Source organism: Thrips palmi, unplaced genomic scaffold (assembly GCF_012932325.1).
Source record: "Thrips palmi isolate BJ-2018 unplaced genomic scaffold, TpBJ-2018v1 HiC_scaffold_11, whole genome shotgun sequence".
NCBI lineage: Eukaryota > Metazoa > Arthropoda > Insecta > Thysanoptera > Thripidae > Thrips > Thrips palmi.
Genome location: NW_023144622.1, coordinates 4,756,658 through 4,896,391, shown reverse-complemented (window position 1 = coordinate 4,896,391; position 139,734 = coordinate 4,756,658). Strand labels below are relative to the sequence as shown.

The following is a 139,734-nucleotide window of genomic DNA, read 5'->3' as shown; positions in this document are numbered from 1 at the left end:
TGTGTGTATATCGCACTAAAACGCGGCCTCTTTTTTTTGCACCCTTTTCTCTCCGCATTGTTTCATCGGGGATTATAACAATCGGGCGAGAGGGAGGTGGGAGCGAGAGGCGGTCTGAGTAAATGACGTGTGAAGTGGTCTGTCGGATTACTTCCTGGACGGTCTTCCACCGCCCCCTTTCTCCCAGTGCGCTGTTCCAGATTTGCAGTGAGGGCCCCTCGTTAGTGGGGGCAGCGCCAAGGCAGGGCCAAGGCAGCGCCACGGCAGTGCTAAATAGCCGGGACCGCAGACTGCAGCCGAGTGGACTGCAGCAAGGAGGGGCGGCAGTACGGCAGCACAGCGTAAAATCTAGTTAAAGGTCTGGTCTGCCGGGTCTGGGTCGCTCTGGGTCGCCACTCTATGAAATTAGCCCGCCTCGGCCACCCCGCCCCGCCCCGCCCCGCCCCGCAGTATATATAAAGTTTGCTTTACGCGGCTGACTCGCCCTGAATAATAAGGAACGGACACAACCTGCTTGCACTCATTACTGTTTTAACGGGCGGATTTTAGGCCGCACTTGCAGGCAGTTTGCACGGCGGAAACATTCGGAACAGAAATGATTTTGGAAGGTTTTATTTTCGCGGAACATTGTGACAGTGGAGTGACAGCGAAATGTCGCGGAGACACGTGTGAAGAAAGATCCCTTCAACAGCTACACGACAAACCAACGCGTGTCAAGACTGCCGCCGTCGCCGAAACTCCGTGTTTCTTTATTTTTCTTCGCCTTTTTTTCGCTGTCATGTTGGTGACTCTGGCAGTGCAGCATCAATCTCGCGCCACTCCTTGGACTTGACGAAAATAATTCCATCGGCGTGCAGGTCGTAGAGGTCCCCGCCTCGGGGGCCTGATGGAAACTAATAGGGGTACACCACACAGGCGCGCGCACACAGACACACAGACACGGGCAAACGCACACACACACAGACACGCGATGCGAGATCAATGATTTACCATTGGCCCCGTCGTGTGGGTCAATTAGTAGTAAGGCACGGTGGCAGGTCAAGTGGGCCCCACACCCTCAACACGCAACACGTTCAAAAAAATATTTTTTGAAACTTCGGGACTTTTTTTGTGAGTCAAATCGGAGCATTATGTTGAGCACTGCTTAAAATAAATGGGAAAATCCCGGCTAAAAAGCGCTCAGAACGGCTCAGAAGCTCCATTAGAAAATTCCAAAGGCTTCGTTTTTCAAAAAGATTTTCAAATTTTCCAATGATAAGATAAAAGAATTTTTTTTCTCAGAGGTTTTTTTTTAATTTTCTAGATTATTTTTTAGCAGTGTGAGGCCAGATGTGGCCGGTCCGTGGACACGGTGTGAAGTGACCACCTAAATGAAGGGCCAATGTTGTTCATGGCGCCATCTAGAGAGAGTGGGGAGAGGGGGGAGAGAGAGAGGGACTCCCCCTCTTCTTCCTCCACCTCCGCCTTCTCTCCCTCTGTCACTCTCTCTCTCCCTTTCTCTTTCTCTCTCTCTCTCTCTCTCTCCCTCCTCATCGCGGTCACATTCTGGTCACGTGCCGCCGCAGCTCATATGGCCGGGTCACTAATTAGGTGCCAAGTTGCCACAGGAACGGATCCCCCTCCTCTTTCATCAAGCGAGCGCTTCCGAAGAGTGTGTCCGTCGCTCTCGCCTCTCCGGGCACGCCCACGAGTGCGACAGAGACGGGGCGGGCCCGTTCGGCATCGGTCTGCCTGCACACTCGAAGAATGAGCAATATAAATTAGGGATAGTGCGAACCGAAAGCAAGGCAAAGCAAAGGCAACCCGTTCCGTTCCGCGTTCCGGGTTCTGCGGGCCCCTCGCAACACCCCCAATGACTCGCTTGCCAAGCAGGCGTGCAATTGTGATGATAACTATCATCTCTATTTTTTATGGCCGCGTCTACACCCCTTCCTTCTGGCGGGCTGCCACCGACACTGCGCAGGACTGCGGTGCGGAGAGGAGGGGGCGGGCGACGACGAAAAAGGCGGGGGAAAGCGTGTCGGGAACTGGAAATGAATATGGTTCATGATTATTGCCGTCCTTGCCTCGGCCGCCTTGGCTGCCTTGGCCGTGAGCAGCTAATCTCGTTTGCAGCATTTTTCTCTCTCGGTCTGGCTGGAGGCCCGGCGCTGCTACGCCCTACACTCGCCGGAAAAGTCCGGCAAAGCCTCTCGCTGGAAAGACTGAAGCGTAGTGGTACGCTTCATTCAGGCGCACAGTGGGCCAGAAGACCGGTGGAGGCGGCCAAAACTCCAGACGCGTTTTGAGCTCCAGAGTCGCTAAATAGGGGTCGAGCCGAACGTGTGACCCCACCAATGGATTGCTCTCCGAACGAGGAATCCATTGGTGGGGTCACACGTTCGATTCGTGTCCCATTTAGCGACTCTGGAGCTCAAAACACGTCAAGAGTTTTGGCCGGTCTTCTGGCCCACTGTGAGGCGTAGCTTGAAGTCAAGCGTAGAGAAGAAATTCCGCCATGCATTTAGAACGGCGCGGGATCTCGACGGCGGCCTGGGTTCGCAAACCTGCCGTGCACCCTGTTGCCCAGTGCACGTGTGGCAAGGGCGCAAGGGTTCCCCAGGGTTTCCGAGGGTTCCGCGCGGCACAGGGCGTAGTCTCCTGTGTAACGACCCGAGGTAAGTTACGACGCTGGCCCTGGGCTCTCCCTCCCCCTCCCCTCTAGGCCGCGCGCCGCGCCATGCGCGTGTGCCATACATATTTTCTACCAAAATAGCGGGCGGAGCGGCGTAACATGACGACCGGCGTTTTACATTTCCCAGGATATCGTTCTGCGGGGCGCCGCGTCGGCCCGCTCTGTCTCCCTCGCACCTACACGGGGCGCCGCGCGAGTGCGAGAGAGACAGAGCGACGACTCTCGGAATGAGTCTGCAGGTCCAAGCCGCCGGCTGACGGAGAGCGGAGAGAGAGGGAAATCGGGAGCAAACATTTATTTTGACAGTGTAGCCGATGAGCAGAAAAACAAGCGCAAGAGTGACGGCAGTGACGGCGGTGCCTTGTCGATAGCTATCATGTCAGCTGGAGGGCCAAGCCCCCGCAGGTTTGGGGCTTGGGGGCTCAGCGACGGCAGGGCCAAAGGACCGAGCCTCGGCCAACTTCTTTTGGCGAAGACTGTACCACCTGCCTCAAATCGTTCCTCAATTCGCTTTTCAAAAATCTGATTTTGTTCCAGTGATACGGCACTACGGCTTCCCTTTGTGAGAAACTCGAATGAAACTGTTTTGCCGCGGGTCGCACGTGCTGTTGTACCTGCTGCGAAAATCCCGCCGGCTGGTACGGGCGGGGACAAAATAGTAGGAAAGGTGTTGGCGGAGTCGGTGGCACGCAGTCAAGTGGCCTGAATTTACGTTAGTTTTGAATTCGTCGTCCGACCCGCACCGGCCCGGCCCGGCCCTGCCCTGCCCTGGGTTTGGACGGTTGCTACTTTATGGTGGCGTGGTGCTGTGGTGTGTCCAAAGGGGTGGGGGTGGGGGGCGTTTCGTCGCCCAGCAGATGGGGCCCTATGGCTCCGCGCTGCGCGCATTGCGCTGCCCCAGCACACTGCTAGACAGAGAGCGCCGTGGGGCGACCGCGGCCGTGCGACGGAGACAGCCTCCGCGAGTATAACTCTGTCTTGATAATCATGGCGGCGTCACACATAGCGCCGCGGATTTAAAATGTTGCAGCCAGTTTGTCACACTCTTGCCGCGGCGCCGCGAGGAAATGTAAATCAGTTCATTTGACTTTTTAATTGGCGTGTTGTTGGCGACCCGAATCACGGTGTGGTGGCTCCCCTGGGCCTCCTCGACGAGCTCGGCGTGGTCGGCCCGATGAAGGGACGTCTTTGTGGCGGCCGCGGCGCCGCGCTGCCGATTTCAAAGTAAGTCGTTGACGACGACGCCGAGCCGATTCGGCCCGCCGAGAGCGATACATTATTTTTCGCTATAAATTATGGCGCGGCGCAGCCCAGAACTTTGGGCTTATTAAAACGGCCCGGGGAAGGACGAGGCAGCGAGGAAGCGCGGTGGGATTGGCTACCAGCACCCGCTCTGTCTCTCTCGCACCCTCACGGGGCGCCCCACGAGTGCGAGAGAGACAGAGCGACGGAATTTAGACGGTAGAGCTCCAACAGGCTGCCCCGCGCGCATTACCCAGTTTACCCCGCTCTTTTATTTCTAATGCATTATTGCTGTTTTTGCTGAGTTTCCTCATTTCGGCAAAACCATCAATCTCATTGGGCGCAAGGAGCGATTACTCATTCCACTACACTCCCACAACATTCATCTGTTATTCTGTCCAGACGAGTTTCGCAACATTTTGCTTTTTGTTGTTTTTGCGAGTTTTTTTTTTTCTTCTGCTGCGGCTGCTGCTTTCGTTGCTGTGCTGCTAGACCTGCTCTCTGGTGGATTGCATTTAGAGGTGGGCTGTTTCTTGTTTCGCAGTTCTTGGTTTCGCAGTGCCCGCCACAGCAGCAACCGCTAAAAGTTCAAAAAGCCCAAGAGTAGGGAACAGATTTAGGCATTCCCCAAAGATCGGAGGCAGTTTTTCCTCCAACTAATTCTCCATCAATTTGAAGATTTTTTTTTTCGCTGTGTACTGTCCTGACTGCTGCCGCCCCCGCTTGCCCTTCGCACCGAAAATCCATTCATCTCAGCTCGGATGCCACGCGGTCGCACGCCGCGGTGTCCAAGACAAATTTGGAGTGATTGCTGCCCGAATCATTCCCATTGATTTTCGTCGCCAGTTCCAGGATGAAGAAGAAGAAGAAGAAGGAAGAAGAAAGGAGAAAAGTCCCTCTGCCGGCGGCGCATTCAATTTAATTCTGGAAGTAGGCAACCCGCGCGGCGCGGGCACGCTGGAACTCCGGCCAGAGTCACTGCCGGAGTTGGAACGGATAAATGGCCTAGCGATCGGCTAGAGAGAGAGACAGAGAGAGGGGAGGGGAGGGAGAGAGAGAGAGCTGCTTATCGCGTGACAGTTCGCACCGCAATCTATAATGCAATCCGACATCAAAAGGCGACCACTGCCGGGCGAAGCCGGACCGCCCCGGTCAGACTTCGAGTGGGATAGGTAAGATTAGGTCAAAGACACTCGCGGTAAAACCTTCAGCAACTGTTACCACTACTCTTGATCTATTTTTTGTCGGTGAATGCTGAGCTGCAAAAAAGGCTGGCCAGGGACCCCGCACTGCAAACCTCAGCCCGAGCAAGCCGAACCCGCTGGGCACTGGGCCGCTTGGTTGGGGCTAGGCCGGGCCGGGCTAGGCCCAGAGGCGGGCCGACGGGCCAAGAGGGTGTACTGTGGTTTGACGGACGCTGCGGGCTGCGGGTGGGCTTTTGAGGCCGTGGCGGCGGGCGGGGCGGGCGGGGGGGGCGGGGCGGGGCGGGGCGTGGGACTGCGGTCGGGCGGCGCAAGGACCAGAGAGTATCAGAATTCCCCTCCGAGATGTTTCAAACTTTGCGCGCGCTGCTGCCGCCGCCCGTTCCGCTTCCCGAACCATTATTCCTCCTCGACTCGGCCATCGGCCGCTCCATCCGCCGCCAATTACTGCTCGAAAAGTAGTCATTTTCGCTCGAATTTGCCACCGTTTTGAGGCAAAAGTCGCTCGAGCGACTGGGACTTGAAGAAAAGTGAGGAGCTACTTCCTTCCCGTGAAGAGATTCGTTTTCCCCACTTCTTTTAGCAATCGCTGGACGCAGAGTGCATCAATGCCTTGTCCTGAGTGCCGCAGTAGGTGACCTAACGGCCCCCGGACTAGCGCCCCCCCCCCCCCCCCCCGGCCCCGCCTTCATGTGGACGAAGCCCAGTGGGTTGGGACGCTAAACGGACGTGAGAGATGTGTGGCCAACAGGCAGAATACCTCCCTGCCCCTTCCACTCCCATTCCGTCCCCCTTCCCGCATGCCTCTCTCCCTCCCTCTCCTCGGCCTCCTCCGCCAAGAAGGCTCCAGCAGACTCCAGCAGGCTCCAGCAAGGAAGCGAAAAGCACGGCAAACGTTCCTCATTTTGTTTTAAATGGATCAGCCCGCGCCTTTTCCGCCCTGGTGCACACCTTGCTCGCCTTGCCCGCCTTGCCCGCCTTGCTCCAGGCAGGGGGTGCTTCACTCGGATGCGAGGCTGGGCCGGGCCGGGCTCGGCTCGCGCAGTTTAGACAAAAGTGTACAAACAAACAGGCCTGAAAGGGGAGAGGCGGCACACTGGCAGGCAGAGTGGTCCAAACTCAGCGAAAATTGGCCATTACACTGTCCAAAATTCCGTTTTCAGAGTGCCTCCTAACCTAATCCAAATCTGCCTAACCCCAAACTTACCATTACTATGTGAGAATGAAATCCACCACAAAAACATCGGAGAGACATTTGAAAAATTTCACAAAATCGTCAGTGACTGAAATACATTCTCAGCGAAGTATAATCTGAACAATCTAGTTATCTAAATCCCAGGGGGAAAGGACTCTCTCGTTCGTCTCCATCACGCGGTTCCTGGTTGCTGCCAGCTCCGCTGAAGACAGGCTCTTGGATCAACAAGGGGGTGGGGCCATGCCATGCCACGCATGGCACTCTAATCTCAGCAGGTAAGGCAAAAACAAGCAGTGCGTGTGCCACACACTCGCACAGAGCGACGCAGCAGTCTGTCTGTCTATCTGTCTGTCTGTCTGTCTGTCCGTCTGTCTGCTCCGAAATGCAGCAGACTTGGGTGGGAGACGCGCGTCCAAGGAGTCAATCGCAAATCGCAAAGCCATCAGCATGCATTTATTCCGAGTGCCGGCTGAGCTGTCTCTGCGAGCCGAGCCGAGCCGAGCCGAGCCGAGGGTGAGGCGACACCTGCACTGCAATGCGCTGCACTTTATAGCGGGGGCTCTGCAGAAGCTGCTGCACCTTGATAACATCCGTCAGGTCAAGATTGCATTCATGTTGTCTGGAAGGAAAAACAGGGAAACAGCAGTCGCTGCGCTCTGCTTCTCTCTGATTCCGTTTTCGTCGCTCTGTCTCTCTCGCACCTGTAGGGGTTGCCCATGAGTGCGAGAGAGACAGAGCGAGGACTCGACTGCAGTGTGTTGCCTCGTGTGTTCCCAGCCTGTAATCCCCTTTCTACGCCCCGCTTTGACCCGAGCCTTCTCCCACACTGCAGCGGACCGATTCAGAACAGTCTCTCTGTCTCTCTCGCACTCACGAGGCGTCCCAAGACGCGAGAGAGACACTGTTCGGAATCGCCCCCTCCGCAGCGACTGCAGCGCCGCGGGGGGGAAGCAAGTTTGCAGGGGAAAATTCGGTCTTCGCGATTCGGCCAGCTGGTCTGGGTCACCCCCTCCCCCCCTCTCCGCCTTTCTAGTGTGGTGGTCCCCGTCGTTGTTTTCGAGCCAGCCGACAAACAAACCAGCAGGCTCATTCCGAACAGTGGGCGGCGTCGTCGCTCTGTCTCTCTCGCACTCGTGCGGCAGCCCGTGAGGGTGCGAGAGAGACAGAGCGGATGTTGGGAAGCGGCCTGTGGGGACGGCTTCTGTTTCCCGACCGAGGGGGCGGGGGTTGGAGACTCCGGGGGTCGGAGCGGCGCGGCAGCCCCGAGGCCTCGGCGTCGTCGCCGTCCTCGGCGGCCAAGTCAAGATGTGCCCGATCGTGATGCACTCGCCACTATCGGGGCGCCGCGCTGCTCGGCGCTGCGGGGCCGGCGTCGTTAGCGCCGTAATGACGCGCCCCACAATGCCTGCTTTGTGCACGCCGGGGCGGGGCGGGGCGGGGCGGGGCGGGGCCGACTTTCCAGGGGCTCGAAATATTGCAGGACGGAGGGGCGCGGCGGCAAGATATGAGCTTAATGTTGCCCTGTGCCGGGTGGCCGGCGGGGGGGACATATTGTTCGGCCTAACGAATTGTCCCACACGATGCGAGGTGCTGTTTGCCACACTCGCACTCACACACGCACGCACGCACACACACACACACACACAAACACACACACAGAGTAGGCTCATTCTGTTCAGTCCGCACGTGCTCTTCCCGTGGCGCTGAAACAAAAATTGCCCGCTGACTCCGATGATATGAGTCCACCCAGATAATCCCCCTCACAAAAAAAAATAAACAACAAAAAAACATCATTTTACATTGTGGAAAAAAAAGTGTTTTTAACCAAAAATGTTTTTGACCGTATTTTGGCTCCACAGTTCACCGCTGCAGAGCAAAATGGTCGTTTGTTGTTCCTTGCCGGCCGTCTCTGTATTGCGTAACCCCAATTCCCTGGCTGTTTCCAGCCTAATGACCCGAATAAAAATGCAGCCGACTGTGCCGCGCCACCTGGGCCGGCCCAGCCCGGCCAGCCTCGCCTAGCTCGGCTTTGGTCGCGGCGTCGGAGAGGCAGCGGCGGCCTTGGTGCCTCCGGCCTGGGCTGTAAGTCCAGTGAGATCATGATATATGCTTTGGTTGTAGGCGTGAGAGATGGCCACCTCGGTGTGCCTCGGTGACGTCGTCGGGGCGGGGGGCGGCGCCTAGCTACTGCAAGCCCGGCGCACGGCACTGAGCGAGCAGTCACAGCGAACTGCCGGTTTGTAGCAGAGCGTCAAATTGAAGCCGGTTTACTGGGCCGGGGTTGTGTCGCGACGTGATTGGCGGAACCGGACAGCCCCGCAACCATTATCGCTGCGCGGTACAGTCGCGCTCAAAAGTGGGTCGACAAACATAAGAGGACTTTCGTGCTGAATGTGCCGCTAGAGAGAGCCGGCCAAAATCCTCTGAGGTCAGCTGAAACGGGATTACCTGCGGCTTGCCTCTTTTCCTGTTTTTCGACGTGTGTGGTGAAGATTTAGGGTGTGGTGGCGGTGGTGGAGGTTGTGTGTAACTTTTAACATTTCAGCGGTGCCGCCCGGACCGCCGCGGCGCCGGCCAGCCCATCGGATATCAAGGCTTTGGTCGCATTCCTGCCGCCAGGATGGATAGTGCGACAGCCGCGTGCCCTCTCTCTCGCACCCCCGCGCGACGTGCGGGACGGCCCGCGAGTGCGACAGAGACAGAGCGATGCACCTGCCGCTGGCCGGACGCGCCGCCGCGACACTGTGCGACGCGGTGCGACGCGTTGCGTGTGATGTGTGTACCTGCCTACACGTGTCCCCAATCGCGTACACGTTCACAGTGTGCACACGCCCGCGGCCCGAAGGCTCTAGTGCGGTGACGCACGCCTATAATTCGAGACCACCGGTGTGGCGGCGGTGTCGCGGGTTCAAGTCCAGGCCAAGGCGGACGTAGCAAACGCAGTCTTGTTTTTGTTGTTTTTGTTGCCTTTCTGGTCGCCTCTTGCCAAGAGTCGTCGGGACCTTGCTGGCTCTCCCGGCGCGCTGCTTTGCTGGCTGGCTGCTTCGGGGTCAGGGTGGCGTGGCAGGCCTGGATGCGCTCAATGAATGAGACATTATTTCAAACTAAGAGAGACACGCGGACGGACGGACGGACGGACGGACAGACAGACGGACAGACGGACCTGGACCGGGCTGACGTCATGCCGAGCGCGCCCACTGGCCCACTGTCTCACAGCATCCTCACCGCCTTTATTTAGACGAGGATGCGCGAGAGAGAGAGAGAGAGAGAGAGAGAGAGAGAGAGAGAGAGAGAGAGAGAGAGAGAGAGAGAGAGAGAGAGAGAGAGAGTTCGTGGAGGCTGCTGGACCCGAGACTGGCTAACAGTGTGGCGCACAATGCGGTGTGAAATAGCTCACTTTCGATCATGTCAAGCCTCCCCCAGCCCTTCCTCGTATCGCCCAGTAATGCGGCTGAGTCCATCATTTGTGACAGCGACACACGTCTGTCTGCCTGTCTGTCTGTCCGTCCGTCCGTCCGTCCGTCCGTCCACGCGCAGTCCGGCGCCCCGTCCCAAGAGGGCCGTGGCTTCCGATGGCGGTGCTGCAGACCGATTCCGAGAGTCAATTTCGTCGCTCTGTCTCTCTCGCACTCGCGGGGCGTCCCGTACAGGTGCGAGAGAGACAGTGCTGACCCTCGGAATCAGTCCGCTGCGCTGTGCGGCTTCGTTACATTCAGGGGCTGAGCTGAATTTTCAGGGGACGGCATAAAGAGTCGATTTATGAAAAGCGGCGATAAAACTAGGGAGCGCCTGGGGAGCGCACGGCGAAGCACTTTGACAAGCCCTATCCGCCCGCATTAAAGTACAAACCGGGGAAAAATAACTGGAAATTTTTCAAAAATTAAGTTTACGAAAAATTTGAATTAGTCAAACCCCAGTTTCGTTTTCCAAATTTCAATTTTCTTTTTACCATCATACAAAATACGATCATGGGTGATTTTAAAGTTTTCCAAATATTGAAGGCACTTTATACTCCAAAAAAGTTGTCCGGGAATTTCCAAGATTCTTTTTTTCAGCAGCGCAGTCACAAAAGAGTTGCGTCCCCGTTCCATTTGTTTTAATGACATTTCCTTAAAAATTGTACCCACGTTGCAGCGTCACACCGGGCGAGGCGGAGGCGGGGCGAGGCGGGGGCGTTGCGATGCCAGGCTGGAAGCTGGCTGGAAGGCTGGCTGGCTGGAGCGGGCTGGAGCGGGCTGGAGCAACTCATCTAAATTCACGTTGTGTCGCTCTTCACGCGGGAAGAACACACATTCACACTCTCTCACGCATACACGAACACAGACGCACACATACACTCACACACGCGCACGCGCGCGCGCGCGCACACACACACACACACACACACACACCGACGAGGAGGACGCGCAACGCGCCCCCTGCCGGAATACTGCGGCAGTATGCTAGCGCGTCAAAGCCATTAAATAATTATGTTTCTCTGGCGCTGCTTGGCTGCTTGGCTGGTTGGCGGCCTGCAGTGCAGGCGCCGTCCCACAGTGGGCCAGAAGACCGATGGAGGCGGCCACAACTCTAGACGCGTTTTGAGCTCCAGAGTCGCTGAATGGGACTCGAATCGAAAGTGTGACCCCACCAATGGATTGCTCTCCGAACGAGGAATCCATTGGTGGGGTCACACGACCGATTCGAGTCCTGTTTGGTGAGTCTGGAGCTCAAAACGCGTCTAGAGTTTTGGCCGCCTCCACCGGTCTTCTGGCCCACTGTGCGCCGTGGCGAGGCAAAGCCGGCATCGCCTAATTGCGCAGTCGCACCAACCAAATTACTTTTGTCTCGGATGTCTCCACGCGCCCAACAAGGCGCTCTCTGTCCCTCTCGCTCCGCGACGCCCCGCCCTCGTCGCCCCGCGGGTGCGAGGGAGACGGAGCGCCCTGTCAGTGTGATGGATTCTCGCCACGCGTGCTCCGGTATCAGCAGGCTGAACAGGTCGCCGCCCTCTGTCGCACTCGCAGGGCGTGCCGGAGGGGTGCGAGAGAGACAGGCGAGGAGCTACGGCCGGAATCCGAACTGCAGCACGCGCGCGATGCGGAGGAGCGCTGAAAAGGGGAAAAAGTCGGAGAAAACGGCTCCAGGATTCCGACGCGCGAATTTCTCCAGGAAATGGAGTGCAGCAGGACCCCATGGACCCCATGACGTTGCAGGGCCACGCTCGCTTCGGCGGGGGCGGGCGGGGGGCGGGGCGGGGCGGGCGGGGCGGGGCGGGGCGGGGCGGGGCGGGGGGGCGGGGGCGGGGCGGGGCGGGGCGGGATGACGTGAAGAGCCTGTCCACATGGCAACAGGTCTTGACCCGACCCTGGCCCTGCCGGCCCTGCCGCCTGTCATCGCCAGAGCGGTGGCGGGGCGAGGATCGAAGGTCACTAAAACGGGCTGCTCGAGGGGCCGAGCGCAAACCCGATGCGAAATTCGCTAGGCTCTCAAATGCTGGCGTCAACAAAAAACAACAAAGCGCGGGCAGCCAAAAAAAAATAAAAGGAATCGCCGGACTTGAAAGAGATGGAATGAGCGGTAGGTTAGGATGCGGGAAGTGTGTTCAAAGAGGAGGAAGGAAGGAAGCCGAAAGAGGGAGAGAGAGGGAGAGAGAGAGGGGAAATGGCGAGGAAAAACGCTGCAACTGGTTACTGGCCCCGTTCCATTCGCTAAATGAGCGAATCCTTTCTCGGTTATTGTGTTGGGTGGCGACTCAGCCACGGCCTCGGCCACACGCCCCGCCCCGCCCCGCCCCGCCGCGCCTCGACCACGGCAGCACCAAGTGGACTGGCAACGGCCCGCGCCGGAATCCATCTGGACGGTCCGGACGGTCTGGACACAGGAAGCCGCCCGACCGTAGAATTAGTGGAGGACATAAAAGGCAAGCGACTCGGGTCCTTTGCGGAAAAAAAGACGCACTGCCGGTAGTCGAACCTGCGCCTGGGCACTCCGAAATCCGACGTGCTAACCGATTGCGCCATCGCGGCTTCGCGAGCGCGTAATGAATCAATTGGAAAATGTTTTTCCAGTGAGGATGAGCGGGCAGCCACTGCGCCGCTACAGTGGCCACGGGCGCCACGGGCCTATTGGCCGGAATGGACCAAGCTCTACTGGCTGATTGAATTGGTCTCTGGGTCGGGTCGGCGTGGCGGGGCGTGGCGGGGCGTGGCGTACCCGGCCGGCCAGCCCGACCGTGGCGGACCCGTGGCCGCATCAATTGATGGAACTAGCCCGACTTGTGGCCGAAGCCTTAGCGCCAGCCTTAGCGCAGCCAGCGACACACGGCTTTGTGTGGGTTGGCGCCACACTAAAGAGAAAATTAGCTCGTTCATGACATGAAAAATCACGTAGCTAGTATCAAAAGATAGACATTATTACAGTAAACAAAAATTTGAAAAACTGAAAAACAAGAAACTCACTTGTTCACAAACAGAACCAGAAATGATGTGGCGTGCCTCTAGTCATAGTGCCACGCTGTAGCTGCCTCCGGGTGCAAGCCAGCTACCCCAGCAGCCGCCCCCGCCGTGAGCCATGACGTCACTGTGTGGCAATAGCCCTGCCCAGGGTGTACACCGCACGCCAGGGCTCGCCAGCGCGAGGCGATGCCGATGCGATGGATGTTGCGAGGGAACCGGGCGGCCCGGCCCAGTCGAGTGTAGCAGAGGGATGGTCCAGCCCATCCAGGTCGGCAGGAAATTACAGGAACGGGACGAGTTTTAAGCTGGCGTTCACGGGGCGGCCAGGCTGTCTCTCTCCCACTCGCGGGGCGTGGGGGGGCGAGAGTCGACGCGAAAATGCGCGGCAGTTGGAGAGAGAGGGGCGATGATTTATCGAAGCCAGCTCATCGGCATGCGGTTGGTCGGGGCGCGCTGGCCTGGCTGCCTGGCTGCCTGGCTGGGCGCGCTAGAGCCACTTACCACCCCGGATCACTTTTCATGGCCGGCTGGCTGCCTACCCTGATGCAGCAGCATGCGCAGCACGCGCAGCGAGCACCGCCGCACAGTGGCGGCGCGGCGGCCAAAACTCTGGACGCGTTTTGAGCTCCAGAGTCGCTAAATGGGACTCGAACCGAACGTGTGACCCCACCAATGGATTCCTCGTTCAGAGAGCTATCCATTGGCGGGGTCACACGTTCAGTTCGAGTCCTGTTTAGCGACTCTTACCTCGCATTCTCACCGGCCCGGCGTGAATGCCAGAATTGCCGTTCAGAAGCACGCACACGCGAAAATAAAAGTATTTAAAAGTTTGCTTTTTGTTGTTGTTTTCGTCCAGGGTTGGCCTTCTCCACCGCCAACAACAACAACAAGAGCAGCCACCGCACGGCCCAGGCGGCCCAAGGCGGCCGAGGCACGGCCAGGCTCGCGGCCCTCGAGTTAATCCCCGGGGAGAAACGTGTCTAGGGGCTGCAAAGTGCGTTCGTGAGCACAAAAACAGCCGAGTCCGGCGGAAACTAAGAGCTTCATTTTCCCTCCCGGGCCGCGCCGGCCGCGCGTGGAAATGGTCACCAAAGCCCCATTCTTGGTGCAGCAAGCCGCAGCCAGGTCGGTGGGTGGTGGGGAGGGGAGGGGGAGGGGGAGGGAGGGAGGGGAGGGAGAGGGGTGACCGCAGCCCCAAGTAATGTTCCCCGGGGGAAAGGAATGTGCCCATTGTAGAAGGCCCAGCCCGGCCCAGCCGGGAGGCCGGCCTGCCTCGTGGGCTTCGTGGCGCTCCGTGGCGTTCCGTGTTCCTGCGGGACCCCGGAGCCCCCACCGGGACCCCCACCGGGGCCCCCACCGAGGCCCCACCGAGGCAGTCGCCCTGGCCGCCGCAACCCGACAGTCCAGCCAGGCTCACCAGGCCCCGCCACCACCCTCTGCTCCGTCGCGTTGCGTCCAGGGAAAAAAGTGCCCCCTCGAGCGCATGGCCCCCCCGCTGGCTGCACTGCCAAGTCTGCAAACAGCGAGGCGAGAGAGAGAGAGAGAGAGAGAGAGAGAGAGAGAGAGAGAGAGAGAGAGAGAGAGAGAGAGAGAAGGGGGATGCTGCCCGTTCGAAGACCAGCTCCTTAGCACCGCCCGAGACCCTATTAAATTCCTCCACCGGCGTCGTCGACGCAGCGAAGCACGCGCCCAGGACTGCTTACCTCCATTCGAAGCGAATTGGGCGATCGCTGTGACGCTTGTGGGGCGCGCGCGCGTGTGTGTGTGTGTGTGTGTGTGTGTGTGTGTGAGAGAGAGGAGGCATGGAGAAGGGGCCGGTAATGGGAGTTGCTTCCTCGGTTCTCGCGAGTGCAACAAACGACGCGACAACAACTTGGAACAACTACCGCCCGACCCGAAACCCGATTGGTTGTATTGTGAGGGGCGCGCCACCTCGTCCTCGTCCACTCCCACCTGATTGCCGAACGAGAAAAGGCACCCCGTACTCGCATGCAGCCCCTCGCCGCACACACACACGTACACACGCACACACACACACACACTCTGCGCGGCAATATACACGCACGCACGCACTCGCACTACGCACTCTTCGAGGCAACGCCGGGCAGGGAATGGGGGCATTTGCACATTGAGTACGTTTGTCCAGCCCCGGGCCCGCCCCGCCCCGCCCCGGCCCTCGGCAGAGAATGTGGCAAAAACGCGAGGAAGTGGGCGCGGCGAGGGGGTTTAAAATTAGCCCACCGCGGCGGGGCGGGGCGGGGCGGGGCGGGGAGCTAGACAGAGCTAGGTCGCTCAGGAAATAAACTGCTGCCATAGCACGCGACAACGCCGCCACCGCGCCCCGCTGCCACGCCGCCACGCCGCCACGCTAGGCCGCGCCGGACATCGTGCCGCCAAGTCCGCGGTGCTCGGAGATACGGGGCGGGGCGGGGCGGGGCGGGGCGGGGCGGGGCGGGGCGGGGCGGGGCGGGGTGGGCGTGGCGTGCGGCGTGCTCATGACTGCAGCGGCGGAGCAGGGCCAAGGCGATAGTGGTGGAATTGAGCCAGGCGCGCCCCGCCACGCCCCGCCACGCCCCGCCCCGCCACGCCCCACCTCGGAGCACTCGCGCGCTGCGCCCCTTGTGGTCGAGAAGTTGATGGTGTTCCCCGGGCGGTGCGGTGACTCCTGCGAATGGCCGAGCTTCGAGCTTCGAGCTACGAGGCCTTGCCAGTGCCTTGGCCACTTCCAAGGACCGGCGTGGAAAATGCACACGAAAGGACAGTGCCAAAATGACATGTCCAAAAAAATCTCATTCAACGAACGTAATGAAAGCAGATGATCCATCGCGTTTCACAACTGCTGTGATAGCCGAGAGGTTAGAGACGTGGGATCGAGTTACCGCAGGCCGGCGTTCGAATACCAGCGTCACGAAAGTTTTTTCGACTTGATATCCTCAGGGTGGTGGTTCGAGGCCATGAGAGCGGAGCCGTGTGCAACAGGCCCACATGCCGGAGGTTCGACTCCTAACAAATATTTCCATTTAATTTTACTGCCTCACCCAGTGCGGTTGAGACCCGTGAACGTGAGCCCACATCGAGCATGGGACGTGGTGGTCCAGGGAGTAGAGGCGAAGGTTCTCAGTGCTAGGATCGGCGGTTCGACTCCCCCAACTTCTTGCGAAATTTTGACCGGGTTGGTCGAGTCCTGTTGCGTCAAGAACCCACCTCACGCCGTTCCCCCATCATGGGCCGTGGTGGCCGAGAGCGTAAAGTCGTGTGACCCCGGTGGCGGGGTCCGGGGATCAAATCCCATCATTTCATTACATTTTTCGACCGCCTTCCTCCCAGTGCAACTCAAACCCGTCGTCCAACACGCTGCCAGACGTACAAGCGTGATAGCGTAGTGGTCAGAGTCACATTCACCTGGCCACTCCGCTGTGGGTGTCTAAAAAGCAATCCGCTTCGGCGGGTTGGCCTCGGCACTGGAGCGATGGAGTATTTGATCCATCAATCCAGACCATCCGATGTGTGGTTGCGGATGGTGCCTCCTTGACTCGTCGGGGAGGCGATGATAAGTCCTTTGAAGCTGGCCTAAAACGCTGTATGTTCGGTACGGGAGCGCCGGACAGTGGGGGTACCATGGGGTACACAACCAACCCTACGAAAACAAGAAGCTCCCACCAAACCTCTTCTCTGTCTGAGTCTCTCTCTGTCTCTCTGTCGTCTCACTCTACGTCCCGCCCCTCAAAGAGCTTCGTACTGGGTGCTCTCACCCAGCTGCCTGAGCTTTGGGGTCCTACTGGGTCCCCCGGCGAACGCTTAGAGTCGCTGACGGGATTAACCCCAGGTACCTGATAGCACCGGTTCCCATCCCGAACACCGAAGTAAAGCAGGAGGCCTCCCCATTAAGACTGGGGAGGGGGTGTAGAGTTCAAATTTTTTCTTTTCCCTTTCAAATTTCTCGGTTAATACTCGTTTGGTTTCCTTATACGGGGTAGTATGCGGGCTTAGGATACGTGCTTTGTTTCTGGACTCGAGAGTAAAAGCACGCTGACACCTTCATGTGTATAGTAGTTTTAAGTATGTTTCAAGTGTGAAGGTATCATCTGCTAAAAAAAATTGGCTGAAATATTTTTTCTCACTGTCGAGACGTGAGCCCGTATTTTCTGATCAGTGTCCAGCCGCGGTGCTGACCGCGCGAGTGGGTTGCTAGTTCCTAGGCGCATGCGGGCTCTCGAATTTGAATGACAACAGCCCTCAAGCCTGGGGCCTGCCCCCACCAGGGCCTGGGCGCAGGCACAGCCAGGGCACTGCGCAGTGCAGTGGCACATCGAGTGGTGCTGCCACACTGCCACGCCGCCTCCCGGCGCCCGAAAGTCATATTTCGATCGGCCATCAGCGAAGTCTCTGCACGTCGGGCGCAAACGCATGGCGATGGAAAGGGAGGGGGGGGCACCATTACTATGCATGAGTCCAATGGACGGTTGAGCGGGTCCTAGCAAGCCGTAGCCAAGAAACCGGGCTGGGCGTGGCTAGGAGGGCCGTGGGGGCGGCAGGGGGTGGGGGAGGGCGCGTCGCGTGAGAACGAGTGGGGGTGGGGGTGGTACCCCTCGCATACATGGTCATTTAGACACAATGCCTGTCTTCAGACAATGTGAATGTAGCGTCTTGGCGTTGCTGGCCTTAAACGCGCCACCACTCGTACGTAGCAGGGGGCCTGCAGCAAGGCGATTGCCGCTCTCTGCCGACTGTCTCTCTCGCACCCATGCAGGACGCCCCACGAGAGCGAGAGAGCTGCTCACGGAATCAGTCAGCGCATCAAAACTTGCACCAAAACCCGCTTCAGTGTTTAGTGCCGCGCGGCTGATGCCAAAAGAAATAACGTTTGTGTGTCTCTATTGTTAGAAACGAGTACTCCGCACTTCGTCTTTGGAGGGGGGAGGCCCGCCCCTCTGGCAAGGCCTGCCAACCCAGCCAACCAGCGACGAGCGTGTCGCGGCCGTATTATCATTTCCTGAACGGCGCTTCTTTTTAACGATATGCCGTAACATTTTATACCCGGTTCCTTATGAGTCATCGGGCCGACGGCCGGGGAGGGCCGTGGAGCCGCGAGGGGCTGCGCGCAGTGTGGTGGCGCAACGCCGCCGCGGCGATTTCTCATCGCGTCGAGCAGGAGACAGGCGCTGGCGAGAGCTCGCGGCCAGCGAGTACAGCCACCACACTGTATGCACACCACGCCACCTGAGCGCGCAGGCACACCCGCACTCGGGGCCTTACCGACGAGATCCAGAGCTGACCCCCCGGGGAGAGGGGGCTTAAAATGGATGTTATTGGAGTTCCTACCTCCTGCCCCCACCCCGCCCCACCCTCCCTTCCGATCATGTCAGAGGGAGCCCAGGAATGCGGCCCTTTTTAACCCCCGAAGAGAATGCCGCAATTAAGAGGCGCTCCAAAGCAACGATCGGAACGCCATCACGAGGGGTGGGGTGGGGCGGGGCGGGGTGGGGGAACATCATCAAGTCGTGATGTCACTCGTCATTGACCAGAGCGGGTGTGAATAAGGAGGCGCGAAGCGAAAAAAGAAGAAGAAGAGGAAGGGAAGAGCTCAATGAATAAATTCAACATCATCGTCTCTCTCGCTCGCACGTTCGTTATTTCGCGGTGCAGCAGTGATGCCCCTCATTTGCGTGACGTCATACGCGTGCGCCGCGTGCACCACCTCAAACACGGCGGCAAAATTGGATTTCGGTGAAGCGGCGGGGAAAACAGCTGCCCGCCGGCCCGGCCCGGCACGTCCGTTTTCCCGAGCGGAGCCGAACGGAGCGCGATGGAGTTGGTTTGCATCGGACCGGACATGGACAAGAGAGCAGAGCGTGGCAAAAAGGGAAGAGGAAAACTGGGGGTCCGCTGCGGGTCTTGCACAACACGCTCTCACGCACACACACATACACTCACACTCACTCACACACACACACACACACACACACACACACACTCAGGGCAGAGGCACAAGCGCTGCTGACTTTATTACTGCGCTACTCTCGACTCCGTGGCAGGCCGCCAGATAGTTAGTCAAGTTGCCACCTGGCCCGGTCCGGCCGGGCTTTCGAATAAATTAGCGGTATTAATGCCCATTGACACCGTGCCGCCGCTCCCCGCTTTCCGGTTGGCAACCCTAGTTTGTACACGTCCCGTTGTTGCGTAAGGCTCAATCCGCGGCCGCCGGAAGTCGACAGCTGTGATCCGCTCTGGCATCGGCGTGACAACAACAACAAGGTATCGGGGTCGCGCTGAAGATGGCGTTCGCCTCGGGTGGGTGTTGAACCCGCGTCCGCCGGCACGGCGTTAACCTTCGTTGAATGAATTTTTTTTTTGCGTGACAGTAACTCTTTGGAGAATGTAATGCGAGCTTGAAAGCCCACACTGTGCACTGCAGCCCACCATCAATAAAAAGTAAACATAACAACCTCCACACAACTTTAGTTCCCCACTGTTGCCGATTCGCGTGTGGGCTCTCACCGCACGCGCGCGCGAATTTAAAGCCTGGTTCTTGTTGTTTTTGTCGTGCTGTTTGTTGCTGATGATGTTGCGCGGCGTCCTAATGCTGTTTGACGAGGGCGCCGCGTCGATAAGATAGGCGCCCAGGTAACGAGTCAACGGGTCTCTGATAAGGGCGGCGTTCTCCGCGCCGCGGATCACCGAGCGACACACTGCGGCACACAGTGGGCCAGAAGACCGGCGGAGGCGGCCAAAACGTCAGACGCGTTTGGAGCTCCAGAGTCACTAAGCAGGACTCGAATCGGACGTGTGACCCCACCAATGGATTCCTTGTTCGGAGAGCAATCCATTGGTGGGGTCTCTTCAGTCAAAATGCTATTCCTAGGAAAATCATCTAGGTTGTAGGCTTTTCGACCTTTTCGCAGTGCAGCGCCGACTCACAGCGAAAGCAATCCGTTTTCGCACTCGCAGCGCGGCCTTGGGGTCGTTTCGGCGCCGGGCGCCTTGGAGGACCCCACAGCCCCACCTGCCCGCGCCAGTTGGCAGCACGGACCCATTCCGAGAGTTCCTTCTCGTCGCTCTGTCTCTCTCGCACCCATTGGCGCGTCTCGCGGGGGTGCGAGAGAGACAGAGCTACTCTCGGCAGGGATGCGCCGCCGCCACCCACTGCACTGCCACGGCACTGCCACGGCACTGCCACGGCACTGCCGAGGCGGCGGGGCAAATCCAAGGCGAGCTTGCTTCGTAAAAAGTTAGACGCGCAGCTCATTAGGTGCAAGGCAAGCAAAAATGGAGGACGCGCAAAAGTAAACTCAAGTGGCCCGTCCCGCCGCGTCCCGCCAAACGGCGGGGGCTTCCCCCTTTCCACCCTTCTCCCCCTTCCCCCTCCCCCTTCCCCCTGTCTGCCTGTCTCTCGGGCCCTGCTCTTCTCTCCAACAAATTAAGAGCGAACGCCCAACTTAAGATGCATTGGAATGAGTGGGCTGGGGATGAATGCCACGGAAGGGCTGAAGCTGAAGGGGACGATGAGTTTGATGTGCTTGAGCGGCGCTCTGGCAGGACAGGGGGCGGGGCGGGGCGGGGCGGGGCAGGGCTCTAGCTGTAGCAACACTCCGCGCCCCCCCTACCCGTGGCCTTGTCACGAAATCACAAACTTCGCCTCCAATCTGACGATGACGAATTTCCCCAAAATATTTTATGATAGAAAACGAATTTCGCCCGGTAAATGCCTTAATGCTCTGTTTGGCGCCGTCAAGCCGTTTCGACTACGCTTGGTTTACCCCCGAAGTGGAGGGTTTATCGCGCTGTGGCGCGGCGTGGGGCGGCGTGGCGTGGCGTGCCATGGCGTGCCACCGAGCAGAGAGACGATCTGTGATGTCGAGCCGCAGCGCCGCCGCGGCGCGCGCTAACTAAGGACACTTTGAAGAAAGTTTCCAAGACAATCACATCGCCTTTCCGATGTAATTATTTAACTTTAATTATGGAGACACGATTAGAGCGCTAATATGGGGAAACGGGCTCAAATCTCTTGTCCCTCTGCTCCCCCTCGGTGCGTCGCCGCGTCCCCGCCGCCTCTTTTCGGCTCCCGCCCGCTGCCGCCCGCTGCACAGTGGGCCAGAAGACCGGTGGAGGCGGCCGAAACTCTAGACGCGTTTTGAGCTCCAGAGTCTCTAAATGGGACTCGAACCGAACGTGTGACCCCACCAATGGATTCCTCGTTCGGAGAGCAATCCATTGGTGGGGTCACACGTTCGGTTCGAGTCCTGTTTAGCGACTCTGGAGCTCAAAACGCGTCTAGAGTTTTGGCCGCCACCGGTCTTCTGGCCCACTGTGCGCTTGCCACCCACTGCCGCCTTCCCCCGGCCGAACCGAGCGACCTCCGTAAGTCGCCTTTAAAGTTCGTTTATCTTGTTTAAGCCAATCGGCAGCGTCTTATGAAACGATCGCAAAGAGCGACGGCCGGGCGAAGGACCAAGGGCCCCCAGGTCGGTCCCCCAGGTGTGATTCGACGCACAACGCGACGCTCGCAAACTAAGTTTCCCGCTCACCTGTTTAGCGGATCTTTCAGAGGGAGGCCTAAATATTGACACGCCACTGCCGGGGACTTGCCTCTGCGCGGACAGCGAGGAGGCCAGCGTCACTCTCTCAACGGCTCACAGTGGGCCAGAAGGAGGGATGCAGGGGGCTGTGTACCGCTGTGCACTGCAGCAAGGGCTCAAGCCACTGCGCCACTGCAGACGGCACTTCGATCGGCGGCTCGATGACTGGTCACTGCCTCTTCGACTCCACTGCCTACTCCCCGCCGTGCTGACAGTGGGCTGACTGACTGGAGCCCTGTTCTCCATAATACCTCCGGGAAAGGAAAGAGGATTACCTCCCTCGCTGCACCGCGCCGGGCGCGCCGCCGACCCGACTTAGTTCCAAAACGGGGCGCCCGATGCCGGGGTGACCCAAACAGGGGTTGTTGCCTTCCTCCCAGGCCCACGCAGTGTCCATCCAAAATTTTCGAACATCAGTTTTGTCGTGCTGCTCATTGTGTAACCCGGACTCTGCACTTACACGGGACATTGTGAGTGCAGTGCAGCGAGGCCGAAAAGCGACTCGGCGTCGGGTGGAGTTGAACCCGCGGCAACGAGCACAAGAGGCGCCGTGTCACCTTGGGCTGCCTCGGGCGGCGGGCAGGCGGCAGCCAGGCGGCCCACATGCAGCACCACAAATTGGACTCATTGCCTCGGACGCGTGCGGGACGCGCCGGGACGCGCCGCGACGCGCGTCTCACACGGCGCCGCCAATTTAGCGCGGCATTTAGTGGACGCTCCGTCTCTCTCGCACCCACGGGGCGTTCCGAAAGGGTGCGAGTGAGGCAGAGTAGCCGTGACACTGCGCGACGCCGTCGTGCAGCGGGAACCAGCCCAAGGGCGCGGACCGGCCGCCATGGCTCGCCGGCGACGACGACAAGAAGTCCACCGGCGACGCAAATTTCCGGCAATTTGGCAACATTGCGGATGAGCGCGCTCCGCTAGCAACTGGCTCTGCTGGCCGGCAGTTTGGGAGCACTCTCCGATTGACGCGGGAGATCCGACCTAATTCTACGCCCCCCCCCTCCCCGCCCCCTCGCAACGAACGCCAGCGCCAAGTCCCGCTTCCAGCCGTGGATGAGGCGACGGCGCCTGGCTCTGTCTCTCTCGCACCCGCAGGCTGCCGCGTGGAGGTGCGAGAGAGACGGAGCACTGTTGTGTTCGGAATGAGGCGACAGTGGGCCTCGGCCATGGCATGGCCATGGCGCTTCGCTTCTTGTCCAAGCGGGGCGGAAATTGAATTGAGCGGTGACGAATTTCACGACTAGCTCCACTGACATATCCCCCCTCCCCCTTTCCCCTTTTCCACCCCACTGTCGAAAGTGAGTCCCGGGGCGATGCGGCGAATATCGCACGCGGAAAACGGCGATAAATTTATCGGTTCTTTTCTTTTTTGCCGTGTAGCGCCGCGCGGTGGCAATGGGGGGCGCGTCGCGGTGCGAAATAAAGCTTATGGAATTTATGGAGGTGTTGTGCCGCGAATGTGCTACACTGGCGGCCTGGCCTGGCCGGGCCTGGCTCCACGAATGGATAACCCGCTGTCTCCCCACTCCCCACTCCCCACTCCCACTCCCCACTGCCCCCACCTCACCACACCCTTTCTCCGCTGGCAGGTCTCATAGAGAGCCCCGAGAGTTGTGGCCGGGCTGCACTTCGTCGCACGTCAAATAAATTCCCACTCGGACGTCCGCGCGGACGCACATGGCGGCGGCGTGACTTCTGCCCGCTCCAGCTCCAGCTCCAGATCCAGCTCCAGATCCAGCTCCAGATCCAGCTCCAGATCCAGCTCCAGATCCAGCTCCAGATCCAGCTCCAGATCCAGATCCAGCTCCAGATCCAGCTCCAGATCCAGCTCCAGATCCAGCTCCAGATCCAGCTCCAGATCCAGCTCCAGATCCAGCTCCAGATCCAGCTCCAGCTCCAGCTCCAGATCCAGCTCCAGCGTCGTCCAGCCGTCCCTCCGCCACCCGTTCTCGCCGCGACAGACTGGCCTCTGATTGATTCTCCCCCGGAAAAGCTGACGTTTTCGACTTGTCTCCTCTTGCCGACGCTCGAATTAGTTACGCTGACGGACACGCAGACAGACCAGGCGAGAAAGACAGACAGACAGACAGACAGAGAGGGAGGGAGGGAGAGAAACACTGACGCTGAAACAAAGACACAAAATCTTTTTTCCCTTTTTCCCTTTGTATTTAATCAGACAAAGAGACGTTCTTCAAAATATTTAAACAGTAGGGCTGAAGGATGGACAGACGGACGGACACAGAGATGTCGGTCGGGCCGGTCGGCGGGGCGTGCAGACGCAACACGCCGCAACGCGCCACTCCCGGGTGCTCGCCGGGTGGCCTACTGCGGCCTTGACGGGCGTGGCCAGGCCGCCGCGTCGCCATGGCAACGGGCGGTCTGGCCGCGACAGCGAGGCGCGGGGCCGCCACGGCCACGCCACGCCACCCTTGTCGCGACTGTGTTGGCGTTGCCGGCGCTGCTGGCGTGGCTGCCGGGCCGGGCTTGGCGTGCCCGCTCATCCCAGCCGGTGCATATTCATGACGCGTGCAGCAGACTGAGAGTCGCCTCCGCCGCCCCGTCTCTCTCCCTCCTTCATGGCTCGCCCCACGAGTGCGAGAGAGAGAGACGACCCTCGGAATCGGGGCGCAGTGCATGCGCGTGTCACTGTCACTGCCAAAGGGCCGTTATCGCCGACTTTGGGAAACATTCGTTGCGGAGGCATTCGGGGTGTCGCCTGGTCGTGCGGGGTACACTGTCAAACATCGCTCTGATCCTCGCTGGAAAAATTACCGAAACGTCCTAAAATCGTGAAATGGGCTGACTTTGGATGGTCCTTGTGACAGCCCTCGGTATGCCTTTCGCGACGGACTGTGACCTCGCTCGCTGCTCCAGGCTCCGGGGTGCTTCCGGAGAGCCTCCAGGCAGCCTGTGTGGACCCTCCAGCCTCCAGTGTGCCTCCAGCGTGCCTCCAGCATGACTGCCTCCAGCGAGCGTGCCCTTCTCTAAGCTTCGCGGCTATTACGCAATTATCGCGAGCCCAGAACACGCTGGAAATTAATGATGACGGAACCTTATCCATCCCCTTGTTAAGTGCTGCTTGCTAGGCCCGGTCCCCCCCCCCCCGCCCCCTTTCCAACCCCCTCCACTCTCGTCACATTATTATTATAATTATTATTATTATTGGGTCGAATTGTCGAATTAATTCCGTCCAAACCTAACCTACCCTAATCTGCGTGCACGCGTTTCCTGCCGCTCTTTCGCCCCTTTTCGGCCCCTCCTTGTTCTTCACGCACTTGTGCCCCGCGGCGAGACTAGCGAGACGGCGAGACGCACGGCCCCGAATATTGCCTGCGGCGTCTGCGAATGAATCAAGACTTGCCATTTTATGGCGCTAAATGAATGTTTATTGGCTAGGCCTGGCGGTATCTTCCCGCCCCTCTTTTCTAACCGCACCATCACCGCCCCCTTCTGCAGAATATGCCCCTCGCAACCCCCGGCCCCGCATAATTCGAATACTTTAGTCAAATTTATCTTTTTAAGTTGTGTTTAGCGCCCCTGGGTATTAGCGCCCGCAGCCCCCGCCCGCACTGCGTTTGTCTTTCTGGAGAGTGTCACCTACACCCATAAAACACGGGCATATTTACACCCCTGCGGGCCGGCGTAAATTTACACCCCGGTGACGACACACGCGTGCGCTCCGCGCCCCTTAAGCTGCCAAGCGGCCCTGGCGGCGCTGCCGGTGATGGGTTAGACTTTCGGCTTAAGGGTGGCCGCATGTGTCCCATTCGCACATTAAATACCCCGCCGGATTCTTAACAGTGCTCGCACACGTGTAGCACGCACACCGACGCACGCTCACACACACGCACGCTCACGCACTCGCTGGCTGCCACTCCAGCCGCCCCCGCCGAGCGCCTGCGAAGCTCGGGGTAGGCCGTCCCGCCGAGCACGGCATTGCACCGGGTGGCCTACCCCGCTCGCCGCCAGGCGCGCTGCCAGCAGGCACCCCTGTTTTTCTCAGTGTGGGAACCTTGTGTTTTTCCTCCATCAACAACAACAACAACAACTGTGGGGAATCGAACCCGAGGTATTCGAATTCGCAATCCGGTGCCTCTGCCCGCTCGGCCGACGGAACAGTCGTCTTGTTGGCGCACAGCTGTGCCCCTCAATGGCCCCCTTGGGTATTTGCGGGATGGCAAAAGAAGCCGCTTGGCGGCTCTGGCCGCTCTGGCCGCTCCGCCGTGCCCTGCCCGCCCACTCCAGACCGCTCCAGGCGAGGCTCCAGGCGAGGCTCCAGCTTGAGGTGAAGGCAGCGCTCCAGCGCACAGTGGGCCAGAAGACCGGTGGAGGCGGCCAAAACTCTAGACGCGTTTTGAGCTCCAGAGTCGCTAATCAGGACTCGAACCGAACGTATAACCCCACCAATGGATTGCTCTCCGAACGAGGAGCCCATTGGTGGGGTCACACGTTCGGTTCGAGTCCTGATAAGCGACTCTGGAGCGAAAAACGCGTCTAGAGTTTTGGCCGCCTCCACCGGTCTTCTGGCCCACTGTGCAGCGGCGCGCCGGGCAGGCCACACTACGCGTCGCTCCGCGCTCCGCATTGGCCCGTTCCTTCTCTCCCTTTCTTTTCTCTCCGAGTTTTCACCCCCTAATGGTTCGCAATCGCTCATTTCCTGCTGTGCCGATAAAAGACGTGCGACGTGCCCCGCCGCTCTCTCTCTCTCTCTCTCTCTCTCTCTCTCTCTCTCTCTCTCTCTCTCTCTCTCTCTCTCTCTCTCTCTCTCTCTCTCTCTCTCTCTCTCTCACTCTCGCTCTCCTCCCCTTTCTTTCCTCGGCCCGTAATGACTCCACAAGTAGCTTTCTTTCTTTCTGGCCACTGGGGGCGCGGCGCGGCGCATGTTGAGGCGGCTCTCTCTCTCTTCCTAAAACTACTCTCTCTCTCACTCTCTTTCTCTCTCGCTCCCCAACATTCACGTACTGGCGCGTCGCTTCCGGGTGCCCTATTTATCGCCCGACTTTAATTTCCAATTTTAAATGGAAAAAGGCGGCGGACGAAAAAAAAAATCCCCGCGGCATTGGGACACGTTTTGCCGCGTATCGCCTTCTCCCGCGGGGGGCTGCTGCCGACGATTCCGAACACGCCGTCGCTCTGTCTCTGTCGCACTCACGGGGCGCCCCGTACGGGAGCGAGAGAGACAGAGCGACGGCTCGCTCGGCTGGAAGGCGGCGGCCTTTTCGCCCTCGCGGAGTCAACTTTATGGATCATTGAAATCGGATCTCCGGGTGCGAAACGCCACGCTACGTTGCCTTGGGGGCGGGGTGGGGCGGGGTGGGGGCCCCACCACGACTTCATTATAACCTCTCTAATGCGCCAGAGAAGCTGTTATCCATCGATTGAGACTCCGGCCGGATGCCACATGGGGTGAGTCGCGGTGGCGGGGCGGGGCGGGGCGAGTAATTGGGGCACATGTGCGCGTGGCGGCGTGCTGCGTGGCCCAGTGAGGGCGACGGGGACGCGGCGCGGCTCCGCGGCGTGGCTCAGGCTGCACGGGGTGCGAGGCGGTGTGAGGCGGTGCGAGGCCGCGGCGGAAGCGGCTGGGTCAGACGGGAAATGATATCCTCGTCCGGAGCGTCCCCTTTCCGGGCGGGAGGGGAGGGGGAAGGGGAGGGGGAAGGGGAGTGGGAGGCACGGCGCGTCGCTGCCGGCAGCTGACTGCATTATCGGAACTCCCCAGCCACGTTCCGCCGCGCTCCGCCACGCTCACGTGCCGTGGCCGCCGTGGCCGCCGTGGCCGCGCCGCCGAATTTTAGAGTCCCGCGGCGCCGCCGTGGCGGCCCGGCCCGGCCCGGCCCGGCCTGCATTTCGCATTCGTATTCGAATTCGCATTGGGGTACCGGAAAGGGGAGGGGGGCGTCGCCAGATGCATGCGGTCGTGTTCTTCGGAGCCGCGCGGCGCGGGGGCGGCTGGGGGCGGCTGGGGGCGGGGGAGGCTGCTGCGGGGGTCGGCCGGGCCGGGGGTCGGACGCGGGTTGATGCGCTCGGGGCTCAGGCCGGGCGTCAAGCTGAGGCGAGTGACAGACGAGAGTAGCGACAGCAACAGGCGGCAGCCAAGGCCACATCATCCTCGTCTCGTCTCCGCCGCCGTCGTCGTCTCCACCTCCGCCACTCTCCGCCACGCCCTCATCAAGCAGGGCTGCAGGGTCCAGCGGCCCCACCGCGAAGAGTGTGCTTCGTCGCTCTGTCTCGCTCTGGGGGCGTCGCGCAGGGGTGCGAGAGAGACAGAGCGACGACTCCTCGCCGCGGCGTTGCAGCGCGCTGCCACCAGGATATTTGCCCTCGGACGCACCTGTGCCAAAGTCAATTACGGCGTGTGTGTGTGTGTGTGTGTGTGTGTGTGTGTGTGTGTGTGTGTGTCGCCGTTGGGAAGGGACACGTAGTCTTTTAGCGAGCAGTGGCGGCGCTGGCTGCCGCAAGCCCCATAGTCGACGCGTTCATTTGCCAGATTCGCTGTCGTATCGGGCTGGAGTGAGGCGAGGCGGGGCGGGGCGGGGCGGGGCGGGGTATCTGATTGTGGCGCGCCATTACCGTTTGCACGAATGCTCCACCTGTAATGCGGGACGTGCCATTCATCGCTGCACGCTACTTCTTTCAATTGGTCAATATTTCCAGGGGGGGGCGGCGCGGTGGGCGGAACGGTCCGTCGTTCATTTCAAAAGGGGGAAATAAAAAAGGAAAGTTTGTGTTTCCCGCTTTGTCTTCTTGTTTATCGGAAGTGCATGTGTTTTCTTTGCCGAGTCACGTGGATTTCCGTCTCCTGGAGAGTTCACTTAATAAAGACACGCCCCCACCGGTCTTGTGGCCCACTGTGAGAGAGACAGAGCGACGCACAAGGCTCTCGGAATCAGGCTGCTGGCGAGGAGGCTCCTCGGGTGGGGCGAGGGACGCGGCGAGGACGAGGAAGGACACGCCAGTAACTCGGTTTGATGCTCAAAGGGCGCACTGCGACGCACAGCGCCGCGCGGTAATGGCGTTGTGTACTCGCCACGCGTCCCCTTCCGCTTCCGGCTGGTCTGCCAGCTCCGTCTGCTCGGCCTGGTGCCCGGCCGCCCGAGCAGCCAGCCACTTTGCTGGAGAAGCCGAGCGGGCGCGCACAGACACACACACGCACAACGCGGATCGATTTCAATTATTTTCCACCGGACCGAAGATGGCCAATGCTGTAATAAATAACATTTTCTTTGTAACTCCAGGTTACGTCGATCGGCGACTGTCGCCGTGGAATGGAGCAAAGTCCTCCTCCTCACCTGGCGCGTCCTGGCGTCGGCGGAGGGCGAGGCGCCGCACAGTGGGCCAGAAGACCGGTAACTGCGGCGAGCCTCGGTGCGAGTTAGGCCGGCCAGCGTCGACGCTCTGTCCCTCTCGCACTCGCAGCGAGTCCCGCAGGGGTCAGAGCGAGATGGCGCGGTCTACTCTCCCAACGGCCGGCCGGCACGCACCCAAATGTAATAACTCGCTTCAATTAATTTTATTATCCATTGGCAACGGAGTGCGCCGTCAGACTCGTGGGGGCTCTGGCCGGCCGGGCGGGCGCGGTGCCGCGGTGCCGTGGTGGGGAGCAGGCGAAAAAAATAAATTAATCCGACGGCGAAAACAATTGTTTAGTGTGGGTTTAAGCCCGATTCAATCCGGGATGGATATGATGCCCGTCCCCGTTGCGAGTCCAAGACCGAGTCGCATTGATGAAATTCATTTTGTTCAATTCCTTTTTTTTTTGTTTGTTTTTTTCACAGTAATGCCGAGAGCGAGGCATAACACCTCGAATTGGTCTGGTCCGATCGACTCCACTGGGCCGCGGCACCTCAAGACACGATTCCGCGGGTCTAATTTGTGGCACTTTGTCGAAGCGGCGCCGCGCCGCCGCTGCAGAGCAATTCGCGTCCCGTCGCTCTGTCTCTCTCGCACTCACGGGGCGCTCCGTTCAAAGGTGCGAGTGCGAGAGAGACAGCGAGTGCCGCCCTCATTTCCCGGAGGACGTTCTGGCTTGGGGCACAGCAGCAAGGCAAGCCAAGACCGTGCACTTGTTGGCCTCCGCAAACTCACAGTGTGGGCCCCATCGCCGCCACGGCCTCGTCGCAGGCGGCCACGTCTTACCAACGAGGCTGTAACGACATTACAGAAACACTGTGATACTGAGGAGAGAGAAGGGGAGAGAGACAGTGTGTCAACGTATAGTGTAACGCAATTTCCGAATCCAATTTCTCATCCGTGTTATCATCCCACCGAGATACGTGCTGTACGCGGACTCGCCATGTCGATTCCAGGGATGGTCGAGCGCCGAGAGCATAGGCCTTGAGCTGTACTCGGACCAGACTGACTAGCTGACTAGATGCTGCCCTAGTGACCCTCCGAGCCGAATCCGTGCTGTGCTAAACCCGTGCTCGCTCCATATTTTATGACTTTGGGCAGCCACTGCATCTAATCTAAGGCGCCTAATCGTTCTCCCTCAACACGTGGGTACTCTTTGGGCCTTCCTTTAGAACACCTTTGTTACGGAGTGCGATTATCCGCCTTAGTTTGGGAGCGGTAGTGCCGCAAAGTTTGCCGAAACGGTAACAAATGTGTAGAAATCGTCGTTTGGCCTGACTTTAGGCAGCCACTGCATCTAATCTAAGGTGGCTAATCGTTCTCCCTCAACGGGTGGGTACTCTTTGGGCCTTCCTTTAGAACACCTTTGTTACGGAGTGCGATTATCCGCCTTAGTTTCGGAGCAGTATTGCAGCAAACTTTGTCAAAACGGTAACAAATGTGTAGAAATCGTCGTTTGGCCTGACTTTAGGCAGCCACTGCATCTAATCTAAGGTGGCTAATCGTTCTCCCTCAACGGGTGGGTGTTCTTTGGGCCTTCCTTTAGAACACCTTTGTTACGGAGTGCGATTAGCCGCCTTAGTTTGGGAGCGGTAGTGCCGCAAAGTTTGCCGAAACGGTAACAAATGTGTAGAAATCGTCGTTTGGCCTGACTTTAGGCAGCCACTGCATCTAATCTAAGGTGGCTAATCGTTCTCCCTCAACGGGTGGGTACTCTTTGGGCCTTCCTTTAGAACACCTTTGTTACGGAGTGCGATTATCCGCCTTAGTTTCGGAGCAGTATTGCAGCAAACTTTGTCAAAACGGTAACAAATGTGTAGAAATCGTCGTTTGGCCTGGAGGTGCACTCGTTTGGTCTGGGCAGCCTGCCCTGTGTGCTGGACAGGCGGGGGTCGAGACCTTTGACCCAGCAGCAGCCCCAACGTCACGCGTGAGGACGGTGAGGACGGCGACGAGGACGTGCTGTGAAATCTTTTGATTTACGCGCCGCGCCTCGGCCCGCGAGGTCCGCCAGGCCCGGCACGCCAGGCCCGCACTCCGTGCTGCACTCTGGGCCATTCGGGGCGCCCTTTGTCTCTCCTTTACTGTCTCTCTCTCTCCCTTTCCATTACAGTATACGTGTCCCTTATCCTGCTGCTTCATTGCCGGCCGTTCCGCCACTGCCGCGCGCTTTCTTCTGCTGTATCCTCGCATTCTCCGTCTCGCTTGCCGCCCTTTCTTCCTCTCTCTCTCTCTCTCTCTCTCTCTCTCTCTCTCTCTCTCTCTCTCTCTCTCCCCCTCTCGCCCTTTACTTCTCCTCTAAAGACTTGTAAAGACCTCTCCTCCCCGCCTCCCCCTCATTTTCTATTTTTCTATTCCGTTCCCAGTGCCCTTGCTATACGCCCCCCTCGTATCGTCCTCGGCGACGCAGTGCCTCTTCCTCCGCGCAGCTCGGACTCCTCGGACGCCATGCCGCCGTCCGAGAGTCGTCGCTCTGTCTCTCTCGCACCTGCACGGCACGCCCCGTGAGTGCGAGAGAGACAGAGCGACGACTCTCGGAGTCAGTCTCCTGGATGGCGGCCTCGGTGGCCGCGGCGGCGGCGGCGGCGGGGCGATTCGGTGGGATGAAAGGAACTTTCTGCGGTTCGAGATGAGACCAGGAGAGCCCCTAGAGATGGCGCCGTGGCCCGCGAACGGAATAGGCCCTTAACAAATGGTCCATCGCTAAAATGGAGCATGGAGGGGGAAACGACCGAGGCGCCCTGAAGCAGCGGAGCCACAGCGGAGCCACGGTGGAGCCAGCCACTTTTTCCTCCATTCCGTTTACCCCCAGCCGTTCACTTGTTTTTCTGTCTCTGTCTCACTTCATTGCGCCTTGCCACCTTGGCGGCGATGGCCCCGAGGGCTGATTCCGAACGGTGCTGCTGTGTCTCTCTCGCACTCGCGTTGGGCGCGCCGTGAGGGTGCGAGAGGGACAGAACGACGAAAGCACAGTTTGGAATCAGCCTCCAGACTTTGGCACTCATTCCGCGAGGACAACGAGGAATTACAGTGAGGACGTCGCGGACGACTGTGACGTTCGCGAAGGAGCCCTTCTCCGCCTTGGTGAGGACGGACGGCCACTCCGGCACACACACACGCCGCGTTCTGGACATCAACACCAACAAAAGAAACTGGGAATTCGTGCGAATAGGACTGAGAAGGGAAAATAAAAACACGAGAAATCAAAGTTACGAAACGCTGGCCTCTGGTGCAAGCAGATGCGCAAACCCACTAACGCAAACAAAAAACTGTGATCTAAATCGCGACGCCCTAAACCAGTGTTTTATTCAAGTCAGGCTGTGCAGGAAAAGTAAGTTTTTCCGCACGGCTTAGAGGACTTTTTCTCTTTTTCTTTTTGAAGTTTGCACTACCGACCCCGCCTTTTGTGTCTTCCTGTCTAAGTGCCGCAAGTTTGCCGCCGCCCCACTCCCGGCACGTCTGCCGCCGTGACCGCGCTGCCTGCCGCGCCGAGCCGGCCTTCGAGGTTAGGGGCATTTGACGGTGCCGGAACCAACTTCTCCGCGCGTTTGAACTTGCGGCTCCGTTTCGTCGCCGGTCCTCTGTTATTGGTTTCGAGCGAGGTGTGGCGCCTTTGGAAATGAATGAATGGGGTGGTTGAAACTCTCTACGAACTGGTTGGTTCGCCGTTTTGTATGGAAAATGACGGTTTGTTTTGGACTTTGAATCAGCGTGCTCCTGGTTTTCTCATAGAAACACCTAGACCGGCTTTTGTTCCTAATTTATATCCTTTCGTGTAATAATCGTGGTAATATCGGATCTGAGTGCCCCGGACTCTACATTTTGTCAACCCAGAACGCAGAGGTGTATTATGACGGAAAAGTTCGCCTGTGTATTTATGTTGTTTTTTTGGGGGGGAGGGGGGGAGGCCCTTGGCCTTTTGGCCGTTGATGTGCTGGCGGGGCGAACGCAGGCAACGGATTGGCGCCTCCCCCAGCCTCGCTTGCCTCGCTTATTCAATGCTGGTTGTAGGGCTTCTTGGTGGCGGCCCGGTGCGGTGCCGTGGCCAGGCCGTGGCCGCGCGAGGCGAGGCGCCACAGCGGGGCGTGAAGCGAAGCAACCGAAGGCGTGGCTGTCGGGGAGCTTTGTGTTCCCGATTGCGCCCGTTTTCCTGTTCGGGAAAGCCGGGAAAATCAGCGTGGCCGCACATTTTCGTGAGGAAACCTCCCGGGGTCAAACCTGAAGCAGGTCAACTCCCAGTCAAAGGCCATGTCAGAGGTCAAACCCTCATAAGAAGTCAAATCCCAGTCAGAAGGTCAAAACCCTGGGTACACCACTGGTCAACCCAGGTCAAACGCGTGGCCAACTGAGTCGGCCTCTGCGAGCTGAACCCTGAACCAACCCCTTTCCACCCCAGCACACCCCCTTGGCCGAGTCTTGGACACGCCAAGGCAGGCCGTCCGCAGGCCGTTGCTGGCAGGGAGCGACGGGGCGAGCTCGGGGTGCCCGGGGGCGTGCCCTGTCATCTGCCAGTCCTGCCAGTGTCCTGCCCGACGGCCATCCCGCCGCCAATGCCATCCGCGTGGTGTCGCTGCCAACTGACTCCGAGAGTCGCTCTTATCGCTGTCTTTCTCGCACCGAGATGGAACGCCCCTTGAGTGGGAGAGAGACAGAAGGCGACTCTCGGAATCTGTCTGGTGGTTGCACGCTGCGGCGGGGGCGGCTAGCGCGAGGCAGGCTGGCGGCCAGACAGATAAGCCCTTGTCGCGCCGCGCTGCGCGACGCCAAGGAGTGCGAGGGAGAGGGACAGCGAGTGCGCTACCGGTGCTGCCCCCGGCGGCCTCTGCGGCTAGCAGCGCGGCGTAGCGACGCAGAGTGGAGGCCCCAGGCCCTGTTCACAAGGCGCAGCGCGGCGCACCGCGGCACGTCGCCGCCGGCACCCAGAGGGCCCGCCGCCGCCACCCACCGCCACGCCGCCTGTCGCATCGGCCCTGCGCGACGCGGGGAGCGAGGCGCGGCGAGGCGGCCGCCGCGGGGCGAGGGGGTGGGGGGGACGCCGCGGGCGAGGGGGTGGGGGGGGGGGACGCCGTCGCCGTGGGCGCGGCACGGCATGGCGCCGCGCTGCCCCGCTGCCGCACCGCACCGCACCGCGTCACTGAACAGACCCTGCGCCTCCAGGCCCGCTTCGGCCGTTGTTCGGCCAGCGTTCGGCTCGCTGCGCGTTCGGCTCAGGACGAGGCCTCCTCCTCTTCATGGCGGCCGCCAGCCGGCCAGCCCGGCTGGCAGCCAGCGCCGCAGCCAACCGAGGGGTCGCCTGGCGCGAGCTTACGCTGCTTACGCGAACGCCACGACCGGGCCGGCCAGGCCGAGCTGGCAGCAGCACAGGCGAGCCGGGTTCGGTGGGTGGGGGGAGACGCTTCGGGTTCGGGTCGGCTCGGGCGTCGTCGGCGGCGTCGGCGCTGGGGGACAGGGGCAGGGGGAGGGAGGGCTGCGGCAGGGCGGAGTCCAGTAGCGCCCCGAGCCGAGCTAGCGCTAGCGGCCGAACCCAGACAGCCCAGCCCAGCCAGCAGGCAGCTCAGCCCGCGCTGGCAGTCAGGTCTGAGCACTGGGGCCGCGTTGTGCTGTGAGGATATTGCTGTGCTCCTTGCTCCTGCTCCTGCTGCTGCAACGCATAGCCTGGCGTGGCGAAGCCTGCTGGCCCTGGCTCAGCTGTGCAAGCCCAGCTAGCTGCTTTGACCACCACTTCCACCGCTTCGTCACCACCCTGCTGCTTCCTCCACCGCGGCTGCTACGTCGACGAGGATAACCGCGTCGCCGCGTTGAGAAATAGACTTCTCTAGTGCTAACGAAGTGAGTGAAGGGAGCGACGCGAGGGCGACGAACCCCCATAGAATCGTAACATAGGACTCCCACCCCGTCCCAACCCATCGAGAGCAAGCCAAGCAAGCCAAGCCAAGCAAGCAAGTTCGGTGGAAATCAAGCTGTGATTTATTTTGTGGATCATCAAGGATTACCAGTGTGATACGAATTGTGCAGTGTGTTGCTGGAGACATCCGCTTCAGTCTAAACTTTCTTAAGAAAGAAAATAATAGTGCCTCAAGCTTTGAAAGTGAATACGTCAGAGTTTTAGATAAATAACTGATCCAAAGTGTGTGCAGCGTTGTTAAATTGAGGTGAGTTCAGTTGCATCAACGTAATTTTATTAGTGTTTCCTCTCCTGAATGAAACGCATCGTAGTTCTTGTTCCTCGTAACCTTGTGAAATAGTTAAATTTTCTTAAAAGTGAGTGGATACCATGCCAGTATTTCTATGAAAAGTGTCCAGTGCTCTCAAGCTCAGTGGTTTTGTGCGACAAACTTCAGTGTTAAGTTACCAGTCCTAATACGGAGTTCTAAATATTCTGCGAGGTGAGTGGCATCATCGACAACTCAGGCCCAATTTGATCCGTCCCCTGCGTAACCCTTTCCATGCTTGTGAGGCCTGTTCCAATTATTATATAAAAGCGAGCAAAGGTACCGCCGCCTGGCCTGGGCGGCCTGGGCCCTGGGGGTCGTAATGTAACGTGCTATCACCATCAGCGTGCCGATATCCTTATCAAGAGCCCGCTTATCGCACCGGCCAGACAGGGGCCTCAGTGGGCCCGGCCACGCCGCGCCACGCTGCGCCATGCGCGTGTACTTGGCGGTGTTAGCTCTGGCGTCTGCCGGCCGCGATGCGTTTCGGCTCCGTCAATCCATAAGAGTGATCAAGGGCCGGGCGGGCCGGGCAACACGGCACGGCGTGGCAGCGCAGCGGGTCGGGCAGCAGGGCGTCGATGTCCGTCGTCGCCGCCGCCCTCGTTCCGTTTCCCACTAAAAATAAAGTGTCTTGGTCGTTCTGATTGCCGGCGGCAGTGGGCGCGCCGCGGGCCGCGGGTAGGCCGCGGGGCCAGCGCGTTGCCGCCGTCTAAAATAAAAGTGTCTCCGCGGCCCGCGTCCACGTGTTGGTCGCGTCGGGGGCGTGGGCGGGTTGACACTTGCACCGCCGCGCGCACCGCGTCGGGCTTATCGGTAACGCTGCCGCCAAGTCTGATTGCACGCCGCGCCCCGGCCGAAACAACGGCGACAATGACACTCGGGGCCCCGAGCAGCCCTGAGTGGTATTGTATTGTTGGGGAGCTCCTCTGTCGCCTCGTCCGGGCCGAGGCGAGGCGAGGCGAGGCGGCTTTGACAGCGGTGGGACCGCGCACGGCGCCGCCTCCGTACGCCCACGTTTATTACAGTGACGCGACGTCGGCGAGGCGCTGGCGCGCTGGCGCTGCGTCCCGTGACCGCGCTAACGTGCGCGTGTTGTCGCGGTGCTGCAGTGCAGCGGCGTGGTGCAGGGAAGGGCTTCCGCCGCTGTCTCTCTCGCACTCGTGGAGGCTGTTCGAAATGGGCCTACAGGTGTTCGAACCCACGGCCGCGCGGCCCCAGTGGCGGCCCTGAAACGAATTGGGGCCCTGGCCGTGGCCGCCGCTACACTGTTCCATTGGGCATGCACGCGGGGCGCTACGCGAGCCGCGCGAGGCGCATCGCATTGCCGCGGTATTTCCCGGCGCCCAATCTGGCAGCCCTGCAGTCCTGCACCGCGGCGCGCCCGGCCGGCATCTCTCTCTCTCTCCTCGCACTCCAGGGCCTCGGCGGCGCGCGCGAGAGAGAGAGAGAGAGACGAGAAATCAGCATTCTGCTGCAGCGCCGCGTCGCGGCCGTCGCCAACACGTTGGTTGCGTACCTGCTGGATGCTGGCTGGCTCGTCGTGCTCGCAGGACTCGCGGAGCCCAAAGGCCCCGCTTCCGGTCACGGAGGACTCCATCTGAGTGCCTCGTAAGGACGTGGAGGAACGGGGGCCGGCCGTAAGCCCGCCGGGGAGACACGGACATACGCCCCGGGTGAAGGTGTGGTCCAGCTCGTGGGTGGCGGAGCGACGCGCTGCTCAAAGTAGTCGACCGTTCTCTCTCGCGCCCTTGCGGAGTGCGCCTTGAGTGCGACAGAGCCCACGACACTTGGGCACGGTCCCCCGTTTTGGCGTTTTCTCTCGGCTAGATGCCTGCGCACGACGGGCACCCACACGGGCCTTCGTTAGCTCACTACTTTCCTTCTGCTCTCTGACCTTTCCTCCGCCGGGAGGCTCCATCCGAACAGCGCGCGGTCTCTCTCGCACTGCAGGTGCGCTCCGGAGGGGTGCGAGAGAGAGAGGGCCACGGCTTGGAGTCTGCCAGCAGCACGCGCGTCCCACCTGACGGCCGCGGGGCTCGCGGCTCGCGCAATCTCCTCGTCGGCGAGGCTCTCCAGTCTCCAGGACGCCGTGGCGGCCGGCGACGCAGCGGCCGGCGGGCGCAACCTGCCGGCCTCGTGGCCCAAGTGGCGTAGGCCCTGCTTGTTAGCGCCGACCTGGGTGACCCCGGCCCGCCCCTCCCCGATGACGCCCTGTGCTGCCCTGGGCCGCACCGACATTGATTCTGCCGGCTACTGTCCCTACCTTGCGGCCCCGGGCTGGCTGTGCTGGCTGTGCCCCGGGCGGTGGCTACGGCGTGGCGCTAGGTCTACGGCCGGGGGTGCCGGGGGTGGGGGCGGCGCCCTGGGGGGACTGAACTTGGAGGCCGTCGGCCAACCCGTCCCCCGCACCTGGGGGCACGGCCGGCACGGCACTGTATGTCCCCCCGCAACCCCACTGCAGCAACTTCAGTGAAGGGCGCGCGCGTGCTCACTCTTTTTCGCCCTAATTTATTTTGCCCGTAATGAGTGGAGCGGCGGCGGAGAATCGAAATGCCGGTGACTTTTTTGTGTTTCCTTCCTGGCCGGCGTGGCGTGGCGTGGCGGGGCGTGTTTGCGAGGGTGGGAGGGCCGCGAACCCCGTGGGGCCGTGGGGCGTCGGCAGGGCGTCGGCAGGGCGTCCGCAGGGCCGAGGGGCACCGAGGGAAGGGCTGTAATTGAGAGTGATATCGCGGAAATCGGAGGGAATGCGACGGAGTCCGGACGGAGGGGCGTCGCCTGCGTCGGCCTGCCGAGTGCTTGAGCTGGCTCAGGCCCTCCGGAGTGAATTAAAGGCGGCGCACGGCGCACGCAATTTAGCCCGAGTGGGTTGTGCGAGTGACAATGGCGGACGGCGGCGCCGGGACTCGAACCCGCGGCCGTCCGAGCGTGACGCGGGCCTTTGTGTCCCGGTGGAGTGGATTGGCGCGGCGCGTAAGCGGTCCTGGACGTCCTGGACCGCGTGTGGCTGGCACGCCGTGTGGCGGAAGGAAGCAGCGCGTGGGCGTGGCGGCGTGGCGAGTCCCGGGGACCTGCGGGGACCCAGGACGGACGGGTTAGGCTCGTCGAGGCTCGGCGGCGTGGACTCCGGCGCGTCGCGGCGCGGCGGGGGATGGCGGCGGCGGGCGCGGTCGTGGCTGGTCGGCGCGGTTGCCGTCGCCTCGGCCGGCATGGCACAGCCATGGCACAGTGCTGGCTGACTGGCACACTGGCGGCGGACGCTCGCGGCGGCGCGGCGTGGCATACCCTGTTGGAAATGGTTGCCCAGGATCCCGTCGGCCACGCCGGCCACGTAGGGGTCGGGTCCGGCCTGGTCCCCGTGCCGCAACACCTGGCCGTCGTGGAGCCGGCCGGGCCGGCTGCTTTGGTTCTCGCCGAAGCATGCGAAGCCCTGGGCCTGGCCTACACTGTACACTTGGCAACGCCGGCGGGGTGTCTCGTAGCGCCTCGCCTCGCAGGGCGGCGCGGCTCCGCGGTCAGGGGGGTGGAATTGTTACAATTGGCCGCGATGTGTGAGCGGGGGCGTTGGCGGATAGGCCGACCATCGAGGCAGCCGGCACGGCGGCAAGCACGGCGTCGAGGACGCGATGCGCCAAGACGGCAAGTCGCGGCCGCGGCGAGCGAGAGAGAGACGGAGGCCGCCAGCGTTGAGTTCCGCCGCGCCGTGCCGCGCCGCATGGCCCCCTCGGGCCCCTCCCCTCGCCTCCCTTCCCCTCCCCTCCCACTCTCTGGGCGCAGGCAACGCACAGAGTGGCAACGCCGCACTGCCGGGCCGGGCTCGCCTCGCCTCAGCCATCGCACAGCTCGCCTCTCCTCGCGTCAGACCCCGCGGGGCGCGGCGCGGCGGGGCGGGGAGTCCCTGGCGGTCCCTGGCGGTCCGGCGCTGGCCCGGGTGAGGCGATGCGGACCGCCGGCTGCCTGCCTGGCTGCCTGCCTGGCTGCCTGCCTGGCTGTGGCTCTCCTCTTGTCCCTTCTTGCTCCTCTCGCCTCCCTTCTCTCTGCATTTCGTCGGCCACCCTTTTTCTGCCCCCTCCGCGGTGTTGCGCACCCGGAGCCTGGAGTCCCCCCCCTCCCCTCTCCGGCCCCTCCTCGGCGAAAGGCCAGCAGTGCAGTGCCGAATTCTGCTTCGGCGTGGGGCCCAAGCATGTGGAGGTGGCGGACGGGTTCCTCACAAGCTGGCCGTCGAAGGGCCCCGCTGCCGCGAGCTGGTCGTCGCCGAGTCCGCCCAGGACAAAGGAGGCCTCGACCTTGGCGGCGCGGTCGGCCGGGCGGCCGCGGAAGACGCGGGCCATCGGTTCAGCGGGTGGGTGGGCCAGCCGGGGCCAGCAGGCCGATGCCGAACGGCGCTCTGTCTCTCTCGCGCCTTGACGGCACGCCCGCGAGTGCGAGGGAGATGGTTCGGAGTGCGCGGGCCGCACAGTGGGCCAGGTGGGCTGGCGGAGGATGTGCTTTACGTGTGGTGGAAGTCACGGCCGGGTCACCGCCGGGCACCGGGACCCATAAAGGGTTTGGAGGACGCGGGCACGCGGGGTGCCGCCGCCCACGCCGCGTCGCAGCGCTGCGGTGTCGTTCGGGAAGGTGTCGGGCGGGAGGCGGCACGTCCGCCGAGCCATTTTTTGCCGATGACACGCCGCGTCGTGGCGATGGCGATGAGGGAGGACGGCGAGGAGGACGCGAATGGAGCAATCTGGGTGACGACACCGACGACACCCGCCGCCCCAGGCCGCCACCGCACCCCACCGCACCCCACCGCGCCCCGCTGAGGCGGGCTGAGGCAGACTGAGGGTGCCTGGCTGGCTAATGGACGTACAGTGTCGTGTTTCGGCTCGGCGCGCCATTGGTCGGCATCGGGCCGCCAGGACGCGACTCGCGCCGACGAACCGAGTATCAAATAATGAAAACGGCGGTCGTCGTCGTGTGCATCATCCCGGCGGTATTTTTGTTTGATTAGGAAGCTGATTGCATTATTCAGTTACTCGTCCAAATGTTGTGGCAACAACGTGGGGGGGGGGGGCAGCCCGGTTGGATTGATAGGGGCTGTTCGTGTTTCTCTGCCCCTGCCGCGCCACGCTGCGCCGCCCGCCGACCGGAGGGGACCGGAGAGCTATCGATATCTTCTAATCGGTGTGCTGCCCTGCGCGGCCCGGCCCGGCCTGCCCGACTGGCGGTCGACCGGGGGGCGTACACCACACTCAGAGTCGAAAGGCTTTACCGGGAATCGAACCGCGGCCCGGCGGAAGACTCACGCCGTGCTCGCCCGGCGGCGGCGCCGCTCCACTGTGAGCATTAAATCGTAATTTGGCGCGATGGCTGAGTGGCCGGCGCACCAGCGCGCTGTCTCTCTCGCACTCACGGGGCGTTGCGTGCGGGGCGCGACGAAAACATCCCCTGGCTGTGCCCTGCGCCGCGCGGCTCCCAAACTTTTAAATGAGCTCGCAGGGCGACCTGCCCGCCAAAGGGGCGAGGGGCCCCGCAGTGGCGTGGCATGGCGGGGCCAGAGCACTCTGGGGTGGAAATTGTCAAGGAAACGCGGCCAACGTGCTGCTCGCGACCTTGACGGCGACCCGCGGGAGTTTCCCCGGCCGGGCAGCGCGATAGAGGTCCCGATAGGCCCTGCACAGTCAGAAGGCCGGTGGAGGCGGACAAAACTCTAGACGCGTTTTGAGCTCCAGAGTCGCTAAAAAGGCCTCGAACCGATCGTGTAACCCCACCAATGGATTCCTCGTCCGGAGAGCAATCCATTGGTGGGGTCACACGTTCGGTTCGAGCTCCATTTAGCGACTCTGGAGCTCTAAACGCGTTTAGAGTTTTGGATCCACTGTGCCCTGCCAGCGGGCCCTGCACTGCTGTCTGATGCCGCACAGCTCTGTCAGAGTGCGAGAGAGACAGAGCGACGTGCCTGCAGGCCGTGCCGGACAGCGCTGTCAATTTGCCGGGTTTGAATCGGCGGCTCGGACGGCGCGCAGTTGGAGTGACGTCACTCCGCAATTAGTCTGCGAGCGAGCTCGACGTGCTGCACCGCGTCGCTCGGCGTCGCTCGGCGTCGCTCGGCGTCGCTTGCCAGCAGCTTGCCAGCGAAGTGCACAATTACAAACATGATTGCTTGAATGGTGCGAACCTCGGCTCGGGCCGCCGACGCGGTCGTCTCCGAATCTGGAGGCCGCCGAGGCAGACGAGTCGCAGACGAGGAGGCGTGATGTTGACGTCGTTGGCCGTGCTGCGCGCTGCTTCGCGCCGCTGCAGTCGGCGAGTTCCTCGTCGAAGTGCCTGCTCAGTCCGGATGCCTGCCAGACTGGCGGTCGGGCTGCCTGGTCGTCTCGCGGTGTCAAAGGCGAAGCCCCGCCTGCCGCGTTCGCACGTTTCGTCGCCCGAAAGGCTCTATCTTATCTCCCTGGATGTGCCTCCCTGCGCGGAGCGGTTCAGAACCACGCTGTCTGTCTCTCTCGCTCTCGCGGCGCGTTCCGCGCGCGTGCGAGAGAGACGGAACGAGTCCCGATTACGGCGAAATGTATCGCGGGGCGTTGGCGACACCTGAGTCGCCAGGGCACTGTGGACACGCGGGTTTTGGCGCGTTCGGCTCGTCACGGCGCGGCGACGGCAGTGGCGGTCACGAGACTGACAGTGTGGGAGCGTGAGCGCCTCGTCGGCGGCGGGGTGCTAACGCGTCGAGGCCGCCCGTTACCGTGTCAGGCGCCCTGCTATCGCAGTGTAGGCCCGGCGCGCTGCTTGGCGGATTTCGAACAGTGGCGCGCCGCTGTCTCTCTCGCACCTTTCAAACCGCAGCGCGAGTGTGAGAGGGGAAGACAGCGACGGAGGCACTGTTGGGAATGAGACTGCTGCTACGGACGACCTCTGCTGCTCCCCGGGTGATGTCATTTGGAAAAAGGGAGGGGGCACCCGCGCGTGTGAATCCGAATGCCATTTGATTTGAATGTGTTGTCTGTTCCCCCTCCCCTCCTGCCGCGGCCTGCCCCGGGGGGCCGCGGGGGCCGCGGGGACCGTGGCGCAGGTGACCTGCCGCCGACATGTCGTTCCTTACACACCTGCCCCCCACCCCCGCTCCCGCTTCCCCCACCCCTTCCGATATTGTCGTCCGCTTGTACAGCTGGGTTATCAGTGCGGGCGCTGTGTTCGATTCGGCGATTCGGCCAGTGGGCATTGGGTGGGACTGGAATGACATGGCACCGCGAATCGCCCCCCCCCCCCCCTCGTTCTGCGACTGCCCTGTCCCCCTCCCGTTTCCGCCCCCTCGCTATCTTCCATTTCCCCTTCATTTTTCCCGCCTTTATTTTTCCCTATTTTTTTTTCGGGGCGATGGAGATTGCCGGGTAGCTTGGCGGCCAGGGCCGCGGAGCAGGGGGATTGCTTACAAGGCTGGGATTGGTTCGGAAGGGCGGCGGGGCCTCGCGGGGCCCTCGCTGGGCCCTGCAGGGCGCTGACGGCGCCGTGGTGGTCGTGGCGCGGCGATGCCGTCGCTGAAAACGCTCGCCATTTCCCTTTGTGAAAATCAATTTTGGCTCCGCTCCGCCCTGCCGGCCCTGCTCCGCCCTGCCCCACTTGTCCTCGAGGACGCGGCGCTAACGACGCCAGGCTGCGCCGCGCTCAGGCGGCCCGCTCTGATTGGCTGAGGGGTCGGCGGCCGCGGCCGTGGCGGCGGCGGCGGCAAAATTCGAAATTGAATCACGCTATCATCTCGGCCCTCGGTTGTTGATGGTTTTAATCGAAAGCAAATCCCGGGCGTCTTTGTCGCGGCGCCCTCCTCGCGGGGCGGCGTCGTCGCCGTGCTCGCTCCCCCTCGACCACCCCGTGTCCGTGCACCACGGCCGCGTGACAGCGGCCCGATTCCGAGAGTCGTTCGCTCTGTCTCTGTCGCACCTTTGCGGGACGCCCCATGAGTGCGAGAGAGACAGAGCGACGAAAGCGCCCCTCGGAGTCAGTCTAGTACAGCGGCACGTCCAGGCGAATGTGTGATTTGGATTACGCGTGCTTGACGCGTGACGGGTGCGCCGTCGGGGGGCTCAACTAGCGCTGCAGCGGGGCGGCGCTCCGTCGCTCTGTCTCTCTCGCACCCCTTCTGGCCGTCCCGCGAGCGTGAGAGAGACAGCACTACAAACGCAGTGTTCGGTCGGCATCTGCCTGCAGCAGGGCGCATCGCTCGGGCCTTGGCACAGTGGGCCAGAAGACCGGTGGAGGCGGCCAAAACTCGCGTTTTGAGCTCCAGAGTCGCTAAACAGGCCTCGAACCGAACGTGTGACCCCTCTAATGGATTCCTCGTTCGGAGAGCAATCCATTGGTGGGGTCACACGTTCGGTTCGAGTCCCATTTGGCGACTCTGGAGGTCAAAACGCGTCTTGAGTTTTGTCCGCCTCCACCGGTCTTCTGGCCCACTGTGCGTGGGGCCGTGGGGGGTGCGGCTCGTCCACCTGCCTCGGCGGGCAGTCCGCACAGATCAGCTGGCCGGAGTCCGCGCGCCGGACTGCGTGCAAAGTGCACCGGCAAGGTCAAGATCGCGAGGCGGGGCGTGGCGGCTGCGTGATGCGGGCGGTGACGTCACACCGCTCCCGGACGAGTCCTGGATGGATGCGGCTGGCTGGCTGGCGACTTGACAAGAAGCTGCTCCGGCCGACGTCTTGCTCTGTTGCTAACGGCGTGTGTACGTCGTGCTCGCGGTGCATCGTGACTCGATTCGGAATATTTATTTTTGTTTCCGACATCGAACCGCGCGAGCGAAGCTCGCTCTGCTGGGCTGGAGCGCTACACTGTTTTTTTTCGCGTTGTGTGGTCATTATGACTTGGCTGTCAGGCGCAGGAGGGTCTTGAAGGCGCCGCGGCCGCGCTGTGTGCCCACTGGGAGACCTACCGTGTGTAGTTATCGCTAATGGGCGGCGCGTCGGTGCCGTCGCTCTCTCTCGCACCTCTGAGGAAGGGCCCGCGAGTGCGAGAGAGACGGCGTGGCAGGCCTTGTTCGGAAGCCGCCAGCAGCCCCATGATTTTTCGCGGCCGTACTCGTCTCGTCGCGAGGATGTGCGTTGTCAGCCGACGGCCGACAGCATGGCCGGGACGGATTGGCGGATGTGCCGAGGATGGCAAGGAGTGAGTAGAGGCGCGGGCAGGGTGCCGGGCATGGTGCCAGGCCGCCGTGGCGCGCCAGGTACGCGCAGATGCCTGCGAGTCGCAAGATGAAGGCGACGGAAAATAAACAAACGGCAGCGGAAAATGAATGTGAATGGCGGCGGGGAATATTCCAGGCGCGACTCGTAAGTGCGCCGCGGCTCACGGCGTCGTCGACGGCGAGGTGCCGGCCTCCGGGTCGGCGACAAGGCGGGCTGAGCTTGTGTGTGCCCACTGCAAAGCGGCCGTCTTGTCGGCGGCGGGGGAGCGGCGCGAAAAAGCGAGGGGTCGCCGTCGTCGGGGCGCCCCGAGTGTTTGCCGAGGTCATAATTGCGCGGCTGACATGTGGCTAATATCTGGCTTGAATGGGCGCGCGAGGCAGCCAGCCAGGCAGGCGGCCAGCCCGGCAGCCAGGCAGCCCGCCATGTATAAAGGATGTAGTGTTTGAACAGCCTTGGCTTATCTTTGCGCTCGGCCGCTCCGCTCGGCAGATTGCGCGGCTTGGCGGCTTTTTGGCGTGGAGAGGAGCAGCATGGAGGAGGCCAGAGCGAGCTTGAAAGGACCGAGGTCGCGCACCGCCACCGCCTCCCGCTGGACCGCCGTCCTCTGCAGACTGATTCCGAGAGTCGTTTTCGCCGCTCTGTCTCTCTCGCACCCACACGGGACTCGCCATGCGTGCGAGAGAGACAGAGCGACCCGCCTAATCTCCGCACCGACTCGAATTCGCCGCCCAGCCAATCCGCTTCCTGCTCGTTGGCGCGGGTGGTGATCTCACCGGGCGGAGCGCGGCGGAGCGGGTTTCAAATGCACGGTCGCTTACTTTTTTCGTTTTTGCTGTTTTTGTTTTTTTTCGCGCTGTTGGGTACCTGGTGGGCCGTAGATGTGCTGCGCGGCGCCTGATGAAGTGCTTTTTTGCGTGCGGCTTGTGCTGGCTGTTGTAAGACCGGCCCGTTGCGACACTGGAGGGCTGGCCCGCCACGGCGCGGCAGGACCATCGGCCGCGCTCAGCCGCAAGCGCAGCCCTTTGTCCGCGGGGTTTTTCTCTTTCTCGTCTTGCAGTGCGGCGGCCTGACGGACGGCGCGGCGGCGTGACCCCCGCGAGCACAATGCGACTTGCGTGCCGGATCGGCACGGCGATAACGTCATCACGGTGCCGCCAAGCGCGCCAAGCGCGCGCCTGCCTGCGAATTGGCGGTCGTCTTGACGCTCTTGATGGCGGTGAGGCGCGGGGCGTGGCGGCCCGCGAGCACGTGGTGGTGTGGTGGCGCTCGGCGACGTGCAGGGCGTGGCGGCGGCGGAGAGGGGGGGGGGCGACGCGGCGGCGATGGCAAAGGGGGATCCGCGGCGGCGGCGGCGCGGTTGCGTCTGTCGGTGTCGCGTCGATGCCGCAGCGGCGGTGGTGGCCTTGGCGGTGTCTCGGCGGCGCTGTTGGCAGCCGAGCGATCCCGAGGAGACGCTGTCTCTCTCGGGACGCCCCGCCCCGCCCCCCGAGTGCGACAGTGACGGAGCGACGCAGCGACTCAGGCGCGGTGCTCGCCGCGGCGCGCCTTTTCGAACGCGCCGCCAAGCCGGCCGGCCAGTCAGCTGGCCCAGTGATAACGGCCGTGGCGCCGCGCCGCGCTGCGTGTTTGTTTTGGCGGGGCGGGGCGGGGCGGGGTGGGGTGGGGGGGGTGGGGGCGGGGTGGGGCGGGGCGGGGCGGTAGGGACCAACCGTGTGATCGGGGCTGATCGGCTGGAAGGGGAGGCCGTGGCGTGTCCTTTGCTGCCCTTGCCTGGGATTGCTGGCCCGGCCGGTGATTGCGTTCGTCCGTGTGCGTGTGTGTGTGTGTGTGTGCGCGCGTGTGTGTTCAGCTGCTAGGTTCTCCGCCCGACATCCGGGCGTGGCCGCGCGGCGCGTGCGTGGGCGTGGGACTCCCGGGGTGGCCGATAGGGTGGCCGATAGGGTCGCCGGTGGTGGCGATGTGGGTCGCGGGCGTGGTGGATGGTCTTCGGCGGCGGCCTCGCGGTGGCCGATGGTCCGCGGGTCGTCGCCCCCACCCCTGCCTGCCGGGGCTCCGCGCGCCGGGCTGATTTTTACGTCCTCGGCCCGCGTGTTTGAGTAGCGCTGTCGAAATCGATAGCCAAGTCGGTGGTGCAGCTCGGGGGGCTTGACCTGGCCGGGCGCGGGGGACCGAGGGGCCGCGATGTGCGGACGGCACGGCGCTGTAGACGGTGTAGTCGGCAGTGTATGCGGGCGCACGGCCGGCCGGCTGGATGTGTGTGCACATTTCATGAAGTGCAGGGCCTGGCGGGGGAAGAGGGGAGGCGGGGGAAGGGGAGGCCTTTGATATGTGTTTCTTTGCCTCCATTTACCCCGCCGCCGTGTTCCTTCATCAAATTTGCCTCAGTTTCCTCGCGGCCCCGCGGTTTCAGGGGCCAATATCCCTTCTCCACACACGCCGCGCCCGCCCCGCGTTTAGGGCCTTTTCTCGGTGCAAAGCTCCCCTGCGCTCGTGCGTGTGTGTGTGTTTGGGTTCCATCTCCATTCCATCTGCTGTTTTGCGCGCGTCTTGCGCCCCGCCCCGCCCCGCTCCTTGGCCATGTCTCTCCTGGGAGCGCGCCGCGCGCACCGCGGCCGCCCTGCCTCCCCCTTCGGTCGTATTTATGGTGTGGGGTCCCAATTCGGCGGGATGCACCGTCGTTTTCATTACCTGATGGGGGAGGGGACCCCGTGCGCGGCCGTGGGGGTCATCTTGTCCGTGGCGTGCGCGCGCGCGATGTGTCCCCAGCGGCCACACCCTCGCGGGGCCTGGCCGGCCGAGGTCTCGCCGTGGGTGCAATCAATGTAACGTCGCCCGGGATAATCAATGTAATTACAGGTACGGTGTAGTAACCGGAGCCGATTTGTCCGCCGGCTCGATATTGGATCCGGCCGGCGCGACTTTGGTCCCCGTCGGCGGCCTGGGCTCGGTGGCGTCCCTGGGGGCGCCACACCGCCGCCACGCCGCCGCCGCAAACTTCTCGCCGGATTCGGAATGGCCTCCGCGTTGCGGTATCTCATGGCACACTGCAGCGCGCTCGCGGCAACTTGCGCCAACAAATGCACGCGGCGGGGCGTTGGTTGGGGGCGGCCAGGGGCGGCCAGGGGCGGCGCGCCCTCCAGCCCTCCCCGCGCTCCGTTTGCTTGCTCTGCCGTCTCTCTCGCACTCGAAGGGGTGTGGGCACCGTCTCTCTCGCACTCAAGGGTGCGAGCCAGCCGCTACGCGCTGCGCGGACCGATTCCGAACAGTGACTCATCTCTCTCGCGCTGCCGGGCGTCGAGCGGGGGTGCGAGAGAGACAGACTGCGCTGCGCCGCGGCGGCTGCATGTTATTTATTCGCTCCTTTATGAAAGCGGCACGGCGCGGGGCGTAGTATTTGAAAGACGGGATTAAAATGAGCACGGGAAGGGAACGCACAGCGCGCAGAGCGCAGCCTTGACTGACGATGTCTCGCCGTGGCGCAATTTCGTAGCTTTTCGGGGGGGTCAACATTGTGTAAATCGCCGAGGTGATGAGCTGGCGGAGAGCACTGGCACATTCAGAAGGTTATATAACATTTATACATTGCGACTTTCTCTCTGAATTTTTACAAATATCCTCTCTCGTGGAACATTTTTCGCTGGAGTGTGGGGGTGCTTCTTGCGGCGGAGCGACAGCCTGGGACGCTGTTTAAAATCCCACGCCGGCGCTCCGGCGACCCGAAGTGCTCCGTCACTCTGCACTGGCAATATCCACCACTCTGGAAAGTTTGTTTGAAAATTGGCTTTCCCTTTGACTGATGCGTGTTTTTCTCCGGCGCGTGTTCCAGGCCATGTTGCGGGTCTCCAGGACTTCTACTACATCAGGTCTCGTTTTTGTTTGTTTGCAGAATGCTGAGGCGGGTCTCCACCAGCTTGCTTGGTTCGCCGCAGTGCGCCCTACTCCCGGCTTGCTCTCTCTCGCACCCCCGCCCCCGCGGCCCCCGCGGCCCCCGTGGCCCCTCCGGCCCCCGAACCCCTCTGGGGTTGGCAGCGCGTTGACGGCCACGCGGACCTGGACGGTCCGGCTTGATTTGCAGCACCAAGTTGCTTTTCCTGCCTTGAAGCTTCTCACCGAGGGGGCTCAAGTAAAGCGTCGCGCTTGTCTTAAGTTTTAACTTTTTGGAGCTGCTGCACTCTCCTTCACGGCTGTGCTTGTGGACTGTGGAAGCTTTCCTTTTGGGCTTTGAGCGACGCGGTCTGACTTACGGTGTAGCTGCCTTACTGTTGCTGGCGAGGTGTGATCGCGGAAGGGGTCCCTTGGTCCCTTAGGCCTGTGTGTACCTACACTGTACCACTGGGCTCGGTCGAGAGTAAAAATAATCGCAATCCATTTTAGTTCGGTTGCTTCGTCCCAATCCTGGCTGTGATTGTTTTTACAGTGACCCGAAGGAGCGCGAACCCGGGGTCGGGCGTTGCTCTTCCAGAACGCCCCGTTCAGTTCGTAGGCTAAACAGAGTTGTCTCCATGTTGAGAATGTTCTTTCCAAATTGATGACTCGCGAGTTAAATTGGCTCCACGCGTCGCGCCCCTTCGGTCCCTTGGGTCCCTTGGGCCTTGCCTGGGCTGACCTTTGACCCAGTCTGTTGTTGTCCCCGCAGAGGTCTCGCTCGGTGAGCACACACGCGACGGGGGTGTGGCATTCCACCATCGCTTCCCAGCCAAACTGAAAAGCTGGCGAGCAGCGGCGCGCTGAGCGAGTTTGCGGAGCCCCCGCTGCCCCCGCCCCCGCAGCCCGCCGCGCCCTCTCCAGGACCTCCAGGACCTCCAGGAGGGCCGTCTGCAATCTCGGCGCCGCCCGCGATGGCCATGGTCAACATGAACAGCCTCCTGAACGGCAAGGACTCGCGCTGGCTGCAGCTGGAGGTGTGCCGAGAGTTCCAGCGCAACAAGTGCTCGCGCCCGGACACCGAGTGCAAGTTCGCGCACCCGCCCGCCAACGTGGAGGTGCAGAACGGCCGAGTCACCGCCTGCTACGACAGCATCAAGGTGAGTCTCGGTGCTGATTGGTGATGCGCGGTTGACTTGGTCGCCGCGCGGACCAACTTGTAAATAGGGTATCAAATTGCGAGGGGAGTGGGTGGCCGAGATCAAAGCGACCCTCTTGGCGCTGGCCGGGGCCGAGGCCGAGGCCGCACTGGGGGTTACAGCTTCGCGGGGGAGTCTCTCTTTCTCTCCCCCGCGCCTCGCTGGGGTGCCCCGCGAGTGCGAGAGAGACAGTGTGCCTGCGGGCGGCCACTGGCTCAATGCGCCCTTAATGAGAAGCAGGGCTGGCCGGTGGCCCCACTGCGGTCGCAGCCATTGGCTGTCCTCGCTCGGCCAGCCAACCCCTAAGGGGCCCCCTCTCCCCACCGCGGCCTGACTCGTTTCTTTGGGCCGAAGTGATGCGAGGCGGTCTTCTTGACTGCCGGTGGGATGGCGAATGCAAGGCTGCCGCCGCATTCGGCCCAAATCGGATTACCGGGCCGCTCTGCTCGCGCGGCCGAGGCGCCGCGGCGCCGCCCGACCGGAGCCATTTTATTATTTCATTCAAGATGGCCCGGGAATTTTTAAAGCCCCCCCCCCCCCTCAGTGCCAGGCGAGAGGAGCGCATTAAATGTTAATTTGGGGCAATTCCGTAACAAGTCTGGCCAAGACGCGCCAAATAATTCAACGTTAAACAATTTAAAGGCGCGCGCTGCGCTGGCGGCGGTGCCGTGCGGGCTGATCCCTAGCAGGGCCTCGGTCGGCCTGTCTCTCTCGCACTCGCGGGGGCTGGGGCCGGCCCGGGCCTCCGGTAGGGGCGTGAGAGAGACGGAGCGCCCGGTGAGGGTTGCCCCGGCCAGGCCTTGATTTATCGCGCTCATTCCACTGTGCCGGCCGCATAATTACTCGGCCCGTCTCTGTCGCTCCGCCGCGGCCCCGCGGCCCGCGCCGCGAGTGCGAGCGAGACGGGGCGACCGCGTCCGGAAGCAGCCCGCGGCCCACGGCAGGCAGTGGCACTAACTTTGAGTGTGGTGCGCCGTGGCTCTCGAATGGTGTGCGCGCGGAGCGCCGGTGCGGTCGGCAAGGGTTGGGGCCGCGCCGCTACGCGCCCCGTCGGCATGGAGCCGCCACCCACGCCCCGCCCTTTTCGGAGCGGCCGCCGCGGCCGGGAGTCGAACCCGGGGCCGGCACGCTCGGCTGGGTTTGAGCCACCATACGGAAGGGAGGCCAGCAACGGCGAGTTTGCTAGCAATTAGGGCTGGGAAAGGTAGTGTATGACGACGATGACGACCTCATGCAAGATTCAGGGCGGGTCGAAAGGAAGTTGGCGGGGCGGGGGTGCCTGCCTGGCTGCCTGGCTGCCCGCCTGGCTGCTGTGATGCAATAATGAGCGGGACTCGTCTGCCGCACGGCCTGCATGGCGTGCACCGGGGCGGGGCCGCCAGGGCCGCGGGCGTGGCGGCGGCCACCCTCTCCTTGTCAACACTTGGCCCACTTCATTACTATAAGCTCGCCTGGCGTCGCTTGGCCTGCCTGTCTGCCCGGGGTGGCGCGGCGAGCACCACACGAGCACCGCCATGCAACACCCGCGGACCCCTCCTGCACGCCACCAAGCCCCCCGACGCCGTGGTCAACGCAAAACGAACGTCGATGTCGCAGCGCGATTTTCGCAAATTGGTCATTTTGGGCGGTTTTGAGCACGCGGTGTGCACGCGTAGTGCGCATCGCTCCGGGCCGCACCCACCTCCCCCTCCTCCTTTCCATCCTCCTCGGCGCGGCGGGTCGTTTCCGAACCGCTGTCTGTCTCCCTCGCGCCGCTGCGGGGCGCACCGCGAGTGCGAGAGAGACGGAGCGACTGACGCTGCGTTCGGGGACAGCCTGGCTAGCCCGGCGGCAGGACAAATAAAGCCGTCGTGTTTGCCCAACGTGACGCGTCTCGCAATAGCTGCGAAGGGGTCCCGGTCCTGGCGAACGCGCGCGCGTGTGTGTGAGTGCGTGTGTGTGTGTTTGTGGTGCGCGTCTTGCCGGAACCGAGAGCCCTGCTCCACCGCGCCAGAGCCAGACTAGACCGGCGGGTTAGCCGTGCGGTCTGCGTGGCGCACTGCGGACCGAAAGGTCGCGGGTTCGAGTCCCCCCCTCGCGTGTCCCTCGCGTGCAGGTGTGTGTGTGTGTGTTGCATAATGCGCCCAGGCCCATATGTTAACTGGCCAGGTGTTGCCCCTTCCCCGGCGATAAGCGCCAGACTGCCTGTCTGTCTGTCCGTCTGCCCGACCGCGGTGCACCGCGAACAGGCGTACTGCGTACTGCGTCCACCGCAGGGGCAGGGACCTTCGGGGACCTCGGCCAGTGCGTCGCGTGTTGCAGTGGCGTGTCCACAGTCCCCCCCCCCCCCCCACTCGATACTCGACGTGAGGTGCCTTTTCCTTTCGGCTTCCGCGAATTCGCGGCGAGGTTGTCTTATCACGGACCCGGCCGAGCGCACAGTGTAGGCGACCCGCTCTGTCTTTGTCGCACTCATGGCGCGTCCCGTGTGAGTGCGAGAGAGACGGAAATCGGAATCGGGCGGCCGTTAAGGTGGACATGACCGGCCGTGGCCGCGTTGCCAGATGTACTGTCTACGGATTGAATATTCTATGACACTGGTTTGTGTTTTGGTTCGAGTCGAGTGACTTCTGGCCCGCTTTGCGCCGCGGACACGGGAGCGAAGACGGAGACCAGGACCGGGACGTGCATCTTGTTGGTCAAGTTGCGCCTCGAGTGGAGGGAGGGTGGGGGGTGTCTGGCTGCTGGGTGGTCTGCCGGTGCCTTGGCCGCCGTGCTGGACGGCGCGCTCCGACGGCCGGCGGAACGCTTCACCCCCTTCCCCTCCCCGCTGGTCCCGGCCGTTGTAATTAGGTCCTGGCCGAGGACAGTGTCCACCGCGGGGGCCTGGTGTGGGTGCCCCACTGTGGGTGCCCCACTGGGCGGACGGACCCTGGCCGTCGTTGTCCGACGGGGAAGTCCATCCGGCCGAACGACCGACCGACCGATTCCGAACTGTCTGTCTCTCTCGCACCCAGCCCGCGAGTGCGACAGAGACGGAGCATTGAAACCTGCCGGCAGAGGGTAGACGTTTGACTTGCAGTCAGGTCGAAGTGACGGACTGCGGGAACGTGCGGCGCGCGCCGCGTGAGTTTGCTTCCGATGCGCGGCGGCGGGCCCGCGGCTCGCCTGCAGTCCGTCTAGTGGGCTGTCTTGGCTGTAAAGATAAATGCCGGCCAGGGAGGCTTGTTGTCTGGCCGACGTGGGCGGCGGCCAAGCAGGCATCCAGGCGGGCCGGCAGGCTGAGGGACGGGCCAGTGTGTGCGCGAGCAATTTTTGCCCCGGCCGCCTCGCCTGCACGCCTCGCCACGCCTCGCTCGCAAATAAACGTGAACGGCGTGCTCTAAACGAGCGCTTACTCACTCGCGCGCTCGTCCGCTCCGCCGGCCTGGCTCGGACGGCGGCGCTGCAGACGCCGGGCAACAGCCACTTGCAACCACTGTTTTCCGTGCGCCGCTCTTCCGATCGCGCCTCTCTTTCTCTCTCTCTTCTCCAACCGCCCACGTCGCCACCCCCTCACTTCTCCAACTGCCCCCGCAGCCACTCTCTCACTCCTCAGTCTTCCAACTACCCCCGCCGCCAGCACCCTCTCTCTTTCTTCCAACCTCCCCGCCTGCCCCTCTCACTCTTCCAACCGCCCCCGTCGCTCCACCATCTCACTCTTCCCACCGCCCGCGCCGCCCCGCCCCACTTTGCAGAGCTTAAGCTTTACGATATTGTTAGCTCGTGGCCGCCCTGCATGCAAATGTGGCAAAAAGGGTAGCGCACGAAACGTTTGGGTCGCTGGCAGTTGCTTGGCATGCCCAGTGGCGAGGGGTGCCGGCAACGCCGTGGCTCGCCCGGCGGGGGACGCCGAAAAAAACAGGCCGAGATGATGGCCTAGAGACCGGTCCCAAGGCGCGTGTGCCGAGATGGCGCAGGTGAAGCGTCGCTCCAAGTAGGCCCATTCGGGCTGGGCCTGCGTGTGTGTGTGTGTGTGTGTGCCACCCTCCGCTGGCGAGTGCCTCGCAGCTGGACACCGTGCGTGTGAATACACGACACGGCCGTGTGTGCGTGTCGGGGCGCATTCCGCGTGCGCGGTGCGCGTTGCGCGCGGCCAGAGGGCGCTTGCTCGGTCCGAATTATATTTAGCTTGCGCGTGGGCCAGTGGAACGCGGGGTGGAACGCAGTGGAAGCACATGCTTGTGCTGATTCCCCCCTTGAGGGCGTGCTGCCGCTGCCTCGCCTTGTTTCCGGGCAGTCTCTCTCGCACTCGCGGGGGGCGCCGTGAGGGTGCGAGAGAGAGAGGGAGCGCTGTTCGGCGTGAATGGGGGTTCTGTTTGGCGGCCTTGCGAATCCTCCTCCTGGCCGGCCGCTCGCACCCCACCCACCCTGGGCGGCGACCCTCTCTCCCTCTCTCTCTCGCTCTCGCGAGCGAGGCCCGGCAGCTCAGTCGATGGCATAATTTTTAAATGCCGCCCGCGGCGGTGGGTGCGTGGCCGGCGTGGCCGCGGAGTCGGGCCTGCCGCCGCCGCGCCGGAAGACCGGAAGTCCGCGGCCAGCCGAGCGGATCGGCCGAGGAGCCGCGGTGCGCTATGGCCAGGCCATGGCGGCCTAGCCCTGCGTCTGTCTCTCTCGCACCAGTCCGCGACGCCCACTGAGAGAGAGACAGAGCGATGGACGTCGCCGTCATCGTTCGTGATGGCGTTGTGGTGCTCCAGGTTGCTGTCCGGGGCGACGCTACCTCTTCCGCTGCAGGCTCACCGCCGGCTCACGCCGCGCCGCCGTTTAGACTCCGGAAGTACTTCGGCTTCCCCTCCCCCCCCCCGCGGGCCGCTGTCAGCTGCCGCGCGCGGATTTTTGTAGGGCTTTCTGCGGCGGTCGGCCTGGCCGAGGCCTGGCCTGTTCGTGTCTCCCTGGCCGATAACGTCGTGCGCAGCGCGGCCCGGCCTGGCCGAGGCCTGGCCGCCGACATGTGGTCAGTCTCCCCTTTATCTGTCCGCCTGTCCCTTCGGCGTCGCCCCCCCCCCCCCTCGACGCCGCCCTCGTCCTGAAGGGGGGGGGGGGGCGAAGGGTTATCGGCCGTCCGTCTCTCAGGAGCCGGTCACATTTCGCCGCCGCTAAATTATGCTCGCTCATAACAGGGGGGTGTGGGACACACTGCGGGACGCTGGGCCTTTCGGGGCCGTGCGGACGGGCACGCCACTGGCGGGGCGGGAGGCGAAGGCTGTAAGCGGGTTAGCAGTGGCGCGGCGTGGACGGGGACCTCATCCGACTCTGTCGTGGCGCGGCCGGCCGGCCAGGCAGGCGGCCAGACGGGCAGGCCAGGCTCGATCCTGAAGTCGGAGCGAGGGAGTTGGCTGCCCTGCGCGAGATATCGGCGAAAATAGCTCAGAGGAGAGAGGCGGCGCGGCGGCGAGTTGAAGTGATTTACCGGTGCCCTCTGCCCCGGCTCGGCTCGGCTCGGCTCGGCTCGGCTCGGCTCGGCCTGGCCCCGACGCGGCGCGGCCCCGGCTCGGCTCGAACCGTGTATAGGTGTCATGTCGGTGAGCTTGGCCTGCCATGAGGCCTGGGCCTCGGCCTGGGCCGTGGGCTAGGGGCCTGCCATGGGGCCGTGGTGGGGGCGTCGTGGGACGCTGCAGAGCCCCAGAGGGGTCATGGCGTGGCGGGGCGGGGCGCGCCGTCGTGCCGCTCGGTCCATGAAGTCCGTGACACGACTGCGGTGATGTCACGATGATGACGTCACGGCGCTGCTTCATCTCGTTTTTTGTCGTTTCTCGTTTTTGAAAAGCGCGGCGCGCTTGTGCCGCGCTGCACGGCCGCCGACGTCGACGTCGCCCGGCGGAACGGCTGGGCCGCAACAGTGTTGCGATCTGCACTCTTTGGTGCACGCTTGAAACGAAGCAGCAGACTAATTAATGAGTGGCGCGGCGGTTGCCAGGCAACGCGAGGCAACGGGGCAGTGTATGAGTGCATGGCGGAATGTGGCGGGCACTTTTTAATTGGCGCACCGGTGAAGCTTGCCCGAGCTTGCCGGCGGACCGACGACCAGCCAGTCGCTCGCGGAGACTAGATTCGCCCCGTTGGAAAGCACCTAGACGCCACTCAAACTCTGTTTAAAATTAAAGATTCAAGGAAAAAATAACCTAAAAATTACTGGAAATTAAAAAAAAACGAAAAAGACAAATTTTGGTTTTTGTTGGAATCCTAGCAGTTGGTTATACTCGCTTTTTCCATTGCGAGCCGTACTGACGTCTGTGCGTTTTTCTCTGTCGCAGGTGAGTTTTCGGAGCGTCCTAGTCGGCAGTGCACCAGAAGGCTGCACAGGTGAGCGGAGACGCTTTGGCCGCCGTTGGCGCCTTTGGCCCAGTCCGTCAGACCGTCTTCACTTTCGCCCGACCTTCCCACATTGCCCCGTCGGCCCCTTCCCCGGCGGTGGGAAAATGGAATGGCGTTGCGTCACTTGGCCGTGTTTCTCTCTCTCTCGCGCGCGCGGGTATCGGTGCACGAGTGCGAGAGAGAGGGCCGCGCCTAGGGCAAACTTGACGGCGGCGTCCGCGGAGACGGCCGACCCCATGCGGCGCCTGCACCGCTAGTGGCGTTTCGTAAAACGCCGGGTGTTGCTTGCGCGGCGTCCGGCTTGGACTCCTTGACTCGGTTTGCTCTGCGGCCCGCGGCCCGCCGCGCCGGAAATACATGGAGGCCGCCGGTGTTTGCCCAGTGGCGTGGCCGTGCCCGTCGACGGGCTACTCGATTTCCAACTTGGTGGCTCTTTTCGATTTGAGAGCGGCCCCGCGCTGGGACCTGGAGGGCCGGCCCGAAGGCCAAAGGACCCTCGGGGTTAAAGTTTGGTCCTCAGGCAGGGCAGCCGAGCTGATTTCTAACAGCGGCCTGTCTCTCTCGCGTTGGCGGTGTTTCGCGGGGGTGCGAGAGAGAGCATGGTAGGCGGCTTGGGCGCGGGCCTGGCGGCCTGGCCTGGGCCGGGCCCGGGATGAAACCGTCCATGAAACTTGCATGCGGTCCGGGGATGAGTCCGGACGGACGGGGATGTTCCTCTTTTTGCCGAGAGCACCGCTGTCGTTTTGAGTTGGGCGCATTTCTTATGTACATGCGTGATGCCGGGTCCCCGGACGTCCCCGGACGTATCCCTGGCTGCGGCGCGGTCCGCTCGCCGCCGCCGAGGAGGAAGGCTGGAGCGTGGCCGTGGCGTGCGCTAAGAGGTGGCGTCCTTTTTCCCGCGCGCCTCTTAGTTAGTTGCGTGAGCAAATGCGGTGATGCGCGTGGGGAAGCGGCGACCCCCAAGGCCAAGGACGCCGCCGCCGCCGGGAGTCGAACCTCGAACCCCGCGCTACCGTTTCCTCTGCCGCTTTAAGGGAGGTCCCCGCCGGCCGTGCCCCATCCTCCTCCCACTCCTCTCCCTCACATGCTGATGCCATGCTAATGCCGCCTCTCTGCCCCTCTCCCTCCCCCCCTTGCGGTCCTCCGCCTGCCTCTCAGCTTGACCTTCCCCAACCGGTTTGAACGGCGCGATGGTGCGGTCCAGCGAGGCGGCGAGGCACTGCTGGAGAGGAGACGCGGCATCCCTGCTCCTCGTCGCACAGTGGGCCAGAAGACCGGTGGAGGCGGCCGAAGCCCCGGACGCGTTTTGAGCTCCAGAGTCGCTGAATGGGACTCGAACCGAACGTGTGACCCCACCAATGGATTGCTCTTCGAACGAGGAATCTGTTGGTGGGGTCACACGTTCAGGTCGAGCTTCTTTTAGCGACTCTGGAGCTCGAAGCGCGTCTAGAGTTTTGGCCGCCTACACCGGTCTTCTGGCCCACTGTGCGTCGCCGTCGGAGGGCGAGATGCACACCTCTCTCTCCTCTCTCCCCTGGCGCGGGCCGGGCCTAGAGCGCGCGGCGCGGCGCTAGAGGGCCCCAAAGGCTGAGCCCGGGGCCTCCCCGAACAGGAAATGAAAGCTGTAAAACTTTACGCCGGCGAGTCCATTTTGCAAACACGGCCCCGGCCGCGGCTCGGCTTGCGCGGCTTGTTTATTATTTGGGAGTTCGGCACGGCCGAGGCATCGCCATTGTTGTCGCTTTGTGTTTATTTTCTCGTCTCGTAATGACGCCGGCGATGCCCCGCTGCAGGCACACTGCAGGCCGATTCCGAACAGCGGTCTGACCGCGGCGTCTCTCTCGCGGCCCCGCGAGTGCGAGCGAGACGGCACACTGCTAGCGCTGCTGGCGGCGGGCCAGCGGTGCATGCGGTGGCGGGATTACTCCGCGGAGGCTCTCAATTAATCGGGCCGTCGCTGCAGACTGGTCGCTCCGTCTCTCTCGCTCTCGCGGGGCGACCCGTCTGGGTGCGAGAGAGACAGCGCGACGAGGACGCGACGCTCGGAATCATCAGTCTGCTGCGTTTCTTACTCGTCGCGATAAGTTTTGCACTTTATGGCGCGCTTTTCTGGTTTTCTCTTATGCCAAACGGCGTCGTTCGGGCGGCGGCGCGTGTAGCGCGGCGTCGGTCTCCCCGCGCTATGGCCGCCCCGCCGTGAGTGCGAGAGAGACGGCTAGCGCGGTTCGAAACCCGCGCAGCTAAACAGACTCACTCGGTTTAGACACGCTGCCCGGCCCCGGCCCGTCGTCGTCTATTTTCGCTCGAAAAAAACGAAGCGAGGAGGAGGATTGATTGTGGGCGGGTAGGCAGGCCGGCAGGCCTCGGCTCGCCGCATGCAGGATTGCTGCCTGAGCGTCGAGTACTCGAGTGTGTGGTTGGATGAAATGTAGGCCAGGTACTTGCGACCTGTGGCGGTGCTGTGCGCTCGCTGCCGCCGCTGGGGCCTAGCGCCGCCTAGCGCCGAGCCTGGCCCTGGCTGGGCGATTAGGTGGCTTTGCTCCGGGAGCGGCGTCGCCGCCGAGCTGGTCTCGCGAACGGTGACAACCGACTCTGGGCGGCCGCAGCGTCCGATCCGCGCCTGCTAATCGTTGCCGCCACGCTTACGGTGTGGTGGGCGTCCGGGGCTTGGCGGCGCGTGCAGTGTGCAGCACGTGCCGCGGCGATGACTGAATTTGGCCGCACCTGCCGGCTGGCTGTTGCGGAGGCTGCGACGGCCTATGTCATCGTCGCCTTGGTGCCCGTGTGTGTGTGTGTGTGTGTGTGTGTGTGTGTGTGTGTGTGCAGGGGAGGGGCCGCGGCCGGCGGGAAGGTATAATTGGCCCGGTACGTCACGTGACCGGGCAGCAAATTGCAGGTGTGCCTGGCGATACTGGGGGCCAGGCACGTGGTGCAGGCGAACGACGCGACGGTGCGACACTGCTAAAGCGAGTGGGTGCGCCATGCTACGCCACGCCGGCCGCGGACGGCCGAGTCCTGCACGACGGCCTGCAGGGCCAGCACGCCGCGAGGGGGCGTGGCAGACCGGGGCGGGGCGGGGCGGGGCGGGGCGGAGAAAGTGTGCTGCACAAATAGCACCGCCACCGCGCTGCCATGCGTTTGTTCCGTACATTGTATGTACGAGTGTAGCAGCGCGGCGAGTATCATCGCTTGGCGCCGCTCGGCCCGCCGTTTGGGGACGTCGTGTCCACTGTGATTTGTGGTTCATAGTCTTGTGTCTGTTGGTGGTGCTGCATGGCGCGTCGCGGACCCCCGACCCCCCACCACCCTTCACTCTGCGGGCAGACATTTTTGCTGGACTGCCTTGGGCAGCCGCTATGCTTTGTTATGGGGCTCTGTTTCTCTTTTGTTTTGGTGCGGGAGTTTTCTTTTTTCATTTTTCTTTTTTTTTTTGGTCCGCTTCCTCGTTTTCCCTTCCACCCGTGAGAGGCTTGGAAATTCTTGAGCGAACTATTTCGGTTGGCATGCGCCCCATCCTCTCTCTCCTCTGACCCCGCCGCGCCACGCCGGTCCACGCGGGCCCCTCCCCCCTCTCGCTTGATCTGTGGGTCAGTAGTAGGAGTGCCCCCCCCCCCCCTGGCGCTGCGGCGCCTTCTGCCGTCCCGAAGTCTCGAAACGCGTCGCGAGATCGCGGGAAATGCAGAGATATCGCAACGAGGCGCGCGGCAGGCATGCGGACCCTCGCTTCTTTTTACCCCCGAATGGTGCACTTGGCCAACGGGCCGGGGGTGGGGGGAAGGGGGTAGACGCTCGAGGGGAGGACGGCGTCCTTGAGGATTTACCACCGCGGTCGAGGGGGGGGGGCGCATGTATCGAGGCTACTCCGAGGGGTACACGAGTGTTGGAGGGGTTACGCAAAAGCGGACGCGACGCGCGGCGACTCTGATAAAAGCGGATTTGAAGGCGACGTGTACGCGCGCTTGAATGGCTGAGCCAGCAGTGCGCATGCGCGGTGCAAGGCGGTGCAAGGCGGTGCACTTGGCGTGCGGTCGCGTTGCGTAAGTCGAAGGTCGCGGCGGTCGCGGCGTGCATCGCGTCTCTAGGCGCGTCTCTAAGGCGAGGCTGGATTCCTGGGAGACGCTCTAGGCGAGACGGGCCCCGCGGCGGCGGCTTGTGCTGTGCCCCCTGCCCCGGCCGGCAGGCTGATTCCGAAAACTGACGCTCTGTCTCTCTCGCGCCTGTATGCTGAGTGCGAGAGAGAGAGAGACGGTTGCGCTGTTCTTCGCGATCGGACTACACGGGGCGCGGCCATTAAAAATGCGTCGGCCGTGTGCAAATAGACGCAGTCGATGTATTGATTTTGAGCGCGGCCCCGTTCCTCGTTTCGTTTCGGTAGTTTTCCCTCGACGGCCAGGCCGGCCGCGCGGCTACCCCTTTGGCGGGGCCTTGGGGGCCGGCGCACAGTGGGCCAGAAGACCGGTGGAGGCGGCCGAAACTCTAGGCGCGTTTAGAGCCACAGAGTCGCTAAATGGGACTCGAACCGGTCGCGTAACCCCACCAATGGATTGCTCTCCTAGCGAGGAATCCATTGGTGGGGTCACACGCTCGGTTCGAGTCTTTTTAGCGACTCTGGAGCTCAAAACGCGTCTGGAGTTTAGGCCGCCTGCGCCGGTCTTCTGGCCCACTGTGAGTCGGCCCGGCGGGAGAGGACGTCATGGCCGTCCCTCTGTCAGTCCGTCGCAAAGGTACTCCCGCTCAGTTGCACGCAGAACGCTCCGAAATGGGACTCGTCTCGTGGGGCGGGCGCCCTGCTGCCGAACAGCGCGCTGTCTCTCTCGTTCTCGCCGGCTGTCGCGTGGCGGTGCGAGAGAGAGAGAGAGAGACTGACAGACAGCGGTTCGGAATGAGCCCGGCGGCTCGTCCGGCTTCCATTCGATCGACGGAAGTGGCGACGGTCACTTCCTGGCCTTGTCCGCGGCGCCGGCATGGAGTACGCCACCGTGACGGGAAGCGCCCTCGTCACTGTCTCGCTCTCTCTCGCACTCGCGGTGCGCGGTGCACGGTCCGCAGGGAGCGGACTTTGGAGAGCTTGGCGGGGCGGGGCGGGTCGCGGCTTGCATGGTGAAGTTTGTCATTGTGGGGCGCCCTGTAACGCATAGCTTGGTGATAACAGTTTTGGAGCGCGGCGCAGCGCGGCAAAGCCTCTTGTTTCCGCCCCGGCGGCGCTGCGCCCTCCGCTGCTCTTTCTCTCTCGCACCTGGTCGGGACGCGCCGCGGGTGCGAGAGAGACAGCCTGCTTGGCATCGGGGGACCTTTTAATTTGAGGCGCACGCACAAACCTCGCGCCTCGGGCCCCTTGGAACGCACCGCGGAGCGACGAAATTGGAGACGAAATTAATGTTTTCTGCGTTGCGAATGGTGCCCTGCCGTTGCCGTCTACAGGCGGACGGTCGTCCAGGCCCCCGACGTCGCCGCCTAGTCGCGTCCCGCCCCCCGGCAGGCCCCGCCAAGGACGGTCCGCCGCGCCGCTCGCCCGGTTCAACCTATCCGAAAGGACCGGGTTCGAATCCCGCCCGGGTGGGGTTCCCTTTTTTTTCTCGCGCCGGGCGCTGCTTGCTAGGAACTGGGTCACGCGGCGAGCGGTCGCCGCCGTGGGCTCGGCCTGGGGAACATGATCCTGGCCCAGTTGTTGGTGCGGCACCACCACGGCCTGGCCGGCCGGCCGCGGCACGGCGCGCAAACATTACACTCCTACACTGTATCGCGTGAACGGCTAGGCATGGAGATGACTGTCCTAAATTTAGCGCTGGACGGGGTGCATGGCAATCTCTAGCCCGTTCATCAAAAATACTGACGTCATAGTTGCGAAAGTGTGATATCTGCGCGACCTGCCTCGGCGGCCACCTCGGGGCCACCACGAGAGGCGCCATGGCCACCCCCTGGCGCTGCACGTTGTGCGGCTTCCCTGGTTGTGAACCTGGAGGCGGGGCTGCGGGGGCTGCGGGGGCGCCCCCTTCGGAGGCCCTCAGCCCTCGGTGGGGCGTTGTTGCGTCCCAGACAACACGCGCCCCTTTTGTCATGATCCGGCCGCTCCACTGCCCCAGCGAGGCGGGGCGTGGCGGGGCGTGGCGCACTTGACACCCCTGTGTGTGTGAGAGAGAGAGAGACAGAGTGCGCCATCGACCCGACGCGCTGCGTGCGTTTTCCCAGACCAAACGCGCCTTTCCTTGTCTCCATTCGGTCTCCATTTTGCTTATTAGCAGCGCGATCCTCGTCGCTCTGTCTCTCTCGCACCCCACGACGGGACGCCCCCGCGAGTGCGAGGGCGACGGGAGATCGCCGGGAGCGCTGCTGTTTTGCAGTGGACCTGCAGAGAAACCCGCGACACTCGAAATCTGGCCGAAGGACTCCATTCGCGTCGTGGACACAGTGGAGACCCCCAACTTGGTGTGTTTTCAACTGTCCTCCTTTTTTTTGGCGCGCGCGCGCGCTCAGTGCGCAGTTTATTTTATATTTTTTTTGCGCACTGAACTCTTTCCGCGGCGCGGTGTTGCGACGACAAGCAAAGCCTGGCGGTGGCGCCACGCTGTGAATTTGTGTAATGAGCCGTCCGTCGGGTGGCGTGGCGTGGCGTGGCGTGGCGTGGCACGGCACGGCGTCGAGGCGTCGTTTGTCAATGTCGCGTATGCGCCGCGCTTGGCCTTGTATTTCTGCCCGACTGAAAAATAAATTCGCGCGTGATAAAGAAGGCGGTGCTGTCGAGGAGCGGAAAGGAGAGGAGCGGGAAGCCCGCAGTAACGAGGCTCGAGGGTGTGGGTGGCGGCGGCGCGGCGGCCGCCAGAGTGAGTGAGTGATTCCGAGCGCTCGGCTCGCGCTCGACGGTCTTCGGCGCGGTGGGCGCGCGCTTCCGCCCGCCAAATGGCGGCGTCGTTTTGGTGGCCGAGGTTTGGCGGCCTGACGACCGCTCATATGTAATCCCTAAAAGAGAGAAACGCGAAAAAAATTATTATTTTGTGTTTGGTTGAGTGTGCGCGGGTTTTAACGCGCGACGAGGATGTGGGTCATTTTCTGTGAAAGGAGCTACTCATCCGTGCGTATACACTCGTCTCGGGTCCGCCCCGCCCCAGTCCGTGCTCCCTCCCCTCCCTCCCTGCCGGTCGCTGCACTAACGCCCCCACTAGTGGGTCATGTTGTCCTCCCCGCATGACTGCTCGCTCGGGTCGGTGAACCCACTTGCACGCGGCTGCACCACGCTGCGTTTCGCAAAGCTTTTTCGCGTGTTGGTGTGTGTGTGTGTGTGTGTGTGTGTTTGTGTGTGTGCGTGCGTGGCGCCTTGGGTCGGGCGGCCGCCATCGACCCTGAGACTCGCGGCTCGAGCCTCGAGCTTTGCCGAGAAGAAAGGGAGCGAAAAGGGTGCTTGTTGGCAGGTGAGAGGCAGGCGGGCTGCTCCTGAAGAGTCCTTCCTTTCGTCGCTCTGTCTCTGTCGCACTCGCGCGGCGCCCCGAAGGGGTGCGAGAGAGACGCAGCGACGAAAGTTTGAATACGCTTCGCTGCTGGGCCGGGCCGGGCTGGGCCGGGCTGGTGACGCAATCCCCAATCACTTGTGCGCGTCCCGTCCGTCTTCCCGATGCAAATTGGTATCGGCTCCCACTCGGGCCCTCTCCGTCCCACTCGGGGCCCTCTCCGTCGCACTTCGCCCCACTTCGCAGTGGCGCGGTGGGTTCCGCCCGGCGCGCTCGCAAATGGATTCATTGTCGCTCCGAATCCGCGCCGTTTGCGTTCGGTCCGGCGGGGCCAGGCGGGGCCGACCTCCGAAGGGCGTAGCTCTCTGTCGCTCTCTCGCGCGGTTGTGTGAGAGAGGCGGCGCGCGTGTTCGGAACCGGACCGGACCGGACCCGGCGGTGTACTGGTACTGTGCCATTGGACTGACCTTGACTTTCGTTTTGTTCCAGGTAAGCGAGGCTGACTGAGCGTCCTCCCGCAGCGACACTCGTGAGTAGTCCGCGCGCACGTCGTCGAGTGCGTGTTGTCGGAGGGTAGCGAGGCACCGAACCCTGGAGGTGACGGCCTCCTCGATAACGCCTTGCGTCGCCTTGCCTCCTCGGTCTTATCTACGGAGACGCTGGCCCGGCGCTCCCGGCCGGTTCCCCCTTCCAGGACCCTGCCAGGACCCTGCCAGGACCCTCGGTCCTTCCTGGGCCTTCCTGGGCGTGAAGGCAAAGGACCCCTCAATGGGGTCGCCCGGCTCGCCTCGGAAGGGAAGGGGTTGGGGCTTATCTTTTGCGCGGTGGTTTGTCGTCCCGGGGCGGCAAAATATGAAAACGCCGTGGCCGCCAGAGGGCCCCGTCCGCGGTAATGGCGGGCTTGGCGCCGCGAGGCGCGGGAAGGAAGTTTGAACTGCAAGAGGCCGGTCTCTCTCTCTCTCTGGCTGGGAACCGGCCGGCTGCGGCCGTGGCTGCGGCTTGTAGTGTAGTGGGGCTTGAAGTTGTCCCTGCGTGAGAAGGATTCAAGGAACGTGTGCATTATGCAGGGGCCGCGGGGCACCTGCAGGCTGCTTCAGAACGCCGCTGCCTTCGCGCTCTGTCTGTCTTGGGGACGGCGCCGTGGGTGCGAGAGGGAGGGAGAGAGACTTCGGAACCAGCCCGGGGGTAGCAGGGGCGGCCGAATCAAACTTGAGCGTGCCGTGTTGACGTTGTCGCGTCGCCGCCAGCACTGCCAGCACCCCGTCCCGGGCGAGGCCGATCCGACTGCGGCACTGCGAGCAAGGCGAGGCAGCGCGAGGCAGTGGCGCCAACGCTCCGCGCGCACGCAACGCGCCCTGGCGTGCGGCGTTTTGCTTTCTGGCGATTTTAGTTTGGAGGCGCGGGCCGCTCTATTGATCTAGTGCCGCCACGGGGCGCTGGGCACGCCGACGACGGGACGCGCCCTCGCATTGTCTGAGGCCGGCTCGGTGGCCAAGCTGCTAGCGTAGCAATTGGCGGGTGCCTTTCCGAACGGGGTGGGGGCGGGGGCACGACGGCGACGGCGGTGGCGCGCTGCGCGCTACTCCACTGTAATTGCCACCAGCCCCTGTGTTTGCCGGGGAGCTTTAGTTGCCGATGAGTTGGTGGGGGTGCACCGCGCGCCATGAAGCCGCCTCGCCGTGCTGCCGCGCCACGCGATGCCAGGCGTGGGCCCCGCCGCCCCCGCCGCCCCCGTGCCGCTGCTGGCCTGAGATAAGGCCGCGGCCACAGAGCCGTTCGAGCTCCGCTACGCCGCCCCCGCCCCGCCCCGCCCCGCCCCGCCCCGCCCCACCTCGGCCTCGCCGCCACCCCGCCCCACCCTCGGAACGGAAAACGACCCGGCCGGGGGGTGGCGGGGCGGGGGTGCTTTTTCTTGGGCGCCCCCCTCAGCCCCCAGCCCCGGCACCACCCCTCCGAGAGTAGTGCGGGGGGCGTTTGTGCTAAATGGTTCGGCCCGATTGGCGGGGTGTGCGGAGGGAGCGTGGGGCAGGTTTCGAGTAGATGTGTCCGCCGCAGCACCACCGCAGCCCGGCCGGGGGACGCGGGCACCCAGGGCAAATGGGGCGGCCAATCTGGCTGGAAGGGCCCGGCAAGCAAGGCAGGCTGTCTCTCCCGCACTTGTGGGGCGTCCCGCAGGCCCGAAGGGGTGCGTGCGATAGAGGCCGAGGGACGCCAGCACTATTCGGACTCGGCCTAGGCCCTGCCAGGGGCGGGCAGGGGGAAGGGGGGCCATGCGGCGTTGGCAACACATGTCGCGTCCCGCCGCCACGCGGCAGGGCTGGCGGGGCTCTGGCAGGGCTGGCAACATTAGCATGGCAAATCGTATCGATTGTGTGTGGCCCTCGGCAGCCCTAGAGCCCCCTAGGCCTGCGTGCCTGCGTGTGTGAGGGGCTCTGGCCCTAGGCGACACTACACTGGCAGCCCACAGCCCACCCAGGCCCACCCAGGCGAGGCCGACGCAGGCTCCGCTCTCGGTCCGGTTCACCGACAGCGGCAGCGGACCGGACGGGGATGAAAAATTGAGGCCTTGTCTCGTTGGAGATTGCAGCGGCCTGTGCATGCGTGGCCAGCGAACTGATTCGTCTCTCTCGGACCTACACGCGGCGCCGCGTGAGTGCGAGAGAGACAGGAAGGGCTCTCGGAATCGGGCTGCGTGTGTGCAGTGCAGGAGGGGTAGCTTCTCGACGTCGACTGGCGCCGCTCGAGCTATGCCGTCCATCGGGACTAATCGCGATGGAATGGAGAAAAATGGAGGTACTGGCGTTTTGCGCGCGGGGCGGGGCGTGTGGGCGTTGCTCGGCGCCGCGCGCGGACAAATTGAATTCTCCACGTGGGAGAAATGACAGCGCAGCGCGCCGTTGAGATTAATGGCTGTGTGAATGTGGGGAGAGAGAGAGGGAGGGAAGAGGGGGCGGGCGTTCGCGGGAAATCTGGAAAAGTGCAGTGCTCGCTCGGTGGCGGGGCGAAAGGCGGCGCCGTGCCCCGGCTGTCTCCGCGCCGCTTGCCGTCGAAAGCCGATGCACTCTCTGCCGATACCACACTGTACTCCCCCTTGCCCGCCCCCGACTCGCGGACCCCCCCCCCCCCCCCCCCCGGGCGGGGGGGGGCGCAGTCCGTGCGCACCAGCAACCCCGACGACGACGACGACGTCGGTTTGCTTCGGCTTTGCTTCGGCTGCAGTCAGTGGTAGGAAAATGGGTAGTGAGGTGGAAGTCGCCCCCACCCCCTCCCCCACCCCCTCTTTCCCTCGTGGCCTAGTGCCTCTAATGTGCGCCTCGGGCCAAGGGGGTGCTGCAGCCGTGAGCCATGCTTCACGGATGCGTCTGTGTGTGTGTGTGTGTGTGTGTGTGTGTGTCTGTGTGTTGGGGATGGATCGTTTCCAATTGCTAGGATAGTTCCTCGTCGGAACTTTCCGGCTGTCTGTTTCGATTAGTAATGGTCCGTTCGTGAGTTGTGTGGTTCTCTCTCTCTTTCTCTCTCTCTTTTACTTTTTTTCCGCGTGGAATTTTCCTTCGGGCATTTGTTTTTTTTGGTGTTTCGATGAGGTTTTGGGGGAGGGTTTCTGGGGGCGGCTTGTATTTCGTGTCAACTATCGCAAGGAGCCCACCCCAGCGGAAGCGTATCGCTGATACTGTATTGGGCCCTGGCTATGGGAGCGAATCGGGAGCCACACACACACACACACACGCACATGGCCGGAGGGTCAGGGTCCGAAAAGGACGACGACGAGTTATTGGCGCATCCTTTGCGCGCGGTGTCATTTGGGACGACGTGTGTGTCTGTGTGCGTGTCTGTCTGTGTGTTGGTGCGTGCGTGCGTGTTTGTCCTGATCGCGGCAGTAAAGTTACGTCGATATCCGCACGCGCGCAGAAAAGAAAAGGGAGGGGGTGGGGGGAGATGCTGAATATTTTAAGAGGTTGCCAACTGGCTTGGTTCTGCATCGGGGTGGTTCTCTGGGCGGCCGGGAGAAACGCTGGAGCACGTTCACCCCCCCCCCCCCCCACACTACAGTGTACAGAGAGTGTAGCGCGTAGCACCGCTCTGGGTGGTTGGTTGGTTCATTTGTCTCGCCCAGTGGCACACCGCCCCACCGCCCCACACTGCGATCGCACTGGCGGTACATAGCGCTTGGCTGCGCCATAGGCACCTCGCCGGGGAAGTCCAGCCTGACTCCGTGACGCCCCGCGAACGTGTTGGCGGATGCAGCAATGCGCGGCAGTTCCGCGAACACACACTGTGTGTGTGTGTGTGTGTGTGTGTGTGTGTGTTGTCGAGGAACGGGAGGGTCTTGTTGCGGAGAGTCCGGGCCGGCACCTCATTGGCGGGGCGGGCCGCAGGTGGCTTTTGCAAGTGGTCAGCCGGACTCGGCGCGCTGAATTTTTCATAGCGCCTCCGCAGCGGTGGACCCCGACCAATAATTGATGACGGAGGGCCGGGCGGGCCGGGCCGGGGCGTCCTGGCGGAGGTCCTGGCTCGGGCACTGGTTGGCGGAATTGCATCGGACGCGAGGCCAAGGCTGGGGGAGAGGGAGGGACGGAGAAAGAGAGAGATGCGGGGGGTGAAAAAGGCTAACGTCGGCAGGCGAGTGCATGGAGGCTTTTGAATGCGCCCCAGGGCCCGCGGGCTGGGTGGGCGATTCGGCACGCTGGGGTCGGTTACTTCTCTATTTGGCCGTGTGTGTGCGCGCGTGTGCGTGTTGCGGCGATGCATTATTGACAATATCTTCAACGCCGGAGAAAGGAGTCGGCTAGATTGATTCACCCCCTCCTCTCTTTTCTTCCAACTTTTTTTTTTGCGAGTGTGTCGGCACGGCGCGGTGCGGCACGGCCGCCTCGCGTGCGGGTGAGCCACTCTGCCACCCACGCACCCCCTGCGCCGTGTGCCTTGGCAGTGGCGTGGCAGTGCCTTGGCAGTGGCGTGGAGGCCGCGAGGCGGGGCGGGGCGAGGCACCCCTTGCAAGGCCTTGCTGCGCGGCGAAGTCGCCTGCCGGGGAGACATGTAAAAACCAATTTGTCGCGTTTTATTGCGGTCGTGAACCCGAGCGAGCAGCGCAGCAAGCCCCAGTGGCGCCCCAAAGAGAGAGAGGCAGTCCGCGAAAGAAAGAGAGAGAGAAAGAGAGAGAGTGGAGTTTGCGGCCCGCCCCGCTCCTTTATCCCTGCCGGTACTCTACGGTTACCTTATTTTCTGGGACCGATACTCACTCTGTCTTTCTCTCTCTTGTTTGTGTTGTGGGGGAATCAAATCGTGTACGTACCGGTGCGTTCATGTGTTGTTGGTATTTTTGTTTTTGTTTTGCGAAATGTTTCCGGGGTCTTCCTTTTTTTCCCCCTCGCGTGGCCGGTCGCGGGGTTCGCTGCTTTTTGCGTGGGGTTCATATGGGGCGGTGATGCTTGGTCGCGCAGGGCCCCGCCCCGCCCCGCCCCGCCGCCATGTGGTAATGTGCTCGATTCATTAAACGCTGTGATGCGAGCGGATGCTGCGACGCGGGGCGGGGCCTACTATTGATGCCGTGCCGCGCTGATGCGGTCCACGCCCCGCCACGCCCCGCCACGCCCCGCCCGCCCGCCCCGCCACGCCCGCATCAAGCGCAATGAGTGTGAATGTCTGCTAACGAGGAGCCCCCGCGCGCTGGCTGGCTGCTTGGCTGGCCGCCGCGCTCTTTCCCGACGCGTACCGCGCGGCCAGCGGCCAGCCAGCAGCCAGCCGGGCCGCGTCGCCGCGGTCTTCCCCGTCCTTTTGGACCAAAGTTCGACGCCAAGTTCGCCCTGCTGCTGCCGCCGGCGGCGTGAGCGGAGCGCCCGAACGGAATGCCGAACGGAATCCCCGGTCGAAGCGCTCGTCTCGATGCACCACCGAATAAACAAAATAAAAGACACGGTTAATAAAACCTTTTTCGGGTCGGCAGCAAGCCAAGCCCCGCCGCGCCAAAGCCCGTCCGGTTTATACCGCTCCACCTGAGTGAAATAAAAGGGTTGCGTGTGGGGGCGGCGGCCCGGGGGCGGGCTGGGGGTGGCCATTAATCAGGTGCTTTTTCGCCCGCCCCCACCCCGCCCCCGGGCCGCCCCCTGGGCGCTCAGGGACGGCCCCCCGCCGAAGGAAAGCCCCGCATAACCGGTCTCGTTCCGGCGCGTTCCTATGCGCGCCGTGCTGCCAGTGTGCTGCCATGCCACAGTGTGCTGGCTGGCCGGCATGGGCGCCGCGCAGCAGGGCCTAGCAAAGCGTGGCAAGGCATCGCAGCCTGTCCGAACCGCGAGCTTTCGCCGCTCCGTCTCTCTCGCACCCCCACGCGCGGCGCCGCGCGAGCGAGAGAGACGGCACACTGTTCGGGCTCGGCCTGAAGGGCGTAGCTGCTCCGGACCGGGTTACTCTTGTCTGGAGTTGCCTATGCCGGAGCTGCGCGCGAGTAGATCGGGACGCGGGTTCGAATACCGCTAGCTCCAAGCTTCCTTTTCTTTACTTTTTAATTCTTTTGTTGCCGCCCTGCCCACCCCTGTCGCGTGTGCCCGCGGTGGTGAGTTTTCCCCAGTTTTATCGCGGCAAAAAAAGTTTTTCCCTCTCTTTTCTTCTGACCGCCGCGGGCGCGGCGCGCTGGCACGCACATCATCGCGCGCGCATGGGGGTCTAGTGGCGAAAAAGAATATGCCACAGTGTGGTGGCGTTTTGCAACGCGGTGGTCCACGCCGCGATGACGTCACACCGCGCATCCGTCGTGTCCAGGCAGAAGTGCGGGCAGGCTCGGACGGGCGGACGGACGGACGGACAGACAGGCGGACAGACCGGCTCACGGTCGCGTCTGCTTGTGTTGGGCCCCTCGCGTGCTTGCAGCGCGCAGTGCAGCAGCAGCTGACGGCGGTGACGTAACGCGTCGTATTTTGGAGGTGCCACTGCGTCCGCGGCGTGGTCCGCATCATCGTTCTTCCTGACGGGGTTCTTGGCGTCGCCGAGGCCCGCGTGAATGAGTGCGTGCGGCGCGGCGCGACACAGTTACCTCTATGCTGTTTCCGGTCTGTCTCTCTCGCACGCCCAAAGGGACGCGCCCCATGAGTGCGAGAGAGACCCCGTCCTCTCGGGATCGGCTCAGCGTCCCGTGTCACTCGCTCGGGGCGGTTTTGGCGCGGTTTTCCTGTTTTCGGGACAGTGCGGCTTGTGTTTGGGCGCGGCGACGCAGGTGTGTGGCTTACATCACGGCGCCACGCGTGACGCCCCCCCCCCCCCCCCCCCCCCCCCCCCCCCGCCGCAGCGCCGCGCGTCGTCGTCGTCGTCGCGATCGCGGCTGAATGTGTAACATGTGCCCTGTCCAGGCGCTGCCGGCCGAGACCGAACTAACACACTGCTCCCGTCGCTCTGTCTCTCTCGCACCCGGTCCGGAACGCCCCGTGAGTGCGAGAGAGACGGCGCGATCGCTGTTTCGGAAGCGTCCCGCCGGCGGTCCATTGGACTCAATGAGTGCATATTGACGGGGCGCGCTGCTGGCCGTCGTCGTAAAGAGGCGGCGGTGGCGGGAGTCGAACCCGCGACGGTCCGCGTCGGCCAGCACGGCGAGTGGCGCGACTTGAAGCGTGATTTACGCGTCGAGGCGGCCCGTGGCAGTGGCGTGGTGGCAGCAGGGCGCTCCGTCCTCCTCGCACTCGCGGGGCGCTGCGTGGAGTGCGAGAGAGACGGGCTGCCCGGGCGCCGCCGCCACACTGTGCACATTCATCTGCGCGATGATCGCACCTGTTCCCGACTCGAGACTCGCCCGTGCCGGGCTGGCTCGCTCATCCTTGTAGCGATAAATTCGTCGGCCCTCTGCGATGGACCCACCGCCCCCTCCAGGACGCCGACGAGCCACTCAGCGAAAAGCCCCTCCTCCCTCCATCGGCGGACTCCACTGCCGCCGTCGGCGGGGAGGGTTTCAAAAATTCCGATTTCATTTTCCGGTCTATTTAATTGGACCCTTCCGCCGTATGACGCGTGATCTTCCTGGCGATAGGAACTCCGTCTGTCAGGTTCGCGGAAAAAGGGAATGGTTTGCCGGGAGTTGTGGTGGTGGTGGGGGGGACTTGGCCTGGCGGGTGTGAAAGCCTTTGAAGCGCGAGCTCGGCCTGTCTTGCCAGCCTTGACGGCCTGCACAACGTCTGCACTGTTTAGATTGGCCGACTTTGATTGGATCGCCCCTGCGCACGAACGCGTGTACGCCGGGAAAGGGGGGGGGGGCGCCTCAAATAGAATCCGCTGCTGACCGCGCAACCGCCATTGCGAAGGGTGGCGGCTTGCCTCGGCTAGTCTGCTATCGGAGGGCCTTCACGGAGTGGCATGCCGGCACGGCCTCCGGGGGCGGCTCGGGGTTGGCCGCGCTGTCTCTGTCGCACATCTGCGGGGCGCCCCGTGAGTGCGAGAGAGAGAGAGAGAGAGAGCGAGCCTGCTGCCGCCCCATTGCCGAAAGCAAACCGGACTGGTGCATGGCTAATCGGCCCTGCAGGGCGGCTAGGCCGTGGTGAGCCGGGCCGTCCTCTCCCCGCCCCGCCCCGCCCCGCCCCGCCCCGCCCCTGATCGGCGAACGGATTGTCGATGGCCGGGCATCAGGCTAATGAAGGGAAGATGGTGTTTGCTCAAAGGGCGAACGGTTCGCTCCCGCACTGTCTCTCTCGCGCCCCTTCGGAAGGCCCCGCGAGTGCGAGAGAGAGAGAGAGAGAAAGTCCGCCTGGCGTCGTGCCCTGCATTGTGGGGGCGACTGGAGTGGAATGGAACGCCCCGGGGGCGTCCTGCTGGGGTGGACGCCTGCACTGTGATTTGTGCCGCAGCCCGCAGAGGGTGCTTTACTTCCACTGGGCTCGCTGGAGCGCGGCGAGCGCGAGGACGCCACGCCACTGGATGGGCGCCGCCGTGCCGCCGTGCCGCCACTGCACTGCAGGCTGGCGGTTGTCCCTCTCGCACCCTGACGGAACGCTCCGCGAGTGCGAGAGAGACAGCGATACGAAAGCGCTGTTCGGCCCGCTGGGCGGTCCGAGTCTGTTCCGGTCCATTGGCGGCGCCACTGTCGCTCGCCCGATACACGCTGCCGCCACGCCGAGCCCAGCCCAGCCCAGCCGCGCCCAGCGCCCGGCAGTAGGTAGTCGCGGTAGTAATAGCAACCTATTTTCTACCCGACTGCTGCCGTGTTTTATGTGCCGGCCAGGCCGTAGGCTGATGCCGAGCGGTGCCGCACGGGTCTGTCTCACTCCACCCCTACGGGCCGCCCCGTTGGCGCGAGGGAGATGCAGCGACAGAGGCGGGTAGGCCCGGCGGCGGCCCGCCAGTGCGTTGGCTGCAGTCTGCAGTTTTGCTGCCGCCTCGCCTGACGTCAGCGCGGTGCGGCCTGTGGCGGGCAGGGCGGTGCAGCGGGGCGACGCGGCGACGAAAACAGACTGCACGGTGGCGGCAAGGGCGCCAAAATCGAAGTGACGCTCCGTCGGCGCGGCCGGTGCCGCTCTGAATGAGGCGTAGGAACGCCCCCTCCCGCCCTCCCCCGGCGGGGCGGGGCGGGGCGGGGCGGCCGGCGGCCAGTGGCGACACGCCGCGGCAGCTGGGCCGGGCCCTCGGCTGGGCCGGGCACGCGTGCCCGCTATTCTTAGAGTTCGCTCCCTGCGAACGTGAACGCGAGGTGCCGCGGTGCCGCCCCGGCTATACACTGCTACACCTTGACGAAGTGGGAAGTGGGGCCGATCCTCGCTGTCGTGCGACGGCTACGCCGCTGCCTGGGGCTGACTCTAGCTGTCTTCGTCGCACTCGCGGCGCGGCCCGTGTGGGTGCGAGAGAGACGGAGCTTTGACTCTCCGCGGCCGCGCTGCTGGGCGTGTATAGTACCGCGAGGCGGAGAGTGCCTGCCGGCGCACTGCTTCCGAGATGTTTCGTCTCTCTCGCACCTATATGGGACGCCGTGCGAGTGCGAGAGAGACGGCGCGACGAGATCGACTCTCGGCATCAGTCTGCAGGGCGGCAGCGACACGGGAAACATTTCAAGCGGATCGCGAGCAGCCTGTCGGCCATCATTCAATGCGCTGTCTCTCTCGCACTCGCGGGGCGTGGCGCGGCAGAGCGAGGGAGACGGGAAGCGCCGCGGGGGGATCAGTCGGATTGAACATACATGCCGCGGGCGTGCGCGCCTCGCGGCCGTGATTCGAACGGGCAAGGTTGCCGTCGACGTGGTGACGTCACCGCGGTGCAGCGTGTCGCTGCAGTGCGGCCGATTTGCAGGTGTGGCCCACCTGGCTCAGCTGGTCCAACAGCTGCAGGAGCATCGCGCCCCGCCCCGCCCCGCCGTCAAGGCCCGTCCGCGCAGTGGACCGCGCCATCCGCAGCGGCTGTTTCTCCCACATTCTGGCCGGCCGGGCTGGCGGGCGCGGTGCTGTTGCGAATTGGGGAAATGTGTCAGGGCCAGCCGCCGTGCGCTCGCTGCGCTTCCGCGTGCACGCCGTGGTCGTGGTGGACACCGCGATGAACGCGCCTGTGGCCAAGGAGGCCGTGCCGGGCGTGCTGTCTCGAGTGTCGTGTGCCTGACTTTGGTTTCTCTTTTGTCGCAGGTGGGTGCTTTGTGTCACTGGAAAGGAGACGGCAATCCAAGCCGGGCGGCCGGACTCGGCTATCCTTGGTAACGTAGCCAGCCAGCCAGCCCATCGAGGCGGCGGGCGATGCCGGTCGGCCGGTACGGCACGAACACATTCTGCTTGGCCGGCCATTTAGAACGCGACGCGCTGCCGGCTGGGCTGGTCAGTGCTCCAGCCCGCCCTAGCGGCCCTAGCGGCCCTCGCAGTGTAGCAGCACGCTCTGGGCGGGGCGCGGGGCACTGGCCGCGCCGTGCGTGAGGCGGAGGCCTCTGCACTCGCGGGGTGCGAGAGAGACAGCAACTTCCGAGCGCCTGGCGGGTAGGCAGTCCCGGCGACGCGGCTGCCTTGCGGGACTGCCTACCTGCCAGGCGTCTCGGCGGCCTCCTGGACAGTGTACCCGACGGTGTTTTGGTGCCTCTGGCGTCGGAATGCCGTCGTAGACGCGAGCCAGTCAGCCGGCCGGGCGGCGGGGCCTCTCCAGTGTGGGTGCGCGGCCCGGGCCCGGCGGCGCAGTGCGGCCGCGGCGCCAACTTCAGCGACCTTGGCGTCGACGGGCGCGTGCAGCGAGCGCGTCGTGGCGCGGCGTGGCGGTACAATCCTTGCAGTGTATTTTGGGTAGACTCTCGGCGGCCTCGCTTGCACTTCTTGCCCGAGTCCCGCCGCCGTTCGGCCCGTCTTTTGTGGCTCTGGCCGCGCGTCCGGCCGCCGGGACGCACAGTGGGCCAGAAGTCCGGTGGAGGCGACCGAAACTCTAAACGCGTTTCGAGCTCCAGAGTTGCTAAACAGGACTCGAACCGAACGTGTGACCCCACCAATGGATTCCTCGTTCGGAGAGCAATCCATTGGTGGGGTCACACGTTCGGTTCGAGTCCCATTTAGCGACTCTGGAGCTCAAACGCGTCTGGAGTTTCGGCCGCCTCCACTGGTCTTCCGGCCCACTGTGGGACGGGCCGCCGGGCTGGCCGTCAAGGCCGCCACCGAGTCCCCGCTTAAGAGGGGGAATTGGCGGTGACGCGAGCGTCGCGGACAACAACTGTGTCGCGCTGGAGGTGGCCGCCGCGGCGGAGACGATGGCGCGGCCAGGACGCCGTCGTGCCGTCCGGGACACGGTCCGGGAGGACGTGCCCGTCGTGACACACTTAGGGCGTCGCGTGTCGAAGAGGCGGCCGCCCGATCGCCTGTCTCCGTCGCACTCGCGGTGCGCCCCGCTGAGGTGCGACGGAGACGGACGCTTCGCGACCGCTCGGCACACTGTGAGCGGGCGGGGCCCTGTTGGCGTCGCCGCGCTAATTCCGGCGGTTGCGTCACGCGGACGCCTGCACTGGGAAAAATACGATAAAAATAGAGCCGGCGATTTCTGGAGGGTATTGGATTCGGCGGCTGGGTCGCGGCGTGGGCGAGGCTCGCTCGGGTCGGCCGCTGCGTGGCCGACTCGGCGACAACGGCCATCGCACCGTTATGGTTATCGTTATGGTCCGCGGCGTCGCCCGCTGCGTCGTCTGCCGCGTCGTCGCGGAGGAAAAAATGCGCCCGAGGGGTGTCAAACCGCACGACAACACTTTGGTCAGATGGAGGAGGAGGCTAAGGGGGTGGGGGTGGGCCGGCTGGAGAGGACGCGCGGAGAGGGAGGTCGCCTCCTCCAAAGGGCAAAGCCGTTTCAGGTGAGGAGCCTCCGCCTGGAGCGCTACCCCCCCCCCCCTTTCCCCGGCCAGGCTATTTCCCGACCAGAAAGTTGTTAATTTTCGCTTATCTCCATTGCGATGAAATGGGGAAAACGACGACGCGGCGCTCCGCCGCTCCGCTCGCTTTTAAGTATAAGCAGACCCCCCGCTGGAGGTGAGGGTGAGGGGGAAGGGGAGGGGCGAAACAGGGGAATTCTTTTATCCCGCCCGGCCGTTCTCGGCGACGTGCGGATTTCGGGATCCCAGGCCTTGGTTATCTAGCTGCCGCTGTTGGCAGCGCCAAGGCAGCGCCCCCGCACTGTAGGTGCGCGCCGGAATATGCCGCGGCCGTTTGGCGATGCGGATGGCTATCTTTACCGCGGCGGTGGTGCTCCTGCACTGCAGCATCCCCGACAGGGCGTGGTTTGAGCTCCAGAGTCGCTGAATGGGACTCGAACCATACGTGTGACCCCACCAATGGATTGCTCTCCGAACGAGGAATTCATTGGTGGGGTCACACGTTCGGTTCGAGTCCTGTTTAGCGACTCTGGAGCCCAAAACGCGTCTAGAGTTTTGGCCGCCTCCACCGGTCTTCCGGCCCACTGTGCGCTGGCGCGCTTGCGCTGCTTGGATGCGGAGGAAAGTGGACGGAGAGATTTAGGGTCCCAATTTGGAGTGGCGCTGGCTCGCTGCTGCGCGAGCGGCTGGGTCCAGTCATTGAGTGGGGCTGGCTGGCTGGCTGGCTGGCCGGCTGGCCGCCTGGCTGCGTCATTAGGCCCTTCTCGCGTGGGCGGGGCGTGGCGGTGCTCGCATCGCTTTGATTGCCCGCCATGGCCCGGGATGGGCCGCGGGCTGGTCCTCCTGCCCGAGTGAGGTCTCCCTTTCTCGCTCGCACTCGTGCGTGCGTCTGAAATTCCCCAAAGGTCGGACTTCTCACCACTCAAGCGGTGTGACAAAAGGCCCCGCCTAAATTTTTGCCAGGCCGAAAGTCTTCACCACAACGGCGAGACATTTTTGGGAAGTTTCGGAAGTTTGAAACTGCGCCGCCGCTAAGAAATTGGAAACGCTTGCTCCCTTGTCGTTGTTTGTCCGCCTGCGCGCCGCGCGCGCCGCTGCCGCCGAGTCGGGATGTCGAGGCCGCATTTTATCGATTCAAGAACCCGGAAAAGTTACGCCTCGGCACGGTTCTCGAGGTGCTCGGGAGAGAGAGAGAGCAAGAGAGAGAGAGAGAGAGAGAGGGTACGGCATAAATCAAGCCCTTCCCTCCACCGGGTCGGGCGGTCCTCGCTGCGCGCAAACTCTTGCTCGCAACCTTTTTATGATAGCCCGCACGCCACCCACCCCCCCTCCAGCTCCTGAAATGCCCCGTCTCTTCCGCCCCTCTCTTCCAGTGTGCTGCCGGAATGCCGCACCGCCCCTGCCACCACGCCGCCACGCTCCTTAATATCGGGAATTTTGACTGGTTTCCAAGTTTTCCGGCCGTTTTCGAGTCGGTTGTCTCTCCCCCCGCCTCGGGCGCCTGTCGCCTAGGTTGCGTTCCCCTCCCCCTCCGCAAGCTCGGAGGACATTCTCGCTGCGGTGCCGCCGGCTTCTTTAATTTCCCGCGCACAGATTTTTCCCCTTTTTTCTTTCTCTTCTTTTTCTTCCCCTCCACCTTAATTCGGCCCGTTTATTTCTCCGTGCCGTAATGCAAGGGGTGGCTTTGCTTTGCTGAAGGGCTTGAAATGTGTGGAGGGCCGCTTGATTTGGAGGCGTAATTGTTGCCGCAATTGTCCGAAGGGGAGTGGCGTGCTCGCGCTGCACTTCGGGGCCCGTAATAAGATTTCGGCGCGGTGCTGCCGCCGCCGTGCTCCATCACCGAGGCAAGGCCGCGCGCTCGGCTGCGCTCGCTGTGCATTGTTTATTGTTGCAAGTCGCCGGGGTTGGTTTAGGACGGCCAAGGAGGAGAGGGAGGGCTTCGCGTTGCGTTGGCGGGGCTCGCCGAGGGGCGGCGGCGTCGTCGCACAGTGGGTCAGAGGACCGCGGTCAAAATCGCGGACGCGTTTTGAGCTCCAGAGTCGCTAAATGGGACACGAACCGGACGTGTGACCCCACCAATGGACTGCTCTCCGAACGAGGAATCCATTGGTGGGGTCACACGTTCGGTTCGAGGCCTGTTTAGCGACTCTGGAGCTCAAAACGCGTCTGGCCGCCTCCGCCGCCGCGGAGTCCGCCACCGCGACGACGGCGTGCCTCTCCACCCCCGGGACGGCCCCGGGGCCACGACGACACGCCCATTGTGCTGGTGCCGCGGTTAATCTGCATGTCCTCCGCCTGCCTCGCGGCCCTGGCGGCCGCCCCCGCGATAGTGTCCGTGTCCGGCCGCGCCGCGCCGGGCCGGGCTCACAAAAAGCGTGCGTATGGCGTGCGAGCGGGGCCGCTGCTGCTGGAGCACCGCGGCGCCACATTTTGGCGCTGTGACCCGATAAGGGGACATTGTGTCGCCGACACAATACTGCGTGCTCATAATGAGGCTAACACTTTGATAAGCCGCCCCCGGGGCTGCGTCGGTGTTACGTAACGCCCCGCGCGTGTCACTTCGTGTGTGTGTGTGTGTGTGTGTGTGTGTCGGTGTGGGTGAGGCTGGAGCCAATCTAACTTGTCTTGACCTTGGTCCGCCGCTGGCGAGGTGATGCGAGGTGTGTAATGCAGACGCCAAACTCTGCGCTCGCTGCGCGCCCGTGTGTGTGTGTCAGTGTGTGTGTGTGTGTGTGTGACAACATGCAATGCCCGTGGCGCCTCCACAGGAGTGGCTCGGCCGGGCTTGGCCGCTCCGGCGTTGTTTTGCGGTCACCGCGAGTCGCTCGCGGCATTCCGTGAGGCGCGCTGTTGCGGCGACCTATGGCCCTCGTCGGCCTCGTCGCTCTGTCTCTCTCGCACCCTCACGGAGAGCCCCGGGAGTGCGACAGAGACGGAGCGACGGGACGACTCTTTCTGACCCGCCGGCCTGCGGTGCCATCGCCGGCCGTCAGGAGGGTAAGAGAGAGAAGGAGAGAGGTTCGGTCGGCGCAACTCGATCCATTCGCGAGACGAGAAACCACACATGTTTGAAACTCGGGAAAATGTACGCCATAACTTTGGCGAGTTTTTACCTTGGCCACCTTTTCCAACCAGCGCGACCCAGACGACACCGTCTGGCTGGGATCCGTCTATGTTTAGTTGGTTACGTCGGCGGCCGGCGGCGCCCCTGGAGAAGGCGATCTACTGCGCGGTGCTGCCCGGCGCGTGCCGACTTGCGGTTTGGACTGCGTTTTGAGGACGTGCTCGGGGTATTTTTGCCAGCCGTCGGCCTTACGGTGTAGGTAATCCAGCGGGGAAGTACCCCGCTGGGGGGCCGAGCCGGGCAGAGCAGCGGGGGAGGGGAGGGGGAGCACACTGTAGGTTGTACATCCCTGTGCAAACTGACCCCTTTCCCTCCCCCCTCCCCTCCTCTTCCCCCTGCCCGCCCCGGATGCGCGTTCGACGCCGCGCCTTCGATCTGTAATTACAAGGTTCGCGGTGGTGAGGGGGAGGGGGAGGAGTTGCCCAAATGGCGCCAAGTTCGAAGGTGAGGAGGCGCGTGGCGGAAAGGGCGGTCTCGACGGCGCGAGCAAACACACACGCAACACACACACGCAAGCACACACACACACGGCGAAAACCGCGGCCGAGACGCGCGTGTCGTGGCCGTGTTCGTCACTTGATTGAAGTGAAGGCTGTTTGGCGTCGGAATCGCATTATTGATTGGGCGATTTAATTATTGCTGCGGCTATCCTGGCTGCCGGCCGATTGCTCTTTGTCACTCCCGCGGCGCTCATGAAGCACCGCGCGGTGGTGTGCGAGAGAGAGAGAGAGAGAGAGAGAGACGGGCGTAGTTGCTCTGTCCGGAATGGCTGCTTGGGCTGCCGCCTGGCTGCCTGCTGGCTCGGCGCAAACAGTGCACGTGCGGATAATGTTTGGTCAATGTTACTCAAAGAGAGGGCGGTGGGTTTGCTGCGCCGGGCGGTCGGCCGGGGGTTGGCCGACCAGCCGGCTGGCCGTGGTGGGAGTCATTGCCCGAGGTTTACGCCTTGAGGCTCGAGGGTTGTAAAAAGACGGGCTGCGCCAGCAGATTTGCGTACGTGGCTCACGGCGGGGCGGGGCGGGGCGGCAAGGTGTGTGTTTAGCGGAAGAGAGGGTGGGGGTGGGACTCGACTTCCGCTTCCTGGTTTATGGTGTGCCAGTAAATACCGCGGTTCACAAAAGCGGCGGATCGGCGGGGGAGGGGGAGGCACTCCGCGCGGCTTGGCGCTCCGCGTCGCTCGGCTCGAATTCCGGGGAGTTCGGCCGGCATTCCTCTTTCAGTGGCTGTTTGCGTTCGGGGCCCCAATATCGCGCGCGGAAAGCGTTTTTGCACGCAGCAACGTTTCGTTTTAAAGGTTCCCCGGCGTGGCCCCCGGGGTGAGCAAGCCTGCCTTGATAACTGACCACCCAGCTGGCTAAAGGGAAGAAGAGAAGGTTCGGGGCGTTTCGTTTTGTCAGGGTGCCCTTTTTCTCCTGTCGATGGAGGTATGCGGCAGTGGCGGCCACGTCGTGCGTGCTGCCGCGGGGATGCTTTCGCTCCTGCCGCCGCCCCCCGTCGCGCGGTCGAGGCGCCCCCTGCCGGGGGTTGGTTCTGGGCTGGGGATTCCCCGTCGCTCTCCTGCTGACAGCGGCGGGGGCGGCCGTCCCAGGACGCGCTCTGTCTCTCTCGCACCCCTACGGCACGCACCCTGAGAGGTGACAGCGAGTCCTGACCGCTCCGAACCCGCAGCCTGTTGGCTGTGAGAGTGAGGCGACGGGTAGCTGGAACAGGAAAACTGTTCCTCGCGTTCCTAGGGCGCCGCCTTCCCCGCCCCTTTTCGAGAATCCGAGCCTCGCCGGCCGCGTAACTGAACACCCCGAGGTCGCCGCGAAAATACCGCCGGTGTTGTCGAGGCCGACGGACGTCTCTAACTTTGTCTGTTTTTCTTGTTGCAGGTGAGTGTCCCGTTCTGATGGTGGTGATGGTGGAGTCGTTCGCGGAGGTGAGTCTTCAAAGGGCTGATTGGCCGTCGGATAGCCGTCTCCATGGCCTTAGCGGAGTCCACGCGCCCGGCTTCGTTCGGTGAAAGGGAAAAGAACTGCCTGCAGCGTCGGACGCAAAGGCGGTGGCAGACTGATTCTGTCTCTCTCGCACCCACGCGGAACGCCCTGCGAGTGCGAGAGAGACGGAGCGATGCGTGTGAACCGCGTGGCGGCGCTGCACCGGCTGGCTATCCTTTGCCTTTCACCGGCAGGGCGTGCGGGTGCGTGGCGAGGAAGGGACGACCTGGCTGCCTGCCTGGGGTATCTGATCGGATGAAATGGCCAGATTTATATGCAGATCAGCACTGCAAGGCGGGCAGGCAGGCACGTCGGCGAGGTGCAGGAAAAAATGGGCCTTAGAGAAGAATGTTCCGTTTTGCTGCCGCCCGACTGCCACCGCTTGCAACTCCTTTCCTCTCGAGGGGCCCTCCTCCCTCTCGTTCTCGCGAAGCTGGTCGCTCTGTCTCTCTCGCACTCGCGGCGGGTGCCGCCAGGGTGCGAGAGAGAGAGGCAGCGACGTCGCGCGGGTGATTTGTGGCACCTCGCTGCTGCGCGCCGTGCGCCGCCTGGGTGAAATGTTTGAATTTGGTTCGGATTTGGCGGGCCCCTTGTTCTCGTCGTGGGCGCTGCACGGCGGAGCTTCGCGTAGCCTCGCGTTAGCTTGCGCTGCACTATTTCACAATTAGGTGGTCGTGGAGCGGCCCTGCGGCGCGGCGCGCGGCCCGGCTCGGCGCGGCCCCCAGGGGGTGGTTGCAAGTTTAACTTGACGGCCTCCTCGCCCTCTCCTGCAGGCGAGGCCGGGCGAGGCTGCCACCGGGCCTCTGCTCCTGCCCGTTTTTTGCCGGCGCTCCTCCGCGCAGCGCGGTGCCGTCGCCCCGTCGCGTCGTCCTTCCTCCACCGCCTTCCGCGCTTTGCCATTCACGCGGTGTCCGTCGCATTCTGCTCACGTGTTTCATTTCGCCCTTCGCTTTCCAGCGGCTGCCGCCTCCCCTTTCCCCCTCCCCCGCAGTAGTTCTCCGGAGCCAATCCAACTTTTGGGAAGCGGACCGGAGAAGTGGGGCGGACGGGACGGACGGGGCCCCGCGGGGTCTCAAGCCTCTCGCGTCGGGTGTGGGACCTCGTGGCGGAGGACCTCACGTGGTTGTCAAGCTCGCAGTGTGGTGGGTGGTACCTCACTACTACCTTTAATGGTTGCATGGTTCGAAAACCTCGCATGGTGGCTTTATGGAACCTCCAAACCTCCTTCCTGACGCCCCGCTGGGTGCGGTGGATGCCCCAAGGTGCCCCCTCAGGGCCCTGCCCTGCCCCACCCCGCCCCACCCCGCCCCGCCCTGGCCGCGGGGAAGCGGGCCGGCGTCGCGTTTAGCGGACGTGTGCAAACAGCTGCGAGGCCGCGGCGCGGCGTGCGGCGAGCGAGGAAGGGTGCGAGTCTATCTCTACTCTACCCCGCGCGCCGGAGGCCTTGCGCGGGGAGTATCGCCGAGGCCTGCCTTTTTCTGGGCGCCGCTGGCGCTGGCTGTGCCGGCCGTTGCTGGCGCCCTGGAGGCTTGTTTTATGTGGTGCTGGCCTGCTGGCCGCGTGTGTGTGTGCGTGTGTGGGACGCGTTCGCCATTATGGCGGGGGGCGGTTGGCGCGTTGCTCCTCTGGGCCGCCCCCGCCGCCCCGCGTGCGCCCGGCCGTTGTCGGATGCATGTAGTGTCTGGCCGGAATGCATTGGCGGGGCGTTAGGGCGCCCCGGGGCCCAGTGGAGCGGAATGCGTGCGGCCCGTGCGTGTGTGTGTGGCATGTGCGCGCGCGGCCAGTGCGATGCGATACCCACCCCTACACTGGTTCGCGCGGCCTGCGCGGCCCCTGCTGCTACCGCCGCTGGCGCGCGGCCGAGACGGCAATAAAATAAATATATTATTTGAAAATTATACAAGTGGGCCTTTTAGGGGGCATTAGACGGACTGGCGGACCGGCGGTGCATCCCTGGGGCCGAGGCGCGGGCCGAGGCGAGGCCGGGACAGCGCCGTGGCCCGCGGCGAGGCGAAGGCCGTTATGGAGATGTAGGTGACGGCGGAAATGGCCCCCAGAGCCCCCTGGGCCTCGGGCCCTGCCTTGGGTCGGCGTTAGCCAGTGCCGTGGCGCGGCCGAGACCGTTGTTCGTCGTCGTCGTCGTCGTCGTGGTCCCGGTGATCGGGACGCGCGGCCTTGGCGGCCTTGGCGGCGCGGTGGGCGGGGCGACGGAGTGGATCGTGTAAATGAACGCGGCAAATGCGGAAACGACGTGGTCCTCTGGTTGCGGCGCGGCTTTGTAATTTCCGGCTTCCTGTCCGGACAGGAAGGGCCGCTGTGTGTGCGCGCGCGTGTGTGTAAGTGGGCCTGTGTGTGTGCGCGCGCGCGCGATGAGAAGTTATTTTTCACGGGGTTGCTTTGTTTCAGTCCGTGGCCTGCCCTGGTGTCAAGTGCTCTGGGCCCCGTGAAATGTCCCGGGCGGGGCGGGGCGGGGCGGGCCTTTGGAGGCAGCCTCGCGGGGGCGGCGCCGCGCGTCGCTATTCTTGGGCCGAGTGCTTCTGCTGTGCGGCCCCGCCCGGCATGCTCGCTATTTCGCCGTGCTTTTCGGGGGATCTGTTTGTGTGTGCGAAAGACTTGGCCGCAGGAGCACTTCCTCGTTGGCGATGTTGGCTGCTGGCTCTGGCTCTGCGGCGCTCTGCCCACCTTGCTGGCTGGCCGGGTCTGGGGCGCCGTCGCCGTGAAGGAGCGTCCCGCCCTGCCTCCACCCCGACTCCCCTCCGCCGGCTTGAATTTGATTAAATCCGGATGGCATGGAGGGACGTCGCCCTTTTCCCCGGCCTTTCGCTTCGAAAGGGAATCGAATTAGAACTACTTGATTAGCCCACCCGGTGTGCATTGTCACTCCACTTTTCATTCTTCCCTCCCTTTTTTTGCCCCTTCCCCTCGTTTTCTCGGTTTTCTTTTCCGCGGGACGGCGCCCTGCCCTCCTCGGGCCGGGACCTCTTCATCTCGTCCAGGCCCGTCATGCCGGGGCCCGGGTTTGTCTCCGGGCCCCTCCACCTGTTCGCGAGTCCCGTTATTGCCGGGCGAGTCGGCGGGCTGGGGGTGGGGGGAGGGGGAGGCTGCCCCCCGCTGTGGGTGCGGCGCTGGGTGCCCAAACACTCCCGGGGGTTGGCGGAGCCCCCAAGGCCCCAAGGCCCCAAGGCCTGAAGGGGGTGCGGTGGGGCCGAGTGGGGCCGGGACGCGATATGCTGAGTGACGGTCTTTGTCCTAGCCTGCCCGGCCCCGTCCCCCCTCCCCCGCCCCCTTGGCAGTGTAACAATCCGGCAGTCCGTCCGTCCATTCCCCCCCCCCTTTTCCCTGCCGCCCCTGCCGCCCCGCAGACTGTTCCTCCGACAACGGAAACATGTCTTCTGTCTTTGTCCCACCCGCAGCACGGTCGGGGGTGCTTTGCCTCGGGCGCCTGTTCCTCTCTCTCTCTCTCTCTCTCTCTCTCGCTCTCGCCCCTTCCCCTGGAGCGCGTTCCTTTTTGCATGTCAGCCCTTTGTCGTACACTCCCTTCTGGCTGTCTCTCTCTCTCTCTCGCTCGCTCGCTCACCCGCTCTTGGAAGGCCCCCAGCGAGTGAGAGAGAGAGAGACGGCCCTTCCTTCCCCTCTTGGCTTCGGTTCCCTGTGTGTTCTATTTACCCGGAAGGGGTTCGAGTGTTGACCGTAATCGCAGAAAGGGGCGTTGTGCGTGTGTGTCCCTGCGAGCGCGTCGGAGAGAGACAGAGCGTGTGTGTGTGTGTGCGTGGCCACCCTGACCACACAGGCCTTTCAGCGCGCGTGGCCGAGGTGCTTGTGTGCCGTGTGTTTGAATGGCGGAGGATGCGGCGCTAAGGCAGTTGGTTAGCCAAGCCAGCCACACCGGTTTGACGGAACAATGAGGACCAACCAAACCGAAAGAAACGAAACGAAATCGAGTGCGATATTCGGAGAGGAGTGTGCGGCGGTAGTACCTCCGCGCGGCCGTTTGATGAATGAGTGCGGGGCGGTGGCAGTGTGGTGGTGGTGGCGGTGGAGGCCGTGTGGGTGGCATGGCGATAACGCTCTGCCCGCGCTGCCTCGGCCACGGCATTCATTTTCAGAGCATTATTTTGCCGTTTCTCTTGGCAGGGCGAGGCGCGGCAGGCAGGCGGGCAGGCTCACTGCACGCTATGGACACAACCCCCTCCCCTCCCCCTCCCCCTCCCCGCGGACACTGCGGTACACTGCGCCCGGCGTGTGTTTGTGTGTGTTTTGTGGAAGGAAGAGGCGCAGCGAGCAGCGTCGGAATTTTTCCGCGCGAGGCGTCGTCCTGCGTCGTCTGTCTGTCTGTCCTTCTCTCTCTCTCTTTCCTCGACCCGGCCTCCTCTTTTCCTCGTGCACAAGTAGTTGCCTCTTCCCAGCGCCCATATCCACTCTGTGCTGCTGCTGCGTCTGTGTGTGTTTGCCTTGCTTTTCATCTGGGATTTGCCTTGGCGGCTCCTGACGCATGGCGTTCACACACACAGACACACACACCACGCACACACACGCACCGTGGATGCATCGGATTCTGCTGCCTCACTCGCCGTGGGGTGAGGAGGCCTCGCCGCCACTCCCTTCCGGAGGCGATAGTTATCAGTGATCGATACTCTCGCGTGGCTTCGCGCGTCGCTCGGCTCGCTCGCTTTTGGCGGCGCTCTTTGGTCGGTCGTCGTGTATATCCGAAGCGCGCGGTGCCAGTGGTGCCAATACCTGCGCTGGCTGCGTGGCTGGCTGACTGGCTGCGCCGAGTTGTGTTGACTTTGAATTTGGCGAGGGACCCCGCGGCCTGCCCGGCCCAGGCCCGGCCCAGGCCAGCCAGGCCGGGGCTTCTGATTGGCGGTGCGATCGAGAATCTGGAATGAGCCACGAGGCAGAGCTAGGCAGCGAGGCAGGGAGGGGGGGGGAGGGGGAGGGCAACGAGGAACTTGGAGAAGGGTGCGGCGGCCTCGTGCGTCGGACGACGGGCGCAGTTTGATTGGAAAATGCGAATGTATGGCTGTGTGTGTGTGTGTGTGTGTGTTGCTGGCTTCGCCCTGATGGAGGCCTTGCTTCCCCCGCTCGCGGTGCGTCGCCGAGGAAGAAGGAAGAAAGAAGGACGTCACACTGTTAGGCTCGCGATGCCGGAGCGCCCCCAAGTTGGTCCCGGCTTGTCCCATACTCGGTCCTACTTAACGGCCGATACATGTCGCTCCACTCGAAACTCTGCCGCGCCAAAGAGAGTGGCGAGGGGGAGGGGGAAGGGGGCGGTATTGGAATCAGATATCGCGCTACGCCCCGCCTCGACGGGATGCGGACAAGGTTGCTGACTTTTTTTCCCTTTTTTATCTTTTCAAATTTTTTTTGCGTTTTTCGCTCGTGACGGCATTAGCTAACGCGTCCATCCGCGGCGGCGCGGCGGTCCGACGGACTCTGGCAAAGGGGTGGCTTGCTTGGCGTCGGCGTCGGCCGGGACTCCGCGAGCCGAAAGGGTTATCGTAAACGGCCCGGAGTTACGAGCCGCGCTTACGGATTCAATTTGTGATTTCGCTTCTTCCGCGTTGGGCTTTTTCTTTTTCTTTCCCCCCATCGTCCGTCTGCCGGATGATATGAGCGCGGGAAAATTTTTGGGAATGCCGCCAAGTCGCCGGCGGCGCGGTGGTTCTCTCTGGATCCTGTCCGAATTGCGTCGTCTTATCGTGGTGTGGGTCGGACTGCCTGCCTCCCCTCGCGAACCCCGTCGGCCCCGTCGGCCGCGTCCCTGACGGCGGCCCGTATTAGACTCGGTCCGACAATGGCGGGGCGCGGCGCGGCGGGGCGGGGCGGCCCACGGCCGGCTGAACTTTGACTGATATCCAATACTTCACAACTGTAGTTCACCAAGTTTTTCAGCAGATAACAAGGAAGAGGAGCCCCTTGCCGAGTCGCGGCCCGTCTCGAGTTGCCGTGGCGGGGCGGGGCGGGGCGGGGCGGGGCGGGGCTCGGGTCCGCCCGCCAGCTGTCGTCGTATTTTTCGAAAGGGCTTGCGCTGCGCTGTGCCGCGCGGGGGAGGAAAAATTTAGCCCCGCGACGACGACGACGACGGCGGCGGCGGCGAGCGGCAGCTGCGTCGCGGCGGAAAAGGGTTCGCCCGCCTCGCCATGTCCGCGTCGACACTCGCAGTGGTCGTTCGGGTCGTTCCGACAGTGCAGGCGCCGCACGTTGCAGGAATGGGCGCGGGGCGGGGCGGGGTAGGACCTCGGTGTCGTCCTGGAGATTCATGTCGCCGAAAGAAATATGGCGCGAACAATGCGGCCAAGTTTTAGCCGCCCGAAGCGTTACCCGAAGGCGACCCGAAGGCGACCCGAAGGCGACCCGAAGGTCGGAGGGCACGAAAGGGCGCGGCTGGGAGTTGGCGGAGGTCGCGTGAGCCGTCCTCGTCCTTCGTCCTTGGGCGGCGTACAGGTGCTGAGAAATTCAGCGGCGACATCTCGCTCTGCTGCCGCCGGTCGGGCCGGCCTTTCCCGGTGTAGCAGCACATGTGCCCGGGGGCGGGGACCGGGGCGCGGGACGGGCAGCGAGTTATAAAATATTGCGCGGCGCACATATGCTACGCGTGGCACGGCGCGGCTGTGTGAGTGTGTGTGTGTCTGTGTGAGAGATGCGCGCTCTAAAGGAGAGCCGTGAGGTCGCGGTTCCTTTCGCCCGGGATCTCTCGCAATCGCCCCGTCCTGTCTCTCTCTCTATCTCTCCCTCTTTCGTGCTCGAGCGCACGCACAGCACACACACACATACGCGCAGCTGTCTAGCCGTCCATCCAGTTAGGAATTTCCGGTGGCAGATCTTGTCATCACACAACTAAAGGAAGGGGCGAAGACGATACGTCGTGTGTGTATGTGTGTGAGTGTGCGGTGCGTGTGTGTGTGAAAGTGGTGGGTCCTTGCTCCCGGTGGGAGGGTTTGCGTTGTGGACGTGCTCGGGGAGTCGATGAGTTTTGGTGCGGAGTGCGAAGGCAAGACTGGCAAGTGAGAGGATGGGAGGCAAGAAGGAGGGTGGCGCCTGTCTGTCGGCCTGTCCTTCTGCCTGTCTGTCAGTCTGTCTGTCTGTCTGTCTGTCTGTCTGTCTGTCTGTCTGTCTGTCCGTCTGTCTGTCTGTCTGTCCGCCTGTCTTGGCGTGGCGTCGGCCAGCGCCCCGTGAGGGTAGGCAACCCTCTGGCAGGGCTGCCTGACGGATGCCTACCTCGCAGGCTGAAGGGGCTCCAGCCGGTCGCTGCGGCTTTTGTTTTTGTTGTTGTTGTTGTTGTTGTTGTCATAGTGTGCCGGGATGGCGGTCCCCGCCGTCTTCGCGGCCGCGCCACTGTGCCCCGCGGCGAGTCTCAGCGGCTCTGTGATTCCCTCCCCCGCAGCGCGTAGGGCGCCGCTCGCGAGGAATTTCCTCCTCGGCGAAATGCTGTTAACACGTGTGGCGGCGTGCGCGCGGCGCCCCCGGCCCCGTGGAACAACAAGCGGGGCGCGAGCTTCTACGGCTTTTCGACACGCCTGTCTCTCTCGCACCCTCGCGCGGGCCGGCTGGGGCGTAGCGCGGTCCGACGGCGACGCGGTGAAAAGTTTGTGACGAATCGGCGGTCGTGGCGGAATGCGTGCACCGCGGTGACACTTGTTCGCAAGGAGTGTAGCAAACTGAGGGGAGGCGCTGCGCGGCTGGCCCGGCGTTCCTCACACGGCCCGTCGTACCCCTTGCATTCTTGAGGGCACGCGGCCCCGCGCGGGGCGGGGAGGGGGAATCTGCAGGGAGTCCCCTTCTGGTGGCGTGGTGCCAAATGACCCCCTCCAGCCGGTCGGTCGGAGTGGTCCCCGCCGCCCCGGCTCTGCGGCATGTGCGACGCGATTCGGTGAGGAAGGGGAGCCGAGCGCAGCGCGTTGCCGGCCTAACTGGCCGGTGCACTGTCAGCCGCTCTGTCTCTCTCGCACTCGTCCGTCAGTGGTTCGCTCGCCGTGGTCCGGTGGTCCTCCGCCGCGCGACATGGGAGGTGAGGCGCGTATATCCGGCAGTCGGTGTCCTCTGGCGTGACGGAGGGCCCTGCAGCGGGGATAGTGTCCGTCTCTCTCTCTCTCGCTCACTTCCGGAAATGGAACGGACTGATTATGCACGGCGGCAGCCTCGGCCAGGGCGCAGGCAGCGCAGGGCGCACTTATCCGTGTCGAGGAATACGGACGCGACCAAACAGTGCCGCGGCTGCGAAGCCTCTGGCGTTTTATTCTGTTTTGAGACTGTTTTTCGTCCGCGGGATTGCCTTCGTGTGCGGCCAGGGTTGCGCGCCGACCCTGCAGGGGCCCCGCAACGCGGCGCCACGGCGGCAGGCAAGGGGCTCAGGTCGTCGCGGGGCACGGCGTGGCGCGCACGGTATTTGGTCGGGGGAACGTCGCCGATGTAACCTATTGCTCCCTCTGGCTGCCGCGGCGGTGCGGCATGATTCCTCTCTCTCACTCGCACTCGCGCCGCGTCGCGCGGCCGTGCGAGCGAGACGGAGGATCGGGAATGAGCCCGCCGACGGCCTTACCCTCTCGCTCGGTCGTATTATGGTAATGGCCCCCGAACTGGCTGCGCGCCGCGCGCGGCTTGCTTCCCGCGACCCACATTCGCGTTGTGTTTTCCGCCGTCGGAGTGTCGCACCTCCCCGCCGGCCAGGCCGCTGGCGCCCCGCCAGCTGGGGCGTCGCGCGCCGCGGATGCCGTGGACGCGGGGCCGATTAGCCGCCCTCCACGACGACGACCTCCGCGACCTCCGAGCACGGCGACGCGGAGTCGTGGCGGCTTGTCGACGGGGTCGGGGGGTTCCGCCGTCGGGGAGGGTCGGCCGGCCGGGTTATTGCGTGCGCCGAGGTATTGCCTTATCAACCCGGGAGGAGCGGAGCCGGGCCGCTCCCCGGGGAGGCCGTGCCGGCGTCGGCGACCTGGCCCTGCGCCGCCACCCCTTCGCGTCCCGGCCACTAGGTCATCGGCGTCGCTGATCCTCTCGGCGAGGTGCGTGCGCGTCGTCGGCGTGCTCCCGGCCGGAAGGGGGCTCCACCAGATGGACGTGGGGGTTGGTGAGTCGACGGACAGGCGGCCGGGGCCCCGGAGTACCCGCCACCCTGCACCACGACGGCCTGGGGCAAGGCCTGGGGGCCCGGGGCCGCGGGGCTGCGTTTGGTCGATAGTCGCTAGTCACACTGCTGGGCCCCGTTGGGCCCCGCTGGGAGCCGGCGCGCTATTCCGAACAGTGCTTTCGTCGCTCTGTCTCTCGCGAGCGCCCCTGCGGGACGCGCGACGCGAGTGCGAGAGAGACGGAGCCCGAGGCAGTGCGAGGCTGGTGCAGGCAGACGCGTTAGCGGCGGGGCGTCGGGGGGTGAGGTTTGCGGCCTACATCACTTCCACCACTACACCGCAAGCGCCGCGGCGCGGCACCGCCACTGCAACGGAGACAAGCCTGCCGCGGCGTGACGCGCCGCGCGAATATCGCCGTGTCGGAATGTCACGACTGTCAGCCCGGCCGCGGGGAGGGGAGGGGAGGGGGCGCGCCGAATTATTAGTTTAACACAGTCGTGTGAATTCAATTTTGGAGCAACGCGCTGCGCGCTCGCGCTCCGGCCAAAACGGATTTCGCCGCGAGTGCGACGAGTCGGCGGTTCCGCCCGCCACTGCGGTGCGGTGCGGGACTTTGGTGCGGACCATTTTTCTGTCAGATTTTGTTTTTTTGTTTTTTTTTCTCGCCGGGTAGGAATTAAACAGAGCCGCGCGGCGTGCTTCTGACAGCGACCTGCGTGCTGCGCGGGGCGCTGCTTTTTGGACTGTAGCTAAGCGGCGGCAGCAGCAGCGTCCCCCGGGGGCGCCGGCGAGCCGACGCCGCCGACGGCAAGCAGGGCGAAGGCGAAGCGGGCCTGGAGAAGGTGCGCTGCTTCGCCGCCGCGCCGCTCGGGGCCCTCTGCGCCTCGGCTTGCGTCGGCTCGCTGCCTTGGCAGTGCCCTGGCCGCCCTGCAATCCAGTGACATATTTATGGCGAGGGGGAGGCCGTGCTGGAGCGGGCTGGAGCTGGAGGCTGGGGTGGCTCCAGCCCGCTCCGGCCTTCCAGTGGCGTGGCGATGTTGCCGCCCTTTGCCTTTTGTTGGCGTTGCCGCCTCCTCTACTTTTAGCGGATCAGATTGCGTTTTGTTTACGCGGCGCGCTAAATCTCGCGGCCGGTGTGTGGCTCTCTGTGCGCCCCGCCCCGCCCCGCGGGTTTGTCCGTATGACTTACCCCCACCCCGCAGTTTGTCTTGCTGCCCTGCGCTCACACCGCTCGCGCCCCGCGGCGGCCACTAGTTCTCGCGCTCAAAAGGGGGGCTTGCCTCTCTACTTTCCCGAGGCGGAGGCGGAGGGTAGTATTTCCTTTTCGGGCCGTTTTTTGGCGCGGCAACCTCATACGCGCGGCGGGGTGGCCGTCGAAGCGTCTGGTCGTTGGCGAGAGCGGTGCGGCGCCGTGCCTTTTCGTCCTTCCTCGCCGTCCCCCGTGACCGTTTCTCCTCGTACAGTGTGCACGCCGCCACTTCCATTTTCTCGTGGACCTGCCGCTGCCCTGCTGCTCTGCCGCGCCGGGACTTCCATTTTGGCGGCGCGGGGCGGCGAGGCCAAGCCCGCACTCCTCGCTTCCACTTCGACGCCGACCCCGGCCAGGGCCGCGCCACGGCCACGGCCTCGTCGGCCGTCTCGGGGACGCTTTGACCCACAGAGGCCTTCAATTTGTGAAGGCGAGGGCGAAAAAGGCTTGAGAATGAAAGAGGGAGAGAGGCACGTAAAGGGCCGACTAATGCCTGGCGGCCTCGTTGTTGGCGGCGGCGCCCTGGACGCCGTGATGGAGCGGTTTGTCGCGTGCGTGAGCACGGCCAGGGCCTCGGCGGCCTCCTCGACGGCGTCCTCGGCGAACGCCGCGCCGGAATGGAGCGATCGCGGCCGGAAGCAAAAGGGAATTGGACGCCGAAATGGGTGTCAAGGTGCGTGCACGAGTGGGGGCGAGGAGGAGAGAGTACCGCCCACTGCGGCCCACTCACTCCGGTACACTGCTTCGCCCACTCGTGCTCACTTACACATGCGCGCTCTCTCACCCACTCGCCCCGAACGGATCGGCCGTTTGATGAGAGCGTCGGCGCTCCCTTTCCCTTTCCGACTGCCCGTCCGTTGGTCCGCCCCTTTCCTCCTGCCTCCTCCTGGAACTGGGACGGGAGAAAAATGCGTGGACGGACGGGAAATGGTGTGGGGAGATAAGATTGTTTTAATTGGGTCTGAGAGTAAACTCCCTTTTCTTTTAATGCTGTGTATCTCCTTTATCTTTTGTTTCTGGAGCGCCGGGGGGATGGTCCCGCCCAGTAACCCCTTGGGGCCCCGGGGGCCCACGGGGGCGGCGTGAGCCCTGCGGCCCGGGGACGGCCTTCGCCCTTCGGGGTGGCCTGGCTGGCCGCCTGCCTGGCCCGGCGAAAGCAGCTTTGTCTAATGAGTTGGCTAACGATGGCGTGGCTCCAAATCATTCGGAGGGCTCTCTTTATAATTCCCAGCTAGCCAGCCAGCCAGCAGGGACTCGATTCTGTAGCGCGGGGCTCGCGAGGTCCACTTGTCGCAGTGGCCGGCTCAACCCTCAACGCCCCGGCTCGGCTGCGCGGTGCCGCTCGGAGGGATCCTTTAATTCCGTCCCCAGCTGTGTATTCTTCCTCTTTCTCTCTTCTTTTTATTTTTCTCTCCTCTCTCTCCCTCTTGAAAGCCGGTTAAACTTAATCGTCTTTCGGGTTTTGATTTCGTCTGCGGCTTTCCCTTTGTACGAGGAGAAGGGCTAACGTGTCTGTTTGTCTGTTGCAGGTAACTACCGCTCCCGAACGAACGCCCGTTGTTGTGTGGGTGTGGTGGCGGGGTGAGTGTTTCAGTGTGTGGGTGTGTCAGTGTGTGGGTGTGCCACCACGAAAACCGCGAATTTGAAGGCGGCAAATCCTCGCCTCCGCTCGGCCCACACAAAGCGCCTTTCAGGCCGTGGCTTGGCCGTGGGTTTGCCTTGCCGGGTGCCCCCACTGTAGTAGCGATAAGGCTACGCTACGCGCCTAGCAGCGTAGTGGCGTAGCGGCGCGAAGCAGCCACTGCGGTTATAAAGTCTCATTGCAGCGCGCGGCGCGGTACGGCGAGGAGGGTGTTTGTTGCGCCCCCGCCGCCCTCCCGGTCGCTCGCTCGGCGACCGGGGCCCCACCAAAAAAATAATATACGAACTACAACACGCACGAAATGAAAAAAAAAGAGAGAAAGTAAAACGTGTGCGTGGTCGGGCGGCGGGCGGAAAGAGAGAACGGTGAGATATCTTCCGCATGCGAAGGGACTTTGTTTCATACGACTTGGCGGTTCGGGGCGATGGCCGGGGTGGGGGTGGGAGTCTCCGGCCCGTTTGGCCTGCTAATGTTACGCCCCAGCGGGCTGTCTAGCTGGCAGGCCGGCGTGGCGCGGCGTGGCGCGGTGCCGTCCTGGAAATCGACCTGGAGGGAAGGGGGCGCCCGAGGATGGGCGCTGCTGGAAGACGGTCTGCAGAGATGTGCGAATCGAGTATTTTCCGGTCGAATCAAAAATTTGCCATATTGTATCCGGCCCAAAATTAAAATAGAAAACAAAAAAAATTGAGCATCGAAATTTTTGAAAGTTTCGGTATTGAAGCGGGTTTTCCTGTTTGCAATCGAATTAGGGCCAATTGGATTCGATTTCTCGAAACATTGGCAACGTTTCTGGCTGGCTGGGGAAGGCTGCGCTGCGTTTCTGCGCTGATACGGCAGTCAATGTCCTGCGCGATGTTCCCGGACCCGGGGGAGGGGGGGGAGGGGGGGCTCGCCAGAATGGCCGCCCCGTCCGGGTCAGAGAGCGCCCCGTGTTCCCCCTTTTCTTTCTCTCTTTTTCTTTCTTTACGCGGCATTTTGCCGCCCTGTCTACACTTGCCGCTTGCGCGCTGCGGGTGGTGTTGCTCGCGTTGCGGTGCCGGCCTGGTGCCGGCCGACACATTCGCACCTCGACGCCAAGCTGGCCGTGTTTTCCCTGGTGGCCGGACCTTTCCCCCAGCCTCCCCCTCGTTAGCTGCGTGCCTTGTTTTTCTCGCCCTCGCTCTTTTTATTTCTCTCTCTCTCGCTCTCTTGGCGGCCGTATGACCCGGAATGCGGTGGGCCGCGGCGGGCTTGTGGCCGGCCGGAGCCAGAGTGAATGACTGAGTGAGTGGTGGCGGGGGCGGCGCGGGGGCGGTCCGCCGACCTTTAGAGACCTTTGGCGACGGCAAAGGCGGGGCGGTGATTTGCTGCTCTGGAACTTCCGCAGCCCCCCCCCCTCCCCCTGTCGGCGGGGTAGTGAGTGGGGAAGCGGCGGTGGTGGAGCGAGTGATAGACGAGGCAGCGCCGTCTAGAAAATTTGGCCGAGTCGTCTTATTACGAGCTCCGGGGGGCCTTGGCGGGGCCAGCGATGAGCAAGCGCCGTGTTCTAGGGGCCCGAGTGCCAAATGGGGGCGGGGCGGGGCGGGGCGGGGCGTTCCACGGCCAGGCCACACATGGCCGATGCCGACCACGTCGGACGGTGGTCATTTGTCGCTGGGCCTCGCCTGAAGGACGGGCAGCCGAGCCGCGCCGAGCTGCGCGGCCCCAGATGGGGTACCGCGGGGCGCGGCGGGGAGCGGCGGCCACCCCCTGGGCGCCCCCTCCCCAGCTACCCCTTATCCGATTCTGGCCGCTAAGTGGATTAGTCCCTGTTTGGTTTGCGTGTCATTCTGTCGCGGCCACCCGACGGCCGAGCCCGAGCTTTTTAAGAAATATTCTCTCTTGCTGTCGGCGGGGCGGTAAATGGCTGGCTAAGGCGGCTGTTGTTGTTGTTGTCTGGCTCGGCCTTGTTGTTTTTCGGATCGGCCCCCACCGGCTTCCCCGCCGTCAAGCCAGGTTCCCCGCGGCCTACAGGGAGCGGCGCGCGAAATACAACAGTCTCTCCCTCCCCTCCGCTCCAGCGGCTCCAGCCCCGTAAAGCACGCTTTGCCCGGTCTGCCCGAGGAATGCGTTCGCGATCCCCCCCCCCCCCCCCCGGTGCTTGTTCGCGGGCGGCGAGGAGGCGCGCGGCGTGCTCTGTCTCTCTCGCACCCCTACGGGACGCGCCGCGAGTGCGAGAGAGACAGACAGCCCCGCTCGGCCCTTTGTCATCGTAAATTCAAACGACCGTCTGTATTAACGGCGGCACGGGGACCTGCACGCTCAAGGAGGGAGGCCCCACTTTCTCGGCCTTTTTTTTATATTTTCGTGTTTTTAGGCGGCTTCTGGGTCGTTTTCCGTGAAACGTGAAGCGTTTCCCACCTCACAAGCCCACCAGCATGGTGGTCGCGGTCTTCACATTTTTCCAATACTTTTCTTTTTTTGTTCGCTTTTTTTTGTCATTCCTTTCTCGCTTTTTTCTTCTCGCGGGAGTGGCGAGGGTGAGAGTGAGTGAGAGAGAGTGCGACTAGTGTAGTGGGGACGCGACGGTCCGCTCTAGGCGACGCGCGGAAAATTGGTCGATCGTGGCGCGGATGCTGCAGTGTGCTGGCAGTGTGCTGGCAGTGTGCTGGCACTGCTGGCGGGGCGCTTCCTCGCTCCTCCCCTCCTCGGAGAAGGCCGTCTTGGCGGCGGGTCGCGCTGCCCGTCCGCCAAGGAGGAAGTTTTGATCTCGGCGGCGGTGGTTTATCTGCTTCGGGGATGGGCCGACGGCCTTCGCTTCGTCGGCGTCCTCGGACACTTGGCATCGGGCTGGCAGTAATTGGCCTGGTAATGACTTGTGGCGCTCGGGGCGGCCGAGCCGAGCCGACTCGTCCGGGACTCTGGATTCTTATTCCATTCCCGAGGCAAACACTGCCGCTATGGCGCTATCGAGGTTTCGCATCGCGCGCAAGTTCGCCGTCGTCCCGCGGCGGGGCGGGGCGGGGCGGGGCGGGGCGGCTCTGCACGCGTCTCTGTCGCACTCGCGGGGCGTTCCCTCGGGGTGCGGGTGCGAGAGAGACGGAGCGCTGTTCCAGATTGCGCGGGCAAACAGCACCGTCGGTTTGGAAATGAAGTTGCCTCATGCGCCGCGCGTGTGGCGTGTGTTGTCGCCGTGCTCTGTCTCTCTCGCACACTAATGGAGTGCCCCATGAGTGCGAGAGAGACAGAGCGTCGGAAAAACTCTCGGCTGGAGACAGCGCTGCAAAAAAAAAAAAATCGGGAGGTGAATTTACCGAGGTCCTCGAAACGCCTCAACTGAAATTAAACAGTTTTCGCGCCGCCGTGAGACTCCAAGCAGAGAGGGGCGGCGGACTGCGCCGCCAACTTATTGCGGTCACAAATCTCTCCAGATGCGTTTGGCGTTCGCGTTGCGGAGCCGAGGCCTTACCTGTGCCAAGGATGCTGGCTGCCTGGCTGCCTGGCGGCGTAGGGCGAAGGGGGTCTAGCGAAGGCTGTAACTGGCCCCATTATCCAGTGTACGCGCTGTGTGTGTGTGTGTGTGTGCGGATGGCCCCCGGTTCGCCCTGCGTTGTCTGGTGCCTTTCGGGTTCCTCGGGGGGCAAGTTTTAATGATGCGTCCCCGGGAGGGGCCCCGCGCTGCGCGGCGCTGCGCTGCCCTCCGCGGCGTGGGCACTGGGCAGGTGACGTGACGCACTACACGGCGTGGCCGGGGAGTGGCGGCCGGGCATTTGTTTGCCCGCGATAGTAGCCGTCAGGGCCGCTGGTGGATGGGGTGAGCCTTCTTATCGGCGATGGCCGCTACCCTCGCTGTTTTTGCCGTGGCCCTCCTTGACGTCGGGTAGGTTGGCCCGATTCGAAGCGCCGAACGTTGTTCCATCGCGATCTGTCTCGGCCGCACTCCGGAGTGCGAGAGAGACACAGCGCTGGTCGGAATCACCCCGCTGCTGCTTTTGTCTTTCGCGCCGCCGACGTCGGGGCCTCGGCTGTCTCCCTCGCACTCGCGGCGCGTCCCGCCGGGGCGCGAGAGGGACAGAGGGTTCGGAACGGGCCCACTGCAGCCGGCCAAGTCCTCTTTTCCGGTGATGGCTCGATGGCGCTGGTCCTCTGTCCGTCCACGGGGCCGTGCGGCAGTGTGCCCGCCCCGCCCCACCCCGCTCGTTGCGGCCAGAATGGCTCTAACTTTCTGGCCGCGGAGAACAAGGCAGCGCGGCCACGTCCACGGCCCGGATGCCTCTGCCCCCCCCCCCCCCCCCGCACGGTGGTCAGGCCGCCCCCGCCCCCTCCGCTCTAACAGCACCACAGCAAAGCATAGCCGGGTGGCCACCAGCGTCGGCCCCCTCTATTTTTCCGTCGTCTTTCTCTCTCGGTCGCTCTGCGGGGGCTCTGCGGGGGCCCCACGACGACGACGTGGAGAGCGCCCCTCACAGGCAAAGGCCGCCGTCGACGTCGTGGGGGCCGAGTCAATTTGGACGAGTGTCGGTCGGCCTCGCTGCCGCTGTACTTGAGGGCGCCGCGCCTCGCCGCCCAATTCGCGATTTCCACGCGGCGGAGTGCTTGACACGCCCACGCACGCACGCACACACGCACTTGTTTGGTGTTGGTGGCGTTTTGTGCCGCCTCGCTGCGTCCCGTGCCGCGTGGACCCGCCGGGCGACGCCGCGCGCCTCCAAGGCGGCCTCTAAGTACTCGATGTATGCTGAGAAGCGTCGCAGCTGGGGCCGTGTGTGTGCGTGTGCACGTCTATGTCTGTGTGTGTGTGAAGGAAAAAGGGGGCCCGGGTGGTAGAAGTAATGTCGTGTGAGGCCGTAGAGCGCTCTCTTCCATATGCATGTGCCGCGGGGCTCGTATGTGTGCGTACGTGTGTGAGTGAAGGGGGAGTGGGGAAAGGGGGCCCAGAGAGCCCCTCGTCCATTCCTATTTTCCCGCCCTATCTCCCCTTTTCTTTTTCGAAAGGCCCGCCGCCTGTCTGGCCGCCCGTCGAAAATGGACTCGCTGCTGGGATCGCTCTGGGGAATCGCTCGTGAAATGCCTGATGTAGATGCGGCCTGTGCCGTGGGCCTTGTGCCGTGGAGCTCGTAGGCAGCGGAGGTCAGCCAGGCAGGCAGCACACTGTGGGCCAGCGCCAAAAACTCTGGAGGCGCTTTGAACTCCAGAGTCGCTAAACAGGGCTCGAACCGAGCGTGTGACCCCACCAATGGATTCCTCGTTCCGAGAGCAGTCCATTGGTGGGGTCACACGTTCGGTTCGAGTCCTATTTAGTGTCGGAGTTCAAAACGCGTCCGGGATTTCGACCGCTCCCCCCACAGTGCAGCAGCAGCAGCAGCCGCCACGGCGCGGCCTCGGCAGCGCGCTCCGCCTCCGTGCAGGCCGTGTTGCCTACCCTGCCTTCGGCGGGCGCACTGGGCGGCCGCCACACTGCGAGCGCGCGACCCACTGCTCTGCTGCTGGAAGGGAGGCGGACTGACAGGCAGGCCGGCCGGCCGGCATTTTGTTTGCTTTGCTTTTCGGCCGGCTGTTTGTTCTGTGGTGGTGTTTTTATTTTTCGATGGATGATTTTTGCCTCGTTTCGAAGCGCTTGGAGGGGAGGTTTGCAGTGGACGCGTCGATCCGCGTTGGGAGGAAAGGAAGGACACTCACTACTGACGTGTGCTACGTTGTGTGTGTCTGTGTGTGTTCGTGTGTGTGTGTGACGTTCGAGACGTGGTTCGCGGCTTTCTTCAATTAATCACTACTCGGCTGCGCTGCCGCGGCGGGACCTTCTTCTATCAATCTTGTCGCCGTCAGCGCGGCGGGGCGGCAGAGCGCCGCAGAGCGCGGCCCCTCCGTCTGGTCAAACAGCGCCCCCTGTCCTCATTCCGAGCCGTCTCCTCGACGATTGGTATCTGCGGGTCACGCGGGGGGCCTGGGCCGGGCCGGGCCAGGCTTCGCTCGTCCTCGTCGTCCGCACCCTTTCGCTGCCACCGTCGGGGCGCTGGCGGCGCTGGCGGCGGTCGAGGCCGCGCCAACCCTCCCCCCCACCCCTCCCCTTTTCGGTCTTTCTCCCGGAGAGGTTCTGCCGCGCGTCTGTGCGGGTGTCTCATGGAAATTGCTTCCTTAATGAAACGTCAGTCATCTGTTCCCCATCCCGCCGTGCCGCCGTGCCCCGCGTCGGCGGCGGCGGTCCGGCGGCTCCTGGCCTATCAGTGTGCCTCCCTGGGGTGACCCGGGCCCCGCCGTGGAGCCCCGCCGTGGAGCCCCGCCTGCCGCTGCGGCCGAAACCTGTTGAATATATTTCGGCGTCGGGTGGCTTTGCAGGTTGCGCCGTTTTGCTCTGATTTTCGAAGCACTCGGCCGGGCTGTGGGTGTGCCCCGCCTCCCCTCCCCGCCCCGCTCTGTTCGGGATCAACTGCATCCGATTACCGGGGCGTCCTCCGCCGCCGGCCGGTTCAATTGTTCGAAAGAAATAAACGCCGGGTCGTTCCGCGAGCGAGGCCGCGCCGTGGCGAGCCGCCCACAGTGTGCTGCCTGACCGAGGCAGCGGGGCTCTCTGCGCCGAGTGGCCGCGGCCGGCTGCTCCGCACTCCTTGCTTTTAATTAACGCCCTGCAGTCGTAGTGGCGCCACTGGCGCCCTAGTGGCGGCGGAATGGGTCTCGGGCAAGGCGCCGCACCGCGCCGCACAGTGGGCCAGAAGACCGGTGGAGGCGGACAAAACTGAAATGGAGGTGTGGGAAAGAGTGAGTTGCTGGCAGTGTACCCGCGCGGGCGGGCTGGCTGAGGGTGGTGCGCGCGGCGGGCTGCGAAGTGGACTGCGGTTATTAGAGGTGTGCCACGCCGCGTGCCGTGCCATGCCGTGCCGCGCCATCCGGTCACGCGGGCCGCGCCGCTCGCCGCCACGCCCCGCGCTCAATAAACTAATCCGATGCAGGCGGTTGTCACGAGCCCGCCATCAAGCACCCCTTTCGTTCTGCTTTCTGCCCGCCGCTCGGCTGTATTTTGACCCTGGCTTTTAGAGCCTTCCGGCGTGTGGGGCAGAATTTTTAAGTTCGAAAGGGGCCAACTTTTTTCTGGTGTGTCCGCTCGCCAGGCCGCGACGCATATCGCGCACCTTGTGAACCTCGTGCGGCAGGACGAGGAGGCTAGGCTCCAGGAGAGGCTCCAGGAGAGGCTTTGCGTCCAGAAGAATGGCACGAACCTATCGCGCGGACGGCTCGGGCGGCCCGGACGACGGAAAGAACCTCGCCAGCCCTGGCTAGCCTCGCTGGAGGGGATAAGGGGTGGGATGAAAAATTGCTGACCCCCGTGAGCGGGATCCGCTGGGTGTGTTCGGCCACGGCTCGGCCACGGCTTGGTCGGATCTGGTGGCGGGCAGCCCTGGGCGAGCCCCTCGGCCTGCCGGAGGCCAGGCGGAGGCTTTGCCGCTGTTGATTTATCGCGTTGCCGCCGCTGCTGCAGCACGGGCGTGACCGTTCGACCGGCCGGGTCTGCTTAGTCTTGGCCGGGGTGCCGAACAAGCGGTCTGTCTCTCTCGCACCCACCGGACTCGGCCCGCGAGTGAGAGAGAGAGAGAGAGAGAGAGAGAGAGAGAGAGAGAGAGAGACGGCGCGGGATTAAGAGACAAACGGCACGAGTCGCTCGGAGTGCAGCGGGTCGCCGACCGCGGCTCTGACCGCGGTCAGGCCCTGCGGTTGCGGCCCGGCTCGCCCCGCTCCGTGCGACGCGGAGAATTACGGCCTGGTCCTGGACCGAGTCCTGGACGGCCGCTGGAGTGACGGAGAGCAGGCGCTGGAAATTCGGCGCGTCGAGTTTCGGTCCTCTGGAAGCGCGCCGCTCGCCGAGCCTCGCTCGCTCCCCTGTTTGCTTTTTTGTTGCTCGAAGTCACGGACCCCCGCAGCGCAGGTGTGTGTGCGGCCTGGGCTGGCTGGCCATCTTGGCCGGTCCAAAGGCAGGGGGAGGGGGGGGGCTTATCGAATTTGCGCCAACTTCTGGCGCAGTGTGCGGCGTCCCGCCCCGCCCAGCCCGAGTTTGTTTCTAACAAGTTTGTCCATTTTGCGCTGCGTGTGCGTGTGCCCTGGCGGCCCTCGCCGGCCGGGCCTCGGCCAGTGGGGCCCCGCCCGCCCCTCGGACGTGTGAGCCCCCTGTAATGACCAGCCGTGTGCTCGTCGACACCTTCTTCGCGCCTGCCGGCACGCCGGGCTGTCTCTCTCGCACTTTTCGAGCGGTCCGAAGGGGTGCGACGGAGACAGAGCGACGCGAGCCTGACGGACTGGCCGCGCCAGTGGAGTGGACGCTCCACTAACTACGGCCCGGCCCGGGCGGGGCGGGGCGGGGCGGGGCGGAGGGCCCCCCCGAGGACCCCGCGGCAATTTGCCTGAAAGCGTGGCGTGGCGCGCCAGGGCGTGGTCCGTCCTGGGCGTGGCCCTATCGTGTCGGGTTTGTCGCACGCGGCGCCCCGAACGGGGTCAGGCCTCGCTGGGGCCTCGGCGGGGCCTCGGCGGGGCCGCGCACGTCGTCTTGGCGCGTATCTGCGCCCCGCAGCCCGCACCGGGGCTCCTTTTCTCCCCCATTTGGCCCTCCCCCCCCCCCCCTTCCCCTCCCAGCCATCGTTCCGCCGTTTGGGCCACCGCCGCCGCGCGCGCCTTTTAGCCGGCGAGGGGGTGGCGCGGCGTAGCGCCCGACAGACGAAAATTGCACTGGGTTCGCATGCCGTGCCTTGGCCGTGCCGGTGCGGCGCGCAAATCATGCCAAGAAGGGCATTATCTCGGAAGGGGCTCCGCTCGGCTCCGCTCGGCGCCGTCCTGGAGGGCGCGAAGGGACCGTCCCCGAACGCGGCTGGCTCAAAGGGCTGATTTATGTGGCATCATCTGCCCCCACCCCTCCGACCCCGGCCCGGAGGAGGTGAAGCCTGGTGGTATGGCGGATGCAAATTCGAGCGGCACGGCCTGCGGGGCTGGCGGGGCTCGCCGATCGCGGTGCCTCCGCCAGTGCGACTCGCTTTGGCCAAAGTTTCCGAGGCGCTGCCAAGGCGCCCGAGCGACTTCGAAGGGCGTCGCTCTGTCTCTCTCGCGCTTCCGCGAGACGCGCCCTGCAGTGCGAGAGAGACGGAGCGACCCCTTCGGAATCGGCCCGCGGCTGCCAAAGGGCTGTCGAAAGGGCGCCAGAATGGATGTCGAGAGGGTTTTGTCGTCGGCCAGGTACGCGACGTGGTGCGCGTCGCGTCGCTCCACCCGCGGTTCAAGGTCCACGGCCTCTCTGAATCGTTTGACTTTCATTTCATTTCGGACCTCTGTGAAGTTTTTCAGCAACCGCGCGCGCGGCGCGGGCCCTGCGCACAATCGACGGAATCGCAAATGCTTTTACCGAAAAAAAAAAAAGAATAGCTTGAAGAAGCGGCCCAAAAAAACGAGAGAGAGAAAGAGAGAGGGACACTCCGGCGATCGAAAGATGAAGGCGAAAAGAGATGCGGAATGGGAATATTAAATGGGTAAAGGGAAGCTTTCGGGAAAGTGGACTGGTGATGAAAAACTGTGTCTCATTGGCATATCAGAGGAACGGGCGGGCAGGGGGTGGCTTTGGAAAGTGGGCGGTTGTAACAAACATGGCCGCTCTGGACTCCGGTTCGAGTCCTGTTAAGCGACTCTGGAGCTCAAAACGCGTCTAGAGTTTTAGCCGCCTCCTGTGCGCCGTGCAGTGCTGTCGAGTGTGGTCCTGCTCGTCTGGGGACATGGCTGGCGGGGGCGGGCAAGGGGCGCATCCTGCTGGAATTGGTTGAGAGCAGTCCCACTCGGGACGACCCCAGACCCGGAGACTCGGAGAGAAAGAAGGGACAAATGAGGCGAGTGGGGTGGACTAACCAAAAGGCCCAGCCAAAGGCAGCCAAAGGCCCCGGCAATCCGCGTTTTGTTCCGAGGAGATTGCAGAGCAAGGTAAACAGGGAGATCGTGCAGTGCATGGCAGCGCTGGGCTGGGCCGGGCCCGCCAACCCCTTGCCCGCCCCCGGCCCCGCCCCCGGCTGACTTGGCCCCGTCCTCGAGCGGTGGAAGCTGTCATTATGGGGGTCTGCAGCTCTGCAGCTTGCGGTTGTTTGTTGTCGGGCTCTGCGAGGCTCTGCTGAGTCGGCTGGAACTTCGGTTCCGTCGCAGGCTGCTGCTGCATTCACTGACGTGCGTGTCTCTTTTTTTGTTGCAGGTGAGGGAGGACGCCATGTCGTGTCGCTGCCTTACGGTGTGCGTGAGTCGACTATACGGGCCGCGCTGTTTTTACTTATTTATACCTTTTTTTTCGGGTGTACTGCGGTCGGCGCTGTGACGCTTGATCCGGGTTGAGTCACGCCAATGGCTTGTCGGGGTGCTGCAGGGCGCCGCGGAGCGCGGAGCGCCAAGCTCCGGGCCCTCCGGGGTGGTGGGGGTAATTGTAGAGGCGGGGGAGGATCATGTCGGCGAGGGGGACGCCCCGGTAGGCTCGGCGACGCGACGCGCGGATGAAGGAGGCATAATTTGGCGGCGTGTTGCCGTTCGCCCACGTGCAGGCCGTTGGCGCCGTTGGCGGCGTTAGCCACACGTGGTGGCGGCAGCCCCTCGAGTGTGAGAGAGAAAGAGAGATACACTGTTCGTTAGCCCGCCCCAGCGCGAAACTTTAGCCGGGTACGCGGCCGCCCCCGCGAGCGCCATGCCATCTGATGTGGCTTATTTTTCGTACCCGGTTGCCCGGGCAACGGGCCGGCAACGGGCCTCGCGTGCGCGTGATGCCCGACGCGGCCTTGCGCCTTGCGTGTTCGCCCGTAGTCCGTAGTCGCGGTGCACACTGGCGGTCGGGGTGGCCGCCGACCTGGCCAGGCCGACCTGGCTGCCTGCGTGCCCGAGCCGCGTCCCGGCCGTGGGAGAGCGCGCCGCGCTGCCGCCATAGGGCCGTGGCGTTGTCGTCTTCTCGTCGGCGACAAAGTGAGGCGCCAGCAACAAGCGGCCCGTCCTCCACTTGTCCCGGGAGTGGCCCAGTGTGTCGCGCTGCCGCCGTGCCGCCGTAGCGCTCTCGCGGACCCTTTTTAGGGCTCGTTTCTCGGCGGGGCGAGGCGAGGGCGTAGCGTAGGCCAGTCTTGTTAAAATCTCCCCCGGGAAAGTCGAGGCGCCGCCGCTGTGCTGCCTCCGGCCCGGCTCCTCCCTCTCTCCTTTTGCCTCTCTCTCTCGGCCGCCTCGGGCGGGTCCCCGCGTCCCGGAACAGAGTTAATTATTGCCAGGCGGGCTTGGGGGTGGGGGCGTTGGTGCAGCGGGCTGCAGGTGTGTCCCGCCGCCGCACCCCCGCCCCCTCCCCTCCCCGACCTGTCCCACCGCACTGGTCGGTCCCCGTTAGCCCCGGCCGCCTCCGGTCGGCCCCGGCTCACCCGGTCTAGTCGGCATGAATAGGGGATGCCCCGGGCGACGTCGGCGACGTCCTAGCGGACCCGACAGCCTCCAGTGGCGACCGGCGGGGCGGACACTGGGAAAGTCACGTCTGTTTCCCGATGTAGTGCCCGGGCCGCCGCTAAAGGTGCATCTGTTGACTTGGCCGGTGTGCGGAGTGGGCGGGCAGGGCGTCGCACGGCGCAATGGGTGTGCACACACACACTGGCACGCGCACACACACACGCGGGGTGTTGACATCCGCTGGCGGCCCTGGGGCCCAAGGGCACTACACCCTCGACGCGCCACTCGCCGCCAGCCCCGCACACACTATGCACTTTGGCCGCCACCACCTCCACCACCACCGCGGCTCACGTTGCGCCCCCGTCTAGAGCGTGGGCGTGGCCGAGGCATTAGGGGTGCACCGGCGGAGGCTCCCCGGTGGCGGGGATGGTGGCGGTAGGATTAGCAATAACAGGCCCTTTTTTTGGGGTTCCTTTTTCGGGGCTCTGTCTCGGTAAGAAGATTAGGTTAATATGTCGCCCTGGTGCTCCTGGCCTGCAGCGGCGGCGGCCTCGCCGATGAGGAGGTAGCCGTTATGAATATCTGCGCGCGTCCAATCTCCAACGGGTCCGCGTATCCATTTTTTTTTTGCGTTTCGTTCTCCGAGTTGTTATTTCTGGGAGGAAGGTGCGGGGGCGTCGCGGGGGAACGGCGGCGGCAGTATTGGCGGCGTCTTGTCCTGGCCGGCCCTTACAGTGCCCTTACACTCGACCCCACGGCCCACCGCTGGCGCGGCCGAGACCATGGCGCCGCACCGGGGGCAGGCGGCGCGGCCAGGCAGGCCAGGCAGGCCGGGCAGGGCGAGGTTGAATTATTTATGAAGTTCCTGCATCCCCCTTCATTTAACAAGTCCCCGCAGTAACCCTCACTCACTCCCGCCTGCTCCCGCCCCGGCGCTCGCAAACATTTGTTGCCGAAAACTTGTTTTTCGGCCGCGGGAGACTTTGCCGGAATGGGGAGGCGGGCGGGGCGGGCAGGCCGTGGGCAGGGAGGCGGGCCCGCTTCTTTCATGTGTCTCTGTTCGGCGCTGGCGCGGTGCTGGCCCTTTGGCCGTGCCGCCGTGCCGCCGTGCCCTCTCGGCCGGGTCGTCGGTCCGTCGCCCGTCGTCCCCGGGGTCCCCCGAGGCCGCGCTGACGCTGCCTGTGTAGTTCGAGGCGCGCATCAGTCACATTCATATCCATATTTTGATGAGGGCGACTGGGGGCTGCTGGGGGCAGGGAGCTCGCACCGGGACGCGACATCAGCAGATGTCGCGTCCGTTCGCCACAATATGGCGGTCCGCCCCGTGCGGTGGTGTGCGCGCGGGCCGCCCCTGGGGAGAGGAAGGGGGGCGGCGGCTCTGTGGCCTTTTCTCCTGTTTTTATTTATTTTTCCCGAGGTCCCCCCTCATGTTTTTTCCCGCCTAATCCCCTTTATTTCCGTTCATGGTATACATGGTCTGCACTCCTCCGCAGTGGGGGGTGGGGGTGGAGGAATTGGGCAGAATGTTGCGGTGGAGGGGGAGGGGCGCTCGATTTGGAGCGCTGCCTGGCTGGAACGCTACCAGGTTAAAGTTGAGGTTATTCCGCTGTGACTGCTGACTCGGCGGCCGCATAATCAGTGGCACGTCGGTGGAACGCGGTGGAACGGCCCGGCACGGCACGGCACGGCCCCCTGCACGAGAGGGGTGGGGGTGGGGGAAGCACGGCCCCGATTAAGTAGGCCCGGAACGCTTTTGGGGCTCGGGACACGCTCTCTCTCTTTCTCTCGCTCTCTCGTGGGGCCTGAGCGGCTCGGCTCCCCCGTGGTGGCAGGGCGGCCCTGCGGGGGCGCGGGGCTGTGACGCCTGGTGGTGCGCGGCCGACTGGCGGCGGCGCGGCGCAGCGGTTGCACAACATGGAAAGACCATTTGACACCAGGCTGCTCGCCCCGCGCCGCCCCGCCCTGTCCACTCAGCCCCGCCCCGCCCCGCCCCGCCCCGGGTAAAGACTGTTTGGGTAATTAGTGCCGCAGGGCTGGGCAGCTCGGGGCGCCCCGCCTCGCCTCGGCCTCCCGCGCCGATGACGCGTTTAACCCGCCCTCTGTGTTTTTTGCAGCCTCGGGGCGCGATTCTCTCCCTTTTTTTTTGCGTTTCTTTTTGGGCGCTGTGGACGGTTTGGATCGGTCTTGTCCGAGCATGTGAACCCTCTCATGGACTGGCGCGGCCGTGGGGGCGGCCGGGGGAGGGGGTGTTGAAACAAAGAGGAGAAGCGATGGGCGCGAAGCTGCGGGTGCACCCCCCACCCCTACCCCCCGCTGGGCTTGCTTGCGCGGACCTATCGAGCTGCTGGCTTCATCGCGGGCAGTTTTTCAAAAAAGGGCTGCCGACCGTCGGACAGTGGACCCGACGCGACGACCCCTTGGTGTCATCACGGTGCGATGTGTGCCGCGCGGTGATCGCTGTGGTCACACCGCGTTAGCACCGCGTTAGCACGGCGTTAGCCGCGAGGTAAACCCGCCCATTATTGCTTTTAATAACGCTGCATACACACCGGATTTGCATGCGAATGACGTTGACAGCATTAATATGTATAGGCAGGAGCCGTCGCCCGTCCTGGCGCTCGCTGGCGCTCCGTGCTGAGGCTTCCTCAATCCTGGCCGCTTGTTTTCCTTTTATTGACTTGTTGTTGTTGTTGGCGGTTGTGATGATGCTTTTTTTTTCTGCGCCGTTTTACACGCCTGCCTGCCTCCGCCCCGCACTCCGCCCCGCCCCCCGCGGCGGCCGTCACACTTTGTGTTTTAAATGCCAGCGGCCGTCCTGCCTTCCCTTCGGCTTTGTCTGTTGGGCCCCGCACAGTGGGCCAGCAGACCGGTGGAGGCGGCCAAAACTCTAGACGCGTTTTGAGCTTCAGAAGCGCTAAACAGGACTCGAACCGAGCGCGTGACCCCACCAATGGATTCCTCGTGCGGAGAGCAATTCATTGGTGGGGTCACACGTTCGGTTCGAGTCCCATTTAGCGACTCTGGAGCTCGAAACGCGTCTGGGATTCCGACCGCCTTCTGGCCCACTGTGCCCCGTCTTCCCCCGCACGGCTTGTCCCAAAAACTCGTTTGGCGCCGACGGCCAGGCGATTTTCGCGATGGCCACGGCGTGGACGGGCGCGGCGGGTATGCATAGTGTCCGAGAGGAGACACACACACACACACGGCCCGCTCCTTCTCTGTCTCTCTCGCACACACTCTCCTAACGACCCTGCCCTCGTTTTTCCGTGGCGTTTGCCCCCCCCCCCCCCCCCGGCCTGCAGCACCCCTTTCCCCGCACGCCGTGGCCTGGCATGGCCGCCCTGTCGGATATCGCCTCTTGCCGGGGTGGAGCCCCCACAGTGGAGGGGGCATTGTTTGTGCGGCCGGCATGCCAGCATGACGGGTAGAGGAGGCGCCTCTACACTGTGTGGCGTGGGGAAAAGAGAGAGAGGGGGGTCGGGTTGACGGAGGCTGTTGTCGACGCCAGTGTTCTGCCATTATCGTGCGCTGTCCGATGCGCTACACACTCTCTCTCTCTCTCACACACGCACACAGTGGAATGCAAACAAGGCCTTGCGGCTTTCTCGGCTTGAAAGCTCCGGGCCGAAAGCGGCGCCTGCAGCTGGCGATGGGTTGATTTGGACGCGGTGCTCGCCCCCACCCCCGTGCTCCCCGCGGCCCCCGCACTGGCGGCAACGCGGCATCATTCATCAGCCGGTGTCGCGGGATGTCACGGAGCCACCACCAGCCTAATTCAATAACGTGGCCCGCCCACGGGGTGCGTCTGCGCCGCCTACAGTGGCGTGGCTGGCGCGGCTCGAGCGGCGCAGCCTGCGCGGTAGGCAACACGCCGACACCCGTGCGCTGCCCGCCGCAGGGTTGCCTACCTCGCAGGCTGACCCGGCGGGCTGGCGGCGGCGGCCGAAACTCCAGAACGCGTTTTGAGCTCCAGAGTCGCTAAATGGGACTCGAACCGAACGTGTGACCCCACCAATGGATTGCTCTTCGAACGAGGAACCCATTGGTGGGGTCACACGTTTGGTTCGAATCCCATTTAGCGACTCTGGAGCTCGAAACGCGTTTGGAATTTTTTCCGGCCTCTGGCCCACTGTGCGGCGTGCGGTCAGCCGCCACGCCGACCGCCGACTAATCTCGGCCTTTGGCGGGAGATTTGAAACGGCGCGCCGTGATTGGCCGGCCGCAGCCGTAACGAGAGTGCGCGGGGCGGGGCGGGGCGGGGCTGGCGGCGGCGGAAGCTCTGGGGCCCCATTTGTCTGCCTTGCCGGCCTTGCCGCCTCTCGTTTTCAAACGGGTCCCTTGTCGCCCGTTCCACCGGGCGATCGCCAGTAATTCATACCCCCTCCACCGCCCGCCACCCCGCCACCCCCGGCGCTGCGCTGGGAGCCCCGCCCCGCCCCGCCCCGCCCCGCCCCGGGCTACGTGTCCGTCTAAGGTCGAGCGGCAGGCATTCAGGCGGGCAGCCAGGCCGCCCCGGGTCCGACGGTCCGATGGGGTCAGGCCGGCCGGAATGTTTGATTCCCTCCGAGGTTGGTCTGCACTGCGCAAAGCCTCCCGTCGACTCGACTGTCACCCAATTTAATTTTCCTTTCCTTTTCCACTTATTTTTTTTTGTGCTTGCCTGCGACGGCGCGCGATGACGCCCCGCTTAATTATATCTGGAATGCGGCGGGATTAAAAGCGCGCGCGTTTACCCGGCCTTGGCCGACCGGCCAGGGCGAGGGGAGGGGAGGGGAGGGGGGGCCGCTCTGCAAACCGAAGAGTGTACATAGTACGCTCTTATTGGAGCATACCTGTAAGTACGCTTCAACTTGAAGCGTACTTGTTAGGTACGCAACAAGTTACAGCATACATAACAAGTACGCTCAAAACTAAAGCGTACCTTAGAGGTAGATTACAAGTTAAAGCGTTCATGGTAAAGCCGCAGCAATTTGCAGCTTGCGTGCCAAGCATGGTGCGATTAAAAATATCACACAAGCAGGTTCGCAATAATGTCGCAGATGATGATTGAAAACTGTATTTAAATTTAAAGTATAAGAAAAGAAATCTCAAAAGATGATGTGTTTTGAACCTAAGGCCTTGCTCCCTTGCTGACTTAATTGACACGGAATCCAAGGAGCGCAGACAAAGCAAGGCATGAAAGAAGTGTGTTGTCCACTGTATTTCAGAGCTCACATGATGGGTGTAAGGGCCACAGTTATTCAGTCATCATCCCCGGCAGTGCCCTCTCACCTGTTGAATGGGTTAATCCAACACAAGGTTCCTGAAGTGAAGATTGGAGTCCATCAGCCTATGCCGGCTAACCTCAGCACAGAGTTGCACAAACACGAGTGAAATACCAGTCCTGAACACACTCCTAACCATGGTGCAGGCATTTCAGAAAAGAAAATCCATTAACTTTGATCACAGTTCACTCCCTCTCACGTGTCCTGTCCGATTTATGACTTAAACGAAGAAAAATAGTCACACAAAACGAAAGTTTGAACTTCACATTCAACTGTTTTCTGTTTTCACTTTTCAAAAACAACACAAATTTCGTCTGCTTCGTGCTGTATTCGCAGGCGGCTATTGTTTTTGTTTTTAAAAAACGAAAACAGAAAACAGTTGAGTGTGAAGTTCAAACTTTCGTTTTGTGTGACTATTTTTCTTCGTTTAAGTCATAAATCGGACAGGACACGTGAGAGGGAGTGAACTGTGATCAAAGTTAATGGATTTTCTTTTCTGAAATGCCTGCACCATGGTTAGGAGTGTGTTCAGGACTGGTATTTCACTCGTGTTTGTGCAACTCTGTGCTGAGGTTAGCCGGCATAGGCTGATGGACTCCAATCTTCACTTCAGGAACCTTGTGTTGGATTAACCCATTCAACAGGTGAGAGGGCACTGCCGGGGATGATGACTGAATAACTGTGGCCCCTTTCACCCATCATGTGAGCTCTGAAATACAGTGGACAACACACTTCTTTCATGCCTTGCTTTGTCTGCGCTCCTTGGATTCCGTGTCAATTAAGTCAGCAAGGGGCAAGGCCTTAGGTTCAAAACACATCATCTTTTGAGATTTCTTTTCTTATACTTTAAATTTAAATACAGTTTTCAATCATCATCTGCGACATTATTGCGAACCTGCTTGTGTGATATTTTTAATCGCACCATGCTTGGCACGCAAGCTGCAAATTGCTGCGGCTTTACCATGAACGCTTTAACTTGTAATCTACCTCTAAGGTACGCTTTAGTTTTGAGCGTACTTGTTATGTATGCTGTAACTTGTTGCGTACCTAACAAGTACGCTTCAAGTTGAAGCGTACTTACAGGTATGCTCCAATAAGAGCGTACTATGTACACTCTTCGGTTTGCAGAGCGAAAGGGCATTCTTGGCGGAAAGGGCCTGGACGCGCCCCGACGCGCCCCGACGCGCCCATTCGCCAGGGCCGTACCTGCGAGGCTGTGAGTCGACGCCGACGCATTCCAGCGTGTATTTCATTCTGCACCGCCGTGCCCACCGTGCCTTCCGACTGGGCGCGTTGTTCGGATCCCCTCGCCCTTCGGGTCGCGCGCACGATCACCTCGACGAACGGCCGCCGCGGTCAGTGAGGAGCGTCGGGGTGCAGCCCCGCGGAATGCGGCTCGCGCCCCCATCGCTCTGTCTCTGTCGCACTCGCGGTGCGTCGCGCGGGGAGAGAGAGGCAGAGCGATGCGGGTGCGAGTACGTGCGGCGATGTGGCGATGGTCGTCGTGGTGCAGGAGGCATTCACTGTCTTGGCTTGCCTCGCCTCGCCACGCCTCGCCAGGGACCCGCATTCCACCTGCCAGCCGCTGCGTGCTGCCCTGTCGGCCTGTCGGGTCGGACCTCAACCCTCCGGGAGCGACGCCCTGAGGTGTCCGTCGCCGCGACCATCACAGCCGCGCGCGGATGCCTCTCAAAACGCGATTTAATCCCAGTGACGTCGCAGTGACTTTATGCGGGCATTGAATAACGGGCTTTGCGAGGGTTCGATTCCTTTCTCCCTCTCCCTCTATTTTTTTCGCTCCCTTGATGACACCCGCAAGCACCGCGACGGCGTCCCCTTCCTGCTGACGCTGCCGTGCGGAATGCGTGGCCCCGAAGGGGAGGCGGTGGAGGTATTTGGACTCCCTGGCCGCCCTGGGCACCCCTTTGAGTCCCCGCCAAGGGCTCCAGCCCCGCTGTGGGCCCCCGAGGAAGCATGAGGAGGCCGGCCCACCAGCAGACTGATCCCGAGCGGGACGTCTCGCTCTCGCTCTCTCTCTCGGGGCGAGCCGTGGGTGCGAGTGAGACAAACAGCCCACACACGCGCAGAGCCGTGGCCCCGCCCCCATCAACTTTGACGTTGCTCCACCTCATCTCGGTCCGCCTGCAGGCTGCTGGTTCCGAAGAGTCTGTCTCTGTCGCCCTCGCGGGGCGTCCCGTAGCCCCGCGGCCCCGCGGGGGGTGCGAGGGAGACAGCCTGCCGGCCGCTCTCCCTTCGGCCGACCGGGGACGGGGCGGACGCTTAGGCTTTTCCTGTCTTGTCCGCTGAAAGAAACGAAAGATGAAATGGTGTTGATTGACCCTCCCTGTCCTGTTTGCTGTCGTCGACGGAGGGGAGGGGAGGGGGTAATCCGGGCGCCTCGTGTTGGCCCGGCGCTGTCACTGGAGCCTCCAGCAGGCTGGGACTCGCCGCGCTCAAACCGTCTGGAACGGGGAGGGCCTCGGAGAGGGAGGGAGAGAGGGGCGGGACGGGGATTTGTTGATGGCTCTGCAAGTTTTTCTTTTCGCTGTCGGATGGAGTGCCTGGAGTCTCTTCCGGGGGGGTCCGTCGCGAGGACGGCGAGCTCCAGCGGGCTGTCCGTTGCTGGAATGGGACGTGGCGTGAGCCTCGGCGAGACACTAGTTTAGGAGCCGCTGGCGCCGCCGCCACCAAGGCCCTCGAACATGCGAGCGGCCGCTGCCGTGAGCCCCTTGGCAGGACAATCCCTGACAGTCGCTGACAATCGCTGACAGTCGCTGACAATCGCTGACGCCGCTAGCGCCACCACACCCACGCGGTCGATGTTGGAGTCTGGGGCTGCCGCTGGCTGCAGCGCACTCGGAGGGCCTGATTGCGCGGCGCTCTTCAACGTGAATGCCGTGTGATTGCCGCGACGGCCTCGGTGCCGCGGAGCACCTCCGCGTCGACGACGACGGCCACGTGCAGTGTGTGCGCGAGGGAGTGAGCCTTCTGGCGGCGGATTTGGCCCCGCCGAGCGCAAAGGGAGTCAGTTGTACCCGCACGAGATTAACCCGAGACAACCTCCCCCTCCCCCTTTTCCCTCATAACCCTTGCCCGTGCTCGCTGCTGGCGGGGCGGGCGCGGGTCGTGTTTCGTACCCCGAAAGCTGGCCGCAGTGCAGGGCGTGGCGCGGCGTGGCGGCCTGGCGGCGGCGGCAGGGCTGCAACTCCTTGCCTACTGATAAGCAGCAAACTTAGTTCTCTCCTGCTACTGCAGGGACCGGGGCAACTGGTGCGCCACGCCGCGTCGCCCCGTCTCCAGATTGGGGGCAGGACGCGCCGAGGCTCAACTCGACTCCCATGCGTCCATTTTCGCCGTTCCGAGTTTCCCGGGCGTCCCGTCCCGTCCCAGCCCGGCGTCACGTGCAGTTGCGAATGGGTTTCGTGATTTGGTTATTTGCTGTTTGCGAGTTGGCAATGGCAATCGGGTCGCGGACCCCCGCCAATACGTCCGGCGGACAGACAGACAGACAGACGGACGGACTGACCGGCGGACAAGGCTGCAGGCGAGTTAGGATGTCGCCCCGTCCAGCGACTGGACTCCAGTCCCGCCTGCTGGCAGTGCTGGCTTCATTAGTGTCCTCGGAGAAGCAAGTGAGGGGGCTCCCCGGGGCCCTCGGGCTGTTCCGTTCCGTTCCGACTTTTCGCCCTTCTTCTGTCCTGGAACAAGTGGACGCTTTGACGGGCTGCCAACCGTCCGCGATCGACGGTCGGAGGGGGAGGGGGGACTTCCCCCGGCGGCGTAGTTACTTTTGTTTGCAGCCTACTGCCGCGGCGGGTGTGTTGGTGTGTGTGTCCGTGGGTAGCGTGCTTAGAAGGCGGCCCGTTCTCCTTGGTGTCCCAAACCACCACCGCCCCCCTCTTTTCCTCCTCCCTGACGCCCTCCCCTTCCGCCTCTCTCTCTCTCTCTCTGACATTTCGTTCCGAAAATGTCGGTCAGCCGGGGCGAGTAGGGGCTGAAAATGTCATCAACGCAGGGCGGCCGGCCGCGCCGCGCCGTGTTTAGAAAATAATAATTGCCTGACACAAAGGATGACCTTCCCTCGAGCCTCCCGGACTCCGGTTGTGATTTCCATCCGCCGCGCGCCGAAAACACGTCGCCATCGATTTGGCGCGCCGTTGTTCGACATCACCCCCCCCCCCTCGTCCTCGGTTTGGCCGTGTGATTGATGATGGCGTTTTGACACATTCGCATCACCGAGTTTCGAAAAGGCGCCGCCGTGCCGCCACGCCCTCTGGCTCGGCGTTTGAAAGCAACCCGGTTTCTCATCGGTTTCTTCTTTTCTGTCTGTTGCAGGTAACTTTGGTGCGGCGGTTGTTGCAGTGGCGACGCGGTCCGCGAGTCGGTTTGTAGAATCTGGAGGTGGCCGCCGCTGCCCGAGGGGTGGCGTACTGCCTCCTGCGGCCCACTGATCCCGTAGAGTCCCAGCGTCGCCCAGGGGCGCGAGCGAGAGAGACGGCGCCGAAGCGACCCTCCGGCATCCTTGGCCTCGGCCGGTGTCCTCCCCCCGGCTGTCACTGGGGCGGCCGGGCGGCCCGCTCGGTGCACGTGGAAGCGCCGACCGGCAAATTGGAAAGAGAGGGGGGAGGGGGGAGGCGCCAGTGGCGTGGCCAGGCGTGGCCCGATTTGCCTTGATGTTTAATCTTTGTTGTTGTTGCCCGACGTCGGCCCGTCCGCCCCGCCGGCCTTCTCTCCACTGCCCCTCTGGCAGTGAACTTGTCGGGCGAGTTTGGAAAATCCCGAATCAAGGGTCCTCTCAACAACAACACTGCCTTTTCCTGTTCGTTTTTCGGGATGGTGTCACCGAGTTGTTTGGTGTGTGTGCAGGGCCGGTGTAACCGCGAGAAGCCGCCGTGCAAGTACTTCCACCCTCCCCAGCACCTCAAGGACCAGCTCCTCATAAACGGCCGCAACCACCTCGCCCTCAAGAACGCCTTAATGCAGCAGATGGGCCTCTCGCCTGGGCAGCCCATGGTTGCCGGTCAAGTGCCAACAGTCGTGAGTAGTCCGTCTAGGGGACGCGTCAGCACCCATTTCTAAGAGTCGACGTTTTTTAAAATCATCGTTTCTCTCTGTGGAAGGCACTAATTTTTGTGTCATGGCTCAGCTGTTGTTAGTTTCCAGGGTTCGGTTTTTAATTGAGCCGATCTGTCTGTAAAGAATAGCTTGTAACAAGCAACCACATTATTTTGAAAATTAGCCCAGTGTTGTCATTTTGAGCCATAAACTGATCAAAACTAGTGCTGTTTGTAACACTTGTGGCGATCCGTTTTGTTATCTTTATGACGATCCTGTGTCGCACCGAGGAGTTGCTTACCCTCTCAATATGTTTGCAGGCAACGAATCCTTATTTGACGAGCATGCCCCAGGTTGGCGGCACATTCAGTCCATACTTCACACACGCAGGACCTATCATGCCAACGGCCATCATGGGTCCAGACCCTGCTGGAGTAACGTCACCTCTTGGCATGGTGCAACAGACTGTTGTGACACAACAGAAAATGCCACGGTCAGACCGCCTTGAGGTGAGCCCATATCCTTGTTTGTAAATTTTATTTAAGTATTAACAATGTCGTCATATTTGCCTTGGTGCCTTGGTTCTGTTTTGACCTTGATGAATCGAAGATTTCACCCATTTGGAAATGTTGTACGTGTTACTTTAAACAAAAGCAGCACTCAAAATATTTGAGAGTGATTGTTCTAATATGGTTATTTTGAGCATAGAACTTTGCTGTAACTTACAAGCATTCAGTGTGTAAAATCTATTTTAAAAGTGATCTTATCAGGAGGCTCACTTTGTAATTTTATATTGTAACAGTGAAAAGTCAACACCATTTGAATTCTCATTTGATATTCTCACTTTGTCATAAGATCTACTTTCAAAGAAAAGGAAAGAAAATAATCTAACTACTTTCAAGTCCATTTCTTTCTTTTTTTTTGCGAGCAAATGTTCGTGCTTGTCTTGTAGACTGTAAATATCCATCATACTATTGGACCATAGCTGTCCACTGACTGACACTATGTTCCTTTTAAATGAAAGTAGCTCTTATCTCAAACAATTTCATCCCATCATTATTTAGATTCATAAACCTGTAGGACAGGAAGAGGAAATCTCATTGATTTAAAAATAGGGATGTTAGTTTGCAACAGTTAACCTGTTTAGCATAGGGGTATTTCAGGGCTTCCTATATGAAGACCCTTATGCCTCCCTGAATGTTGGTTGACTCATCTGCAATCTACCAGCAAGCTCTCTGTTATGGCCCCTCCCTCTCCCACTCCACAAGTACACAAAACTCTTCCCATATACTTTTATTTAGATGTTTATATATGTTTTTTTGTGTTGTTTTTACCTGTTAATTGGTGTGTCATTTATTCATGATTAACCCTATTATTTCTTTATACTTTTAATTTATCTGTTGTTTAACTCTGATTTCCCTCTAATACTTAAGCTTTCCTCCTTTCATTTTATTTCAGTTTAATTCAGTTTACAGGTGCAGCCCCTCAGGCTGATATTAATTTATGCTTGAATGGATAAGCTTTGTGCTCCCATCTACTACAACTAGCCTTTGATTTAAAAAAATTAATGATTTTACAATTAATTCTCTCAATCCTTTGGTCATTGGCATTTTAGTAGAATGGTAGTTTTCTTATCCTGTACTGCGTGCAGCCAAGCAGCAGTAATGCAAAAAGTTCAGGAAGCTTTTTGCTAGATTAAATTCAGTTGAGAGCATTCTACGCACCACATTGTGTTAATGCCATTTGTCTCCATTTGTTGCTTTATTTTATTTTAGGATTATTTTTATTTGTATCTTAAGTTGATTGGGAACTACTGGTGTTGTGAAGCAGTTTAAACAATGTGCAATCAGCTTCCTGGGAGCTTGTATTGAGTCAATCCCATAAATTATGTGATCAAGAGCAAAAACTTGAACCACCAACAATTGTATTGAGTGCCAAGTCATCTGTAAAATTACAAGACCATTTCTCTTGATCAATACATTTAGGAAGGGAAATACACTGCAAACACATTTGCCATATCACGCTTTCCCAAATGGAACAAAATGAGAAGACGATATTCCTGCGGCCTGGCCTGGCCCTGCTATGGCCTTGCGGGTTGATAGCCAGCTCACTGCTGCCATACCACACTGTCTAGCTTCTCTGTCTTTCTTCTGCCACTGTCTCCCGCTGTGTTGCAGTGCACTTGCTCCCCCTTGCTTTCCCTTCAGCTATTGTCATTCCTTGTGTTCAACCTCCAACGGAATGTGACGTTGTCTTGTTTAAAGAACTGAGGATCGGGGCTGATTTAATTTCTGCAGCTGAAGTAATTTAAACGTTTGATATGGGCATAAATTGTGGCTATTAGCTTTACTCCTTCAAAGGCGATGTGTTTTTCTTCCTTTGTTTTCAATACTTATAGAAAATCATTGCCATAGGACGAATGAGCAAAATTTCAATTCAATGCTTTAAACATAATGACAAGCTACTTTGTAATAATGCTTTATTGAAAATTTTAATGGCTTTATATTTAAATGCTCCTTATCGTGAATCAGAATTGTGTGAGCCATAATTAACACGAGTGTTTCATTAAATAGTATGCATATCATGGTTTGATGTTTTACTTGTCTAAAATTATCATTGATATTATGTCTTGAAACCTTACTTAATTGATGAATAACCTTAATTATGGAGAGTTTTGTGTGCTTCTCCTCATGGGAGCAAGGCGTCATGTTCATGTGGAGAGAGTCTGCATCGGGTGCAAGAAGCTGAGGGATGCAACGCAATGCCCATCTCTTCTGACCCAGTCAGTTAACATCTTGATGATATTAATGCATTGCAATTTATATTTTAATGTTTCAAACTCCTCTGGAAAAAAAGTAGAAGCAAAACTTTTTCAAAAATTTAAGCGGTTCAAGAATAGTTTTTCAACTTTGTTTTCTTCATTTAAATAATGATAGTGTATAATTTATAGGTTTAGGCTGGGCATTAGATTGGCTTCCTGATAGGTAGATAGGGACATTTATGTTATTTGAAGAGGAGACAGTATTTTTGCTAAAAGTGTTCCCTCATAATCATTCTGCCTCATCTTCATTGTTCATTCATTCATTCATTTATTCATTTATCCCCTGCCACATTCCACGCCCACCACCATCACGTCCACCACCACCGCCACCCTGTCCCACCCCCACCCCCTTCCATCCGCCCATTCATCCATATCATGGTCATCGTCATCGTCATGGTCCTTGGCCGCAGCTGTAGCGTGCTTGTGGTATCCCCGTGCCCTAGGTCTGTCGAGAATTCCAGCGCGGCGCGTGCAAGCGTGCTGAGTGCGAGTGCCGTTTCGCGCACCCGCCAGAAGCCGTGACGGCCTCCGAGGACGGAACAGTCACGGTCTGCATGGATGCCGTGAAGGGGCGCTGCAGCCGCGACCCTTGCCGCTATTTCCACCCCCCTCTGCACCTCCAAGCCTATATCAAGGCTGCACAAGCGCGCCCCACCGCGGTAGGCATTCTCGCCTCTCTTTTCTCCTCTCTGCTCTTTGTCTTTTAGTTGATGATGACTACTGCTATTGGAGACTCCACAGTCCTCTCGTCTTGCCTGGCTTGTTACTACCTCTCCCTCTCGGAGCACCAAATTTCCTTGCCTTTAAGTTTCACGGCTCTGCTGCTTTTGAAAGTGGGCCTGGGTTTGCGAACAAACTCATGTCCATGCGTCATTGCCTCTGTCTATCCCTCTAAACTCCTCGGCTTTCTGTGTTCTGCTCAGAGATTTCTAGCTTTACATAACAAATAGCATAATAAAATTTGTCAAAATGTAAATCTCAACTAAGTTTGTTTTGAGCGCTATTATTTTTTTCATTTGTTGATTCAGTACTTCTGTACGAAACAGTTTCCATTTCAATGACGCTCCTATAGTTCATGTTAGCATTTTGTCATTTTGTTCTGCTCTTTATGTTTTGACGGAAAGCTTGCAATCTCTGTTTCTGTGCATCATTTTCCCAAACATCATTTTTGTTTTGTTGCGAACTCTCTCGTCTAATAGATAAACAGCAGCCCCTATGTTTGGCTTCAACATTTCCTTAATGTTGATTGAAGTGTGTTATTTTGAAGTAGTTTCATTCAATTACGAAGGTAAAGAAACCATGTCACTTCAGGGGCTCATGAGAGGGAAAAGTAGTAATGGTCAATAGTTCTGAAGATGTGGACTGTCTTCAGCAGAAGCCATCTGCATCCATTTATCTGTATCTATCCGCCTGTCTATCAGTCTTACTGTCTTTCTGTCTATCTAGTCTATTTTCTTTACTTCTTACATTTTGCTCAGTCTTTCTGCCCGTTTATTTGTCTATTTTCTTTTGCTGTTTCTTTCAATTTCTTTTCTAATGTCCTTCATTCCATTATTTTGCTTACTGGTTAGTTTTGCCAATCTTTTGTAGTGTATGTTCTTTTGCAATCTTTAGACCTGATTATTTAGTTCCATTAATAGTCTCATTTGTGGAAAATAATCAATTCTTCTAGGCCAGGACATAAAGTAAAGGGAATAATCTCCCTGTACCTTTTGAAGTTCTTGCTACAGTAATTAATAATTTTGTATAATCTTCTGATATCTTAAGTGACACTTCAACTATCCCAGATGCTGCCCACCCTGCTGCTTCATTTTTGTTGCTATGCGCTCCAGAGCAAGCAAGATTTTTTTCCGTGCTGGGATATCTTTCAAAATATAATTCTTATTGCTCTGAATTTTATAAAATGTCGCCTCATGTGCCATAATGTTTTGCCTTGCTTCTGATATTATGTTGCCGTTTTGCAAACCATGATCCTTTCCAGAATCCTATACCTGTGTTCTGCTACTCTGTTCTGTGTCTCCTCTCGCTGTCTGCTCTGTCTGTCTCTCTCTCTGACTTCCCCACCATCATTTTGCACTTTGCTTCCACAGACACTGACAACTATAAACTTATTTAATATATTTTCTGTTTACACTAATTCAACAATTATAACATTAATTACATATAGCAGTCACCGGTAAATAGGGGTTTGAATTTGGCTATCTTTGTTCTAAATTGTGTTAAGTGGTTATCTGCAGAAACTCACATTATTTCAATATGATGATTTGGTTTCTTCTGGTGGTGCATACAACAGAAGTGGTACTTCTTTAACAAGTTGCACTTGAATAACTTACCCCTAATAATTGGCTACATGAAGGTGTTCCCTCATACAACATGGAGGCATGCATGGCCGTCTTTACTTTCGTCTTCCAGTTTCTTTTCCTCCTTTTTTTCTCAAGTTTCTGATTGAACAAATTCAGGTGGATTTTTTTAGAACTTCAAATTAAAGGAGGAGTAGATCAGTCTTCTAATTTTAAAGGGAGAACTAAAGTAAACATACTTTGTCTTATATTTTTCCCATTTTTGTAAAACTTTAGTAGATGCCACCTGTTTTATGTTCAACACAATTTTGTTAGACAGTATTTACTTTCAAACCATTTCAGTAGATCTCCCTTATGCTAAATATTCTACATCCACCATGCATGCTTGGTACCTTTATTTTTATCTGTTGCTTCTCTTTTCTCTTTTCAATCTTGAAGTAAATTTGAGGAAAAGAGATTGTCCTTCTTTCATTGTTTAACTTAGTGATTATTTTTATTAATGAATGTTAGCACATTGTTTATTGCATCTCTGAACATTGAATTAATCTTAATTCATATGCACCTGTTCCATGTTGTAGAATATGTTCTACAAATTTATGAATTTATTTTAGCCTTTTACCATGAGTATGCTAACTTCAAGCATGCAGAACTAAGCATTTGCATTCTTAGTCAGTAGATATATGAATTGATGGTGAAGAAAAAGAGCAACTTTGTGACATTTAGCACTGATGTATTTTCTGTAAGGCTGCCAGTTCAGTTTAATTGGAGACAAATGTCAAGTGCGAACTGTACTTGAAAATATTTTCATGTGAAAGGAGAAAGTGTGGGTTCTTGAGAGGATAGAGAGAGACTGATGTTATGGTTGTCCCTAACTGAAGAAAATGTGCTGGAGCAAGCTCTGAAGATGGTCAAACTGGTTCTCTTGTGTCAGCTCAGAAGTGGAATGAACACACACACACCAAAGGGTTGTGCTTCTGTTTAACCTTCCTTTTTCAGAGTTCGAGTTTCGGAGACCTCATTTGAAAAGTTCTTTTTATCTATAACTTTAGTGAATAACCTGTATTGTAGATGGTGAATGAGTCTCCACTTCAGTGCATCCTTCCCCTTCACTCTAAGAGAGATATTTTATATAGCCCGATGTTTCACATTATGAGTCGATACTTGCATGTTGTCTTTGCAGCTTTTTGTAGAAAAGAGTGCATTTTATTTTACTTTTTGAATTCCAGTTAATTTTGAAAAGAAATAATTGTTTTGTCATTTCTGATGGTACCACAATGATTAAAGGAAGAAAAAAAATGCCACCAAAGCTTAGTTTTTGTACATGCTTCATGTGCACCAGCGATTTCATCCATAGCTTAATATGCATGTGCACTTCAACCAAATTTAAAGTCATTGAAGAGGAACATTTATCCTAGTCAATTCAGAAAATAACTGACTTATGCTTTGCAACTGCAACGTTTCAGCTTTTTCTTGTTTTAATTTTGCCAACTGTTATGTTTATTTTGTGCCACATCTTATGTGCAGCTTATTTTTCACTGTTGTATGTATTCATGACAACTTCTACATTTGGTTTGCTATTGCTTTATGTCTGTCCACGCCTGCTGCGCCCGTTGGCTCATCATCCATTGGTCACCCTGTTCCGCTCTGCTTGTGTGCCGCTGCCTGCCCTGCCCTGCCTGAATGTGATGCCATGCCATTCGATGACGCCACTAATAGCCTGGAGTCGCCATGTCAAATGTAGGCGCTCCACAGGATGTGGGCAAGAAGCGCTCTCGTGACCCAAGCGATGACATGATAATGGTACATTTATGCTTTGCGTGCTATCTTTATTTATTTTCATTTTCACCAAATTTACTGCGAATGGTTTTCTTATATGGTGCTTATGGGTCCACATGTGAGGACTTACCGCAGTCAATTTGGTTAAATTAGTTTTTAGTTACAAAGTACACACTTCAAGGGAACTAATCATATTTAAAATGTGTCATTATGTTGCAGTGCTTTAACTGCAATCTTTCAAATCTTTGTTACAATTTAAAGAAACGCTCCTGAGAAGTGTGTTCTGTATGCATGCCATTCCACTGCTGTATGAAATTTGTGTTAGGCTTGCTTAGGTGACTGGTACATATTATGAAATGACAATTTTGTAAATCAAATCTGGAATTTCTCTGGAAGGGGAAGAATGTGAGGCATCGTGATTTGGTTGTTTTTTTTCTTTTTCTGTTTTTGATTGAGTTAGTACGCAAGTAGCTGCATTTTATAGTTTAAGTTTCAATAAAATATATTTGTTGGAATAATTCTGTCAAATTTTGCTAGGCCATGTTCACAATCCAGCAATGTAACAACATTTTAATATTAACTTGAGTTTCAACTCTGTTACAAAATAGTCGAAAAATGACCATGTGAACAGTGAATGCATTAAGGATATTATTCAATTACTTGTGTGTCATGGGAATTGAGTATTTAGTTACTATATGTATCAGGACACAAATCCTGTTGCAAAATAATACCAGTCACAATAGATAGTAATTGCCTAGAATACAACTTTCATTAGCACTGCATTAGGAATCCGAGATAACAGCAATCACTTTGACCGTGTAGATTTGGTGGCATTGAGTTCTGTAAGCGAGCTTTGCTGTGAGAGCAAGGTGCATCTAAATGATGAGAAATCAACGAAACTGACATCAGATGTTATTGTTTTTTGTTTTACAGATGGATATGAAGTCAGTGGGATCATTCTACTATGAAAACTTTGTAAGTGAAGATGCTTTGTTGCCTGCTGGCCTACCAGCTATGCTGGCCTTGTCCTGCTGAATGCTGTGTTGTCTGAATTTAATTCTCCTTTAATGTCAAAACTGTAAAACATGACAAACATGGTTTTGTGCTGGCTTGTAAGCATGCCTTAAATTGCAAAGATTTCCCCCATTTTTTTCCTTAAAAGAAAGGTATAAAAGACATGCTTAAAAGTCATCACATGTCATTTATAAATTGTACTGTTCCATTAAATTTTTTTTTACTGACGACTGCTTCAGCTATAAAATTGATGTATATTGAAAGCTTCGAGGGAGTGGTAGAAACATTTTATATTGCGTGATCGGATGTACAGCTTGAGCAGCTAATAGCAGCAGATGTAGCTGATGCTGTAATTTTGTCACCTTGCAAGCTACCAATTTTTTTGAGAAAACTCTACATCAGAGCTCAGCTTACAGTGACTTTTTGCTGTTTTGAGGTTTTATCATTGTATGTACCACTTGGGAAGTATTGGTGTGTTTTTCATTGGTATTCGTGAGGAAAAAGAGGAAAGTGTGAATCAATTTTCTGTGAATCAAAAACATTTTTCTTCGAATGGAAACGGGAAGGGGGCAGTTCATTATGACATTGTAAACCACACTTTCAATTATTTTGATTAATTTTTTTTTTTCAAGAGTTGAGGGAAACAGAAATGGCAGCTACTCTGTGAAATGACCAGTTTTTTCGTACTCAGTGCTGAATGGCATGCAAGTTGCTTGAGAATGCTCTGTGCGTCGCCTCGCGTCGCCTCTTTCCAGCTACCCGTGCGGTGCCCGCGCGGTGCCTGTGCGCTGTGCGGTGCCCGTGCTTGTCGGCCGAGTGCTTGCGCCTCGCGCCACGGCCCATGGCCTGCGGCTAAGGCCCGTGGCCCCGCGCTCCCGCAGACCCGACCCCCCCGTGCTCATCCCCTGTTGGTGCTTTTGCAGGCCTTCCCCGGAATGGTGCCTTACAAGCGGCCGGCGGCGGACAAGTCTGGCCTCCCCATGTACCAGCCCAACACGACGTATCAGCAGCTGATGCAGCTGCAGCAGCCGTTCGTGCCCGTATCATGTGAGTACTCGGCCGGTCTGGCTCCACTGCCTGCGCTGCCTTCGCTCCCCCAGCTGCCTCCCCTGCCCCCCTCCGGCCCCCCAAGCTCCTCCAGCACCTCCTCGACGGCCAGCAACGAGGCTGGGAGCAAAGACGACTACCAGGAGAGTAGTGGAGGCGGAGGCGGGGGCACCTCCTCTCAGCCGTCCACCAACACGGCCACCACCACGACCTCCACCGCCCAAAGCTCTACTGCAAAGCCCTCACCTACCTCCTCCATGCCTGTATCCGCCGCCACGACGGGCCCAGTGCCGAGCAGTGCAAGCACTAGTGCAAGCAGTGTGAGTGCTTGCAGTGTGAGCGTAGCTAATCCGCTGACCGCCCTCTCCTACACAGGTGTGGCGCTTAACAAGCAAGCCGCACACCAGTCCAACCACAACCCCTCCCAGACCCCCGGGGCATCGCAAGCCGTGGTGGCAGCTGTACCCCGCTACCCCGCCAACCTCACCCAAATGTCCACCCTCTCCCAGCTGCCTCAGATGTCGACCATGAGCCAGCTCGGCCAGATGTCACCCATGTCTCAGATGAGCCAAATGTCTCAGATGTCTCAACTATCTCAGATGAGCCAAATGTCGCAACAGATGTCTCAGATGTCTCAGATGTCCCAACAAATGTCTCAGATGTCTCAGATGTCGCAAATGGGTCAGCTGGGAGCGGCGGCATCAAATCCCTTCCTGACCTTCAGGCCGCAACATCCCCAATTTTTCTCCCCCTTCGGAATGCTGCGCCCACAAATGTTCCCGTCTGCGGCGGCAGGCCAAGCCCAAGTTTCCCCTGTCTCCTTTCCCTTCCCCTCAGCCACTGGTGCAGCTCAGAACGCAGCGTCTACGCAGGGGCTTTTAGCCGCCAGTGCAGCTGCTCAGTACAACAGTAATAGTGTGGTGGTCCAACCTTACAAAAAGATGAAAACAATTTAATGTGCCTGACCAGCATGCCCACTTACAAACTAGCCTTAATTAATTAATGAGTTTGGATTCATTTCTAGTCAAAATTCCCCAACTTTTAAATATGAGAAAGCAAAAAAATTTTAAGAAAAATGGAATCAGTATTTTTTTTTTTTTTTGGCAAAGGGCTAAACAAACTGAAAATTTGACAAACTTTATGATATGTAAGAAGGGCTTGATATTGTGCGTTCTTGATGAACCGCGTGTCAGGCATGTGCCTCTGTGTGGTGACACACACAAGGTTGTACAAACAGACTGTCGCTGACTTTACTGTAAATATTTCAAAGAGAAATGATGTGTACCAATTTTACCACTTTACAAGATTTTTCAACTATAAATATATACAAATATATATATTATATATATATGCAAAGTAATATATAAATTCTTATTAATTAACATAGTGTAATGCTGATTGTGGTAAAATCAAAGCAAGTGGGAAATTCTTTTGATGTTAGTAATTGTACATGTGAGGGACATAAGATAAATTTTCTCCGTTGAGAATTTCTTTTCCGACACTATTAGTGTTCTCATTACCAAATATGTAGGCATTCTAAAGAAATAATGTGTGAATGAGTGAACACCAGTGACAGACAGCTGGTAGATGTTAGTGCTAGTTTGATAGGTGACTGGACTGTGATAGTGTGATAGCTCAAGAGCGTGCAGTGTGGACAAGTGTGGTGTACCATACTTTTTAAGTACCTGTTCTGCTCCCACTGTATGATCTAGGTGTTTTATAATGCTGCTTGATCATCCATAAGTCAATTAATTTGACTTGAATTCTGCGCATGCCAGGAAATGGGGGATCACTGATATGCATTAAGTAGAAGCATGGTACAACATTATACTATCAAACTTGTAGATTGTATTAGTTTATATTTCTGTGTTGTTGATTTTTCTCCTCTATCTTTCTCCCTGCTATTTGTCTCCTTTTCTGTGAATCTGTCTCCATCTGTCTGTCTTTCAATCTGTCTCTCTGTCCATCTTTCTTTTTCTTTATTTTTACCCATGAGCACACAACATTTCCAGTCTTAAAATCTCTAAGTTACCGCAGTGTTTGTTTGATAGGAAAGGAATTAGATTTGCAGTGAGCTTTATCCTTTTTGTTCTTGTTTCTATCTTTTAATGGCCACCTTACATTATTGTTTTATGCTGATTTTTATTTGCTATGACTAGAGGTGTGCCCTGTTGCCATACTGTTCAGAGTGTCTTTGTTGATTTTGCGCTCCTGGGTTAAGCAGCATTGGCCTCTATCTAAAGTGTGTATTTGTTAAAACAATCATTGTATGCTGTACGCCCTGACCATCAGTAGACTTGGTTCCTCCTGCAATGTTGTGGCTTCCTTCCCTGGTCCTTTTCCCCCCTGGCTCTCCTCTGCATCTTATCACCTTTGCTGGAATGTCCCGGGTGCAGGGACTAAAACCATTGTTACGCTCAGACAATATCCACCATCCAGTTGACTTGATAAATGATTTTTAGCTTTTAATTTTTAACGATTCTTGAAAACCAGTGCATGTATGTGATATTTAAGGCCTATATCTGTGTTAGATTCAGCTTATATCCTTGAATTACAGTTAGTTTAATGGGCGATGGGAGTAATAGGCTAGGTTTACGGTATTTCAACAAGGGATATTGGCTGTTGTCTGGGCTTCTCCATTGAGTCTAGTACTTTGTTCGTGTAGCTGCTTTTTTCCACTCTGTAGTGACGAACTGTATGTGTGTGCCTGGAGCCCAGACCTGACTCACTCCAACAGACCAGTCTTACTGATAGTGTGCAGTTCATTTGATTAGTGTTCCTATTATAGTAAACATATTTAACCCCTGAATAATGTTTAATTGGGAAAAAAGAATACTTTTAAAATTAACTGTTCTTGGTTCTTAAGATCCCAGATCTTAATGAGAGGTACCATTGAATATTATGATTCACACATTAAATGTTGTTTGAAATATTATATATAAAATTTAGTTTTAAAAGATAATGCCATGTTTCATTTTAAATTTGTTGAAAGTAAATGAATTTTTAAGTAGTGTGTAGGCACATTATTTTTGTTTATTGATGTTAATTTAATTTTCCAACCTTCTTGTTTTATTTGTTCAATGAATGGATATTTGCGTTTTTCAAAGTATGTTGTTGTGACTAAGGAGTACAGAGTAGGAGGAGTAGGAACGTTGTACTGTCAGGAGGTAGCAAAACTGCTTTGGACTTGAATTTGTTCGGTTGGAGCACTCTGACTAATCACACTCTGTCCGTTGCTATATCTTCTTTGTTTCCTGAATGTTCCCACCGCAGCACTTAGGCAGCAATCGCAAAACAGATCATTTAGTTTCAAATACTTGATGTTTTCTATTCTCGCATTTTTAGCAGTGCTTGTCATGTGCTTTTAACATTTTCGACAAGATGAAGGTTTGATTGATTCAAACTCCTTCGTATATTTATCGAACAACGCTTTATGAAACTGTTGCATGGCTTTTGTACTGAAAACAAAGCGGAATGCGGGTGTTGTGCTGTGTTGTACATTGTGTGATGTCAGAATGTTCCAGCAAGGGATAGTTCACATTAGGGGAGGATTTCAATTGAATGCAACAAAGAATATCAACTTTTTTTTTTGTCTAGCTTCATTCTCTGAGTATCAATAACAGCATCCCTCACCGTATTCTTTTACTACATAAACAATGTTGGAAATTTTGAACCAAGACGCACTTAAACCAATCATATTTAACATTTAGTGGCCCTTTCAGTGATCATTAAACTGGCACACCTCAAGCTGCTCTATTCTGATTTTGTTGAAAATTTTTTTTTACATTATATGTTTGTGAATATTTTTACTTTGGGCTGCTTCTGTCATATGCCGTAATACACTTCATTGATTGACAATGGTTGTCACTCTTACATTCCCTCGATGCAATATGAAAATGTCTTTCCTTCAAGTTGTGGTGGTTGCTCTTCCTTTCTCTGCTGTTACAGTTCTTCACGAACGAGTGCTTTTTCTATACAGCTGGCATTTTACATTTGCTCGTAGTCAATTATTATTGTCCGCTACAAAGACACCAATGCTGCCTTCTTTTTTTTAACTTCTACATATTTTCCCTAATTAGATAAATAGTCTGGTTTATTTCACATTCAACTAGGTGGCTTTTCTATGTGTCAAAGTGTGATGTAGTATGACACAAAAAATGAATCTTTAGCATCGCATGGTGAAATGTTGAGTGTGGCATATGCAGCAATAGAATTGTGGTATGACATGTGATTGAAGTTTCCAAACATGAGACTCTGTGCTTGGCATTTCTTGGACAGAGAGAGCTAAGTTCTGTCTCAGACCATTAAATTTTATAGAGCACAGCTTCACCTACTCCTCTCTCTCCCCCTTCTGTTCCAGCTCTTAATTTTTGTTGTCATTACCGGGTCCCTTTGTCAATGCTTTTCTGCCCACACTCCCAATAGTTCCTTTCCGTGCAGCACCTCCTTTACTTTCAGGCAGTTAGGATGACTGGCTTTAGTCCCTTTTAATTGTTTGGTATATCCATCATCATATGCAATGATGTTGCACTAAGTGCGTGCTGACTTAGCTAGTTCTCAGGTTCCGTAGTACACTGGAGGGAATGACGGCTTTTGCCATGCCAGGCATTTGTGAGAATGTGTGCCGCAAAAAAAGAAATTTTAGGAAAGTAAATGTTTACTTTTTATTTCAAGTATAAATATTCTTTTGATTTTTGCTTCATCTGGAGTGGCCTGAAATTTTTAGTGAGGAGTGTTTGGGAGCGTAGACGCCCTTGCCTGCAATGAGTGCATTGACACTCCCACTGCGAGTCCTGTTGACCCTGCAAGCCCACAAACACTCGACTGCTTTTAAGTTTGCATTCAATGAAAAATATCCCTGTGTGAACACTGCTTCATGCCCTGAGTGCGCTCAATGAGTAGTTGGTTTGGCATTGGGTAGCATTCACAACCAAAGTGCCTTCTGCATTGCGCTGTCCTGGTCTTAATGTTTTGTTCTACTTTTTTTAATGACTTTTTTTATTGAGACATTACATTATTATCATTACTTAAAGGGCAAAAAGAATGTACATCTTGGTTTTGGGTTGTTTTTAATTTCTCGACGATAAAATTATGGTCTGATGATGTGGCTGCCTGATGTGTCACGCTTATTTGCCATTCACATGTATACTCCTCTGTATGTACTTGCATACTGGATCTGTACTCCCACATTGATTGTGTTCTATGCTGTACTGTACTCTCCTTACATACTGCTCATTCTGATGTCTTGTAAAAAATGAAGATCATATATGAGGAGCAAGTTACTTATAAACACCAAACAGTATTTGTAATAATAATGCTTGAAAAATGCATGTTTATTTGTTTTATTAATGCTTCTATTTTTCTCACTCTCTGAAAACTTCTGTCCATCCCTGTTAGTAATCCCTAGCTGAAAATCCTCTCCTTCCCGCTCATTCCAGACTAGTGAGGTACCGATGATTTTGTAGTAAGGATGCTTTTTGCCTTCACTATTCAGTTGAAACACATTATGTTTGAATCATTCTGCTTTCAGTGGCTGGGCCGAAGGAGACTAAGCAAGGCTTGGAATTGTATTCATAACTTAAGAAAGCTTCTGCTCTTGTTCAATTCTGAGCTTGGGTGGGCAGTTACACTAGCATCCTAATTAATTGACAAGCGGTACCAGATTTGTCTTGGGTGTTAAACAGAATAAAGGTTGGATGGATTGTGGAACTGAGCGTAGACATCTTAAGCTGCTGAACCACATGCCAGATCACGCCAGCCAGCCAAGACACGCGACCCACACTGTGCATTGCCTATTCTGTAGTAATTACATTTTGCTCGCTCTCTCCAGATCCGCTTCATCATTCTTGACAATGATAAGGCCATTCCTCATGCTTTTTTTTAACTGACTTACCTCAATGCTTGAGCTTTTTGAAGTACCTTATTAACGCTTTATCTGTATCATGTGGACTCTATCCACATGCCCAGCTCACTTTCTAACTGGCTTTCACGTGAGTGAACTGTCTATGTTAGAGCTCTTTTCTGAAATTCTGTTTATTGCATAATGAAACTGACTGAACTCTGCATTCTCTGTGGAGTTCCCATTTATTCATATTTGTCAAATTTGTCTTCCATTACATTCTTTATTTTAGTATCCTTAATGTAATATGTGGTAGATTCTGTTTTTCGTTTGTGAGCTGGGTTTTGTACAGAATTTTCAAGTTATTTCAACTGCGAAGACAAGATACTTCCTACAAGCTGTTACATAAGAAAGCAAATTTAGGGACTGGAGAAATTGCTTATACAGTGCAAAAATGAATATAAAGACCCCAGCCCTGATAGTGATGTATTTTTAAAGGTTCCAGTACATATGCTTTTTTTGCTAACACATTCCATCCCTTATGCATCGTTCTTTCTTTCCAATAGCAAAAAAAAAAAGAAACAAAGTCAAATATACTTGCACTTGATGGTATAAAACTGAAGAACACACCTTTCTTGGAGCGTATTGTGTGCTTTATAGCGAACACATGCACACCTTTGGCAAACCTCTTAATAACTATGACTTGTTAGATGCTTCTCATTCTTGCTTATGTGAGCGATTTTCAGCTAAGTGCACTATCTTTCCAAGCAATATGTACCATTTTTCAGATTTTTTTTTTCTATGAATTAAAAATGAATGTCTTTTTATAAGCTATGCAACTGAGTTTTAATTATTAGGAGGTCTTGCCTCATGATGCCTAGGAAAAGACACAGCTCATGTTTCAGTGGCTATGCTACAGCTCTGCTAAATATAGATGCAACCAGGAGTCTGTTTGCTGTGAACACTGTGCATATTCTTTCTGTCTTTAACAGCCCTAGCGGGTTTGTTGTTATTGATGACTACTGAATTTGTGTGTGAAAGGAGTAGACATTCCTGCTACTGTAAGATGCCTCTTTGCTTTGTTTTTTGCCATGTTCTTGAATGCGGTGTTTGTAGCTGTATGCTGAGACCTGAGCTGGGTGCGGTGGAGTTGGAAAACACTTGCTTCGAAAATATCCTACTTACTCAGTTTCACAAGCCTCCATTTGGCCAAGCGAGGATCACACATTCGGCGAGACTTGGCGCAGATATTCACAATAACTCGTCCCTTAACGTACTACAAACACAGTATGAAAATATCTGACCAGATTTAACAGTGAATGGAACTAATTTGTTCCACAGTTTCCGTACTCTCTTGAGTGGGCTACATGAGCAGTGCAACTGCACGGGCAGCATCACTCCGGCCATCGGTACACCTCTAATCTGGCCCATGGAAGAGAGTTTTTATTTTTCAGTTCCCCGTGTTGTGTCCCTTCTTTGCGCTGCTGTGAAGCTTAGCGTTCGCTTCGCTGGCCATGGTGCACGTGGAGGTAAGGTCTAGAACTAACCACCCGCCCGCCCACTCTGCAGCCCACCGCAACCCACTACCCACTTCACAATCACCTTGGCTACCTTGAGCCACTTGTACTCGAACCTGACACCCTGTACCACACAGCCAGATGCCAGACCCATGGAACATGGAACAGTCTGCCGGGTAATAACGGGTGCTGGTTTACGTATATATCAGCATTTTATACTTGATTCTTGGGATACATATCGCTTGAGCTGCATCATGTGAAAGAACATCAGCATGCTAGCAAAGCATGTATGCGTAGATTTTATATAACTTTGTTTGCCACAGTTTCTTTTCTTTCCATGGTTGGATTCCAGAGCAGAATCCAGAATTTCATTCTTATTGAATACTGTCAGACTCCATTTAAGGGGATTACTGATGTTACATTTCAAAAGTTTTATTTGAGTTTGTTATCAAATTCTTTGAATGTTTGGTCATTTGGTCATTACAAACAGAATTTAAAGTTAATTATTGGACATTAAAACACATTAAAACAAGGAACAATTTTACACTTGGTGCTTTGGAGCAGAGTAAGTTACTCCTAAGCTTCCCTGCGTATATTTCACATGAATATGTTTAGCGTGTTATTCGCTTGTTTGGTTTGTGTGAGTGTGTGTGAGTGAGTGTGCGCAAGCGCATGCTGCCCTTAAGCTACTGTCTTCCCTCTCTTAACGTTGGCCTCCATTTTATGATTTTAGGTGTCTTCAGCTTCAGCTCGAAATTTGAGTCAATGCCTCTGGAAATGAACGTTTCTCTTGGCCCATAATAAAATTACAATAAATAATTAACATGTCAGTTATCTTTGTTCTGGATCAGGCAAAAAAAAAAGTTTTCACATTACCTTTATTTTGTTATTAATGTGCTGTGCTACCAGTGTAGCTTTTTTTAACCATTTGTCTGCAATCATTTCATTTGGATTACAGCAGGTTCATCAGTAAGCCTGCTTTAATATGTGTAAGGAATAAACAAGTCGTGACATTAAGTCACATTAAATCTAAGAGAAGGCATTATGTTTGCCTCTCATCGTCTACCACTTTGATTTTGCAGAAGTAGACATTATGCACACTATTCTTCTCAATCAGTTGTTCTGTCTAAGGTTGTGGAACTATTAATCCCTAGCCTGGCACATCTATTTCATAAAGCATGCTTTGTTGGATCCAGGTGTATGCACTAGTCTTTTCAAAAAGCTTGATCAACCATCGCGCAAGCTGAGCATTTGCTGATTGTTGCCGTGTGTAGTTTTGAAATGAAGAGATACATCCAGTTAATGCTAGCTGTCGATGCGAACAAAGTTGAGCTCTTTGCCGAGAGTTCATATATCAATGGCTTCAAAACCTAGCAAATGAACATAGCTTCAGAATTGTGGGGAAAATAAATTTCTCCTAAATGGATTAATAGTATTTTGGATTTTGAAAAGCCGTATTTTTTCTGGTGTGAATATACTTATTTCCTTTCAATGCTGTGACTTCCAAGTAGTCATTAAATGGTTGCTTTACCGTCAGAAGTGGATCAAAGGTATTATTTTCAAGTATCTATGATTGGTAGCATTGTGATTGTAACTTAAAACTTCCATGGCTTTTATCCCTTTCAGTGTTGTACCTTACCATTTCAGTGATCGGCCCTACTAAAACTGATGGCTCTTGTTGAAAGACAATCTTATTTTAAAATGCTTACGGGGAATCCAAACAGACCTGTTTGATGATGGATACAATGCATTGAAATTTCTTTCACTCTTGAGCGGCATGTTACTGAGTGGGATCTGGTTGCTTTAATGCATGCTCAAATTAATTTTGCCCTTTTCTTTTCTCTTGTGTTTATTTCTCTAATTTAACGGATGAGCCTGTGGCCACACCGGGCGGCAGCTTATTCCAGAAGTTGTATTATTTCAAGCTTGCCAGCTGCCTGTCTGTTTGTTTACTTGCCACATCTTACTGTGCGACTCTGCACACACCAATGCTGAATGGAACGCTCGCTCGAATGCTTTGTATGCCGCTGCTGCTGCTGCTGCTGCTGCATGGTGGGGCCGGCTCCAGCTTGCAGTCCTGCAAACGCTCCCTATGTGATCTACACTGACGACCAAGGACAGGTATTCTTCGACTTGTAGTATTCAATTCCGTCTACATATTTTACTTAATGAATATTTCATAAAATAATTTCTTATGCAAATTGTTTACTAAGGTTCACTGGAGGTTCATAAATTTTGAATGAGTAACCTCATGTCATTTTGCAATTACAATGAACTTAATTGTATGTTAAACAGCTAATCACGTGTGCTGTGCAAACACACACTGATTCTCTTCTTCCAGCACAGTAACGAGACGTCAGATAAGAAATATTCTCAAACTTTTTTAATCTTGTGGGGTCAACAGTTGTGCCTTTCTTTTTTCTTTTTCTTTTTTTTTTCTTTTAAGTAAAGAGAAACCTCCAAGTTTTGCTCTTGCAGTAATATTTTTTTTACTATATATTTTTAATATGGTTTTAAGATAAGTTTCCTATTGAATGAACAAAAGTTCATTGGGCTTGCTGCTCACTTTATATAGTTTGAGTCAGTGAGATTTAGTGCTCTTGCGGTTTTCGCCTTTGTTCCGTTGCATGCAGTTATTTTTTCCAGCAGCCATTTAGTGTGCATGTGCACCCACCACTTCTTTTGATGCATGTCTACATGAGAATCCTCATGATCTTCTACTGTAGCTATTTTGTTTGTTTTTTAACTGCCTCAAAATTTATTTTTTTACTCTTAAATTCTTTTTTTTGTTGTTGTTGTTCATTTGAATTTTGTCTGGATATTCAATCTTGCATGTGTTACGCTAAGTCTGCCTCAATAAAATTCTGTCAATTGTTAACTTTTGTTGTTGCATTTAATCTAAAATCAAATTTGAACCAATATTCAAATTAGAAGTCTGTTATTGGCACTCTGAGATATTAAAGTATATATGATGGGGGGGGTTACATATGAATGTGAGGAAAACTAAGATATTACAAATATAGTGTCTAATGTTATGTGGTTGGTTTAAGGCTAATATTTTTCCTCCAAGAAAGTGTCGCTCAATTAATAATATAAAATTATTTCTGTGTTTGTTTGCAGTTACTGGACACCCTCCCGGTGTGCCAAGATTTTAATCGGCAGCTTTGCAATCGAATGACTTGCAAATTTGTTCATCTTCAGGAAGGTAGGTTTCTCATGTTTCGCCCAAGTTTGATATTTCTGACAGCCTATGGTGCTCATGGTATTGTTTATCTGTTGCACAGGCTGTGGTGTGGAGGTGCGGGAAATGAGGGTCACAGTGTGTCGTGACGCAGCCAGGGGTCAGTGCAGCCGTCGGCAATGCAAGTTTTACCATATACCCATTGCATTGCCTCCAGCGAGCCACATGCAGACATGTGTGAATCCCTAACACTCAAAGCCTCATGAATGATAAGTTTAAACTAGTTCATGTGTTTTTGCCTGCCTTCCCACCCATCCTACTGACCACCAAACTGTTTTGTTTTGTTCATGATAATTGTTTGTTTTGTTGTTTATAAAACAAGATTTTTGTTCCAAGGGTATGTTCTTTACTATTATTATTATTATTATGGTTATTACAATTATTACTATTATTATCCTACCTAAACTGGTCATGCAATGACTCACTATATTATATATAAATATATATATGAATATATATATTTTTTTGTTTTATGTTTTAGTTATGATTGATTTTTAAGAAAGAAAAGTATCTCTCTATATGCAATGAGAACATAAATGTGAATGATATTACCCCTAGTTTGTTTGAGACTTGTGCATGTTATTTATTGTAGCACATCTAGAAAAACTATTGATCTAGTTTTGTATTTTATCATATTTAAAGAGAAGGTCTTTTTTTTCCTGTTTCTTTGTCACTAAGCAGTTGCCAGCTGGCAGGTTGTAATCTCTTCTCTGTATCCATTCACTCAAATCTCGTAAAAGACAATGATGGTATATTGTATCTTGAAGTATCTGTATCACAACTGGAAAGTCATATATTATTACATTACTTACTTCGATATGTTTGCCTTAGGTATAATCAAGCTTGATGGAAAGTTCTGAACTGATTAAGATTTTTACTCTTAACATGCACACAAGGGCAGATGCCAAGCCTAGTTCTCATTGCATTACTTAACCGTTGAGGGGTTAGTTCTCTATTCAGTGAAAATGTGTCGTGAAATATTTAGTGAGTGAAAGAATGGATCAAACTGCCATTCACAGAAAATGAGAGGTTTCTAATTGTTTTTGCCATGTTATCTTGATATTTGTATCATAATGAAAATAGAGAGTTGTGTTCTCTTCTTTTTATATATATAAATATATATGTTTTGTTTTAAAAATATCTTTCATTTGGGCTTGTGGAAGTTTAAAAAAAATACAGCACTTTAGGTATTAAGGAGTTTATTTGACCATCAATCTGTTATATCTTATGTGGTTCTTTGTCTGGGAAGGAACCAAGACCGATGGAGATGAAACCATCGGTTTGGATACATCTCACTGTGCAACGATTTGGCAGAATCTTTTTCTGCTCACTACATCATTACATCCAAATTGTTACTGTTAGGTGTTGATTTTTGCCGTCTTAAAGTATGTCCTTAAAGAAACGAATTTTAAGAGAAAAATGAAAATGTTTTTATTTCTTAGGAAGGAAAACTTTTTCTCATATTTATGATGTTGCAACAGTGGAGTTTCTGTCAAGCGTCGCCAGAAAGTGATCTTGGTTCTAGTCAATTGAAAGTGTGAGGGCAGGCTGTACAGAGTAGACATTAAGAACTAAAGAACAAACAAACAAACAAACCATGGTACTGACCAACTTGTAAATTGAAGACTATAGGTAGCTCTCTTAATGTGGTATCAACCTGTTGACTGCCTGCACCTTCCTTGCAGATTTTACCTCTCAGACGTCACAAAAAAAAGTGCCACATTATTTCCCCTTTTGCTTTATTTTAAGGAGAACAAAGTGTCTTTTATATGTCTCATTTTGTTTCTGATTTACGAGTGGTCGTTGAAAATTTAAGTGGTTTGCGCTGATGTGCAACAAAGCACTATTTACCAAAACATTCTGTATGTGATTTCTCACATACCTTTTGATTTCATTTCATTGTATCCTTCCAGAACTTAGTATGCGTACATCTACGCATCTTTTCCCAAAGTGATAAGCCATGTATTTGCCCTATGAAAAGGCACCGACAGTGATAAATAGTAACACTTATACACAATAAAGGTTTGTTGTTGATGTGAATGTGATATCCTGTACTGGACATTGAGGTATGTATTTTTATCTATACTGTTTCAAGATAAGTGTATGAGAAAAAGTTAATCCTTTTTGTTTTCTTCTTTGTCAAACATCCAATGTAAAACACTATTTCTTTCATCCTTATTAAATTTGTATAAAGCTACTTAGCCTATTACAAACCTAATAATGAAGTCATTTTATGTTTGTATGTATGTATTTCTCTTTGAAATTGCTGGGTTTGGAGTCAAACTATATGTTGGGTGCAGAGACTAAACAATTGATCGCCATGACGACATGTTAGGGATGCGAGTCAAGAGGTGGCAGGCAATACAACAGTGACCTAGCTTTATGCCTTCCCTCCTTCCCTGGTTAGTTTAGACTCACTGTCCTTTGCCATTACCACCTCACCCATTATCAGGACGTTTAACCCTCATCTGGTGAACTGTTAGTATTAAAGTTTGACACTGCTGTTTCTTCATAACTGCTTGTTGTCATCACCCCATTACATTCACACGTTGTGTGTTACTTCTATCCATCTGCTCTCACATTCAACTGCAATCCTCTTGGAATGTGACAATGGCCCATAAATAATATGGTTTTTATGAATATTGTTAATATTATAATTACATTATATGTAATCAGTAACAAAGTAATCTGGCCCTAGAAGTGACTAAACACAGTTCTCAAGTCGAATGCTCAGGCAATCTAGCATTCCTACAATAATATGGGATTCCGAATGTTATGGCCTAAAATACTATCTGTGGTTGTGAGTGAATGTGTGCATGGTGCATGAAGGGCTCACTGCAACCAGGGAGCTTCTAGTGGGCCATTGCTGAGCCATTACTCTAGCAAAAAGCTTGACTGGACACCCTGCGCGCTGGGTCATGCAGGCAACAAGAAAGAAATAGGTTTAGCTTGGATGCTTATTCCCATGGTTAACAAAATATATGGATTCTACCCTGTCCATTTCTATTGTATCTAACTGAGAATGTGCTTAGCTTGTACTCTTACATTATGATAGCTTATCCTGCATGTTTCTATTAGTATACGCATACTCCCATTGTAGCTGGTACATTAGGTCCATATTTTGATGTTAGTTGAATCTCACTGTTGTGGGCTGGACGGACAGCAAGCAGTTAGGACAAAACATTTAATGCCAGTCTTTTATTGACTGTTTTCCTGGGGATCATAAGATATTTACTAACATCACTTTACGCGAGATCTTCACTAGCCATGTCATTTTAATAATAATGGCGAACCTGATTTATGGTTGCCTGCTTCATACAAGATCCCCTAACAGCGCATTTGCCAGTCTAAGCTCTGCTTCCAACTGGTGTATTTGCTGAACTGCTGCTGCTCCCGTTGCTTCTGTTGCTTTGAGCTGTTCAGGTACAGAAATATCACATTTTTAAAAGTGTTTGTAAATACTGTTGAGGAAAGTATTTAGAGTTTCTTTGGTTGTGCATTTTCAATCATGTCTTTCTTCAATTCATAGTAATGGAAAAAGTCATGCTTTGCTTGATCTGCAGTTATAGCTTAGCTAGCAATCTTTTTAGAGACGTTATCTTCAATTATTTGAAATAATTAGACTTTCGTCTCCCTAAAATTTTCTCTGGAATCTTGCTTTTAGCTTCTCTGCCCATGTCAATGGTCATCTACAACCTCTATTGTCAATATTTCTGGCTTACTGTATGACATCAGCGTAACTTTCCATGGGTAAAATTAGTGTTTTCAATATTGTCATTGTTCCATTTAGAAATTTGTATAAACTTTTAGTGATTGCTTGTGTTGACTTTTGTTTTGTTATGGCTTGGGAAACTTCCTTACGCCTTCTAATAATGTTAAACTAATTTTGCCAGAAAGTGTTGATGCAATTAGCTTTGATTCTTACCCATGGACTGTGTTGTCATCTGGTGCTGCCGGCGTGTGCTAAGCGCAGAAAGCTGCATAGGTCATGCACATAAAATGCGATGCTTATGCCCCTCCAACTTGAATGCCTTGCATTCCAACTTACATTCACTTCATGTAAGCATCTGTTTGTCTCCTTAATGGTTGGGCTGCTAGGGTGTGTTGGGGCTGGCTTGCTTCACACTTCTTGCTTATTTCTTGAAAGTGCATAGCCATGCCAAAAAGCCATGCTAAGCATTACAAATGGTTTTTGATTTTACGTACAAACCCTTTGTTTATTAACTAACTAAATTGAACTGTCTAAAACTTTTCCTTAAACTTTAATGGTTGTGTGGTGCGAAAGTTTAAATGTGCCTTTCCCAGCCCCTTCCCCGTCCCAAGAATACCGTTCAGGAGACTGTTTGCAGGAAGTGATCTGAAGCGGCTACTAGTGTGGGTCGCTCCTTTTGCTGTGCAGAACCGCACAGTAACAAACCCTGGACTCTCTGCCGTAGGCTGGCCCTGGCCCAGTGCTCTGGCCCAGTGCCAGTAAAACTAGTTGAATATATTTTTGAAAGACCAGATGTGTGACGTGAGCCAAAGCACGCCACGCCCGTGATCCTGCAGTTAACATGACAGTGGCTCAGTATTTTCTCATTTTATCAATTTTGTGATATTTTTAGTAATGGATGATTGTTATTTAAGTCTCACTAAAATAACCAATACTTGTACCTTGTTATGTTATTGTTAGGGATTTACTTTTACAATATTAAAGATTTGATTATTCAGGAACGAGGAGAAGCCAGAATGGTGGGTGTGAGACTGTTTTATTTTTGAAATAATTAAACATATTATAGTATCTATATTATGAAATAATATTGCTATAAGAAAATATACTATGAGTACATATGTGTGAGGAAGTTATGTGTGTTTGGTCGGTTTTCTCCTTGTTGTTGAATAACTTATCACAAGAAACTACATTTTAGTAAGTGTGTGACTTATGTCATACCAGGACACAGTGAGTAGAGCCAGTTAGGAGAGGCCTGTCAGTCGTTTTTCTTTATCCTTGTGTCTTTTAAATTAGGTCTCTTTCTTCCCCTATTTTTTCTTTTTCTGATGTTGATTCCTTAGAGAAGTGTTAAGCTCCATGTTAAATTTCAGAAAACCCTCTGAGAGGGGGGTGCCTACTGCCTCCTGGCACACCCACTGTGTTTCTATTCGTGTTGAATGAGAATATAATAACAAGATAGAAGTGATGTAATGGGATTGCAAAAAGCAAAACTTTTGCAAAACCTCCCTTCTTTTTTTTTCCTGAGTAAAGTAGATAATAAACAATGCAAAAAAAGAGATGAAATGGACATCTGTGTTTTAATTATGATTAATAAAACCTTGCCCAACCACCCACACACCACACTACTGACGACCTCCTAGTCGGTGAGTCTCACGCCCCGCCCGGCATGGCCCGAGGGAAGACCACTGGTGGGGGTGCCGGCCGCCAGAGGGCGCACAGCGCGCGGCGCGCAGGTCGGCCAGGCGAGGCCGCAGCTGGCCGCACCGCAGCGCTTGGTACCGCCACCGCTCTGGACGCGGGCAGCGCGGGCTAGCGCGGGCGGCGCGCTTCGGAGTGGAGCTGCGGAGTGGAGGGAAACCCTAGCGGCTCGACGGAGAGTGGCTTGAGCGGCGCACTGACTGAGTGCCGAGAGCGGGGACCGGGGAGATGGACCAGCAGTGCCAGTAGCCCATCAGAGCCGCCGAGACGCACAGCGCGCACAGCGCACCGTACCGGACTGGCGGACTCGGACTCAACGCGCGGCAGTGGCGGCACCGGTGTCGCTTGCACCTTGCTCCGCGTTGTTCCACGCAGTGGAGGTGCCGGCCTCAGTGACAGTGCCGACTGGAGCCGCGCTGGAGCTTGGCTGGAGCCTCCGAGGAAACACCGACACTAACAGCGCCAAAGACCGTGAGGACCGCAGCACCAGGACGGCGCGTCCTGCACGCCGAGGAGTAGTGCGTCCTGCACGCCAGAAGCCGAACGGTAAGTCGGGGAGGCATTAGTTGGACAGAGACAGAAAGGCAGAGCCGGGCCAAGGACAAGGACGCACGAGCGATGGCCACCACAGCGTCCGCGGTGCGATGGGTACTTGAGAAGAAGAATCCTTCCGCGAGTCTGCCGCGGCGGCAGCTCACGTTCGCTGATTCCGCGCATCGCTGTCGCCGCTCTGTCTCTCTCGCACTCATGGGGCGTCCCGTGCAGGCGCGAGAGAGACAGAGCGACGAAAGCGCTCCGTGTGGAATCAGTCTCCAGTGGCGGCACTGAACTTTTCGTCCGAATAA

The 139,734-nt window shown here is 58.9% G+C and overlaps 1 protein-coding gene across 16 annotated transcripts; it reads left to right on the top strand.

Annotated features, from left to right (window-relative positions):
• Nucleotides 1-34,156: 34,156 nt before the first annotated feature.
• LOC117639572 (muscleblind-like protein 2) lies at nt 34,157-138,758 on the top strand. Of its 16 annotated transcripts, XR_004587372.1 has the most exons (10): nt 34,160-34,508; nt 48,680-49,067; nt 113,736-113,906; nt 114,245-114,433; nt 117,189-117,404; nt 120,762-120,845; nt 121,755-121,796; nt 122,759-122,882; nt 133,359-133,443; nt 133,523-138,758. XR_004587372.1 is itself a non-coding variant. In XM_034375377.1 (9 exons), exons 3-9 carry the CDS (start codon nt 48,882-48,884, stop codon nt 123,836-123,838), a joined length of 1,968 nt encoding a protein of 655 aa, XP_034231268.1. In that variant the 5' UTR covers nt 34,158-34,831; nt 47,870-47,906; nt 48,680-48,881; the 3' UTR covers nt 123,839-128,227. The 16 variants fall into 16 exon arrangements, 11 of the variants coding, with proteins under 11 accessions (XP_034231275.1, XP_034231268.1, XP_034231267.1 ...); XM_034375377.1 differs by lacking the exons at nt 133,359-133,443; nt 133,523-138,758 and adding an exon at nt 47,870-47,906 and having other exon boundaries at nt 34,158-34,831; nt 122,759-128,227; XR_004587373.1 differs by lacking the exon at nt 121,755-121,796.
• The last annotated feature ends 976 nt before the right edge of the window (nt 138,759-139,734 follow it).

Coding starts and splice junctions, on each gene's coding strand:
- LOC117639572 (XM_034375376.1), top strand. CDS start 48,882: ATGGCCATGGTCAACATGAACAGCCTCCTGAACGGCAAGGACTCGCGC. Junction 113,907..114,244: donor CCGGTCAAGTGCCAACAGTC/GTGAGTAGTCCG, acceptor ATATGTTTGCAG/GCAACGAATCCTTATTTGAC. Junction 121,797..122,758: donor CATTCTACTATGAAAACTTT/GTAAGTGAAGAT, acceptor GTGCTTTTGCAG/GCCTTCCCCGGAATGGTGCC.